The following is a 127,843-nucleotide window of genomic DNA, read 5'->3' as shown; positions in this document are numbered from 1 at the left end:
AGTAAACCGTGTGTGTATGTAAGTTAAACTGGAGGCAAAGTGAGCGGCGGTATTTTATTACACTGTATTTGATGATTGGGTAGCGTCGGTAAAAATATACCAATAATACTGACTGATATGATAATAAAAATTCTAGGAAAATTGATTTAAAGGTAGGTACTTGAGCTACAGTAAATAACCACATACATGACTCCTACGACTGCACAGCTAGTAATACTTATAATAATGACTAAAAACATACAAAAAATGTTATTAATCGTTATTAATCCTGGTAAGGGCATTTATTTGTGTGATGAGCACGAATATTTGTTCATGAGTCATGGGTGTTTTCTATGTATTTAAGTATTTATATTTATGGGGCTTAGTCAATTTGTGTAATAATGTCCTTTAATATTTATTTATATGGGTCACTCATATCTCGAGAGGTCCCTGTCTCCAGTGTAATTTGCAATTATTTTAAAAGCAAAGGCCATGCCACGATAAGTCAACTGATTCTGCCCCCAGAGAGTATAGATTTGTAATTTTTTTGAATGGTGTCTCTTTACATAAGTAACAATATGGAATATTACAGATACCCAAACTTTATAGTATTTTTGTAAAAAATAACTAAATGTGTGGGTAATTTTCACATGCTTTTAGAAAGCATGCGTCATATATTGTGCATTTACTAAATTGTTACCATGCCGAAATATCTCTGTAACTAGGACCAAATTTATAGGTAAATGTGATCTTTAACGGAAAAAAAAAACGAAAACTATCGAGAATATGTTTTGTCCTGTTATTATATTAATTTCCAGTTTTTAAAGTTAAGTATCTCATTTCATAAAAATTCCGATACCATTAAATTAGCCCACAACTTATTTTGCTGACGCTACCCAGATTAGGGAAAGCTGCGGTTGCGGCTGAAACTAACCCGCGTGGTTGCTGCTAACGGTACAACATATATGGAGCTGCATTAGGATTTTAAAAGCCTGGTCTTAATTTGATATTGATCGCAGTGTATCTTGCTCGTGTCAATAAACAAGTGCGAACGAGGTACACTGAGAGTAATCACCTATCTAATTAATATTGAATCCCGATTTTTTTTTTGAAGTTGAATACCGCTCATGGATGAACGTTCATTAAAATCATGTAACTTAAGGCTTCAACTCATCAAGAAAAAATGGCCAAGTGCGTGTCAGACTACTCATAATAGAGGGTTCCATATCGTCATGCAAAATAAAAAGCCATATAAGCAAAAGACCGTATCAACGCGGCATTTTTCGGCACTTAGTTAGATGAGGTGTTTTTGTAAAGAAACACCTGAATATTGGCTCAATCCATCATATTCAAAATATATTTCTTGGAATGTATTTATTAAGCTTTACTTTCTGTTATTATTATTTTTTTTATAAATTTTAACTTCTTTAGTAAATAGCGACTTACATAATATACCTGCGTTCTGAATTTTGTTTCTTATAGTTTCCGAGTAATTTGACTGTGCCATATGGACAGACAGACGGATGGACAGATAGACGGACATGACGAAAGTATAAGCGTTCCGTTTTTGCGATTTTGGATAGTAAGTTCACATCACAGGTACCTATGGGAGGAGAATTTTCCCTCTGCTTTCTGGATGGACTCGATGCAGTTATGGAAATTAACAAATTCTGGGTCGCCTCACTAAAGTTAACTTAATTCATTACCATCAAATTGAATTTCAGCCTGATATACAATCTGCAATTTAGCATACAACCACTGCTTTATATAATTTACAAATGCTCGCATTGCAATTGCCGCTTAAAATTAATATCAACTTTATATCGCTTACTATAAGATTCAAATTTCAACGAGCCTTTAATGCGACATATGACGGATATCTTGAATATGTAGTAGTTACTGGGTGGCACCACCGTGGTTCTAATTCATTCTTAATTGGCAATTGTACTGCTAAACTTAACTAACTGGGCGAGACTTTACCTGTGATTCGTTAGTATAGTATGATATATGCGTATTTACGGTAGAGATAAACTTAGGAGATTTTAAATTGTTTTGAATGACAATTAACTAAGAAAGTCTACTTAAATAGATTTAAATCATTATCATATTAGGTATCATACTTACTCATAACAACCTTCACAATCGAGCCCTAAATCGCATATATGCCGATATATATTATGTAGTTCATAGTCACATAAAAAAATGTAAGTATAAACTACATAATATATCGGCTGTCGTGGTGGCTATATGTTTTCCACCCGGGCAGCGGTTCGATTTCATATTCTAATAATTTTCGAACGCGAGGTGTGAAGAGACTAGTGTTGGTTAAGACTCGAGTCCTTTGAGTCATCTGCTTTAAGACTCGACTCAGTTTTTGAGACTCTTATAAGTAAGACGAGACTCGAGTTCTTTTCAACTAATTAGAGACTCAAGTTTTTTGTAGAGACTTGAGTCCTTTTCGGAGAACTTGTATTTTTTTACAAATAACTTCGAAATGTCTTGTCTTTATGTAAAATTCATGGATATACATAACATAAACCATACAATAACGCCTATTTCCTTTACTGTTGTTTAGGTAAAACCTATAAAATTGTTGACTCTTTATTCGGAGACTCGAGTTCTTTTGAGTTGCGCTTAAAATAGATTCAATAAGGGACTCGACTCGGGACTAAAGACTTAGAAGTTTTTTAAGCTCCGAGTCTCGTAAAAACAAGTCGAGTTCTTCAATTTAGACTCAAAAGACTCGAGTTCCTACCAACACTAACAGAGACGCGGAGTGGTATTTTACAGGCTATTTCAAGCTTTAGTTACATATTTAATCCCAATATGATACTGATATCAGTGTCAAAAGTGACATGTTTGCTTGATGGTTGACTTAATGCGCAATTCAGCAGGTCCTCTAAAGGAGATTGGAATCTCATGTTGAATGATGTCAGATCCATGTTAGATCAGTATCATATTATATTTTTGGAATTGATCTGAAAGTGTCGAGGATTGAATACATGATTTGTTGCAATAGGTTGGGGGATTGCGTACTGTAAAGGGGGACGCCTAAATGGGGTGGAAGATGACTCGTCGTAGTTTTCTGACTTTATATTTTTTTATAACATTCAGCTAGATTACAAATATCGACTACTTTTAATGACTGCCACCAACTGAAAGGCCGCGTGCAGATGTTTATTCCTCTAGCAGGGTGATAGTTCTGAATTCAAATATATAATTCTTGCCAGTCACCTACTAAAAGAGTGTGAAGATTTCAAAGTATACAGCAAAGGTCGACATTTAGAAAATGTGATTTTCAAAAAAAAAAACCATATTCATCTTCTTTTCATAAATATAAATAGTATTGGTATATATACGTATGTATACTCTGTATCTTCAGATATTTAAATAAAAGTAAACAAACAATTTGTACATTTTCGGGTAGTTAGAACATTTATTGGTTAACCAACCAAATACAACACCGCCTAGATCTGTCACTGAACGACCTGACTTCAACCTACATTATTTGATCATGTAGGTAATGTTTTCATCTTTAGGTTGCCGCCGGACAACCTGTATACTCAAAAGAAATTCCCGCCACGCAAATATTTTCCCTAACCGACCTTAAACCTAGATCCGTCACCTTTGTTTATTGTTTCTGCAACTGACCGTACGAACATAATTTAAACTATTTGTCTACAACTAATCTATGCGGAATACCTTCGTGCACCGCACATGCTGACAAGGATCGATGAGGGGCTATAGATCATTGATCCAGATTCTAGGGCGCGCACGCGCCGATGATTCGCTGCGCGTGCTCAATGCACTATAGAACAAATTATACCTATAGCTTGGAAGTATCTCTCTATGTCTCTAAGTATACCTCTTTTCTTGGTCTATATAGAACAAAGAGCATTTGAAATAGAGATGTATTGTCAAATAAAACTTTGTAGCGACGTAAAGATGGCAGTAAATTTACGTCGCTACAAAGTTTTCTTACACACCTCTATTTCAAATTTTCCTTGAAATATAAATAGGGTTTAGGTAGATTTTCACAAAGGTTTTCAATATTAGGTACTAATTCGTGGCTGTTTTTAAATTAGCTTTTAAGCTGTCTATCCACTGAGGAGGACATGAGCGGAGTTGAGAGGAGACGTGCAAAAAACAACCAATAGCATTGGTTCTCTTCCCCGCTACACTGCCAAGCCTTAAAATTTGATAAAACTAAACATGCAAAAGTAGTTTTAGCCTCCATGTTAAAACTCTCCAAAGTAATAACTTTAAATACTCACTAAGTAATACTTGTACTACCTATGTTGAGAGTATTTAAATGACATTGTGCTTTTATCTTAGGTGACGCAGATTAGGAAGATTGTTTCTTAGCCCAAATTAAGTTCACCTCAATCAAGCCAAAAACGGGGGAAACTAGACCAATTCTTAGCACACATGAAACCGACGGTCTACTCCCTCCAGATACCTGATGCTGTTAAGTCATATTAACTTACGAACCGCGTCGTGGTTCTCTGTACTAATGTACTTACTAAATATTTGGTATTTGCCCGATACTTAGGAAAAAATGGGCTGTGAAGTCTACCATCATGAACATCCTAGCCTTTATCCCATATCCTTAGGTTGTGGGGTCAGCTCTCCGTAACATTTTGCGCAATTTTTCTCTATTTTGCGTCATGTCAGGGCTTGCGCTTATCGTCCCCAAATCTTTCGACACTGTGGTCATCCATGTCTTAATGGGGCGGCCTCTGCACCGTCTACTTTCAGAAATATCATTTAGGCTTTCTTAGTCATGTGGTGGTCGTCTTTTCTCATCACGTGGCCGAACTAGCGTGGCTCTGGTTGTGGAGCATCCTTGAAAGTTTCACGAATATGTCTATTCCGAAACCTGTCCATCTGAGCATGCTGTGAAGTATACCACCAGCTAATATAAACCTGATCAAATTCCATTTTATATGACTACTATTTAGCTATTACTTGTCGATAGTCCAATACAAGATCTGCTCGATTTTGAAATACTTTCGCGATATAAATTCCGTTTGAACATAACGGTTCAGGTAACTCGATGAGTGATGGCGACAATTACCTTGTTAAGGGGTAATCTATGCCCTGCATTAGTATGCAGCATGATTTGGTTCCTATTTTGAATAGAAATGTCTAGAACTTGCCTATGCCAGGATCAGAAACGCACAAAGAAAAATTTTTTTTTCTGATTGTGACTTAATTCGGCCAAAATTGTGGGCATTGGGTTCACCACTATTTTTGCTTTGGAGAACAAAAAAAGAACCAATTATAACCTAAATATCCAATCGTGATACTAGGGAAAGATTGGGTCCATGGAGTCTAAAGTAACTAACAATTAAGAGAGGGTTAGCGAAATTTTATAGTTTTTTATTTATTTATTTTTGATCAAGGCAGTGACAGTTGTCCTTGATCGCTTTAACTAAGGGCAACTGCCATAAAAAAATCTCATGGTAATAGGGAGTATTACTGCAATGTTCTGCCGCCAGAGTGCAGCACTAGCACCAATTGTAAACCATAGAGTAACTTATACATACTGTGCCTTAAACTGTTTTTTGACAAGTTTTCACAGATAATAAAATATGACATTGATGCATCAAGGCGGTTTGTTTACAAAGGGCATACCGGGAAACGCGAAAATCGAAATTCGGTTAAATATGTTTCTTTATCGCTCGAATATGCAAGAGTGATAGAGAGGTTATACAACGAAATTTTCTTGTTTTGCGGTAGACCCTCAGATTGTTATGGATTGTGGTAGTGGCGCCCCCTACGCAGAGTTTCACGTAATATTCCCTACCAATTTATTTTGCACGGGCAGACTGCAGAACCGAAACCTTAAAAGGTTTAAGTTGGCTCGATAGAAACAATCACGTAAACAAGTATTTGCCATATATATTGTTTCGCTGTAATTTCCTGGCTTAACGCTCCCCAAATGATTAAATGAATTTGTGTAGTAAACATTTGACAGAAGTTAAACACTGCACACTGGTGACATATCCACTTTTCACTAACGCGTTTCTCATGTCATGACTTATTGTTAAACAAGTCGAATTGCCACCAGAGCACGGGAATGTAAATAATAATCATCGAATTGCACCGCCAGAACCGGATGATCGTGAACTTGAATATTTATAATATTGCTTTTGAAATCTATTAATAAAATGAAGCGTACTAATAGCAGACATTATATTAATAAGACAAATATTTATGTCTAATAATCTATTAGTTTAAAATTAATTTATATTCCTTCTGACATAACTCGTTTTTTTTTTTAGGATAAAAGTGCAAGATTTAGAATTATTAGGTGATACAATACTCGTATTTAGAGAAGTTTAATAGAAATTTTGTATTATTTATGTCTCAAATTATAGGCAATGAATTTAAATAATAAGTTATTGAATTTTAGAATTGAAATATTAAATAGCTACATAATTCATTACAGTACATATGGGGCTACTTTATAGCACTAGTGCGAGAAGTAGCATATTACGTTACTGTGTCGAACATTTAAAGGGCCATATGTACTGTAAAACGTTGTACGATACATGTGCGAATAGGTAATTCGCAACTCGTGTCGATTTAAAACACTCCCTCTATTTCCTATTTTTCGCACTTGTATCGTAATGTACTATTTTATGCCTCTACAAAGTTTGTCTAACGTATTAATTTGCATTAAGTATCGCCATAATTTTACCAGTAGATTTTATTATTTACATATTAATTTGTTTTAATGCAGTCGGCTGTTACTTGAATATACCTCGTTTTATGAAGTAATCATTATTTATGTTATGAGTGGGAACTATTTGTACCTACATCTAACGTCAAAAGTGACGTTTATGTTTGAAGAAACGTGTTATGAGTGGGAACTATTTGTACATCTAACGTCAAAAGTGACGTTTTTGTTTGAAGAAACGTAATTTTTGGCACTGACATATCCGGTCCATATCGTATTTAGACTTAATATTTGTCATATCTTAAAGTTCGAATCGGGTTGTAGTAACTGTCTACGTAATTAAATATTTCACTGCCTAACTTCTAATACATATTTTATCTACACTTTGACTATGGTTTTTTTTTAATGACATACTGCAAACGTGCAGACGAATCACCTGATGGTAAGCAATTGCTGTCGGCCATGGACACCTGGAACACCTGATGGTTGCAAGTGCGTTGCCTTATTTTAAGATTCTTGAAGGTTTGAAGTACTTATCATCGTTATCATCTCCTGCTGTTTTGGCACTTAATCCTTTTAAATATTTAAAATTTATTTTATCTGACCTACTAACCCAGGGGAAAACCAAACTCCGACAATATTATAACGTTATATTATAACTATTAGTAATTGGGATTAGTTCGGACTCCTCACGAGATTTTATGTACTAAAAAGCGACTTTCGCAAAGCAATGATCCCGGATTCGCCAGTTAAGAGTCTCGCCCGAAAACGAATGAATGAATAAATAACAAACTTATTATAGTCAAAAACAACACGCTACAAAATTATAATTTAGTCAAAAGTGTAACGTACGGTGTGCTCCATAAGCGCACGCACTTGCAAGACTGAAACCGCAAGAAATTAATCGCAGTGCGTTTTAAGCCTAAATTTAAGAAAAATTGGATGTTAGTGCTGCGGGTGTTTTCAGAAAAGGATAATAAGCAGTGATCGGAACTATGGGAGTAAAACTTTAACAAAACTTATCAAGCGGACGTAAAAAGAGTGCTTATAGCCTTAAAAATATTCGAATATCTATGAATGTAAATATTTTTATGGCTGTAAGTACTATACTATTCCTATCCCTATGGACATGAATATTTTTAGGGCTGTATGCACTATTTTATGTCCGCTTAACAAGTTTTGTTAAAGTTTTACTCCCATAGTTCCGATCACTGATAATAAGGGAAACCGAGGTGAGTTAAAACAGAGGTAAATATTTGCTGTTATCGAGCTGTAGTATTTTTCTAACTAATAAGCAAATGTTAAAAGTTCTAAATCACCTCGGTGTCCCCTACTCAGTATTTTTCGCAGCACATGAGTAATCGAGTAGTTATAACGACGCTGATTTTTAGTGTACCCCTTGACACGTAGAAGAAACACAAAACAATACATTACATAAAAAACAGAACAGAAGCATAATACAACAGGATGTGCAGTGTACATTGTAATTTATAGACATTTTAGTACACAAGTAAATTTTTCGACTCTTCATTTATCTCTAAGCATGCAAAGTAATATGATGTTACATAGTATTGTGTTTGGCGGTATGCAAAAGCATTTAAGACTTATAGGTCCATACATTACAGTCCATCATATCCAACGAGTACAGTGAAGGACCTAGGTTGTCTATTCCAAGTCTGCGGCTAACGGCCCTAGACAAACCATCTAATAACTAACCTACATGGAGTCTTTACTTATTTAGATATAACTTTTAGGCAGATGCGGGATTTATTGTAATTTTATGATATGATACGGCAAAATTACACGTAGAAAGAAATGGCTGACTACCGAAATTATGCATTTGGTGAGTGAATGACGGAAAAGAATACAAATAAAATAACGTTGTCCCCATTTTCCTCTCTGGATATTGACATTATGGAAAATATTTTTACATAATTTGATGTATATTAACCATAGTTTACGTTTGACTTTTTTATTTTTTTTATTATTATAAAAATTAGGAGCGAAAACCAGATTTCAAACTAAAATTTTAATGCTTCTAGCTCCTATAATTATTAATAATTCGAAAAAAAAAAATCAAACGTAGGGGCATAGCTGTGGTTGATATACAACAAATTGTGTCAAAATATTTTCAATAATGTTAATATCCAGGGAGGAAAATGAGGACTACGTTTGTATGAATAGACGATTTCGCGTGAGTCCTCCACTTTCGTCTTAACACCTTGGTGGACACTAGACTCTTTATTGCACACCACAATATGTAAAATGTATAATTGTTGATGCAATAAAGAATATTTACTTACGTACTTACTCAGTACAGAAACAATATAAAATATAAATAATACAGCACATTAAGAAGAGACAAACAACAGGCGGTTTTATCGCTAAAACGCGATCTCCTCCAGACAACCTTTAGGTAGGCATAGAGTTAAAGTGCAGAGTATTAAACTCGGAAGACATTGAAAAGGCATGTGATAATATATAAAGAAAAGAAAGAAAATAGACGAAACCTAGATGATTATTATTATGCGAACACCACAGAAGAAAAAGTGCTACAATTAAATATGAAGAAAAAATAATACTGAAGACAAACTGAAATGATGGATAGGTACGATATATTAAAATAAAAATAGATATGAAGGTAATGTTTTAACAGACAATGATTTAGAAACCGTATCGGAACAAGTAGGTGCAGATAGATTAGGGCCAATAGGTCCATATATTATTAGAGATGAACAATAAATAGTAAACATAGAAGAACGACCTAGAAGGCTATTTATTATAGGCTATAGTAATAACTGATATTATATGTTGACGCATAAAATAATTCTACCGTTCTATTTATCATTATCTTGAGCAACAACAGCGTCTGCAAATATTATTAGTCTATTGCCCTAGTCAGATTCTATTTTTCTTTGGAACCAAGTCTAATCCTTTAAAATTGAAGTCTATGAGATCTACTAAGATGACATTCGTAATCAAGTATTCTGAAGACTATATTACCGGAACACCGGTACTTTTGGCATTACATAATTATTTAAGTTTTATCATAATAACTGACTAAATAAAGCGTAAGTATATTTCTATAGAAAAAAGGATTGCGTGGTTTTATGAAATCACGGTAAAAGTGAAACTTTTTTTCACATTATAGACATTTAACTAAAAAAATTTGGAATAATATTCCATTAAGGGTATAAAAAATCGCTTCATCAATCTTAATTTTATACTTGGAAAATGGGAATGATAGTTAGTTAGTTAGTTAGTGCTTCTGGGCATTTTCCGCAAATCGACAACCATTGTGCCTATTTTGCGTGAAACGAGGTAGCGCTACTCTAACCACCCCAGCTCCTCCACGAAGCCTAGCAAAGTTTTCAGGTTGCTAAATGCCTCTCCTAGTGTGCACGGAGTCCCTAGGTATTTGTTCCTGTATACTTCTACCTGTTTGCAGTCTAGGAGAATATGTTTTGTTGTTTCTTCTTCTTCCATGCACGCTCTGCACATGGGGCTGTCTGTTTTTCCCATATTGTGTAGGTGTTTGTTAAGTGTGTTATGTCCCGTAATTAATCCTACTATTTTACGTAGTTGATGTCTAGGTGTTTTCAGTAGTATTTTGGTGAGTTTGAGGTTCAGTTCCGGTAGAAAATCCTTGGTCTGCCTGCATGTGTCCATTTCCTTCCAGTATTTATTGTGCAGTTGTCTGTGATGTAGGTCTAGCTGGTTGTGTATATAGGATATTGGTAGGGGTATGATGGGCTCGGGTCCATATGCCGGCGTTTCTGAGCCTCTCCTGGCCAGTTCGTCCGCTGCATCGTTTCCTCTTGATCCACTATGCCCCTTTATCCATTGAATTGTTACTTTGTTGCCTTCTTTGCTCACTTCCGTGAGGCTTCGATGACATTCGAGTATGAGTTCTGAATTAAGTTTGTCGCTGCATAGCGCTTGTAGTACTGATTTACTGTCTGATAGTATTAGTATATTTTCGTGTTTCACTTGTCGTCTTGTTATAGCATTGCAAGCTTCTATTATTCCCACACATTCAGCTTGGAATACCGTGTTATGTTCTCCCAGGGGTTTTGAGATGTGTATATTCAGGTCCTCCGAGAAGACACCACATCCGGTCCCTTCAAATGTTTTTGAGCCATCTGTGAATATTCTTAGGTTGGTTTGGTCTAGTCCTTCTTTAGGATCTTCTGTTAATGATATGGCGTATTCTTTCCAGAAGATCATAGTTTTTGGTGTTTTGTCGATGGGCGCCTCCAGCATGGGTAGTTTTGAGATCATATTTTCATAGATCTTCTTGTGCGATGAGCTGAAGGATGTCCATAGGTTTAGCTTTTTCAACCGAAGAGCCGTGGCAGCCGCTTCTTTTTGTATGTATATGTGTAATGGTAGGAGTCCTAGCATTATTTCTAGCGCCGCAGTCGGAGTAGTTCGCATACAGCCCGTCGCAGCCACACATGCTAGTCTTTGTGTTTTGTTTAGTTTGTCTATTACCGTGGTTAACTGGGTGCGGGGCCACCATACGACCGCGCCGTAGCTGATCATTGGCATTATTACCATTTTGTATAGCCACAGTATGATGTGAGGAGCAAGTCCCCATCTCTTGCCCACCATCCTCCGGCATTGCCAAAAGGCTACTGTTGCTTTGTTTAGTTTATTGTCCAGGTGTTTGTTCCAGTTCAGTCTATCATCCAGGATTATGCCTAGGTATTTTACATCCTTTGAAAGTGTCAATCTTGTGCCAAAAAGGGTTGGCAGTTCGTATGTACCCAGTTTTCGTTTGTGTGTGAAGAGAATTGTGTCGGTCTTTTTTGGGTTTACCGATAGGTCATTCTCCTTGCACCATTTCTCTACTATTTTCAGTGCTGTCTGTGTGAGATCGCACAGTGTGTTTATTACTAGGCCGCTGATTAGTATTACTAAGTCATCTGCGTACCCTATAGTCATAAAGTGTTTGTTGTTTAATTTTGTTATCAATTCGTTCACCACCAGGTTCCAAAGCAGTGGTGAGAGTACTCCTCCCTGGGGGCATCCTCTCATGACTAGTGCTTGATGAGTTTGGTTTTCGGATAGTCTTATTATTCTCTGTCTTAACATATTCATTATCCATTCGGTTACGAGTGGATTGGTTCCATGTCTTTGTAATGCTTGCTGAATGCTGCTAAAGTTTGTCTTGTCAAAGGCTCCTTCTATGTCGATGAAGGTGCCTAGGCATGAGTTCTTCCTTGCTAGCGCATTCTCTATGTTGCTTACTACAGCATGGAGAGCTGAGTCAGTTGATTTCCCTTGACTGTAGGCGTGTTGGTTTGGATGGATTTCTATGTTTTTTAGGGCCGTGTCCTTCAGTTCTCTGTCACATAGTCTTTCTAGTGTTTTTAGCATGAAGGATGTAAGGCTGATTGGTCTGAAAGACTTGGGATCCGAGTAATCGGTTTTGCCTGGCTTTGGGAGGAAAATCACTTTCACTTCCCTCCATTTATGTGGTATATATCTAAAGGCTATACAGCTGCACAGTAGATTGGATAGATGTTTGATTAATGTATGTCCACCCCATTTTAGTAGGGCTGGGTAAATTCCATCTGTTCCCGGCGATTTGAAGTTATCAAAACTATTTACTGCCCAGGTCGTTTTGTTATGTTCTGTTATACATTCTGCTATTCTCCATTCGCTTTCCGTTGGATTATAGTTCATTGTATCCTGTTCTGGGTCTTGCTCATTTACTACTTTGCATCCTGGGAAATGGGTCTCCACCAGCAGCCTTTCTGTCTCAGCTGGGCTACTGGTGGTACTATTATCTTGTCTCCTCAGGGTGCCCAGTAGTTGTCTTGGTTGGTCTGCAAGGATTTTCCTTGTTCTGTTTGCTTGGGTTACTGTGGATATGTTGTCGCAGAAGTTTCGCCATGTGGCTGATTTTCTGTATCTTAGTCTTTTCTTGTAGTCTGTTTTAGCTGTTTTGTACCTGTCCCAGTCCTCTTCAGCTCTTGTGTTCATTGCTCTGTTAAGTAACCTTCTCATTCTTGTTCTCATTCGTTCCAACTCCGGTCCCCACCAGCTGTTGTTGTTATTGTTACTACCTTTTCCTCTAGCCGATGGAGTCGATAGCGGACATGTGTTTTCATAGCTTTCAGTTATGTTTTTAATAAGTAAGTTTACCTGTTCCTCCAATTCCTTCGTATTGCTAGGTCTGTCAGTGTGTGTGTTATTGTGTAGTTTACCTTCCAGAAGTTCCTTGTACGCCGCTATGTCCGTGCGTCTCGGGTTTCTTCTAGGTGTGGATGTTTGGATGTCAGCTGTCAGGTCATACCGAATCCATCTGTGGTCGGAGCAGGATAGCTCGTCCGACACGTGCCAGTTGGATATGTGTTGAGCTGCCAGTCCTGTGCTTAGAGTAATGTCAATTATAGTATTACACCTACGAGTGACAAAAGTTGGTTTAGATCCTGTGTTTAATATATCTAGGTTAGTTGACATAAGGTATTCAACAATATCGTTACCTCTTTTGTTGTTGGTTTCCATTCCCCATAGGTTGTGATGGCCGTTGCAGTCTGCAGATATGACCAGCTCGAGCCTTTCTCGTTCGCAGTAGCGTATGAGGTTGTTCATCTCCACTGGAGGTGGTTCGTCCTCCGCCGCCATGTAGGTGGACGCCAGGACTATCTCCGGTAGACTTGAGTTTTGTGTTCTGAGGAGTTTTATGGCACACACGTCTCTGGAATAGAATTGAGTTAGTGGTTGTGCCATTATGTTACGAGATATGTATATGCAAGATCTTGGTTTGAAATGTGTATTGTAAAATAAATTACCTCCGGTATTACCAAGGCCGTTTATGCGTGTGTTCCTGATCCACGGCTCTTGAATCAGGGCTATGGATGTTGGGTTAACCTCCAGCCATCTTCGAAGTTGAGCCGTTGCAGATTCGCTGTGCTGGAGGTTAACCTGGAGGACCTTACAGTGGGAAGGCGCCATCCGGGGATATCCCTTCCGCCGCCCTTCCCTTTAGGTCCAGGAGACTGATCCCCTTTGGTAAGCCATCCTCGTCCTCAGAGTCCAGCAAAATGCCTTCCTCGATGTCTGAGGTGTGTGGTTCCGCGCAGTCGGTGTCCATGGCAGAGGGGGTATTCTTTTCAGGCGCGTCCTCTGCAGATTTGTTCTCCCCTCCGTCAGTGTTCGCCTCTGTTGCGGTTTTCTCCGGTGGAGAATCTCTGAAGCGTCCTCCGCCGTGCTGGAAACGGATGTAGACTGTCCCACATAGGTAGTTCAGTCTTCTTCCCTTTTCCATCACAGTAGGAACAACGTCTTCAGGTATTCCCACCAGGAGTAGGGTACAGGTCCTTTTCTTCAGGGGGATCGCCTGGTGGAGAGTCCACTTCCTCACCATGGCCCACGGGTTCTGGAAGTTGAGGACCCTGCCTATTTTGGTGAGGTTGTCTTCCAGGGACGGGATCAGGATACCGCACCTAGTGTTCCGGACCATCTCGTCCTCCCTCTTTCCAACGAGCTGGTCTCCGTTCTGAAGGGTGGCCGACTCCAGCCACTTCATCAGCCACGCCTTGGTGTTCGCGTCCTGGCACCACAGCTTCAGGTACCCATCCACAAAACTGGGTCTACCTGAGAACGCTGGGGCCTCCGCTGCGGTGTCCAGATCGGTTTCGATGGCTGCTTGGAAGATAGCGTCCCCGATCTTCTTCTCCACCTCTGCTGCATCTTGCTGCGTCAGTCTGCCCGTGCGGTTATTAGTAATCGCCACCGTCAGATCTGCCGCTGCTGCCGCCGCATAGGAGGAGGGTAGTTCTTTGTTCCCCGAGGTGGCGTCTGTCCGCTGTTTTTTGTGGTCGCCTCTGGGGGATATGGTTTCATCCAGGCGTGCCCTCTTGGCTTTCCCTTCTGGTTTCTTCTTTGCCTGGGTTTGTTCCGCAGGGGTCGTCGCTCCCTCGCCCTGTCCCTCCGGGGCGTCCACCTCCTGTTTGTTTCCAGAGGAGCGGCTTTCTGCTTCTCTTCGCTTTTGGAGCCGCTGCCTCTTCCTCTGCGAAAGTTTTTTCCGCATAGGTGCGTCTTCTTCGGTCTGGGCAGGCTTCCCTCTTGGTTTGCACCTGATCTCCCAGCCGGGATCTATGACCTGCTTTGAGGGTTCAACAGGTGTCGTCCCACTCTCAGCCGCCATCGTTTTTTCAGTCGAGGGTCCAGCTGTTGAAAGCTCCATCGTCTCTGGCTTAGTCACCTGGGCTGGGGTTCCGATAGGTACCCCGGCTTTCAGCGGCCTCTCCAGCTTCGATGGCTCTTCCTTAGCCTTCCCGCTCTCTGTTTGTTTCGCCCCCCTTAGTGCTTCAGCATGTGCCGTCTCATCTAAGGAGGTCGTTTGTTTCTGTTGGTTTTTAGTTATATATTTTTTTGATTTATTGCTATTCATATGGTTCCCACGAGTAGCTAGGGATATAAAGGGTCAGTACTACGCAGAGCCCCGCTTGCGTAGACAAGGCTATATACAACGGGTTTCGCCCGGTACCCGAGGCCTATCGTTCGCGACTGAGCTCCCTCTCAGCCATGCATCCATCGGCACGATCAGTTACACCTTGGATTAGGGTTTTTGGGGTCGAGGTTGTCTCCTCCAGGAAGGGGGGATGTGGATAAGTGGATTAAGATGGGAAGGGGGGTCAGGAGGGTTGGTCTGGGTAAGGTTTTATGGGTAAATTGGAGGTTTATAGGAAGGGATAAATGGGTCGTTTTCATGGCCCTCAATCTCCGAGCCTCCCCGTGCAGGACACCTTTCCGCTGCATCGACCTTGGCCCCTTGACGTTGTCTCCCTTTATCCGGTCTGAGAACAAGTCTCTTACCGGATTTTAGGAGAGTAACGTCTGGTTCCCCGGTCGATGCGTCGGAAGTGTGTCCACGCGAGGCGGCGGCTTAAAGAGTGCCTTGCTAAGACCCATTTTTAAGGATTTGGGAATGGTTCATGAGGAGTTGTACCACGAGTTGGGATTTGCTCGGGTTCAACCTCCATTGTCCGGGTCCTTATTAGGACTAAGGGGCTATCCGCAACCTGCCCACCCGCTCGGTCGCTTTGGAGACAGCGTGTTTTCTCGGTAGAAGTTCCAATGCTGGGCGTCATAAGGGTCACCTCCTGGGAGGTAGCCCAAACGTCACCCAGCATAGACCTTCAGCCAAGACACCCGAGATGGGAATGATAATGGGAAATGATAAAAGTAGACTAGGTCTCCAGCTAATATTTTTATTGAACTCTGTGTCTTAGAGTACGACATACATAATACTTATGTATTATATACACATATTCAAAAACTGAAAACAATATTTTATAATCGTTGAGTCATTTTGATCCGTTTTTCAATTATTTTCAATCATTCTATTATCAATTCCATCTTCATCATGAGTTTACACTACACGGTCAGCTGATGAAAACTATAGGCGCCGCCATATTGGCCTCGGCTGCTCTGACGAGCGCCTTTCATTGTATCCCTACTCCGCAGCCGACCGTCACGCGACATGCAAACCACAGACGAAAAAGTTTGAGACGATGTAATAAAAGTTTCACTTTAATATATAATGGCTATATGGTTTGAGACTTAAAATCAAATTGTAACAAAGTCATACAGAGCGGATAACATTTTTTTATACTTACTTTAATTACTTTCAAGACTCGTATCTACATTTTATCTCATCTAAGGTTAAAAGTTAAGGCGCCGCGTGTGTAAATAGTTACAAATCACAGCATAATGTTAAGTAATGGTTAAGTTTATTATTTCACGTACGCTGTCTTGTTAAGGCTTGTTGGCTATCTGCCGTATCGCCCTTCTTCGGGTACTTGTAGAGTCAGCAAAAATTTATGTTGCTTTTGTAAATAATTATGATCTTATCCCGCATTTATACATGTTCGAGGCAAAAAATGAGCGAACTTCGCGTTTTACGTTCTGACATTCGCATTGTCATTCGCTTCGTAGCTCGCATGAATTTGTAACAATTAAATAGGGTTAAAACTGTTAAAAGAGGACGCCTCAGGGTGCCTACCGCGAAAACCGAAATTAGCAAATTGCGGGGATCTTCCTCTTTTACTCTCACTAAGATGTAACAGACCGAAAAAATGCGCGCAATTGACGAACTTTCGCGGTTATAGCCTAGATTTGGTACTAATTATTGTTAAAAGAAAGATTCTTAAATAAATACGATTATCCAATTCAAATAGAAATAGAATGAATAACGAAAATGTAGTGAAATGGCCCGAGAATCAATTTCCGGGCACAAATCTGTGTAATTAGAGCAAAACAATATTTTACTTACATAACTTTTATGTACATTTAAAATTTTAGCAATGGTTTTCTAATATAATTAAGAAGGGTTGGTGGCCTAGCGGTAAGAGCGTGCGACTTGCAATCCGGAGGTCGCGGGTTCAAACCCCGGCTCGTACCAATGAGTTTTTCGGAACTTATGTACGAAATATCATTTGATATTTACCAGTCGCTTTTCGGTGAAGGAAAACATCGTGAGGAAACCGGACTAATCCCAACAAGGCCTAGTTTACCCTCTGGGTTGGTAGGTCAGATGGCGGTCGCTTTCGTAAAAACTAGTGCCTACGCCAAATCTTGGGATTAGTTGTCAAGCGGACCCCAGGCTCCCATGAGCCGTGGCAAAATGCCGGGACAACGCGAGGCAGAAGAGAAGAGTTTTTTTAATATAATTATTCGGTCTTTTTTTAAACACCGTTGTCCTAAATAATTTATACCTAGGTCCTTTCTCCTGTTCTTTTTTTTTATAAAAGTGGAAATGCGTTTCGCATACCACACAGGCACGGGGACGGGCCTCGGATGGTTATGTGGGACCCCTAACCGAAGCGTTTGTAAGTTCGTACTAATAGTAAGGTAGTAAAGGTGAGCTTCTTTACCAGTTATTTAAAAAAAGCAAATAAAAACACAAATGCGTATTAGTATAAAAACAACTTTTTATGTCGACGATACCCATAATCGGGAACTATTTTGCTATCGGTACGCATCTCAATGTCAGGGGTCTGCGAGGTCGAGCGCGCCTTTCTTTTTTGTCTCTTTCTCTCCTACTATCCGACGTGCGTCAAAATATTGAGTTAATTTGACGGTGATATGAGATTAAAGTGATAATGTTGGTAGTAATGGAGTTTGTTTTGTTTTGCAGTGTTTACAAACAAAAGAAAACGACCACTGGTGGATGTGCAAACTATTTTGATATGGCCTTTTTGCATACAGGATTGGGAAAATTGGGATTTTTGAATCGGTATGCTAGACCGGTACTCTGTCTGATATCAGAGAAATGTATCAATGATACGTGATGGTATATTGGTTATATGCGAATTGCATAGTGGGGGTATAGTACAGCGATCGCAGCGCATGCGGTGGTAGGTAATACTTGGCACTAACAGAGGTTAGCGTCTTTAACATTTCGTACAAATTATACGCACGAAATGGAATTTTTAATTTACGATATCTCCTAAGATATTTATTTAAAAACTATATTATAAGACACTATTGTAATCTGTATGAAATGATCAATATAATTAACGTATTTAATTTGATATGATTAATACTGTATCCATGTAAATAGCTTTGCAAAATTCTTAAAAAAAATCCCATAGCGTTAAATGACAGGTAAAGAAAAAATGTGGATATACAAAGATGATTGTGACCATTTATATACGTATTCTACAGCGGTATTGATATACGGGACAAAAAAGGGACGGGTCAAAATACGGGACGCGATACTTAAATACGGTGACAGTCCCGTATATACGGGACGTATGGCAACCCTAATTATAGTACATATTAATTCTATATTCAATAATCATAAGTTGATATATGGTCTATGGTCTTTGGTGTATGACCTGGTTTCTAAATGGACACTAAGCATCGATTGATAATTACTATACTTACTTACTTACTCCGTTGGCTCAGCGACCCAAAATGAGACTTGGCCTCCGACACAAGACAGCGCCACTTTTCTCGGTCCTGTGCGACCTCTCGCCAATTGTCGACTCGAAGCTCGCGCAGATCGATAATTACTATAATTAGATTTAATAAATACCTAAAAATATAAGTATGCATACTTATTATAACGATGTTCGAACAAGTCAAAAGTCACCCAAAACACGTAAGTATTACATTTGAAATGGTAATGACTCAAATCGCTTAAAACTCGTAGTCTCATGTACATGTTTGTTTATATGTGTGCATTTTGACATTCAGGCGATAGTAGCTTCATTAGTGCGAATTATTGATTAATTTAATGGTCTAAATTCCTGCTATTGCATCAGGGACATAAATTCTAGAATATAGGTTTTACTTATTGAAATTGTATTGATTTACGTGCAAAACCTTCGCAAGTACGGAATAATTGAACGGCAGAAAGGAAGCAATAGATTCGCGAAGCGAAATAAAAATAACTGATTTACATGACAAAATACAGTACAAACAATACAGTCATACTTATATTAAATGTAAACATTTGGTGCCTACCGTGGATCCCTTGTGAGACTTATGCGAGAATGCTGACAGCTGTACGGTCCCTTATTCCTCCAATTTTAAGACCTTGAAGAAGACGTAGGCAATTAGGCATTAGGGCCTCACATGGCGGAAGCTGAACGGGACGAAGTTATACATATTTGGGACCAAAAGTCATTGGGTTAAGTACTGTCAGGCAACCTTTGCAATGTTATCAGGATGTATAATTTATTAAATATGAATTGGATTTGTACTAGATTGAAACAAACAAATGCAACCGAAGGATATATCATTCATGAGACTGCTGGTGGTAAAGTTATGCCAAATTATGCACAAGCTTAATTAAGTAAGTGAACACCTCAATCGTTAAATCTATTTTAGTACGAATATTTGCACATTTAATTTTATCCTCATATTATTAAATGTACACTAAAATTGGGTAAATGGGGCTTTGGGACTAAACCTAGATTATAGTTCAGTTATATTTTTTAATTTAAAGTACAGTACAATCGACAGTACCTAATGCTGACACAATAGAGACGAATTACTGGAAGTTAGAGCAAATCTGCATATATTATTATTTTGATGTGTTTGATAGTATGTCGTAGAAATACATTTTAATATAATAAAAAATTTATAGAAAATCCTACTGTTATTTGGAACTTAACTATTTATAAACAGATTGTGATTGTGCGATAATAAGTGCACATAGTAAATAAGGACATAGAATGATCATTTGTAAGTACCCCAGTTTTAGTGCCGATATTCCGGACCATCGAAGTGCCGGATTATCGAGATTTCACTGTATAATTATTTATTTATTTGGGATTAGGAGATTCATATTAGATAACGACATTTATATACATATTTACTTAAGAGGAAGGAAGGAAGAACAGCTTTGCGTTTGCGAAATAAGGGTACTTTATCTATGAAAATTTCGGGAGAAAACGGTTTCCAGTAACTAAATCTTAACAAATCACTTTGATTTTGATGTCGATCGCTTCAGCATAATATATTCTAGGTTTGAAATTATGTTAATAAATCTAGTTTTTCATGTTGTCAATAACCACCTAAAAATGATGGAGAATGGAAAATATTCAGAAGTGGAAAAACATTTTCTCTTTTTGTTTGGACAATAACGTATACTACCTTCTTAAAGTTCTACCAGTAGTAACTGATCATAAAAAACCAACTCAGTTATACAAAATACCTATAGTTTATGTGTATGTACCTACTTAGAGATAAAATATGATTAAAAGTATTTTGTGTGATTAACAATCTAGGGAAGTAATTGTATCTTTTATGGTGAAAAATAAACACCATTTTACATAAGCTTAAAACAGTAAATGCGACTTTAATTTAAACTTCTGTCACCATTGGAGCCTCGTTTACCTGTCAATGAAACAAAAACGCTAAAAAATCCCAAAAAACAAAGGTGTCACCTACTTAATGGCGAATTAGTGAGTCGCGTCAAAAGCGATAAACGCCATCTTGGATATCGGGGGCCGTAAAACGCGTGACGGATCGCTACCGGCGGCTCCAATGGGAGCACGGCCTTTTAGGGTTCAATATGAGGGGCACGCAGACGAGTAGGTAAACCTTTTATAGGGCTGTTTTAACTATGTAGGTATAACTGCAATTTCGAACGTGATGTTTTCCATAGATAACCTACTTGCCTAGTCCAGAATAGCTTAAGTTATAAGATGAGGCTATTCCCAAAAGTTCTATGATGCGTTTTTTAATAATATTAGCTCAATTTATTTAAAAACTGAAGGCGTTGGTTCTCTATTGTGTATAGTTTATCTACTGTTTTGGAGGTACTCGTCTGTGTAAGATGTCCCCTAATATTTATTTTTATTTATTTATTGTACATATTCTACTGCCCATGTACCAACTCTACTGTTCAAAATATCTTACACAATAGTATAAATTATAAACCAAAATAAATGTCATGTATAAAGGAAAAAGTGACCAAGGCTGAACCAGGTGACCAGGGCTGGAATCGACCCAGCGTCCTCTGCAATCGCGGCAGATGCCTCCAATCGGCCTCCTGCGTCACGGCGCTATGAGTCGAATTTCTCCAAGTAGATTTCCTAATATTAGGATATTAAATTTAAAAAAAAATATTTAGGGAATTTAATAATCTCCAAAAGTTTAGCCATATTCTCTGGTATTGCTTAAAATATGTTATACATTATCTACTGAACCCTTAATTCTTCTTCTCCCTTATCAGTTCCCTAAGGTGTGAACACTTTTTCCGCTGCCCATTTTTTTGCCCAACTTTGTTTTGGAAATTGATATCTAATTGGGATCAACAATAGTTTTTTCTATTCTTTTTTTAGTGACCATCGTAGTGATATTTGATTCCCACGCGGGTACACTAAATCATTCCGCTAATTCTTTCATGCTCTGTTAATTTGTATTTTATTTTTTATATAAAATTTAAATGTTGTAATTTTCCTTCTTAAACTAAAAATAGCTCCGGAAATTATGGAATTGACGACGAATAAAGCTGGTGGGTTAGCTAGCAATATAATAGTTAATTATGTCATTTATATATCATCAGAGTTGATGACTCCGCCCGGCGCCCCTAGTAGCTCTGTGATTTTAGATCTATTGTAATCTTTTGTCATTTCATAATACTAGTGGTTCTTTGAGCTGTAGACTCCGAAAACCCCCATATCTCTAACTGTATTTTGAAAGAACTCTAAGTCACAGATATTCGCCTAAAAATTTGCTTAATGCTCGCTCAGTCAATTTAGAGATCCTGTTTTTGATATGTTCCGTACGCAGTCTTTCCCTACTTAGGCGTAAGATTATTTTTTAACTCGGTGCAAGATTTTGCCAGCGACAATCGTGTCGCAAGCAGGTAGAGTCGCAGGCCGTAAACTAGCTTAGCAGGCATTCCCAACAGCTCTATATCTTCCTGGCAATGCAAATAGAGGTGAATATTGAGAGACCTGGATGTTGTTTTACTAGAATATCCATATTTTATTTGTAGTTTTGCTATTTTTAGGGTTCCGTGCCCAAAGGGTCAAACGGGACCCTATTACTGAGACTCCGCTGTCCGTCCGTCCGTCCGTCTGTCACCAGGCTGTATCTCATGAACTGTGATAGTTAGCCAGTTGAAATTTCTACAGATTATGTATTTCTGTTGCCGCTATAACAACAAATACTAAAAACAGAATAAAATAAATATTTCTTTCCAATCTCGAGGTTCTCATCCAATCACCGAAGTTAAGCAACGTCGGGCGGGGTCAGTACTTGGATGGGTGACCGTTTTTATAGATAATGGTGCGAGTCCGACTCGCACTTGGCCGGTTTTTTTTTAAATATAGGCTACTATATTGTGTACCGATGCTTGGCAAAGGCCTTCTCTGTCTTTCACCACTCGTCACGGCTTTGTGCATGCTATCGCCAGTCGGCACCAAATGAGTATGTCTTCTCGCCATCTCCTTTTTGGCCTGCCTGCCTCGGATGATCTTTGGTGCCCTCTTTATATTATTGTATAAATTACAATTGATATTTAGAAAGCTTTTCTAGAGTGGTGCATACGTTTTTAAGCCAATAATTGCACTATTGATTTGAAAGGATAAGGCTTGAAAAAAAAATGCTTTTGACGCATAGAAAATATATGTGTCGTTTCCAAGCAAAAAAGCTTTGACAGGTTATTCGTTTAAAGATACAAGCATATATCGTCCTTATGGTGAGCGACAAAGTGGGACCTTTGACTAGACTTCGACACATATAGGGCTCCGTTATAAAAAATAATCAACGTTTTTCGTACTTCTCCAAAATGTAGTCCCATTTTTAGGGTTCCGTACCCAAAGGGTAAAACCGTCCGTTCCTCTGTCCGTCTGTCACCAGGCTGTATTTCATAAACCGTGATAGCAAGACAGTATAAATTTTCACAGATGTTGTATTTCTGTTGCCGCTATAACAACAAATACTAAAAACTACGGAACCTTCGGTGGGCGAGTCCGATTCGCACTTGCCCGGTTTTTGATCATTAGAAATTAATACTTGATACATATACATCTAATAATACCTAATATTTTAGTACTACAGCTGAACTTTATAATAATCTAAGGCACCTCCATCAACACTAAGTTCTTAGGCGTAAAAACCATAAATATCGTTATAGAAGTCTATACTCCACAATTCAACGGTCCAACTGTAAGCATTATATGCAATTACAGTCGTCATTTATCAAGAGTTATCACCGATTTGAATAATATAGTAACCGGTGAGCGAGCCAAATCAATTATGTGGGTTGGTGTGAAATGCGTGTAGTGTGGTGCCGCGCCTGTGGACGCGCGCTTGTAAAACGGACAGGTTTGTGCGCTTGCGTTCGCATCGGCGCGTTCCACACGGGGTGGTTTTATTACTTTCGCTCTTATCTAGTTGACACTTATGATTTAAACGCTTGACTACCGTCTTGTTATAAATTGCGGTGTCCATGCAAGCCGCTGACTAATAGTTTGATTTAATCAGTTGTTTAGGAGTTCCTTAAGTAAATAAATTGCCTGTGATTATTTTCGCTTGTAATTGATGTAATCGAGTTTCTAAATTGTCTAACATGTATCACAAGTGACAGATTAACGCACTAGCTATATTTATGCCCTCGCTAATACTCGTGTGATTAATTAATTTTTAGTTATTACGTAGAAAAACATTTAGTAACAAACTGCTTATCTACCAATGTATTTAGTTGTGTTTGTAGGAAAGTCGACATCAAGATCGATTCAATAAAATTATCATGCGAAAATTCACTTGCTGTACTTTATATCGGCAACTGCTACCCTTAAACTACCTACAACTAACAGATCTAAGTGAACGCTGATTCGAATGAGACAAGTTATTTGTTAATGTGACATTTGACAAAAAGCGTGCTGGGTCTGTATCATTAAATTTTATAATTTGAAAGAAAAGGATTTAAAGAGAGATTTTGTTTGAATTAAACATTACAAGATTTTGTTAAAAGCTGCCATTGGTGCGCCACATTATATTTATTTTAATATTTTTTACGGCACCAATCATGGGACATTTAAGAGAAAATTTGGAGTATTTTTGATATTTCATCGACATCTGTAAAATTTCAACCGTTTTATGCTTTAAAAGTTGAATGTCCAATTTCGTTCTAAAAGTTCGTGAAAGCTACTGCAAGTAGTTTTAATATTATTAACCAATTAAAACTATGGTTTTTCGCTCCAGTCATGGGATGTATGGCGCCATTAATTTTCAAACTAACAAATATCAAGGAAAAATTAAACTTAAGCAGTTCTTTGGCTCTTGTTTATTGTAAAATGTTGCCAGCGACTAAAAACTGCTGGTAAATACTTGTTTTACAGGTTTTGCCTATACCATTCCATTACTAGTGCCTGTTACATTATAGGGGTGTTTACTATTTATATAAAATTATTTGTTCTAAACTTTAGTTACTCTTAGTATTTTCGTAATCTTTGCTCATTTTAAAGAATAATTTGCCCTTAAAATTGGCTTGAGGAATTACGAGTATTTATAATAACAATTTTTTCATGCACAATTTATATACTATGAATTCGAACTTTGAGTTGTATGCGCTATAGTGGCATCGGCCTACTATGATACACAATAAATAAATGAAATAAATAAATATTATGGACAATATAGGTAACACAAATGGACCTAGCCATACTGTAAGCTGAATAGAGCTTATGTTGTGGGATCGACAAATTCACATTTTGCTACTTTAACTGTCATCAACGGTTTTAGTTAATAGAATCAGGCGTTACTTTGCGGAAATCCATATTAATTAAAACAAACAATATTACTTTAATTGCAGGTAAAAATACGCAAGTAAGTATTACGGGTTAGCGTTAGCACTGATTGACTGGCACGTTATCTTTTCGCGGATAAGCAAAATAATAATTTTTGTTTCAATTGTCATCATCGGTTTTAGTCCTCCCACCGCACTCCGCAGCATATAAAGTTGCAACGAACTAGTCGATAGTTGTGATTCAGTTCCATTCCCGCGCCGCAATGTATTAGAGCTCATAAAACCATTTACGGGACATAACTCGTGAATGTAACTCTAAAGTCAACCAGCTTGACTTTACTGCAATACAAGTTTTAAAATCAGTACGTCGTCTCACGCTGAAGTTCGGATGCCAACTGCAGCTGCAGTCCTATGGCGGAGTCGGTTGTTGCCGCCGCCGTAACTGTCTATTTCCTTGATAAATCATCAGCAGCAGTTGTCATTCAAGCGACTTTGGAATCTCTGAAACAATATTTGGGACTTTGTTTTTGGATTTAATTAAATCATGACATTTCAACAATTTTATTAAATTTTTAGGGTCCGCACCACGCTTGTAATACCTTTATAGTTGCAGGCTTCCATCAATAGGCTACGGTGATTGATTACCATGAGGCGTGTTATAAAAAAAAACATATTTCGTGTCATAAATTCTTCATTACAGGTTTTCATAATGACTTTTAAGTATATGAAAACAACACCTACATGCGACGTAGATACTTCATGGCTGATAGGTTGCCTCAGTCATCATTTAATATCTATTTTTGAAGCTATCATACGGCAGCTACATTAGCTGTGATCGCAGCCAGGCATTCAAACATTGATCTATCGGCTGCCTTTGAACGTCACATATTTCACACAGGTATGTTTGTTCAAAATAATAACATAGCACAAGTTATCGTACTGCATCTCTAGTTACTGACTGTAGATGCGGCCAGGTTTCAAACTCTGATCTATCGACTGCCTTGGAACGTCGCGTATTTCATACATTCTAAGAAATTACACAAAATAATAAAGCAATGTTTATTATCTGTTGTGACGTACCGAGTCAGTTAAGCAGTGACTTTAGCACGACATCTATTGTGGGATAATCGGCAATATCACAATCAAAGAAGTATTCTGTATGTGTATTATAACTAGATTTAAGATTTGAACAATGGGTAGGTTTTTACGCATATTGCCATACAAATTGATCTGTTTTAATTGGTTTTGAGTTTAATTCTTAGGTGTTACTGTTACACATATTTGTGCACAGAAAATACGATTGTTGTCCCGTGCGCATATAAAACGGTGTAAGGGTTCACGAGTATAAACAATTTGCTGACTTTAAGCAAAATTAGGAATTGTTTGTTATTTTAGGCTGACACATGCTTTCATAAGTTTAAGTTATCATGTTCCATTTAGACCAGTAAACCACAAAAATCAAATAAACATAAAATCCTTTGCTAACACACTAGTTTTACAACACAATATATTAAGTATCTCTTTTACTTTTACCTATTTTATCAACGTTTTATCTTTATAGAAGGTTCAACGCATAGCGGCTTAGTAAAGGAATTAGGATGTTTTTCAATAGTGGATATGAGGGCTCACGGTCAGTGGGGCCCATAAACATGTCAACGGAGCGATTGTGCGTCTATGACGGGGTCCTTTGATTCTATTATGAGGCTAGCATGGTCCTGTACGTTGTTTTTAAGTTGTATTATTTTGTTTGGTTCGAATTGTCTTCGTCAAGCAACATATCACGTTTTTAATATGAATAGAACAGCTAGATTAATGTTAGTTACACTAAATCCTAATATTCATAAATGAATACTTCCACTACCGCAGACAACTTCGTATAAAATTATAATACCTACTATAATCAATATTAATTATATAAGTTTTGTACATATACATATAATACTCGTTAAAATTTTGACACCTAGTACAAACAACACAATAAATTAAAACGATTATTTCGGATTGGTAAAAGGAAAACATAATTTAATGTTGATAAACAATACGATCATCGTATTTTTAATTTCTTTGGAGTTGACCTATATAAATTAAAATGACTAACGTATTGATCCGAAAACTATTTTTGGCTGAAGAAAAAATTGACTATGATAAGTAAGGAGGTGCATTACGATTGTAATAATTTATGAATTTGATCTGGATTTATTTATGTTCAGGAGAACCAACAGCTTTAAACTTACGATAGGACAACAAGATTAATACAGAGAGCCAATTACAGGAACTCACAAGTAATTACAAAGTATATAAAAAAAAGTAATGCTAACACTGACGCACACACACATAAGACATTGTTATGAATAAGATCTGTCAGTGACAAATGTGACATCTTCAACCAGAGACGCCTCCAGTAGGGCTAAGATGGCTCTTTATCAATTGTTACCATACCTGTTACCTTCTAACAAGTATGTAAGTGCGACAGTGTTGCATGATGCGACAGGTGATAAAACACCGACCATGCTACAGCCACTGGTGGGAGCGGTTTCTCGTTAGCATTTTTTTGCTCCTAAGCTCCTAAGCTGGCCATACACACTAGGGTATGCCTGCGCAGTTTTATTAACTTTACAGGTAAAATGGAGCGTGTGTGGTAGTCGAACTGTACAGGCAAAACTGCGCAGGTATACCCTAGTGTGTATGGCCAGCTATACACGCGCGCTTCATTACGCAAAAAGCGCGCCCATGCGCGCCTAGACTTCTAAAAACTTCTAAAAAGCTAGTCTGTAACCGCCCTATTATTTTCTTTAAAAGAAACCGTCACTTGATAAACACTTTCGGACCTTAACAATGTTCATGCTTGCCTTACAGCTCGCTGCGCCACTCGGGTTGAACGTAAAAGCCATTTTAGTTTGATTTACGGACTCAAGGTCTGTAGGGTCCACTTCGAGGTATTCGGCATACTCGGCCCAGACAGGCCACTGCTCATGTAGGTTAAACTGCTTAAATAGTTCTTGGATGCATTAAGTAGTAATAGTTTTTAGAAAATATCTGGTAAAGGTGACATTCGAACAGCTACAGCGTTGAAGGTGCAGCGTTGCAGCAGCAGAATATCGGAGATGCAAATGTAACTGCTAATTTCGTTTACGGATTGTGTTTCTACATTGCTGACGTGATTACTGATTAGAATGTTCACTTGTACTAACTGTAATTTACTCTGAAACATCTTGAGAAAACCTTAGTCTGATCCCAGCTTAGTTGTCAAAACAGGAGATCAAATGGCACTTAAATACATTCATAAAAATTGTACAATTAGTGCCCATGTCTAATCTCGTGTTCGGCATAGATCACCAAATGGACTCTGGTACCGATAAATGAATAACACGAGGCGGTAGCTTATAAGATTCCATTAAAACTATTAATGCATTTTAATTGCTTGGTTTAAAGTAATGCGCGATTGGTTGTGTGGTCTTGAAATATATGGACCATTGTTTAGAGTGCGTGTTCGCATTGAATTCCGTCAGATTAGAATTGTAGTTGTCCTCATATTCAGAACTAACCAGCTGGCACAATTATTAGCATTCTAGATTTATTCATGAGTAAATGTAAAATATAAGATACCGCTGGAGTGACGAAGTCCTAAAAGACCTGTTCGCCCTCGGAATACCCAACTGGCGTGAAGTGGCGCAGGATAGGGCAGAGTGGCGCTCTTTTGTGTCAAAGGCCAAGATCCTGTTGGGTAACTGAGCCAGTGAAGTAAGTAAGTAAATGTAAAATATGATCTTAACTTGATTTTATTTCAGTACTTCTGCTTAATTCTAATTATTTGGACTATATTAGGTAAATAAGAACCTATTATATATAGATATTGTATTTTCCAGCGAGGCCTATTAACAGAGACATATTATTTCATTTCATTCAAGTTTAAGCTTCCAATGTAGCCCTCAAGATGGCAGAACCACAATCACAAGAAACCACGGATGCACAAGAAAGCGTACGTGAACTGTAGAGGGCAGCACTTGCTTTGGCGTCAAGTGTTAATGTACAGTTTGACAAGCGGAAATCATTTCGCTTCAGGCAACAAGATGGCAGATCCTCCAACGTGCAGGGCCATAGACGAGTTGTATACCTACCAGATACCTCCCATCGACCAAATACCTACCCATCGCGCCATCATGCGCAATAAGACGCATTTGAAGAACAAACAGGCAGCTCCGTCTACATACTGATCCGTAAGTCGTAGTATTATGGAAACACACCGCCCTCAACTATCGTAACTAATACACTTGACACTTAATACTTCCTCCAGGCTTGGGATTTTGAATAACAACACAATAATGTGACCCATTTGTTTGACTTATTAGGTTTCTGTTTATTCAACCGTTTTTTGTTTACCCGCTTGTCCAACCTTCTTCGAAAACCAACGTTAAGAACAACCCCATAAGGTTGACTTTTTAACTATTGAGCAGCGTTTTTGTATGAGTTTTTTAATGGATTTTTAATAGCAAGGGGTTGATGTATGATATCATAATTAACTGGCACAAAAGGATTCGGAATCGTTATGTTAATGTTTTTCTAATTGATGAGAAAAGGTTTTTGCTTCACTAGAAACTTAAAAACGTATTTTTTATCTGGATATTTCCGTTACTATAAGTATCTAATTATTCGGTTGTGTAAGATTTCTTTTAATCAATAATTTTAAAAGTTAGGTAACCTATGTTTCTTCATATTTTCATACTTATAATATGTCTATAATTTATCATTGGGTAAGCCTATTATACCGTCTTCAGTTACTATCTTATATCTATAAATGCAAAGAATTTATGTCCTGGTGTAGCATTGAAAGTGAAATTTTGTACGGGGGTAAGTGAAATTTTGGAAGCGAAATAATTCTTAAATATCAAACATTCGTCCGCCATTTTGTAATTTCCTGTCAAGGTTAGGCACCGAAGGCACACTTCTATTCGGCATTCAGCCACGATTGAAAATTATGTAAAAATATTTAAATTGGCTCTTAAATTTATCTATTTCAATAATTTTAAACATAAACAAAAATATTAAATTATAAACGTCAGTATTTTAAAAATAAAACGCATTTATGCTATTTGTATGAATAAGTGCCATAATTAAAAAAATAAGCTATTCCCTAGGAAATAATATATAGGTACCTATGCCTGTGTCCTTCAGTACACCTACATGAAATAAGATCTTTTTCGAGCAAGTGTGATGAAAAAATACATATATTTTAAAACAAGTATCGGACTTAGTTTGTTCCAAACGTTTTAGTTATTCTTATCTCGAACGTGTCCCTCCTTATATGAAAAATTTAACAAGCTTACATTAATGTGTCGAATTCGAGGTTCTTGTCGGGCCGCGTTACGCGAGTAAGTTTAATTTGATGTTCAAAACCAAGCTTTGGAGTTTGGTAATGACTTCGATATTGACAGGCTTTTTTGAAGAGTGTGTTTAAAAATAGGTTTGTAAGCCTGATCTTGCAATAAATTATTCATTCAATTATTCGGTTACCGGTATTTAACTGGCAATCTGAACACGTAACATCATCATCATCTATACTAAATATGAATATGGTATTTGGTGGAGAGGGTGGGTTTTAGGAAATCTGTCCTGATGAGGTAGATAATGGAATCTGCAAAATGAAAATAAAAAACTTGTATATAGAATCAAATTTTCCAAAAAAAAAAAAACTAATATTATGCCTGTATTTTTACATAGCTTGAATTATCATAATTTTCTGATGGAATATTATCCTGTTTCTGTACACCCATAAGGCTTGTCGAAATTCCTTTCTGCTCAAGAAATTCCCGGAAAGTGATATTAAGTGGTTTACGATCTTTTTTTAAATAGTTATTCTCTATAACATCTGTAAAGTTTTCAAGGGATAAAACGTCGGATCTTCTGACTTTGACCTTGAAGGGGTAATCAGCGTCGAAATCCTCGATGTTGGAGGCGGAGTCCATCCAGTGCATATAGGGATAGACGTGGATGAAGCGGGCTGGGGCCGAGCAACCAGGACCTTGGACGCCGAAACCAACCTAAACCAGACAGTTCTTTAGAGTCAGGAAATAATTCGGCTTTGGAATAAGCTCGCTGACGAGATTATTTCGGTGGACTACAGGGTTTCTTCAAAAACACACGGGCCCATGAAACTGGCCATCTTCCATGGTAAGCACGGTAAGCTGGCCATCGGAGATCTGTTACAAATTTATTTGCCTAAAGCTTGTCGATCAAGCTTTAGTTGACCTAACATTTAGGTCCTGTTTCAGGATGTCCAAGTAAAGTATTGGGTAGCTAAAAACGGCAACGATGACTTTTATTCGACAGATAAATAGCAAGTAGCTTATTGAGGACTATACTTGAACATTATAAAACAGGCTCTTACTAAAGTAAATTTCCGTGGCGGAAATTACCAAACTTACATACATACATAATATAAACACACACATAATGCAATAGCATATTAAACCACAACTTACCAATACCCATTGGCCGGACGCATTCGAAACTAATGCCATCCCGTTCTCCCAATTGCAGTTTTTCACGTTATTCACGGCGAACGCACACTCATACAATTTCGGAGTATACATACCCTTTTGGTGCTGTGAACAAATAATAAAAATATAACAGTCTACGTCTACCCCGTTCTTGAGAGGTGGTATATAAGGATTTACATTGAACTATTTAGAATGGGCTACTCAAAAATTATGCGAAAAAGAAGGTCATACTTAAAGGAAGGAAAAGCAAATATATTTATGTCATCGTCCAAGTTTAATAAAATTATGTATACTTAATAGAATAATTTTTAAGAAAAAAAAACCGACTTAAATGAGGAAGAGACCGGTGAAAGAACGATTATTGTTGATTTTAGATTTTATACAATGAAATTAAAAAGACAGCGTCCTACGCCTAATTATGTCGAAAAGGAAGTAACATGTTTTTTTTTGCCACTGTACCCACCTTGACACATTTCAGGTTTGCCCTATAGTTGACTGGAAAGATACCCGCAATAGGGTATTCGACTGTATTTAAAATAAATTATTTCACACCATGCATGAAATAAAGCACCAGATAATTATTTAAAAAAACTTAGGATAGAAATATAAAAATGTGCCTTGAAAACCTAACTGCTTGACAAACATGCAAAGAGAACAAATTGCCAAACGTGAACTATGCATCATTGAAGAGTTCCGTTCTGTTCATCATCAGCAGTTCCACTTCATCAAATGTCACTTCTACAAATGTAAATACTTGATTTGTTAATGAAAATACTAAGATCACTATATATATGCCTTTAACATTTGAGGAGTTCCCTCGAGTCCCCATGGACCCCATCGTCAGAACTCGAACTTGACAAAACTTTATCTTGAAAATCTAATTTGCTTAACAAACACAGCGAAGAGGACAAATCGCCAAACGTGTACTATGCGTCGTTGAAGAGTTCCATTCTGATTATCATCAGCAGTTCTACTTCATCAAATGTCACTTTTTTAAATGTAAATGCTTGATTTGTCAAAGAAAATACAAAAAGCACTATATGTATGCCTTTCATATTTGAAGAGTTCCCTCGATTCCTCATGGACCCCATCGTCAGAACTCGAACTTGACAAAAACTTGTTTTGAAAATTTAATTTACTTAACAAACACAGCGAAGAGGAGAAATCGCGAAACGTGTACTATGCGTCGTTGAAGAGTTCCATTCTGATCATCATCAGCAGTTCCACTTCATCAAATGTCACTTTTTTAAATGTAAATGTAAATGTATTTGTTACAGAAAATACAAAAATCACTATAAGTTTGCCGTTCACATTTGAAGAGTTCCCTCGATTCCTCATGGATCCCATCATCAGAACTGAGTTGTGACGGAGTTATGGAGTAACAAACATTAAAAAAAACATAAGTACAACCGAATTGATAACCTCCTCTTTTGAAATCTTGAAGTCGGTTAAAAAAACTATAATAAGTACCTTATACATAAAAGATGACTCACGCTAGACCGAAACGGAGCTTCTAGAACCAGAGCTTCCAGCGCTTCGTTTTCTATATAAGCTATGATCACCGATCATAGAAAATGACGTGTCGGACGTCTCGGCCCGGGCCCGGCCTGGTCTAGCGTGAGTCATCCTTTAAATATAAAATCCACATATTTACAACGACAATTTGTCTGTTGTCGACACAAATGTCTAAATTGTTGTTGTGTATCAGGGATTTTGTTCCAAAATTATACCAATTCCTTCGCATTATATGCTTTAGAGAATCTATTTAATAAAATGAATTTGAATACTTACGCCAGCTCTTTCATAAAACTCGTCGCAAAGGGCTCTTTCTACATATTCAACTTTGTAAGCTATTTTTTCCAGTCTTTTGTTTTCTGTGAAAAAATGCTTCAATTACAAGATACAAGAAATTTATTGATAAAAGTCAATATTTTACAGGTCAATTTGAGGTAGGTACATATTCAACTAATACTAGTAGGTACAGCATTTTTTGGATAAATGTCACTTACCTATTATAACTTTACAGACTAACTTACTACAGACTAAAACCGTTTCAATAAAAAAAACAACGGGTTGCACTCCGGGAGTGCCGGCAGAAGTGAAATCTTGAATATTAACGTTGTGCATTTTTGTTATTTTGGAATGGTTAGGGGATAATTTTGCACGAATTGCTTTAATTATCAGTATAAAAGTAGGTACTATCATTTATGTGATAAAATACAATATTCATTGCAATCGCCCTGCGCCGCCTAAACGAAACGGCAGGCGCTGGCATACATTTTCGCCGCGCGGTAGAAAGAGAAAAGATACTTCTTATCCTATGCTGCGCCGGCGGTCTACTGGCTTCAATGACATTGTAACAGTTTTTCGATTAGGTCACGTGTCCTTCTTACGAATTTTCAATCTGACGAATCTGTCGGTCACGTAACTTGTCGCGAGTTTAACATTTTTTCCCATCACAAAAAATGCACAGCGCCGCTAAGGAAGTTTTCACTTCAAAAACATATAAGTACACAGTTATAAACTGAAATGAATATCATAGACTTAGAAAAAGTGAGCAAGATAGGACTTCTAAATACCGGCTTTCTCACAAAAGAGCAAAAACCCAGAGCCGCCAGACCTTACTTATTTTCTCATGACTAAAATGTGTGGGATAATATAGTGTTAGTATGTACTTTTAATGTCTGCATACTTGCTATATTGGCCCGACAGTCATTTGTCCGGTACAAGGTGCTAAAGGTTGGTAAAAATATTACAAACTTTTCTATTGGTATTGGAAGCCCTAGACTAAGGCCTCCAGTGCCCCAGGCTGGAATCGAACCAGCGTCCTCTACTATCGCGGCAGGTGCCTGAGCCACTCGGCCACCGGGGTCACGTCACGGCGGCATTGCGGCGGTATTAACCATACTGTTGGGGCGCCGTAAGCCTTCAGTAAGAAATGCATATATATAAATCAACTATAGTAGTGCCTCTTGCCACTTGTGTTGTAAAAATATAACTAGTTGTTAGTTTATAAACAAACGTAGTAATTAGCGTTAAGGTAGTTTTTTTACGCACCGCTGTGCTCCTGTCACGCGCCCGCGCCACCAGTGTTGAGTCACCAATCCTACGTTATACCTACTTCATAATTGTAATACCTACATAAAAATTGGCCATGCCGGGACGGTAGGACAGTGCAAAATTATGTACCTTTTTATAAGTATAACGAGCGAGCTCATCGCCAACAAACTGTCTCGCAGTTTGGCGAATATTTTGTTTTGTGGTACACATATTTTATATTTTAATGTTATAATAAATAAATAAAAATAAAAAATATATACTTAGAAAAATTTGACCAATGCCGCCGTGGCCGAGTGGCTCAGGCACCTGCCGCGATACCAAAGGACGTTGGGTCGATTCCAGCCTGGGGCACTGGAGGCCTTGGTAAATTTTTGTTAGTATATGACATTTATTTTAGTTTACAATTTACATAGTAGTGTTTCTACTTGAAATAAAAACAAATTAAAATATTTTTCTGATAATAATTTAATTTGTTATAATACTTTTAATAGTATATACACAGTTTTTCCAATTCAAGAACAAAGATAAACAGCAGGAATACTGGACTTACCATCAGTAAATCCGACGGCGTACAGTTGATCAGAGGCATTATACATGTATTTAGGCATACAGACAGGAAGCATGGGCGCTGAGAACCAAAAAAAAACACAGACAATTTAAAACAACTTCTTACTTAGTGGAGAATTTGGGGTTGGTAAGTCCAATGATGGCTGGGAAAGAGCTACGACGATCAAATGGGACGTTCCATGGGAAAATGTGCTTACGTCGCGTAGCACCGCATTAGTATTAGAGCGTCGTTAAGTCATTAATAACAGAGTAAGCGTCGACCGCTATAAGGTAACTTTACGTCACTAATTGCAGGTGAAAACACGTTAAGCCTACATAATACTACATAATATCTTCGGTTCCCTCCAAACATGTGCACTAAACAATCAATCGTCCATCAACATTCCTTATAAAATTGAGAACCATTGCTGTTCCCATACCTTGAGTAAAACTCCATACATAACCATTGTGTATATGTATGGAGTTTTACTCAAGGGTGATTTGTGGAATAATTTTATAGTGTTTTCTATTATTAAAAATGTTACATACAATTAACCTATTACAAAACCAAACCTTCAGCGTAGGATGTAATTTAAATGAGTATTGTTTTCAATCTGACTCAACAACACAGGCATAGCCTAGTGTGGCAATTATAGGTTAAGGAAATCTTGTACGCTTTTTGGTAAATAAACTTTTTTTTCTGTGTCCTAATAATACTCCTAATAAGTATACTCCAGTAACTGTCACGCCTTCTGACCGCTGCTACAGAGAGATTCCTAAAACTGACTACGTACAGGAATACAAAGCCTAAAAATCCGATGATTTGCTAAAGACTGCAGAAAACCATTGCATCATGCAAAGGCATTGCAGGTTGCATTGCATGAAGGTTTTTATTACTGGAGTCTTTTGGTTGAATATACTTTACAAATAGAGGTGTATATCCGCCTTAAATGATGCTGACTGTATAATCTTTATAATTTGACGATCTGTCTGGTCTAGTCGGTAATGGCCTTGTCTATGAAGTCGATGGTCCTTGGTTCCGCTCTCGATGAGAGCATTTATTTGTGTGGTGAATGCACTTACATTTAATTTGTTCCTATGTCATAGGTGTTTTATATAAGTATTTTTAAATAATCAATCATATATTTATTTATTTATTAAATCTGACTGACCAGCGTTAGTGAGTGACTCCGTATCTAATTCTATTAAAGCGATTGTGTTGTAGGTCGCGAAATCGTACTCAGGATGTAAAGACACATCACCCAGCTTGCATGTCCAGGTGCCTCTGTCTTGGGAGATGAACATGGCTTTGCTATCTCCTCTGGAACATAAAAAGGAAAAGCAAGCTATTGGCAATTAGTATTTCATTAATTTTATTATAACTAAAGCTGTCCATCCGTCTCAACATTTTAGAATTCCGTAGTTATGCATAATCAGGAGGTAAGAAGAAACAATACATAAGGTCAATACGTAATATCATCATCATCATCATGAACTTAAGAGTTATTCTCTTGTCGGTGGAGTATCTTCCAGCTTTTCTTAACTTGCGCCAGTTCTTTAACTTTTTGATACGACACGACCCCTACTTTTTCTTTCGCTTGGTTTAAGTAACTGCTTCTGGGTTTTCCTTTACCTCGCTTGCGTCCTATCCGCCCCTCCTCCTGGAGGAGGTAGTTTTAAAGAAGTGATCGTGTCGTTCCGCGTCTATTTTCAATAGTATCCAGAATAGCTCTTCTTTCACACACTCTTCGTAACACCTCTTCATGTGTTATCTTTTTCTTTCCGAATGGACGAATTTCTCCAGCACCACATTTCAATTGCTTCCATTCTGAAGCATGGGAATGATATTTTTATTTTGCTTCAATCTATGGCGTGGAGTGTCATAGAGGTCTTACAAATAATTGAAACTTGAAGTTGTGCTAATTTTTGTTACTTAAGAGTCCGCAGCAAGCTTTACCGAATTTCACCTTCCCATACAACGCACGGACCTCTTCTTCTTCTTCTTAATAACCTGTCGCTGCAACAATCATCTGTCAAAATGCTGTGGCCAATGATGAATTAGTTTAAATAGCTCCAGCTTATAAAACAAACGGAATACAGAAAAACAAGTTTTGTATGTAAAACTTAAATTCGCCATATTTTTTGAACTACATAAACTAATTAGCTAAGCTAAACTAATAAGCTACATAAACTAATTACAGGATATACATTATCCTATTGTAAGTACAAAGTTTCAGAGAAATCTAGCTAGGTACGTTTGTACGGAGAGCCGAGCTTGCTGCGGACTCGTAAGTATAATTGAATCATCTCTCTTACAGTTTTCGTATTTTGGACATGTCATCAGCATTTGCTATAGCGTGTCTGGGTTTTATTAATATTGCTCCGGTGACTGCTATTTGAGTTTTTGCGCCAATATCTGAAACAAGTAAATATTTCATCTTACATTGAATGACGGTTTTTTTATAATAAGGAAAACCTTGCAGGCCAAATCGTTCGTACTTGTCCGTACATGTATTGGCGCGAGTGAGACTCTCGATAACTATATGGCCTCATTTATATCATTCTGATGTCAGTATACGTTCGAATTGGCCTGTTTGCTTTCTCGAACATGTTTTCAATAACATATTTGCCTTTAGGCGGGGCAAGACGGGTTCGTATTAAACCAGTTGAGTTTTAGGCCAAAATCTGAGTAAGTATGACTCTAATGTTGCCAGTTTCTATTTAATTCTGATTCTGAGTAAGTTCGATAATGTATAGAGCATTTTATTAGTTATCCAAGTTCCTAAGATGTCAGGTTATTAAGATCTCAAATTCCTAGCTCTTCAGATTCTCATAATGCCGGATTCTGAGTAGGTCAGAAAATCACATAACCATTGTGACATTGTCATTAAGAACTATCTATTAATTACTTTATCATATTTAATCTTAAAGTGGCCAGTATCTCAGATATCTGCTGATTGTACCTGGCCTTTTCGAAATTAAATATACATAAAATCTGTCCTAATAAGAAAGCGTTATTTCCAGAATTCATCATTAAAAGAATGTGCTTAATATTTTAATCGAATCGTTGCTAATCGGATGAGATAAGAAACTGCATAAATCCGATCCCAACTTATTACCAATCAGACGTATTACTGTCATGTCACGGGACCATATACGAATCTGACCTACTCAGAAATTGTTTTAAAAAGAAAGTGACTTCTATATCATAAGTCGTATGTCGATATTGTTTTGTTCAGAAAGATACCTATGGCGAATCTGGCCTCTACAGAGTCGGGCTTACTCAGATTCGGGCCCAAAAACGAAACTGTCTCAATACGAATCTGCCCTGGCCCGCCTAAAGGCATATTTGGTTCAATGAATAAAATATGCCCGGATACTATGTTTAGTGCACTCAATGTGATACCTAGTTAGCTAAATTTGGAACGCAAAGATTTGATCGCATCTTTGTGCACTATCAGAGATGTTCTCAGATGTCTCTGTTATGTTTAGAAGATATGCTCGAATCTTCTCCGCGAAAATTCTCAAATCTTCCAACTCGAACGTAAGTTCCGTTGTCTCCGTGAGGAGATAATGTTAGAAAGCTCAGTCAACAAGTATATATGTATAGCAGGTGTGGCATTTATTGAGCAAATTTAAAAAAAAAATTATTTTGATTATTAAAACAGTAAAGTTTATTCTAAGACGCAATGTATTGCGAATTTTGTTATGTTTAAAGCGTGACAATCAACGTCAATTAAACTGATGACAGCGTACATTGAAGATAATATTTAATTTGTAGGAAGTCTAAAGAATTCTTAATTTTCAAAAATCGCTGAACATCTTGGTAAGTTTGAGGAGTACAGCTTACAGTTAAATTAAAATTTATTGCTCGTGTTACAGGCCACACCCGGTATATGGGACATACGTGCATATGCGTCTGTCAGATCTATCAAATATACATATTGTCTGGCGGTCAAATCTGTCAATGCATGACGGAGATGTACAGTCGTGCTCCATAACTGTTGAGTCATTTAGGGTTCTAACTAAATTGGACGTTTTATAGCGTAAGTATTAAATAACCAATATACTTTCGATAAACTGTATTTGTTGCACTCATGAAGATGATCCCGGGTAAATATTTTTGGTGTACTTACGAAGATGCGCTCGGATGACTCCAAGCCAGGAAAGTATTCCCGTCTGCCCCAAGTTGCCTTCATGGAATGGCTGGTGTCTCAAGCTGTCACAAGTTAGTTCCGGCCTGTTTTCCACTAAATATAACGAAAGACGATGTGTCATTCTTAAGAGAAAAGGGACCTTAGTACAGTATTAGGTAAGCGCTTTTGTGGCAAAGCATGGATTATTTATTCCTGGTAATTCAATTAGATATAATAACACCTATCCATAGACAAATTGGCTATTATGGTCTTTGAGGGTCTAAATATTCTACCCATTTACGAGTAGTAGCTAGATATTTTTCAGTGAATTTCTGTCATTTTACTATTATATTTTTGCAACTTCAACCACCAAAAACAAGTGAGCGGTTAAATGTTAAATAAGCCTTGCTAATAACTAATCAGCATAAGATATGTGCTAACTCGGGGCATGAATGCTAAAGTGTTATTTCTCCTTGGATTTTACGGGCCTATAAATCCCGGTCTTTTGATAGGCCTGCGTAGGGAAATAGATCCAACACGTAGAGGCCCCTTGGAGGGCTTTAATGTCGTGTAGAACGCCTGCTGGAACCTCCCCACACCCACCCCAACCACCCACCACCAACCAAATAGACACCCATGAACCGGTTGCAGCAGGCATTGGGACTATTGTAGAAAAAGTGAACAGTATAACGGTCTATGGATTGAAGTTTGGGTGGATAATGAGACTGGGTTATTGCAAAGATGTCCGGACACGTGCCATAACTCGCCGCCCACTAGATGGGCCCCTGAAACTGCCGTCGTGAAGACGACCAGGAGCAAAGTGTTCACACATGATATTGAACTTCTAAAATAAGGATAGAGAATTAAATATATAATTAGGGGCTTTTCATTAATCACGCGAATGCTAAGTAAACGTCCTCAACCTCAATATATATCGACATCTTATGTAATCGATATCAAATCCCTAAAACGTGCTCCGAGTTTGTACCTAAGGTAAACAGACTACAATATTATCGAGTTTTCCATAGAAGGGACCGTAAAGACAATGAAGCTAAGCCAAACTGACATTTCTGTCAAAAGTATCTCACAACTTTAAAAAACACAACGCTTACCATAAGGAGTGATCAAAACCAAAACCAAGCTGATTAATTGTAAAAGCATTTTTAAAATTACACTTGCATGGTGTGCAGCAAATATCTTATGAAATGTACATTTATTGTAAGTAATCAAATTTCGATAAGGGTATTAAATAGCTCTTGAGATTACAGATAAAACGTCTATAAACAAATTCGCATAATAAACACTTGTAAGATACGGTGGCGTTAATGAACGATTACGAGGAGCATTTGTTAGGGTTTTTTTTTCATGTCAAATTTGGACTGATGGGAACAATGACCCCTTCCCTTCATCAGTAACTGGCCGGAAAAAGTACAACAAGGGAAATTGTGGAGATCAAGGAGCCTTTGCCCAACAGTGGGACACGGGCTAAGAAAAAAAAATGGACTACATGCTCTTGGCTTCTCTTTTCAATTGTTTTATGGTGTTTTACCGATTAACATCGGCTAATCATATTCTCAGCATGGCAAAGACTGGCATCAATATTTATAAATCAAAATAAATTGTAGTTTTATTGAAAGGAGGTTCGAAATGCAATCATGCAGAAATTTCTCTAGTACTAATTACGAGACCCATATATGATAGTGTAGAAATATCTCACACGTCTAATTTGAGTAAGTATAAAATATTTCTTTGTTGTAGGGGGTTATCAGACAAAGTGTCCTTTTTTTAGAAAAACTAACTACGTTTGGGTTATTTCGACTCATAATGACGAGGGCTTATTGATTAAAACAAAAAAAAAGTGTCCCCAGTATTCATAGGTGTCACACATTTAGGGTGTCAGTTTTGTGACGGTTCGTACAAAATGTTTGTGAAAATGCGTCACAAAACAGTAATTTATTTTAGGACACTTTTTTCGTTTTTCGAATAGATATTCCTCGTTATTCTAAGTTGAAATAACCCACAAATTGGTGGTTTTTAGAAAAAAAGTAAATGGTACACTTTTAAGTGAAAATGCTATTCAGTGCGTCCTTTTTGTGACATGTTAATGTACTAGTAACATCTCAGCGTTTCCTTCCATCTACCTGATTATCAATCAACATTAATCATTCTCTCAAAGCCGCGTTAATATTTATCTTAATATTGACACTAACTCTTCATATTGTCAGTTGTTAACTGGCCATTCAATATTGTTGTTTGGCAATCCATCTACTTGTGTGCGAACCTCGTACCGTTTGCGGAGTGTTGGATTCAAGACAATTTCCTTAATGCAGGCCTTGTACTTGCTAGATTGGAGTCAAGTATCTAAGCGGACGAAGCAGGGATCTGTTGGATCAGGGCTGTGCACTACCGGTCGTTGTAGAGACCTGTTTTAACCTCGATCTAATTATATAAATATAGAGGAAAAGTAACTACTCAAGCGAAGAAGTAACTTTTACCCTGGGTGACCAGTTGAAGATTCAACTCTAATACCTACCGTAGGTCGTGGGTTTGAATTGAATTTTGATAATCGCTCTTCAGTAGGTTAACATCGAGAAGAAAGCGGCATATCTCAAAAATGCCTAGGGATCCCGAAGGTTTGGCAGATCAGGTGACATTTGCATTGACCTTGACATTTAATGACGACCGGTCTGGCCTAGTGGGTAGTGACCTTTGTTCCTGAGTCAGGGCTGTTTTCTATGTATACAAGTATGTTTTTATCTATATACGTATGGATATCGTCGACTTGAATCCATAGTACAAGCTAAATCCAGACTCTTTTAGGACGATTTTATAACTGGACTTAGATGTCCTGTTAATATTACTGTGGAAAAAACACTGTTAATAATATTGCCGATTCGATGTTCCGTTCCAGGCATCATTACGACGCATTATAGCGTCATCGGCCTTTTCTCCTGCTTTATGTGAGAACCACGCCTACGTTTAAGGCTCTAATAATGCGCTTGGACTTTTAGGTTCTTTATGTTATCATACATATAACTTTTGACCGTTCAGGAACTGCGGTTACCTAAGCTAACGCCACATAGTTTTTATAAATCGGGTAATTTTCCTATCATTCTTTGGAATTTTACAAACCCTTTTCAGAGCTCGATGATAAAACGCTTAAATTTGGACCCGGGTGCGTCCTTAAACTACGTCCAAAAGAGAGGTATGGGCATTGTGAAAGTCATCTCGCTTTGTGTGGTAGGGCACAGCGCAGCGGATGTCATTCCAGATCTAGAGCAGAGCCCAACTGGGAAAGTACCTCCACCTTACAGAAAACCGCAGCCAAATAACACTAGACCCGACTCATAGTGTTGTGTTCCTGCCTGTGAGTAAGGTTGCCAGAGCTCAACGAGGAGGGGGGGGGAGGGGGGGGGTAACTCATCTGGAGTTGCAGGCGTACATAGGCTACGGAGACAGCTTACCATCAGGCGGGGTATGCTTGTTTGCCACCGACGTAGTATAAAAAAATAGTGATAGGTGATAGTTGAAAAATGAGTAAGTAGGTACATATTTAACTATATTAATAGTTGAAAAGTAAGAAAAAAATAAGTTTTTATTTATTTAATAACCACAATAACGGAGTAATATTTCACTAATAACTATAATAAGCAGTGGTTTCTCTACAGGCTGTCAAAATAGCCCAAAAGGTCCTGCTCCAACACCCAAAAAGCCTTCCCATTGACGTGGAGATGACAGGAGACCTGCGTAAATCAACCAATATCATTGGTTTGTAAGCCATTGGAGCGGAGAAGAGAACCAAGCTATTGTCCCGCATGTCTTAGTGGAGATGCAGCCGTAACAGGTATAGGAAAATCTTTTTTTTTTTTTTGCGTAAGAATTAAACAATTCGTTTATCAATACGTAGATGTTACTGTTGCATGTAATGTGTTTTAGACAGAACGTCACGTATCCTCCTAAACATTTTAAGCAAGCGTCCCCTTAACAAGAGGTGTAAAGTTAAGACCATTAACTACCATCGTGCCATCCCACAATTTGCGAAGCCACAATTTAACATTACGGTGACAGTTGGTTCCTGGTGACTTGTTGCCCTAGAAATATGGCTGTAAGTGGTAATACATTTACTTTGCGTATGTTTATCGGGTATGTTTTATAAAACCAATACCGTCAAACGTGGCAACATTACCTTCTGTAAGCAACTTTACCATAGTCTACCTTTATATGGTATTAGTAAATATAAATAACTCATACTTAGTCACTTCAGGTGGTTCCCTGATAAAAAAAGGAAGCTTGTTTTTTATTTGAGACCGGCAATATTTACCATTTAAATCTGGTAAGGAATTACACGTGTTTTCGATGTCATTGTAAAAAAATTCTCATTGAGCTTAAACTATTGATTGCAGGTGAGTAATATTTTGAAATACCATGTAAGTAAAATATAACAGAGATATTTTTCACCATCACGCGAGGAAAATATTAACTATTGCAGGTGAGTAATATTTTGAAATACCATGTAAGTAAAATATAACAGAGATATTTTTCACCATCACGCGAGGAAAATATTAACTATTTAGAAGAAGTTAAACAACAACTTTGCCCCGTTGTAAAACAAATGACTATTAACTTATCGTAAATAATTTATTGCATCAAAATTTTGCTTAGTATCACTAATGCGCTTAAAGTATGTCACTAGATGTCAAAACCCATCGTAAAATTGCGCTTCAGAGACAATCAATAACGTCTGTTTCCTCCTTAGATAAGTTCAGACTCAATGCAGATCGAAACAGTAGATTGTACACAATATGCATACTTAACCTTTTGACCGCAAATTCTATTACGCTATGTGGCTAAATACAAATATACATACTACTAAAATATTTGCATGTGATTTCACATTCCGTTATTAAAATTATGAAAATAGGTTTTCGAGGGTCATAATTCAATAAGTGATTAATCACAATTTCGTAATATAAAATAACAAAACAATGATATGTGAAGCCATCATTTATTAAACTGAATTCCAAATATAAAACTCTCTACCTTTTGGCGTTGAAACTCTAGGTCCATGGGGTCCCAGCGCGCACAAGTTTTTTGGAGAAATCGCGAAACGTCTGGTTGACGTAACTGGTGACCGAAGAGCTGGCGGCTTCCTCGCACAACGTATCAGTATTGCGATACAACGAGGAAATGCCGCCAGCATCCTTGGTACAATGCCTCAAGGGCCTATTTTAGATATAAGCTAGTTATAGTAATCATCTGTATATATCCATTATGTATATTGTTATTGTCAATAAATAAACGTTCCAAACTCTCTAATCATAGACTATAGCCATAAACTATAACATAACGTAACAATAAGTATAGACTAATTTGAAGTCAAGATAAGAGGAACAGTTTATTCTGCCCGGTACAGTCAGTAATCTTACCCCTTTAACTAATGTCATATTGGAGGCAAACGAGCACACGACGGCATAGTACATGGACACCTTTGTAATACCAGAGTGTTTACAAGCGCGTTGCCGTCCTGTAAGATGCGAGTAGGTACGTTCTTTTCTTGAATGTTTGAAGTTCATATATCGGTCCGGAAATACCGCAAGCAGTTCGTAGCACAGTTTAGCTGTGCGAGGCAGGAAGTATCTGGAGAAACACACATTTGAGAACTGTCGACCACCTAAGTGGTTAATGCAGCGGTTCCTAACCTGGGGGTAATTACCCCCGTAGGGGTACTCGTAAAACTGGTATTTTACTGGGGTAATAAGCTCAATTAAAGATAACAAAAAAGACCTGTAAGAAAGAATATTAATAATTATTGGAAGGAGTCGTTCAACGGACGGAGGATGAATCATCATCATCATTGGAAGGAGGGGTAAAATCAGGTTTCGAGTTAGTGCAACCTCTATGTTGCAGAACTGAAAAGGTTAAGAACCACTGGGTTAAAGTCAACTAGGTATAATATATGTAGAGATCAATGTATTGAATAGTAGATAAACAAGATTACAAAAATAGTTATCGAATGAATACTAAAGAGCTTTTATTAAAATATCTCTAGCATGACATTTAGTGTCAGCGGTGGATGTCAAACAAGAAATTTTGCCCCCAAGGCGTACCGTATATATCTTCGATTGGTTTCTGTTTCTACTCGCGTTATGGCAGCTTGATTCGTTACCTATCACTGTAAGAAATAGGTAATATTTAGTTAAAGTTACTTGGATACATATAAACTAACATAGCGCGAAATAGTGCCTGTTTTCCGAACATAGATATACTATGATCTGAGTTTCCGAATGATTTTTTTTTGTGAAAGAGCCTGTAAGTAGGCCTACAGAAAATAGGATTAAAAAAAATAAAGATATTGAAACTGTAAATCAGATCCATTGAATTTGACAACTTTGCCTTTACAGTATTTCATACATAATGTGGCATAGTGGCTAGTGACCCTGCCTGTGAAGCCGAGTCCTGGGTTCGAATCCCGGTAAGGGCATGGATTTGTGTGATAAGCACCGGTATTTGTTCCTGAGTCATGGATGTTTTCCATGTATTTAAGTATTTGTATATACCTACAACACAAGCCTTCTTGAGCTTACCGTGGGACTTAGTCAGTTTGTGTAAGAATGTCCTTATAATATTTATTTACTTATTACAACGAAAAATATTTAATATGACTGTGTCTCATGGAAGTTTTCATTTCATTTCAGTTTGATTAATATAATTTTCTTACGTACCTACTTATGGAACCAAAAAATAAATATGCACTAAAACCAACGATCGTAACAAGAATACAACAATGTGTTTAAAATGCAAAGCGGGCTCGATACAAAATGATTCAATCTTTTTGTTTGTGTTATCGAGAAGGTGTTAATTATATTAAGATGGCCGCGAGATAGGGGATAAATATCCCATCCTTCTGGACAGGTGGCAAAGCACACAGATTCTGTTAATTTAATATCACCATCACATCGCCCGAGAGGAATACACTGCTGCACAGCTGGATAGAGGCATCCCTCAAGGATGTTGCCTCCATCTTACGCTGTGCCGATCCGATGTCAAATACTATTTTCGAATTGGCCTTAGACGACATTGCTGGGAGCCTTTTCTAGCTGCATCCTCCGATTCGCGATAAACGCTCAAGAACCTTTTTGAACCAGCTGCTGTCGCTCATCCAACACAAAATATAGGTAAATATATTATTTAGAACAAAACATTGAATTTCCTTTTCTTAACCTAAAACTTTAAGGTTAGTTAAATAAGATATCCTCAACGTTGAATTTACAACAGGTTCAGCTTAACTTTTACTGCGCAATGTCTTCCAGTTTCAGACTTTCCCTAACTGTCTCATTTAAATGGAATACACATGTATTACTCATAGTCATAGGGTGGTATTGCACAGGTACAGGCTGCACTGCTGTTAGCAACCCATTTACTGGGCAGGTGACGACGTATTGATATTTCAATGAATGTGAAATGAGCCGGGTTGTTTATGACGTGTAGTAACAGTAATTTGTAGACTTGGTCTAGAAGTGCAAACTATTGGAAACATTCGAGACATACGTGCTCCAAGTGGGACGTTGAAATAGACGAAATACATGACAATGTTGACAGCAGTCATTGGATTGGGATTGGTTGTTTATTTATATGTAAATTGTCACACGGCATTTCCTGTTTGGAATTTTTATGATAACGTTTTTAAATTTGTCTTAAATATAATATCTTTTTTGTGTGGAAAGAAAGTTATTAAGTAATTTAGTCACAATATCAATGACAAGCGATTAGTCAATAAGAAACAAAGGGCAGCGAATAGTGTTGCTACTTCCTTAAAAAACTTAGTTTATGGATTCAAAAATGGTTGAGATATATTTATAAAAATATTTATGATTTTATTAAATTATTTATTTAAGTTGGACTTTTATATAAAATTATTCCATAATCTACAATTATTGCTGTTATTTGGCTGTCGTTATCAACGGAGCAGTCTATTTTATTAATACTACGTCGGTGGCAAACAAGCATACGGCCCCCCTGATGGTAACCAGTCTCCGTAGCCTATGTACGTCTGCAACTCCAGAGGAGTTACATGGGCGTTGCCGACCCTAATACTCCGCACCCCCGTTGAGCTCTGGCAACCTTACTCACCTGCAGGAACACAACACTATGAGTAGGGTCTAGTGTTATTTGGCTGCAGTTTTCTGTAAGGTGGAGGTACTTCCCCAGCTGGGCTCTGCTCTAGATCTGGAATGACATCCGCTAAGCTGTGCCCTATCACACAAAGCGAGATGACTTTCACAATGCTCATACCTCTCTTGTGGACGTGGTTTAAGGACGTACCCGGGGGGTCCAGGTTTGAAGTCATTCTTTGGCTGGTTTTTGCTCTAGGTGGGCATTGAAAAGATCTAGAAGAGAAGCGGAACACATGATGTTCTCGTAGCATCAATCCAAATTCAGGATAGGCAGTACTGTAGCTACTAGCTACGGCGCTCATGGGCTTGGAGCTCATACAATAATTATATTATTTTGTTACAATTTATTTATTTAGTCGTATGGCATATTTCAATTCTTGGTCGCTTTACAAATTTACAAATTAATATCTAAGGTCTTCACCCAATGGGCTGCGTTTTCGCTTAGCTTAAGTAACTCCAGAGGATCTCCCTTGTACTTTCTTTTTGGACACTCATGGACAATGTGGTAAATGGACTGTACAGGTGCTCCACAGTCGCACTTCGGTGTATCTCGCCACCCACACTTAAACATAAATTCTCCGGATCGCCCGCTTTCAGTGCGAAGTCTATTTAGTTGGCACCATTGCCGTCTCGGAGCCGAAAAGCCCTGCGGTTTGCTGGTAGGATCGTAGCTGGCATGGGATGCCCTGGGCAAGTTAGCAATCCAGTCCTCCCTCCATTTATCCTTGATGTTAAAACTGCTTTCTTTAAGTTCCTGTGCCGTATTGGCCGGTGGACGTCGGGATTTTAAGCGTAGCCTAGGCGGACAGAAAAAATCAGAAAAGACGGGTAGCTTTGGATTTGAGGCAATTTTGTTTGCTTCCTTTAGCAGGGCTTGTTGTCTCCTGAGATGAGGCGGGGCAATGTGGCTCAGAGCCGGCAGCCATTGTGTCGGAGTGGACTGTATGGTACCGGTTATGCACCGCATGGTTTTTCGGAGCTGGACATCGACCTTCTCCACATGTGCACTATTGAGCCATACGGGTGCGCAATATTCACCAGCGGAATAAACTAGGCTGAGTCCCGTCGTACGAAGCACGTCAGCGCTGGCTCCCCAAGTAGTTCCAGTCAGCTTGTGCAGAATATTATTACGGGTTCCTAGTTTTTTGCTCAACTTACAGAGATGGGAACAGTATGTAAGAGAGCGGTCTAAGGTTACGCCGAGATATTTTGGCTGTGGATTGTACACAAGGGTTTTACCGTCAAAGTTTACTGAGGGGGTGTATGAGGCCAGTCTGTTATTTAGGTGGAATGTGGAAATCTCTGTCTTGCTAGCATTTGGTACCAATCTCCACCTTTTAAAGTACAAGTTAAGTAATTGCAAATCTGTGGTGAGTTGCGTTTCGGACGATTCAAAAGTGCTGTGCTGGTGGGTTAAAGCAATGTCATCAGCATAGACAAATTTTCTGGACGCTGTTTCTGGGAGGTCATGGGTGTACAGATTAAACAGCAGTGGCGCCAGTGTGGATCCCTGTGGTAGGCCGTTGTGTAGTTTTCTAGGACGACTCTGCTTATCTCCTAGATGGACGACAAATTCCCTATTACATAACATACTGATTATTAGGCTGGTGATTCTTCGACAGGGGACAGCTTTCATTAATTTGTAGTGTAGGCCATGCCGCCATACCGTGTCGTAAGCTGCAGATAAATCCACGAAGACAGCTACTGTTTTTAGTTGTTTTTGAAATCCTGTCTCAATATGCGTTGTGAGGGACAGTACCTGATCTGTACAGTTACGACCCTCTCTGAATCCTGCCTGCTCCATGGGAACGACTTTTTCAATAAGGGGTGTGATTCTGTTAGCAAGTAGCTTTTCTAATAGTTTGTATAGGGAGCTAAGCAGGGCTATTGGTCTGTAGCTTTTTGGGTCATCTGCTGGTTTATTTGGTTTGAGGATGGCTACTATTTTGGCGTAGTTAAAGGTAGAAGGCAGTTTATTTCTGGCCAGTATGTCCGCATAGAAGTTCGTCAGCCATTTTCTACAGTTAGGCCCCAAATTCTTTATAAATTCGTTGTATATGCCATCCTCTCCAGCTGCTTTGCCTGGTTTAAGGAGTTTGATAGCGTACGTTGTCTCCTCTACTGTGAAGGGTCTGGAAATGATGTTGTCAACAGGGAGCTCTTTCTTCCAGTTTCGGGCAAGTTTCTTAACGGTTTTAGTATGAGATCGTTCTCCTTTTGCGCGTGACGTTTCTACGATTTGGTTGGCTATCGAATCAGTTAGTTTTTGAGACACGCATACGTTCTTTGAGCCCGATTTGCCCGTTAGTTTGTTTAAGACTTTCCACGCCTTCCTACTAGAGGTTTTGAAATCCATCCTTTCCACAGTGGTCAACCATTTGCTTTTCCGTTCCGTATCCAGCGACTCCAGTAGGTGCCGTCCTATTTCCTGGTCTTCGGTTGATTTGTATTTTTGGTAAAGTTGTTCACTCTCTTCACTCCAACCAGGGACATAGGTTTTTCTGTAACCACGCGGGATGTGCTTTTTTGCTGTTGTAGTTGTTAGTCCGACAAATCTCGTATAGTTCTCGGCAATTGGTGGGATCCACCTAATGGCAGAGTCCATGTCTTTTGCAAAGGCAACCCAATCCGCCTTCAGCAAATTCCATCTGGGTAGGGGCATTGATTGCATTAAAGGGATTTGGTTTCCTGTCTTCATCAGAACTGGACGGTGTTGGCTGTTGGGGAAATTGGACAGAATTTTTCGTGTAATAGGAAATTTGTTACAATAACATCTGCTGATGAAATAATGAGGTTGCCAGGGAGAGTCAGAGTTGCGAAATAAATCCAATATGAGGTTGGCAGTGAGAGTCAGAGTTGCATATAATAAATCCAATCTTGGAATTCTCAGCTGGTGAGAATCTCAGAATATATAATGTTTCTTGAAAGGTTAGGATGCCACATGTTTTTGGTAAATAATGAAATATTGTTTTCTGTCAGCATACTGGATGTTTTAAAGTATGAAAGTTTTTTCATAAATACAAAAATACATAAATTATGATAAATTCAATCTTCTGCTGGGTTGAGGAGATTTCGCCAACAAACTGAGTCCTTCTGCGGTGTTCCGCGGTGTTGGATCAGTCGCCTGTTCGAATTGGCTCGGGCACAGCGGAGGATGGCACAACTGGCTTGAACTGGCGGTAACACATGTCTGGAGGTGGGTGAACGATTTCTTCTCATCCTAGAAGTATACATTTAAAATAGTAAAATTAGTACAAAAATCCCTTCGGCCGCGTACGCAACCAGAGCTTCGTAACCAGATGCGATCGAAAACTATTTCTGCCTTGTACGAAACCGGTTGCGATCAAAAACTAATTTCGTCTTACCCATAACCAGTTACGATCGAACACTTCTCGTTCTTATACGAAACCAATGTCTGGGCCATCTAGCTATAGGTTTTTTTTTTCAAATATTTTGTCATGATACTCATGATAATTTCTTATCCTGAATGTCAGTGCTCCATGTCTCTTAAGCCAGTGTCTTTTAAGGAACAAGGTTACATTGTATTTGCCGACAAAGTATTTGAATATTATCAACTGGTACAATTTTTGTGTTCTGATTTTTGACTAGATATATAACGTGTACAGTACTTATACTGTATAACAAGGTGTATAAATATAATCTTAGCTGACTTTATCAACGGTCGAAAGGTTTCGTACAACAAAGAAAAGTGTTCGATCGTAACTGATAACTAGTAAGACGGAATTAGTTTTTGATCGCAACCGGTTTCGTACAAGGCAGAAATAGTTTTCGATCGCATCTGGTTACGAAGCTCTGGTTGCGTACGCGGCCGAAGGGAATCAAATATGGTGGCACTGATAGTTTTAGGGACTAACAATCTTAGGTAGGACTGCTTGTGAATCATTAGAGAACCACTTTTGCATTGTCTAGCTCTACCAGACGGTACCGGACGGTCGGTCAGACGACACTGTTTAGAATAAGGTGCTGAATGCTAGTTTAATGATAGTCCTCAGGAGATGCTGGAGATGATGACGGTCTGTCGTCCGACAACTGAATGTGCTGTCTAGAATAGTCGGCCATATTTATACCTTAACCAGTCCCCCTACTGTGCAAGTGTGAGTGAGATGGAAAATTCGTAATAACGGCGATGATGCAGCATTCAACTGTTCGTTAAGAGTCATCCCCCTATTGTTCAACCTAATTACTTCTAACTGGTCCCGAACACTCAAACGTATTCCTTTCTTTCAAACATGTAAAATATCAAAATAATGATTCTCAGGTAAAGCGTGGCTACTGTCTATTAAATATGGCCGACCTCGTAATATATCGTGGAGACTAAAAAAACATTAAATTTGGTTACGTATTTAAACCAAATGAAATTAGTGGAAAAAAGTGACAAAACAAAAGACAAATCCAAGTGGAATATTCATAAAAACATTACACTCACAAATGCAAAGATTTAAGAGCTAAGACTGACAGGACAACCTCCCCACGCCTAACTTACCATTAACTACACTCGCTAACTTATATTCGCCGTTAAATTCTAAACTGGCAAAATATTTTTTTAAAAGACACTTTCTGGTCCATGATACTTTCTAGATTGGTACCGGAATGTAGTTTTTTTTTACAAAGTGCTTTTTTATGATATTTATGATATGATGCTGATATAGTAGGCAAACGAGCAGACGGACGGATGTTTATTTATTTTACCCAGACGAGATCAATAAATTCGCTTTTTTGCCTTTAAGTCTTTTTGAATTGTACAGCGGTGGCAGTATGGTTCCATTTTTATCACTTGTCACTATGCCCGTCACTTTCGCGCTTACATACTTGTTAGAACGTGACAGACATGGTGACAAATGACAAAGAGCCGACCATCTTAGCCCTACTGGGCATTAGTTTACAATTGTTATGCTGTATTATTTTTTGCAAAAAAAAAAAAAAAGGATAAGTGGCTGCATGGTATGTCTTCTGTTGTAAGTACTTAATTACTGAACCTTATGATATGAGAATACTATTACTTATTCTGTTCTATGGCTTAAGAGTGACTCAAATTAAAACGGTCCGGGTCTGGGCCGAAGGGTGCGATACTTCGTTTTCTATGCTTCCTACAGAAAAGAAAGTGTCAGACAACTCGGCTCGGACCCGTACCGATCTAGCTTAAAACATTATTATTATTTTTATTGTGTACTATTTGTAATTATAATTAAGTGAATAATTACAAATTAATTAATATGGTCCTATTCTGCCTGAAACACAGGAACTCCTAGTTCAGGCATTTGTAAACTTTTCCTTATCCTTAATCCTTAGTCTTTAAGTGCTAACACTGTACTTATACTGTTTTCAATAAAATTATTTTATTATTATTTTATCCTTTAACCTTATTGTACAGTACATATTATGGTGCTACTTTACCGCACTAGTGCGATAATTTGCACATTACGTAACTATGTCAAAAATTTAAGGGGCCATATGTACTGTAAAACGTTGTACGATACATGTGCGAATAGGTAATTCACAACTCGTATCGATTTAAAACACTCCCTTCGGTCGTCTTTTAATTTATCGCCACTCGTTGCGAATTTCGTATTTTTCGCACTTGTATCGTAATGTTTTATTACCTACTTGATCTCAGGTCTACGTCTGTGATATTTTCTTCGAATTCAGAGCGTCGAAGAGTAATCAGAGTACTACTAAGGTCAGTAGGTGACATTGTTATTGGAAACTTGGCAGTTTGTTATATAGCTCCACCACACGACAAAGGTCCACACACTCCACACAGCCAAAGGTCACTTGCCACTCTAGTCATATCACCAATTATCATTAAAACCAGTCAAATTTACTCATGATCCTTTAACAGCGACGTCCAAATACGAAAAGCCCTAAATCAGGCCTGTAATGATGCCGACCGGTTGCCTTTTTCGAAATAATGACATATGTTTCTCGCGAACACCTACATTTTGACATGTCTGGCACATTGCTTTTAAAGGTACCGACAGAAAATAAATATTTTGGTGTCTTGCGCAAGTTTCGCCGTTCTTGTAAAGCTTTAATTTATATATTAAAGTTCAGAAATACATTTCATACTAAGTGTATCCTCGTAATATTATACCAAACATTTATTTGCATAAATGTTTAAGTATGGTCCATAAGTTCAACTCGTAACTAAATATCAATACTCTTGCATTTATTTGGTGGTGGTTGGACATCCACCACTTTCTTGCATAGGTCGCTGAGTTTTGGGTCTTATTTTGTTAACGGTTTGTTGTTCAGTACTCATCTGAGGGTTGTTGGTTAAACGTTGGCTCTGTAGTTCTGCTTCTTCAAGTTTGTTCAAATTTAGAACTTTTTGTTGGAAGTTCTTTGATAAGCTCATGTTGCCATGTGCAACAGCACAATGTCAATATGATAACAATTGATGCCGATTACCAGTTGGTCTCTGTGTTCTTCCGGGGTGTTCCCGTATTCGGAGTATCCCGCTAATAACCTTAGCATTCTTAGCTCATTAGCTCGAAGATGAATTGTGTGATTGTTTCTTCAGTTTTTTTGTATCTTCTTCGGTCTAGTTCCACCTTTGCTTCTTTTTTATATGTCTGTACAATGGGGCGCATCTCAGGCTATCTATGAAACGGCCATAATTTATGTTAACGAGTCTAGGAATAAGTATGTTCTTAATGATGATATGATATAATAAAATGCACATAAGATATATAAAAATAAAAATGAATAGAAGCGGGTAGCGCACTTGTTTACTTGGCTCTTCACTCTGACGTCTTGTAGTTTCTTTAGTACTGTTTTTACGTGTTTTAGATGTTCTTCTAAGTTATGGGGTGTTATAAGAATGTCGTCAAGATAACAAACAACACCATCAATGCCACTGAGGATTTGGTGTATTGTTCTTTAGAAAACGGCCGGCGGAAAGAAAATTCGAAAGTTGATAGCTTTTGGACCATAGTTGGTTGGTTGTACAGTAGATCTATTTTATCACCTTCTGCCTAGGTCTAGTCTATTCATTTATTTGTTACTTCCTACTGTTTTCCTGACGCTACAAGCAGACAAACAAACCGAGTTAATGAATGCAGGGCTGATTTACCACCAATTGTCTTCCAGGAGCACTCGGTATTTTTAGTCCACTAATTACTGGTCGAGCTGACTCGTTCGAGTTACTTGACTAGTCACTTGAACCTATAAAACGTTGACGCTGATGACTTTGAAAGCGCATAGACAAAAAACTATAGAATTTATATGGATATCTTTCCTTCCTAAATCCTTCCTTAATGAGATTTGTTTTTATGTTTATGTGTAGTAAGTAATTTAATCGAATCAGAAACACGAACTACGCTCCAGAACTCGAGTTGTAGATGTAGGCGTCAAGACCGTCCAGGTCAAGTGGGACTGGGCTGGACATGTCTGCCGCATGCACCCAGAAAGGTTGGCCAAAATGGTTACTGAGTGGGACCTACGGAACACCATAAATAGCGCAGGACGGGGTGCAGGCAGACCGAAAAGGAGATGGTGGGACGACTTGGACGTATTCTATCCAAAATGGTGGAAAAATGCCAATGACAGGGCCCAGCAGTGGGAGACTAAAGTAGGCTAACAAAAAAAGTAATTAAATATTTAAAAAAAGCGCTGGTGGCCTAGCGGTAAGAGCGTGCGACTTGCGATCCGGAGGTCTCGGGTTCAAACCCCGGCTAGTACCAATGAGTTTTTTGGAACTTATGTACGAAATATCATTTGATATTTACAAGTCGCTTTTCGGTGAAGGAAAACATCGTGAGGAAACCGGACTAATCCCAATAAGGACAGTTTACGCCAATTCTCGGGATTAGTTGCAAGCGGACTTCCAGCTACCATGAGCCGTGGCAAAATGACGGGAAAACGGGAGGAAGAAGAGATTAAATATTTTTAATATTTCATGGTTCTTTTTTATTTTATATTTTAGCGAAAAAATACTTGGATCACAAAAAGTAGATTATAATACCCTAGGGTTGAAAGTGATCCAATGCAACCAAGATATTTCGAGGGTGGAATGGGTGCTTTCACCCGAGTTGAATACTTTATTTTTCATTTCGACTACTTCCCCTAGGGTAGGCCCTGGAAAGTCTTCATCCGAGTGCCAAAATACGTATCTCTGATACGACGCATCACTTCAACTCAGTTAACTCAGTGGTACAGTCGCCATCAGACATATCGGAGCCACCGAGGTGCTCAATAATATCTGAACACGCACTATAAATCCAGGTGTGTTCCGATATTTGTGAGCACCTTGGCCGCTTCGATATATCTGATGGCGACTGTATTCTATGTAGGTAATTCTGAAAGCCACTTTATGTAGTGACACGAAATTATGTGCAAATTAATTTAATATCGTTCTTACTACTCTTATAGCGTTATTCATAAACGCGTTACAGGCCTGAATTAGATATAAATCGTTTGTCGTTATCTGTCATTTTGACTTATGTATTTGCAAGAAAGGGATAGAACATAATTTAACTAAATCAGGCTCGTAAAGATTTATGAATAAGAGGGTTTTTGTATAATTTAATTTAGTTTGAACTAAATAAACTTTTTCTTTTATTTGGATTTGTTTTTTTTATATATAATCTTAACTGCGCATAATACAACATGTCTCAGGCATGGAGGCCACAATAATCGTTCGGTTTCGCTATTTTACTTCGATAAACAATGATTGCTATCGTTAACATTGTGATAGGCTTATCAGCTTATCGTTTGCCGTGAAACGCACTGTCTCAAGCAAAATTAACCTTAATGGTGTGTTATTAAGATTTATTTTAGAATGCAATTGTGAGAGGAAGATTATTGGTTAGGAAGGTAAACAATTTCTGGCGTTTTACAGCTGGGTTGAGAATGACACAGTGTTTAGGGATGTACACACACTGGCGTTGTTGGTATTAGGTGCATTAGAGTAACTTCGAATACGGGGTTATTTTGAAAATCTCTAAAGTCTAATATACCACACGCACGTCATACTTTGGAAATACTTACGCTACAGCAACGCTTACCGAGGCATCTCGATATCTGTTGGTACAAAATATGCTTTTAGTTTAGTACATATACCGGGTGTGGCCTGTAACATGACCAATCAATTTAACTGAAGGCTCAAAATTACCAACATTTGTCCAGCCATTTTTGAAAATTATGAATTCTTTAGACTTCCTATTTTTCATACAAATTAAATATTACCTTCAATGTAATTTGTTATCAGTGTAATTGACGTTGATTGTCACGCTTTAAACATAACAAAATCCGCAATACACTGCGTCTTAGAGTAAACTTTAAAGTGTTTAAAGATTAAAATAAAAGTATTTTTTTAAAGTTGCTGAACAGATGTTGGTCATTTTGAGGAGTACAGCCTACAGTTTAATTTTTTGCTCCTCTTACAGGCCACACCCGATATAGTTAATAACTAACCTTAAGTTGCTTGATTTACTACCTTATAATGAAGTTGAATCACGTTGAATTATAAAAACCTGAAAAACTTGAGCATTTTTAGCAAAAATATAACATCATCAATTAAAAATATGTAGGTACCTAACAATTTTCACGCAGGTACCAGGCACGTCCTGAATTTTTAATATATTATGTGAGATCGTGGTTTTATTAATTAAAAAAACGTATTTGCTCAAATAGTTTATTATATATATTTCTTTTTATAGCGATATAGTGACTTATATCGCAAATAAATACGTAGCAAACAAATACTAATTGGATTAAGACTTAAGAGGACTATTTACCGCGATTCTGTAGAACTATAACTGTACTAACATAAATCTAATATCCTGGTAAGGCCCACCATTCCACGTTTCCCTATTTTTAATTGAAACCTTGTTGTAAAGTAAATTAGGATGTATTTTGTTTGTTAGAGAAACCAATAAAAAAAAATACTACTTTATTTGACTTATGGATGGTTCTAAAAAGATTGAATTAGAGTGTACAATGTAATGTACAGTGGGAGGATATTGTTGGTATTGCCAATACAACCAACGGATGTACACACAATAATCTGCTTCCGTCCAACATCTCAGCTCACAGCATCTAATTTATCCACTATATTGGATTATATATTGGATAACCCGACCAAAACCAATAGCCATAACCTCTATATTGTACTAAAATCTTAGCCGTATTCTCAATTGAGTTGTATTGAAAGTGGTTGACAAGTCAAGTCGTCTTATGTTTTAAAAATGTTTTTAACCGAGAAAGAGATAGTTTTTCTGTTTTTTCTTGTTATGGTGCTGTTTCTAGTGTGGTCGTATTTGCAAATATGCGATTTGTTCGTGGGGCGGATCGTCTATAAAATATTTAGTAAGTATTTATTTGTATGTTTTAACCTCCATCAGTTTTCGAGATTTGAAATGACACTTACTTTTGTTGTGCGGCATGTACCTATGCCTATGTGCACGTACCAAATTATAATTGCGTACTTTTCATGTATGGATTATAATATTCATTTCGATACGCTGTAGTCAACTTTAAAAAAAATGACCACTCATGTGCCGCCGCGCTTCCAAAAAGACCGGGGGACCGGCGGGCGGAGGGTCGCGCGTTTATGTGTAGACATTTTTGTGTACTGAGATACTTATCAATTTTCATGTGAGTTAATTTTCCTGTTATGTCTATTTCACAAGGACGCCGTGTCATAAACTGTCAAAAGAAAGTCGAAAACTGACACCTGACAGTGACAATTCACCGTAAGGTACATTAGTAGTCCAACAAGTAAACATTTACTCTAATGTACATGCCAGTGTTACTGTTATCAAACCAAAATTGTACTGGAAATTGTCAGATTTGTCAGTGCCAGGTGTCCATGGTCAAGTTCGTGAAATCGGTCCGTTATAACTACTGTATTTAGGCCATTCAAAATCGTATAAGTACTTATTGTTAACCGTCTTGTAGCGATTCTCGACAAGTTCAATACATGTATGTATAACAAATGTTAATTCAATAATAATATTATACAGAAAATGTATTGTTAACATGGCGTATTTATTCACAACAATTACCTAATAAAATACAACACTAGGTCGGTACCCGATTCACCGTCCATGCACGATTCCCCCTTGTAGTTGTAAACTAATGCAAATGTAATAATAAATAATTATATTGCGAGGCAGGGCAGCTTGTGGCGAGCTGTTGGGGAGTAACGGCCCCACGGACCCGAGTGCTTCCGAGAGTCGGTCAGGGTCTCCGTCTCCGGCGTGTCTTCGACGGTCGGAGTGGAATCTCAAGGGGACCGGCAGGATACTCAGTTCTGGCTTGCCTTCATTGACCGCCCAGAGGGGATTCGTAAGAGCTAGACGAGTATGCTCCAGGGGTGCACAGTAGCTGTTAACAGCCACTGGGTAGAAAGTAGCGCATAACTCTCAACACCTCTGAGCCGATCACACCGGTGTTGCTCCTGGTCGTCTTTGGGACGGCAGTTTCAGGGGCCCATCTAGTAGGCGCGTCACTTGCGTCGATAACGCGTTGTTATGGCAGGTCTCCGGACTTCTTTGCAATAACCCAGGCTTATTGTCCATCCAAACTTCAATCCATATACCGGTATACTGTTCACTTTTTCTACAATAGTCCCAATGCTTGCTGAGACCGGTTCATGGGTGTCTATTGTTGCGCCTGTAAACTGGTTCCAGCAGATAGAATAGAAGAACATAGATCCAGCACGTAGACGCCCTACGTGTTGGATCTATGTTCTTCTCCGAATGGATCATTTTTTGCCGAGACTCGCGGCAAGAAGCTCTTCACGAGTATGAACAACCGGCATTAAACTGTACGGATAACAACTGTGTTGGATTCCACGCCAGCTAAGCTACTGATCGCCTTCACCGCAGCCCTGAAGCCTGGCTCCGCCCAAACGGTATTATCAGGCTAGGGGTCGTGGGGTTGGGTAACGATCGTTAGCGAAGAGCTGGCCAACACCAGTAGCACACATCGTCCACAACAAGACGAGAATTAACCTCCCCGCATCGGTGGGGAGTGACCCGCCACAGCCGCCACAGCCGAAAGGCGGTAGCGGCCTGACATCCATCCATGTGTTGGATTCGGATTCAGATCAGAATAATTTCATACTGGTTGGATGTGGATTGAAAAACCTAACCAACATCAATCGTCACCTTTAGATGTGGGAGTAAAAAAAACATTAGGACTTTTCCCACATTACCTAGGCAAACCAATAAAAGGTCTATCTACCAGTGGCAATACGGCAAAAATATTTTCAGGCAAGACGGAGCTACATTAGTAGCTTTCTTTTTCTTCATGAGCTATAGAAAAAAAAATGTTCATCATCATCATCGTTTAGCCCTCAGCCGCCCACTACTGGGCATAAGCCTATCTCTTCGTGTACGCCACTTATCCCGGTCCTGAGCTAGTCTCATCCAGAAGTATCTCACGATTTATCGAATGTCATCCACCAAACGAGTCACCGGACGCCAGGCGCTTCTTTCATTCGAAAGCGGCAATCTGTCATCATTTTGGTCCACCTGCCACCACTCTGCCTGGCAACATGTCCCACCCAGTTCCATTTTAGCTTGGTAATTACGAAACTCGCAGACGCTCCGGCTGTGGAATGAGCTCCCTGCCGAGGTTTTCCCGAGAGTATACAGTATGGGGTTCTTCAAAAAAGGAGTGTACAGGTTTTTAAAGGGTTGGCAACGCACATGTAACACCTCTGGAGTTGCAGGCGTCCATAGGCTACGGTGACTGCTTACCATCAGGCGGGCCGTATGCTAGTTTGCCACCGACGTGATATAAAAAAAACCCCACATCTCGCATCTTGGTGCGGCATTTTATCTCGACATTCCTCACTCGGTCTTGAAGTTTAATGCCGAGAATGGAGAAAAAATGTCAATCCTCTGTATATTAGGCAAGCCGATTGGAATCGAGTTCCGGGGACGCCCGATACTGCTGTAGCACAAAATAGATAGTTAGATACATATATCTACAAAAATATTCTTATCTAGATCTTGATGGTCTTTCAAAGTAATTTTACAAAACATTATCCAATCTTAAGCCGGCGGATTACTTATCAGTATCATGTAATCGGAAAGGAAATTAAAATAAAACTGACTCATTTAAGTGTGACGAAGTTTTCGTCATACTAAAACGCCAACCGGAACTTGAACTACGTCCAAAAGAGAGGTATTCTCCATAGTCCCGGTTACCAGTCCACTTGTAACTCAACCCAATAGCCCGGTTTATTTTGGTACCCTTTTTTTACAATAGTCCTACAATAACCGGGGCTTGTCCTTGGGTGCACTGCTATAGTGTGAACAGGGATAATCGTTGGTTGGTGTCACGTTACATTTAGAGTAAATTGTCTTATTACAAGGGGCATCTACGTGTTGGCTTCAGCCCCACGCACGCCTTCCAAACGCAGTGCGTGCGTGCGTGCGTGCGTGCGTGCGTGCGTGTGTGTGTGTGTGTGTGTGTGTGTCTTGTTCACTCTATATTATTTTATGTCTTTTTCCTTGTTGTTTGTTACCATTCCTGATCTTTCTTACTTGATGGTCTCATCGGAAGATCAGCGCTGGAAGCCACCAGCAACATGCTGAGATGAGGCCATTTCGTGGCACTTTATACTTTCTTTGTCTTTGTTATATTATGTAATATAATGTGTCTTGTTTGTGTTTACGAATAAAACTTATTCTATTCTATTCTATTCAAAGTGTATCTATATTTTTTTGTAGATAGTCGAAAAAACTCTTCCGTGACTTATCTTTGTATTAATTAAATCGTATCGTAGATACCCGATATCTGCACTTAGATAATATTCGTTTATACGGGTAGTTGTAACGCGGATTTAGGAACGAAACAAGTCATGGATTCGTTATTTTTGTTCATGCCATTCTTCTTTATTGTTTTCTTATATACCGTGACGTGTTTGTGCTTAAGATGCTGTGAGATATTTGGTAAGATTTTCTTTTACTTTAACACAACGGTCTCGTAAAAATCTGGCCCGTGAAAAGTGCTAAATTCCATATCATATTTCCTGCAAACAGGGAGCGAAAGTCTGGGCAGTACGGCTGTGGCACTGGGATCAAAAAGTTTGGAGACCCCTGGTCTTGGCATCGCCCAAGTAGATTTAACCCTTCATTTCATAGGGCAAAGACCTCAAAAAGACCACCCTATAACATCATATTTTTGTATTTGTTTCTTGTGCAGATTTTTTAGGACAGATTGGCTGTGAGGCTTGAATTAAACTTATTTATTAAGGAACACTACAAATAGGTTTGTTGACACACGTTGCATTTTATAACTAAATTTAGTTAAATACATAGAAAATGCAATATATACTTAACGATAAATTGGAAACTTAATTTTTTTTAATAATAAAAAAAAAAAGATCTTAACCTTTTTTTAAACTACCAAAAAGGAAAAAAGTAATGGTACCATCAGATTCCCTACATTTTATTAAAAAAAAGATTGCATAGCAACAATATAACACAAACTCGCAAATAAAATCGCTATATTCTTGTTTTCCATACATCAAAACGGCTTCCAAGCAATAGTGACGTCACGATTGAACATTAAATGATAGTCAAAGTCTGACAATCGCACTTTACTGACGAAACGCTTCTAACAAAATGGAAGGCAACGGGTCCTAATAGATATTTGATACTCAAAACAAACCTGATCGACAGATACCAACTTGTCAACTAGCCTATTAAACAAAATAGGTTTCTGAATTTCATCAGAATTTGAAATCTATCGCGTAAATCTCTGCTGATTAGTTTTAAGGGTTTTAAGTAGGTACCTGTTTTTTTTTCGTGTGAGCGTAGGTAATCGTGTTGTCATCATGTTGTCATGGTTACTTTTCAGTTGAAGATAGTTTTGATTATAATTAGCTTAGAGTAGTAGTGTTGAGGAGTTAGAAAAGTAATAGGAATTATAAAGCAGCAAACCAAAATGATTGCTTGATTGACCAAAATGCTTTAGATACACACTTACCTATGTTGAATGTGTTACTTTCAATGGCCAATTGAGTAGGTAGTGCCAAACTAATTTAACCCTTTATGTCTAAGCACTGATCAGTGCGCATGAATTTTAAATTCATTGGTTAATACAATATAATTTAAATTCGTTTGCACTGATCAGAGCTTACACATACAAGGGTCATACCCTTACGAAATGATTAATTATAATTACCATTGACAGAACTTTTCTGTTGTCTTAATAAGATTTGCCTCGTAGCTAACCCAAGTTTTCCTATTTTTTTTAATGGTATCGCAAGTTTAATGTACATCTATGTTTAAGAATACATCATTTTATTATAGTAACTGATACAATAGGACTAGGTACTATACATATTGTTGTTTAACAGCGCCATCTAGCGTCGAGTAGCAGAACTAACACTGTTTGTTTGTAGCAGCTTAATTTCTATTCATGACTTAGTTTTACATGCCGCTTACAGATGGCGTACGTGACTAGACAACACGTACATGTGCTTTGATTATATCTATGGGATGGGTGAGCGTCTAGAATTAGCATATGATTTATTAATGTATTGCAGAAAGTTTTTTGACATATTTTTGTATTGTATAATGTTACTTGGCAGAAATGTCATTAATAGGCAGAATTACCTTTCGCATAGTACCATTTAGCATACAATCGCTTCGCAGAGTTTTATAATCCAGAACCGTATTTTTTAATCCTAATAGTCTTTTTAGGGTTCCGTAGCCAAATGGCAAAAACGGAACCCTTATAGATTCGTCATGTCCGTCTGTCTGTCCGATTATGTCACCGCCATTTTTTTCCTAAACTATAAGAGCTACCTATACTGTTCAAACTTGGTAAGTAGATGTATTCCATGAACCGCATTAGGATTTTTACACAAAAATAGAAAAAAAAAAACAATAAATTTTGGGGGTTCCCCATACTTAGAACTGATACTCAAAAAAACTTTTTTCATCAAACCCATACGTGTGGGGTCTATGGATAGGTCTTTAAAAATGATATTGAGGTTTCTAATATCATTTTTTTCTAATATAATTTCTGCCGGGTAAATAAAAAAAATGAATTAAGTATTTGTACCTAGTTTTATATTAACTTGTAGGTATCTTAATGTTATGCTCTAACCTAATCTATTTTTCTGGCAGTTGTTCGTTTTTGTAGGAGGGCGCAGTTTTAACCTAACCTACTTTTCTGGCAGGCGTTCGTTTTTGTACGAGGTCGCAGTTCTAACCTAACCAACCTTTTATGTAGCCGTTCGTTTTTGTATGAGGTCTCAGTTCTAACGTAACCCAACCTACTTTTCTCAGAGCTGGTCATTTTTGTAGAAGGTCGCAGTTCTAACCTAATCTAACCTACTTTTCTGGCAGCCGTTTGTTTTTTATAGGAGGCCGCAGTTCCAACCTAACCTAACCTTATTTTCTGGCAAACGTTCGTTTCAGTTGGGGTCGCAGTTTTTAACCCACTTCTTTGCTAGCAGAAAAAAACATTATGCCATAATAAGAGTATGCTGCAGGATGATTATGGTACATACAATGTTGCTAAATGCGTGTTTTCTTTATTAAATGTCATGCTTACAAATTAAATACCTTGTTAGCATAGTTATATTATACATTTCTGCGTATGTATGAAGGCGTGATAAGATAAATTATACATATACAATAATACATTTATAAAAACAATTAAGTATGATTTCATTGGTAAATTCACTTAAGAGTCCGCAGCAAGCTCTTCCGAATTTCACCTTCCCATACAAACGGAGTTTCATTCTCATTTTGAAACTAGGCACGTGTTGGATTGGAAAATTGGAATGAAATCAATCTAGCTAGTCGTTTTAAAATGAGAACGCGAGCATGTTGCGGATTCTTAAAGTGTAGTGGGTTAGCCAGCAGAGTAAAAAAAAATCATAGACCTTTTTTAGATCATAGTACGGTTGCAAAAAATATGAAAAGCAATTGTGAAATCTTTCTGATTTAATAAATTTCCCGCGATATAAAAAATCACGCACATAGGTCTAAAACGCATCATTAAATTTTTTAATTATTGTAACACAAGCTATAACACAAAAACTGTTTCTAAAATGCGTAATTTTATTTTTGATCGAACTCATCAATGTTTTCTTGTTCAAAATATAATTAAATTACAATGATATCCGCAATCACGCACGGCCGGGCCGGCTCAGTGATCTGGGGGCCTACCGCGAAAACAGAAATTTGCGAATTGCGGGGATCTTTCTCTTTTACTCTCACTAAGACGTAATTAGAGTGACAGAGAAAAATGCCCGCAATTGACGAACTTCGATTTTCGCGGTAGGCCCCCTGCGCTCGGAGAAGAAAACTCACTGCACTGAAAAACAATCACCAAGGGCCTCATGTTCATACACATACAGGTGTCACTTTCAGTACGGATCAAAGGCCAATGATAAATAAGTAAAAAAATAAAAAATATTAAATAAAAAGCCTTTTATTACTTGCATAGTGCAATTTCAAACGCTAGTTTATTTTCAATACAATTATTTTCCAATAGTCAGTTTTAAGTCAATCTTTGGTCAAGGCCAATGATAGACGACTTTAAAAGTCGCCCCCATACAAGGGAAGTCACGCATTCATTTTAAAACCGCATGCTTAAGTTACATGAAACTTGGCATGAACATTTCTGTAACGTATGTTTTCGTTAATAAAAATTGTTATACAAAGAAAATAGAGTGAGTTTTGTATTGAAAACTTCTATGCGCTCTAATTTTGTTATATTACATTTTTTTCATGTTAATAATGCTAAAACTTCTCTGGAGTTGCAGGCGTACATAGGCAACGGAGGCTGCTTACCATCAGGCGGGCCGTATGCTTGTTTGCCACCGACGTAGTATAAAAAAAGAACATTAAAAAAAGAGCGTAACTTTTTGTTTTCTTTTTTTTTAACGTGTCTTGATCATTCTTCGAATCGGGCCGAATGATGTAGTAAATGTGAAAAGATATGACAATGGGAATCAAGGAATCAAGTTGTTCTATAGTATAAATACGAATTGAATTATTTAGTACAATAAATTATTAATGACCTTTAAAATTCTGAAATTTTGGCCAAATATTGAACTGTCTGCGCTATTTATTATTCATGAAGAATTAAAAAATATACGATTATGGTTTTATTCATTTTAAAGTCAAATAATAAAGTACATACATTTTCACACAATTCGGAGAAGGAAATTAATAGAATCAGTGGTACGTAAACAGAATAAATATTTATTTATTTTCATTGTCCTGATACGATACGTAATGCTCACGTTTTCGCTATGAATATTAATTTATTGTACACGACATCTTATAGGAAAACTAAATGAAAAATACCTACAGGTATAATATGTTTATTGAGATGAAAGTGAACGACCGGGCGAAATCGTCTTTCCATACAAATATAGTCCACATTTTCCTCTCTAAAATATTTCGAAAATATTCTGACACAATTTATGAATCCACACACCACACCACAACTAGCGTTGAAAAAACCTGGAAAAATACGGGAAAATTTCCAAACGACACGTTTTTTTCAAGTTTCTTTCGAAAAAAAATGCAAGTTTCAGTTACAATACTTCAGAAAAAAACGAATAAAACCGAAAAAACATGTTTTTTTTAAACTTCTGTATTTTTCCATATTCCATATTCAATAAATCACTCATCAGTGGCATTGTGTATGATGTATTTAATTTTTCTGAATAAAACAGGAAAAAAACCGAAAAAAACGATATTTGGTAAAATTCCCGAAAAAAACATTGGTTTTCTCCGGAATTTTCATTCCTAACTACAACACACAACACAGTTATACCTTGTTTGTTTTTATTCGACTTTTTAATCATTATAACTTAAGAAGCATAGAAAATGTAGGTAGGTATATGGAATTTATTTTTCACTCCTAATTCCAATAATAACTAAAATAATCTAAAAAAGTCAAACGAAATGGCATAACTATGATTAATTATGTTAATTAAAACTATAGTACTTAAGTAAAACGCGTTTCAATTTGTCTGCTTTTTTTGCATCAAAGAAATTCACATCAAATTACGTAAAAATACTACCCATAATGTCAATATCCAGAGAGGAAAATGGGGACGACATTTTTATGAAGAAACGGTCGTCTCCTTTCCTCTTAAATTACCCCACAAGTATAGTGCATAACAAAAACAATCATCTATGCGCCCAAGCTTGACCTCAGTTACGATGTTACGAAGCTCTAACCAAGGAGACCGTTTTTTATCAATGAATCTCGGCGGCAATAGACATCTCTACGGATTGTTTGTAGTTGAACGCACTCCATTCAAGCGGATAAACGTCAAATAAACGTCAATTTGCGATAAATTTATCGATAAATAATACGTTCGGCTGTACAGAAACGCCGCAAATAACCGGGCTACTTAAACGCGCTCAGTCGTAATTTAAAAAAAGTTCTAATTTAATTTAAAAAAGAACGCGCTAGTGAATAAATAACAAATGCCTAATTTTTTATTGAATCTCGCACACAGTGGCTAGTTTTAAAAGACTGAAAAAAAAAAACTTAAAATGGACCAAGAAACTTCGATGGACATTAAAATTGAGAGTGATTTGAGAAGAGACCCTTATTTTTATGGACTTATACCTGTTTGTATTTTAATAATAGTTATTTTTGTTCGAGTCACATTTGTTCTCTGCAAAAGCTATGGTAAGTGTTGATATTTTTAATATAATTAAACAAATAATTAGTCTATCTACTTGTATTTGAAGTGAAATAACTTTTTTTCTCTATCATGTTATAGATACTAGACTTAAATCGACGGGAGTATGGACCGTGGATAGTTTAAGTCGAGTGAAATTAACCGCGAATTATTTAAAACTGTTGAGTGTCGGATTTTTTATACACCTAGCCTGCTAGGTGGGCTAGCTCCTAGCCTATAACAAAAAACTATAGTACTTAAAATAAAACGCGTTTCAATCTTTCTGCTTTTTTTGCAACAAGGAAAATATATTTTCCTCAGAATTGTTTCGAAGTACAGGAAGTTTTAATTACTTATACCTGATCGAGATCTTAATGGTATTACAACACGTAATAACAAAATATTTGTTTGTTTATTTAACTTTCATTGCACAAAGTACCTATGTACTAATGGAGGAATTCATGTACATATTGTTTTCATTCATTAAACAATAAATACCAATTCTATTTATTTATAGTTAGTACGAAAAGGTATTTGAGGTTGTTTCTCTGTATAAAAAAGTTACTTGATTAAAAATTGCTTGGAATTATTTAATGAAACCCATATATTTATATTGCTTACCATCTGCTTATACGTATATTATATTTATATTGCTAATTATTCAGGCATAGTGTTTTGCTGAACAAACTCAAGTAGGTAACTTAAATAATTAGCTACCTATTTTATATTCTGTACGGTTCTCAGGTGAATGACGTCAACATTTCAAAACATTGAAAATAAAATTATTGCACAACAACTCATTAATGTTCAATATATTAATAACAATAATTTTAGGCGATTAGAGATGTTTCACATTCAATTTGCCTGCTTACTAAAGACAAAGCCGATTTCCTTTAGAGTTAGGTTAGAAATTAGCAAGATAGATCTGGGGAATATGTAGTACAGATCAGTTCATTTACGAAGACGTGTGGCTTGACTCGTATTGTCATGTTATTAAAGGTTAGATTTGACAAATCTGCGCGTCATCGTGGATGACACGAACTATAACTAAGTTATTCGAACGATTGCTTATAAAAGAGCGTACTCCCGTCTTAAAGGCCGGCAACGCACCTACAACCCCTCTGGTGCTGGGGGTGTCCATAGGCGGCGATAATCGCTTAACATCAAGATCCGTCTGCTCGTTTGCCTCATACAACATAAAAAAAATAGTTAAGATGGTGTATCATATTGCTTGGAGAAAGTCAGCTGCCGCTTCGTTGGTGGATTGAGATAGCTACCTAAGCATGACGAAAACAAGGGTTTTTTGGGATTCCCAGGTTTCCACGTGGTGTTTTGGACTTATTATAGACTTTTTTTTTTGTAGCAACGGTACTTATTATATAGTTGTGGCAGTAAAGTACCTAAGAAATTTCTCAGATCATATGTGATATGAGGCTTTCTTATTTACTAGCCGAGTTGTGTATACTATTTTTCTGCTCGACGGAGCCGGAAACTGGCAACTTCTTTTAGCGCAGCGGGCCGAAAGCTGACACTTTCCGGCCGGATAAAAGAAAAAGTATTTAGTGTTGCACCTACGTTACTGCAATAATAATCATAACACCTGAAATAGATACCAGGTTCTTATCATGGTAAACTGCCGCATGATTCCACACTCTATTGAAGTACGTAGTCTAGAAAGCCTCTTATCTGTAATTTTAAGATCTTAGTCGGGAGGAACCGACTAATATACTTTGTCTACACTGTGATAATGTACTAATGGAAATACCTACATTTTGAATTTCATGATCTTATTATATGAAAATGTGGCAAACCAATATGTCAGTAGAAAACATATATATCTTCTTCTTCACTGGCAAGAGAGCGCCACTCTGCCCTATCCTGCGCCACTTCACGCCAGTTGGGTATTCCGAGGGCGAACATATATATATATATATATATATATATATATATATATATATATATATATATATATATATAATCTAACATCTAACAGGGTGATGAAATTTAAACAGTTAAAACCGATCATCCGACACAGATTTACTAAGATAACGCCGAAAAAATATGCTGTGTGAGAAAATATGCTGAAAATTTGCAGTGCTAAGGGGCATTTGCCTGTCGTTAGTGGTGGACATTTGTCAGACATTATGTTCCGCATGTATTTGCTAACCCTGAATAATATATTTTTTAAACAATACTTAGTAATCATTGAACTTAATATACTGTATAAATCCATCCCAAATTATATACATTCTGCCCGTATCAGCTGAGACCAAACCTAGAAGCTAACCGCCGCTGCCGGTAACTACTGAAATATAAATTTGTAGTTGACTACTGATCCTTCAAACTCGTCATTGAGATGGTTCTAACAAAACAATTCTAACCTAAACTCAACCAGCAGCGGTATCATGGTCGTGTTTTTGTCACTTATCATATCATGCGTCACTTTCGCACTTACATATTTGTTAGAGCGTGACAGATATGGTGACAAATGATAGACAGCTGACCATCTTAGCCCTGCAGGTTCCGTTGTTTTATCACCTAGTCTCTATCTCTGGTCAACAAGGCACCGGTCTTTCATGATGATGTATTCCTGTAATCCCTCAACATTAGGGACAGGGCTCGCAGCAGAATTCTCCATTCGTCGCGAACAGTCTTTCATCAGTATAAATATCAGGAAGTACATTTACAAATATACAGTCCAGCTAACTGATTGAAAAAATCTCGCCGAGTGTATGTCGGACCAGTCGGACTACGCATTTATTTATTTTCAGCATTATTGCACAATACATGTGAGTACAAATGGCGGAATTAATGCCAGAAGGCATTTTCTACCAGTCAACCAAGGGCTAAACCGAAACCCCGAAACATTGAGTTGGGGCAGGGTCAAACAATTTAAAATTAAAAAGAATCTAATACGTAACCATATAATACGATGTATAAATGTATAATATATACAGATTAAAACATATACATATACATAAATAATATATGTAGAATAAATAAATATATATATATATATAAATATATTATACACCCATTGGGAAACACCATGAGAACGATAAATGAACCTTGTCAAACATTATTTGCGCAACATGCGCTAGAAAGTGAATTTGTTCTGTTCTGAGCCTGCCTAATGGAGAGAGGAAGATCATTCCACAGCCGGATTGCCTTATCAATGTCTGTATTATAGAGGATTTCGTTATGTACCTGTGCTATATTAGCCACTAAAAAGGCGACGCAAGTCAAAGGGCACACATCTTCCCATATTTTTTTGTTACATGTATGGAGTGTACCTAAAATATTTATTTTATAAACTTCAACTTCTTAACTAAGTAACTTCAACTTCTCACTAAATATACCTATGCATGTTCCAAATATAATTAAATATACCAGTTTTCGAGTAAAATGGCTGTGACATACAGACAGAATGACGGATATACGTACATGACGAAATCGAAATTGAGAGTACCTACACATTGTCCCGCAGCGGGACATCGGCAGACAAGCCAATTTTCCTTCCTGACAGCAGCGGGAGAACGGCATGCGTCCGGACATGTGCAAAATGGCGTCTGACACACGAAGGGATAAGGGTTCCATTTTTGTAATTTTGGCTACAGAACCCTAAAAAGCTTTTAAAATGGATCACACTATGGGTGCATGTAATGGACATGATTTTATTCTATAAATAGAAATTTCCTTATCAATAACTATGAATATTGTGTCAAATCTATATTTAACCAGATAATTCGCGAATGGTACTTGAGAAGGATTTATTTCTGTTCAAAGGGACCGATACCAAGATCGTGACTAAACATCACATGTTTTCAATTTAGAACTGGTCATGTGAGACTGACGATATTGGAGATACCGCTATTGATTTTGTCTTGTACTTAAGCTGTCAATTATCTTGATAAGGCTGCATTTTATTTTGACGAAAGAATTTTCATGAAAAACAGCACATGCACGAGTAAGAGGGATAAGATTTGATTTTTATTGAAGTGTTTATGGAAATTAAGCACTTCCGAATATACGCTGGTTGTCTGGAAGAGATCGCTCTAAAGCGATAAGACCGGCTATTGTCGGCCTCTACATTTCATCAATTGTTTCTTTTCTTTTTTCTTACTGAGGTATGTCAATAAAGGGTATTCTATATATCTATGTATACGCTGTGCTGGCGGTGAGGGACATGCGTTAATTCCTTAATTATTCTAAAAAAAACACACAAAGGGGCATGGTTATGTGTAATATACATCAAATTATATCAAAATATTTTCTATAGCGTTAATATATCCAGAGAGTAAAACAAGGACAGTCAGGTACTTAATAAAATATAATATACCACCGAGCTGGAAATATTAGGCTAGAGTAATGGTATCTGAGAGCAATTATAAATATGACATCTGCCCCTTTAATTAAGATGAGAATAATTATTATGTAAATAATGATGAGAATTATTCGCCAGGGCCTTACCACAAATTTGACACGGATATATTCGCTAGCGACTGTGTAAGCTAACTTACAATGCATCTCCCTCGTACTGACACTGATGCAAGCGAGATACACTGCGTTTGACTTGACACAGGCGCTAGTCATGGTAAGGGTACCAACTGAATTATGACTTGATGAGCAAACTTGACAACCCTAGCGATTTAAAAGCGTGACGATTACGAGTATTCCAACGATGGCATTATTCAACCTGCGAAATATCCAATTTATTGGAAAGTGCGCCTTCTATACAAGAGTAGTAGATTATACTGCTATGACGTGTAATTGTGACCTAACCAGACTTTTCTCGAACTGCGGTTTTCCCTAATTACTGTATTCAGTTGTTTTTAATACCAATTTGATAGGAAGATGTAGATAACTTATCTTATGTAAGTAAACAATTATCTTATGTAAGTAAACAATTATCTTATGTAAGTAAACACTTATCTTATGTAAGTAAACATATGTCTGTGGGGTAAACTAACAGATAAGACTCACTAAATTAAACACTAAACTTGTCATAGGCAAATATTACGCAAAAACACTGACGAGGCAAATCAGACCATAATGGTAAGACAATACGAGTCATATTATATTGAAAAGAACACCATATAAGTACTTATGGCGAGATGTCATGTTTGAACAGTCCAGTTTTTGTGACATTTCAATGTTTTTGCGAGAGTCGGTACTATTGTACTGAGTTAGGGTTGCCACTATCACTATTATTTGTTGCTATATATAGAAGCGAAAGAGGTACCTATGTCAGGATCGTAGCAAGTGGAAATCCGTGGTTTCTGCCTACCCCTCCAGGAAATAAGCGTGAGAGGCGTATATACAGTTAAGACCATACTAATTATCAAACTACTAGAAAAAGGAATAAGATATCTACTTCATATTTGAAATCCTTTAAAGCTTATTTCCATTTGCAAGCAACACTGCAACACTCATTCAGTTCCGTGGCCTTTAACAGACTGCCTTAAAGGCAGTGCCTTTGTGTTGCTGCGAACGTCTTTCATATGAAATATACAATCCTCTTCTTATAATTACTTAAAAAATACTCAGGTTCTTCAAAAGTCTGATAAACGTGCACAAGACTATAAATCATACTTTAATTAATGTAAATAATTGTTTGGAATCATGTACAACGCTGGTGTCACGGGGCTTAGCGTAGTGTAATCCAATAAACTGATATAAATGGAACCAATAATTGGTTATAAAAATAACTTTTACTTTATTTTACTTATGGAGATACTTACATTATAAGCATCTATAGCATAAGCATTTATAGTACGTAATTTATAAATACAATGTGGTAGTTTATATATTATCCATATTTTAGTTATTTATGTATATGTATATGTGTTTATACCGCACCAATGTATGTATCTCTGTTTGGCCCTATGATTGACCGGTAGAGAATGCCATTTGGCATTAAGTCTGACGTTTATACATTGTGATATAAACTTTAAATAAACAACCAGTGTAAAATAAGGCAAAACCTGTAACTGCCGCAGATATTTGGCAATGGCAGCCCTACTAAGTTGGTAGAGTCAGCAAAAAAAAAAATCGGTTACATGGTTATTTTGTCTCTTGGAAGCGTATAATATGCAGAACACAGATCCTTTATATGTTTAAAAAACTGCTTAATCGCGACCAATGCTACGTAAGGATGCTACCGATTACACAGGTTTATTATGGGTTAAACCACAGTTAACTACAACTTGGATGAAAAGACAGTCATTGTGGTTTAAAACCCACAGATTATAATATTTCCAACTGTCTTGGAATCATACTTGTCTGTGGTTTCAGATAATGATGTCTTTCATGTTTGCAGCGCCATCTGCGTTGATATTTGTGAGTTTTCCTTATTCATTCATTCAATTTAAGAGCTGGGTGCTTGTCGGTGCAGCTTGATGAAGTTGTCTCTATACCGTGTCGATCCGAAGTCAGCCTCATAGCGTCCTGGTACGACACGGCTCCGACATGCTCCTTTACAAGACAATACATTCTATCATGTTTCTGATAGAGTGCTCGTGTTGTAACAGGTGGTCTATCATTTTTCCTCTTCTATTTATAATAATTCTTCTCTTCTCTTTCATTCTATTTAGGACGGCTTCATTGGTTACTCTTTCTGTCCATCCTATCCCTTCCATCTTTTGCCAGCACCACATCTGTTACAAAAGTATGTTTTTTCTACTCAGCATCAAGAGCTGTTTTGATCCCATTAGGAGAAAATAAGGACACTTCCATCCCGTTTCCATTTTTCATAGACTTTGTGTGACTGTAACGGAATGCAAGGAACGAAAATTTGGATTGGATGGATCTGTGTAAAGAACGTATGAATGTGCGACGATGTATAAGCGACAATCTTCTGTTTTATATTAGTTAGTCTTTCTTTCTTACATTTGTTCTGTTTGTCCTTTCTAGAGTGTATCATGTACCTAGTTTGTATAAATACTGTCTATTATAAATTTCACAGTGTATTAGTTTGCTCTACTTTATGCTGTGTGAATTTATTGAATCAATTAAAAAAAAGTGTGAAAATTTTGGGCACATTATAAAATGGTCCATGTAAACGAGTTCTCCGGACAGGCAGAGGCTAATATTTTATATTTAGAACCAGGTCATCAAACTTGTATGCCGATTTTAGTAAACAAGTATATGGAATCATGGTCTCTTAAAATAACTTCGATACTAAATAAATTAACAACTTTATTATTGACTGTACCTATTAGAAATGAAGTCACGAAGCGAGCTTGACTGATATGGAGAACAAAGTCAGTTTTTATGGATATACATGATGATAATGGCTAAAGATCATATACGGGTGTATAGTATCTCGTGGGGCTATTAGAATACCTTGGGGCTGCTTCGAACAACTGCTGAAGCTTTTAGTTTGATATTATGTACGGTTAGCTGTAGAGATAGTTGACCCTCTTTCAGCAAACAAATTTCTATGCAGGGGGTACGGGTCAGTTTTCTCTGCAGCTGATTGTATACCTACATCACCGTAAAGTTAATTGCGGACCAGTAACTATCAGTAATACTTTATTTTTTTATTATTGACTTATCAGTGATTGACTTTATCTTGGCTAGGCCCCCTGGCCATTGGCAGCGTTTTGGTTTTGAAATATAATAATATGAAAATTGGAAAGAAACGAAGGGCTGACCAAAGATTATAATAATATATGTATGGATAACAATTATATTATTCGTGTCATCGGCGATCGATGTCAACTAATTTATTCGACCACTTTTAAAATCAAGGTAAAGGTTGTGGATAAAATGAAGATTTTTCCTTCAACTAGGTACACGAGTGTTGTGTGTTTGTTTTTAGAGGTCTCGTTTGTAGATCTTTGGTTTTATTCCCTTCTTATATAAACGCTTTCAATTGAACTTTTCCTTGTCCTTATTTAACATCACATGCCACTGCCTTGCGCTTGTGCGAGCGATTGTATGTAAAATCATACTGAGACAATTACATTTTGTAAAGTCAAAATAGGCCCTCAAGTTTCATTAAAATTAGAGGACAATTCGAGCATTAGTCATTAGATGATTAGATGGGATACTGATCTGTCAGTGTCAAAAGTGACGTTTTTGGTTGAAGGTTGACATAATGCGCAGATCAGCGGGTCCTCTAAAGGAGATTAGAACCAAATCACATTGGAATGATATCAGACCCATGTTAGATCAGTATCACATTATAAATATTGTTGGATTTGGCCCTGTATTTTTCAATATAGGAGTTAAACGGCTTAACAAAATGTTCCGTATTTATTTTTATAAAACAAAGGGAAACATAAATCAAAAAAATATAGTCAATAGATTAGGAAATCGCTAGTTTTACTTAATACCATAATAGATAAGGAAACACGAAAAGACATTGACATTACAATTGATACGATAAGTACCTACTGGCTGACCTTTTACACTCACGGTCGGGGTACCATTAATATTTACTGTGGACTACCTCTTTGAGACTCCGCATTCATTTTTTTTGTAATGATAAAATTACAAATGGTGGACTTCTCGCTTCAGGGTTTTCATTACCGTTATGTAGCGAAACCATAGAATGGTAGGATCAAATAGATGTGCTATACGCGTGCGCCCGTGAAGGACAGAACATACGCAATGCGACAAATTAAAAACATTTTAATATACCTGACAACATACCAACAACCCACCCACCATAAACCATGCTAAAATTTACGGTGGGGAATAAACAGAAATTAGACTGTAACAAGGACAAACAATCATTCAACACAATTCAGGACAAGCGCTTTCTCTGCTACTCCTACTGAAAGTTCCATAAGAGCATCTCGTTCGGTCATCTCCATCAGCGAAACGAATATTCGCAAGTTAAATATAAACAAACAATGCCATGTTGTAAATAATATAATAACACAAATGCAATATTTGATGGGCGTAATGATTGAGTCACGTGGTGTATTTTGTTTACAAAATGGAATAGACTATAAGTAGGCGCTCTTAAACTTGTAAAATACTAAGTAGTTAGCCGCACTATTCAATCCTACATCTAAAAAAAGCATCATTTGGTTAAAAATAACCAATGAATATTTAGTTTATTTTTATGCCGTCAAGCCGAATTCGTTTTTTTTTGTTTGAATAACAGGCGTATTCTGATTATATAATAACATGTTAAGAATTACATTTGATTAGAACTAACCTATTATTACAATCTGAATACGCCTGTGAGTCTTGCCATTCTGATCACAATCTCATCAGGTAACGGTCTGATGATTAAAAATAAATTGAGGAAACTATTCAAATATTGTAGACAACACTTTATTGCATAATAAAATACAAGCTATATACTATAAGTGATTTTGTATGTAAAAAAATTAATATAGTATTAACTTGTATTTACTATGCGGTCCGGCCCTGGATATTTTTCTGTAACTCATTTGCTTTTTTGCTTGCGTTTTCTTTTATAAAGTAAAACCTATTTCTGAAGTAAAACTGCTGATGAAAACCATGAATCGCAACTATTTTTTCAAATAGGTTTTGGGAAGTATTTTTGTCATGGGTACCTATACTTACAATATATGTGACGTGGTGGTTGCAATGGCCGACAGGAGCATATAACCAACAGTTTAATTTTCTTGAAAAAAAAAAAACTTATAAGGTGTCTATTATAAGTACCTGTCGGCCATTGGTGCCACTACGTTATTCGGATGGTAAATTTTTCTAAACTTTCTTTTTAGGGTTCCGTAGCCAAATGGCATAAAACGGAACCCTTATAGTTTCGTCATGTCCGTCTGTCTGTCTGTCTGTCTGTCTGTCTGTCTGTCTGTCCGAGGCTTTGTTTAATTTCACTTCGCCCGAATTCTAGTTCCCACTGATGCAAAAAGGTTATAGGTAAAAAGTTCATATAATATGTATACTTACTACTTAAAATTTGCTCATGAAGGCCCCGAACACTTAGTGAAGAAAGATTATACAAACGCTCAACTACAAATGCTTGCATGTGATTGAATTTCACAATAGAACCTTACCTTGACTGACTGTCTGTCTGACAACAAAACCGGAATGACTATTGACATTGGATGTATGTAGCTGTTTTTTATACAATCTCGTGATCGTGAGCGTTTTCTTGTACGTAATAAATAGTACATTTCGATGCTAGTTCGGATTTCCGCACGTGTATCGAACGACGTTTTTTTAAATACAGTTGCGAAAAATTAAGAAAAACAACAAGTACTTTTTTATGCATGTTCTATAAGACAGAAACAATAGTAAATATAAAATATTATACTATTATTACCTAAGTATCGTTATTTGCGATTATTTGTGTACATCGTATATTTAAATTGTATGAAAACAATATCGAATGTTGCCTTTGGAAACTTATAACCATTCTTGCAGTAAGAAAAAACGCCTCTGCTTAGACAGGCGTTTCGGCAGCTATTCCGTTCCATTCAGACAACTTATTAAGAACGGTTTTTAGGGTTCCGTAGCCAAATGGCAAAAAACGGAACCCTTATAGATTCGTCATGTCCGTCTGTCTGTCCGATTATTTAATATTCAATATTAAAAAATAAAGGTGTTATAATGATGAAGAGGTAAGTAATAAAATATGAAATATGCTTATATTTATTATTTTACATTAACAATAGGTTTTTATGACACTAATATTAACACTCATCAATATGTAGTCATGAATTGGAACAAGTGGAAAAGTAAAAAGCACTAGTTCGCGAAATCCAACTTTCCGCACGCTAAACAGCTACGTAAAGTAGCACTTTTTGAGCAACTGTATTAAAAAAATATTTAAGTAATTTCACAAATGCCTGTACTGAGTGAAACAAGAGATGAGTGATATTCCCGCAGCGGGACATGTGTAATAGAATTGTTTGTCACAAAGTTATAATTAAATCAAAACTACTGTTGAAACTGTCTATGTGTTGAAAAAATATACACAGACAGTTAGTTCAGTTGTCTGACGTCGGACCGCAAAACATCTCCTGAGGATGCCTCGTAGAGAGACGAAACGCGTGTCGAGTTTTGTACTTTTTGGTGGTGGGCTGTTATATTTATTAGCGTATTTATTTTTGCGGTGGGAGGGTGGGAACATTAATTGCATGTAAAATACGCAAGTAAGTAGGTATAACTGGTTAGTTAGCACTGTACCCCTAGTGTAAATTTGATCGACATCATAACGTGACGAACGCGTTTGCGTTAAGTCTCATTGTATAGGATTTTGAGTTTCCAAAACGTCCCGCTTGGCGCGCTCTTTCTAAATCCAATACAAAATGAGACTAAAGGCAAACGCGTACGTCACGTTTCGAAATCGAATTTATTTACACTAGGGGTACAGATTGACTAGCACGTTACCATTTCGCGGATTGGCAAAGTAATATTTTATGTTTTAATTAGTATGGATTTCGGCAAAGTAACGCCTGATTCTATTCATTAAAAAGTTATAATTCCAGCAATTCTAAAATGATGTATGATTAAGGAATATAAACTGTTAAGCTAAGTTAGCACGAAATAGTTATGAAGTTTTATAGTGTATAATACATATTGTCATTATAAGCTACATGTCAACTAGGGCAATTCGAACGTACACCGACATCAGAATGAGTTTTGAATAATGTTAGGTATTTAATTAACGTGCATTTCTCTCGTACTTGATTGATGTATTTGCGGGGACGAGACGCATTATACTTAACTAAATAACATGATTCAAATATCTGTTGTCAGAGTGCGTTCGAATTGTCCTGAGTTTCATTCGAATGTTTTGTAGACCAAAACATTTAATTTGTGAGACAATTCTAGAAATATACTTAGTTAATTAACAATTAGCATCAAATTTACTTGTTGAGAAAATGAATTCGTCCGAACATGATGGTGATCAGATGGAAGCATTGGCAAAGATTGTGTGGTTTATCATTTATTGTAATTCCTTTATTTCTTGTTCTGTGCCTCATATGGAGCTGTTATAAAGCCAATAAAAGAATTTAAGTACTTAACTTTACATAACTCAGTGTAAGTACTCGTATAGAGTCTCTTCTTCTTTGTTACAATCTTTACAGTGGTCGTGGCCATTATGTAAATATTTGAGCGACTCGCTTAAGGAGACGTCGCCATTCCACCCGTAGAGCTGCTTTCCGTGCGGTTACTGTGGCCGACACACTGGCTTTGAGTCTCATTGGCGATCTTCCTCTAGCCCTGTCACTTCCCACTCTTCTTTGCACAACACGACGTTTTATGGTTGTTCCGTCACGCCGAGACACGTTTCCAAAGAATCCGCGTACAGAATACGGCAAAACAAACGATTATTCAACAAAGTATAAATTAAGGAAAGCTGCATGAAAGCCTACTACTTTTTTCAGTTAGATAAAAAGATCCACCTGTAGTGAGACGGAACAAACGCAAACATAGATTAAATATGAACAACTCATTCAGAAATACACTAAGTACCTAAATAGCTATATGGCAAGGAAGGCATTTGGGGTGCCTTTCTAAAGTGCGCATCATCGCGATAAATAAAACATGATGTACCTTTTATCAGATATAGGAACAAATTTTGCTAATGTGTACGTTGGTTACCTTTACATTTGATACAGTCCAATTCACACCTGCTCCGACTTTCTGTGACCAACATTCGTCAGGCTGGCACCACTGACATAAATAGATTCAATTTTGCCGAGATGCGTAAAACTTTAATATTCTTTGCACAAGTTTGCAAAAACAGCTTTCCTTAAAATATTTTTCTTCACCCGAAGCTTGTTCTACACATAACAAATAATAAAAATGATGAATCATCATTGATCCTCGTACATGGTATAATATCTAGGTATACTAAAATATGTCGAATTCCGTATGAAATGTCCATGTATACTTCAACGCTTTTAGTGAAAAGCTTCAAAAGCTAATCTTATCGAGAAACTATCATAATCGTTCAAGATAATATAAACATTTAGGACATTAACAGAACAGTGTTCTGTTAGAATTGTTGATGGGATATCAAGCTTAAAAACTAGAACATAAAAATACAAAAGTTATTAACTAGTAGTATTTACTGGTTGAAAAAATGAATTCATCCGAGCTTGATGATGAACAAATAGAAGAAATAGCAAAGAGAGCGTGGCTTAAACTATTAGCATTTATTGTGATTGCCATCTTCTTACTTCTGTGCCTCATATGGAACTGCTATAAAGCCAATAAAAGAATGTAAGTAGTTAACCTTACATAAATCAGTGTACAGCGTAGGACAAAACAAACGATTATTCAACAAAAAAAGTATAAATTAAGGAAAGCTGCATGTTAAACTAGTCTTATTTACGCGCCGATAAACATATTAGATAAACATGTAATGGTCATATTAAGCTTTATCAAAACATATGTATTATCGTAGCCGTTCTCATCATCGATTAACGTTCATTCATAGAAAACTTTCTTTAAATAAACTTTTGCTAAGTTGTAAGTGCTTCAAGAAAATGAATCCTTCGGAATATGTAGAATATAAGGGAGATGTCGTATCAAAAAAAGTATTGCTAAGGTTAATTTTGGCGCCAATAGTTATAACAATTTTCTTGCTCTTGTGTCTTTTCTGGAACTGCTACCAGAGCAACAAGAGAATGTGAGTAATTACCGTTTTAACCCTAATACTTATTTTTCCTTCAAGTCTCTGTCTGTTTGTTGTGTTGTTTGTTTGTACATCACATTTTCTGTTGTCACAAATAAATAATTTGAATTTGATTCAGCAAATCCGATGCGATTGAGCACTTGTATTATTCGTCTGAATTCTTAAAATATATTCCGACAAATAAGTCAAAATATGCCCCATGCAATGATCGATAAAATGAATTTAGGATTTACTATTTTAATATTATTTCATTCTTCTTCTTCTTCTTTCTTCGGCCTTATGCCATGTTCAGTTGGGGTCGGCTCTCCTAATTGCTTTTCGCCAGCTTGTTCTATTCTGGGTCGTCATTGACGACCAGAACTGAACTTATGACGACCAGTTTGGCCTAGTGGGTAGTGACCCCGCCTACGAAGCCGATGGTCCCGGGTTCAAATCCTGGTAAGGGCATTTATTCGTGTGATGAGCATGGATATTTGTTCCTGAGTCATGGGTGTTTTCTATGTATTTAAGTATTTATAAATATTTATATATTATATATATCGTTGTCTAAGTACCCTCAATACAAGCCTTATTGAGCTTACTGTGGGACTTAGTCAATTTGTGTAATAATGTCCTATAATATTTAATATTTATTTATTTATTTATTGAATCTAATTCTAGAGCTTCGAGGTCACTATTTATAAATTATTAAATATTAATTAAAATCACAGTTATCAGTATTATAGCCTGTAGTACATTTTTGGATATTTGCAACCCGTTAATAACATCTTTAATAATACAAGAAAAATTAGTAATCAGTTTTCTAGTAATACATAAAATATCACCATATTTTAAAATTCTTGGTATAAGGTCCAGATGTTAAGTATGTTTTTGCGCCCTTTTGATTTAAGATAGATTTTAAAATAGTTATTTATTTTTTGCGCCCTTTTGATTTAAGATAGATTTTAAAATAGTTATTTATTTTAAAATCTATCTTAAATCAAAAGGGCGCAAAAGCATACTTAACATCTGGACCTTATACCAAGAATTTTAAAATATGGTGATATTTTATGTATTACTAGAAAACTGATTACTAATTTTTAAACATTTATTACTCGTCCGTCGCCCTAAATAAATATATTTTCTAACAATTAGGTACGTTATGTATCACACCGTTATCAAACTTTCCTGTAGTTTTGTCGCACCCTGGGAAAGAATATTTAGTAAGATAAGATCAGTGCTATCTTCAAAATTAGACACAATAAAACCATTTGTTCTGTAATCTACACACTCATCTTTATATTACACCGATAGTTAGTGGCATCAACGTTATCTTTGAATGTAAATTTATATTTCCTATGACGTAATAATGTAAGTAAATATAACATAAGTTTTACCTCCATAAGTCATCTTTTGGCAAGTGTCCTCTTAAGCCTACACATTGTTTTTGTAGTGTTTTGATAACTTTCTGACGCTTGAATCTAAATAGAAATATGTAATGACTGCCTATGTGGAAAACAGCACATGTCCTAAATAAAATAATAGTTAATAATTTATGGGGCAATCTGACTGCGGATTTTAACTAGGTAATCGAAATATCTTCGATGTTTTACATTATTAACTACAGTGTCATCTATGTCCAGATAGCAGAAAAGCTTGTTCAATAAAACAATAGATTGTTAGACCGAATGTTCTCTGATCTACGCAGCTATTTTGTTTTAGACATAATTCCTTGTGTGCACTTGCGAGTTGGCTTCTCGAATATTTTATAAAATTAGTTATTCCTAATGTTTTTTTATAAGTTTTTTATGTCATTTCATCTATTGTAGTTTATGTTTTAATAGTATTTTGACTATAGTTCAAATAACCTCACTAAAATTGAGACGTCGGCTAATTTCGACTTTTTTGTAGTTGAAATTATCCCTCCATAGTTTATTAGGAAATTTAACAAACATTAGTGATGTACATGATTCGAGGTTTTTGTTGATGTATATAAAATACCTTCTTTAAAAATACTGACCATGCAAATGACTATTTTTTTCGTATTGCATTAAAATCGCAGCTATTTAACATTATTACAGAAAAGCATATTTTTACAAACATTTGTAATACACAGATATACCAAATGGCATGGCCACAGAGCAATAAATGCTGGTCCGCATCATTAACACCGTTTACTAAATATTTATTTCAAGTTAATGATACAGTCTTGATAACCAACATCGTCTTTACCATTCAGACGAATGTTGAGACAAATGTAAAGAATTTGAGGACACTGACAGAGAGGGTCCAGGATATGGATGGTATCCTAAGGAATATGTTTTCCACCATCGAGGCTTTGGTGTAAGCACTCGTTGTTTTGGCGTCTTATCTCATGGTTAGATATTTATGCGAGGCAGCTCCTGAACATTAATGTAATGTAATGTAATAATGTACATAAAACCTGACTGTATCTAATGCATGAGTTGGATATGAACTTTTTCTGCATATAAATTTATTTGTAGATACATGTAGAATTATAATAAAATTACACTCTATATGGTATTGGACCTCACAATCAAAAGTAGATTCTACTTAATATATTTGTACCTGGACAAATTCAAGGGTTACTTTTGAATCTTAAAATCTACTTACAAAAATCTTAACCTAAATTAAAAACTAACAAACACATAAACTTTTAACAAAATTCGGCCCGCGTCCCTCCAGATGCAAAGGAGACCAACACTTTCGCCACGTTGAACGGACAATCTTTGCATAAGGAACAACCCTTTTAAATGGATTTTTTATGAAAAATATTTGTTTGTCCGCTAAGCAGAAGAAAAAGAAGAGATAGGCAAAAAAATACTACAGTTATATTTATGAAAATTCGCCGAAAAATCTCAATAACAATATAAAATAAATATTATTCTCAGAAGTCCTCTCTAAAATCTCTTTGTACAATTTCAACTTTAAGAATGTTAATATTGTAATATATTATATATTATAATGTTAATATATTATGTTAATTTTGGAAGCAAACTGAACAATAATGAATAGATATTCTAATTATTTTCCCATTGACTCCTTAGTATCCTCTATTGGCGCAGGTCGCTAAGTACATACTCGTAGTATAAATATTTTTATATTCCACGTTTATATATCTTCATTGTAGATAATTTCCTCATAAGACGAATGATGTGACTAAATCCACAAACTTAAATATAACAAATAATTTTTTTCCTTGGTTTAGTTTTTATCGCCTTGGCCTTATACAATCTGCAAATAAAAGCTTGGTTTGCACATATATTTATTTTTGATTAGACAAGCTGAAAACAGTACAGTACTTACATTTATTATGGCAATATTCTATAAAATAATGATATAATTTTAACAATTCAAGTATTTTCTTGGATTTCACGGGCCTATAAATCCCTGTTTTTTTTAGGCTTGCGTGGGAGAGAGCCTTGGAGAGCTTTATGTAATGTCATGTAGAACGCCTGCTGGAACCCCTTCACATTCGAAACAATAGACACCCATGTTTTATTAGTATTCTTACTAGTATGTTTTAAGCATAGGGTTTTAAAGTAAATCTGGTTGTTTTTTCGCACTGAGTATTTTTTTTTTCAAGGGGTTGTTTCACGAAAGTTTCACGAAACTTGTAATACAAGTGGAAATTCTATGTTTGCTATTTTATTATATATATTTCGCTATTTATCAATTGATATAAGGCTTCGTAACGACATTCATAATTGAAAACTGAGACAGAAACGCAGAAAACTAAAACGCACTAGCAATTTGACTTCAAAAATGTTACTTACTATATTAAAGGGCTATTCCATTGCAGTTATTCCGTTACAACCAGTTTCAATACACACATTAGTATTGGGTTTTGTGATTAAGGAAGTTGGTGCACAATTAATTTTTAAATGCCAAGTTCAAAAAACCGGCCAAGAGCATGTCGGGCCACGCTCAGTGTAGGGTTCCGTAGTTACTCTTCCGTCACAATAAGCTAAACTGGAGCTTAAAGTATAGTAAATTGTTAACCAAGGGATGAAACGGTACCTTTCACCTGAGTTAAACAAATAGGCAAATTTGCATAGTCAGTACCAAATTAAAATAAGTCTTTTTACTATGAATGGAAAACTTTTTGCGATAACTCAAAATCAGCTAAACTGATCATGTCCGCTATAGTTTTCATTTAATTTCTTTCTTAAGCTCTACTTCCACGATTTTTTTCATATTTTTTGGACCTTTGGTTCAAAAGTTAGAGGGGGGGGGACACATTTTTTTTTTCTTTCGGAGCGATTATCTCCGAATATATTCACTTTATCAAAAAATGTTTCTTGAAAACCCGTATTAGTTTTAAAAGACCTTTCCAACGATACCCCACACTCTAGGGTTGAAGCGAAAAAAAAATTTCACCCCCACTTTACGTGTAGGGGAGGTACCCTAAAAAAAATTAAATATTTTAGATTTTATTGTACGACTTTCTCGGCTTTATTGATTTATATATCCATGCCAAATTTCAGCTTTCTAGCACTAACGGCCACGGAGCAAAGCCTCGGACAGACAGACAGACAGACAGACAGACAGACAGACAGACAGACAGACGGACATGGCGAAACTATAAGGGTTCCGTTTTATGCCATTTGGCTACGGAACCCTAAAAAAGGGATTAAAATATCATGATGGACACCTGTGAGCTACTGCAAGCCAGAAGCTATCCGCTGGGTTCGAACCCAAATAAACAAAGACCAAGACCTAGATCTAGTACGCAAACGTGATGTGCAATGCAATTTATTGATTAACAACTATTTTAGAGCCCTAGAATCATTAAATAAGTTAATAACTCGGTCATATCTGTCAAAATGACGAAGTTATTTCAATGTTTGAAAACATTGATATATTATTAAATGACCCAAGTTTCTGCATTTTCCGGAAGATGAGTTCGGATGTCATTTAAAGTTGTCGATGCAATACAATTTCCGAAAGTAATCAACCTTCTAGGCACAAAAGTTTTTAAGTTTCTCGATTAAAATAATATATATATATATATACAAAATTGCAGCGGGTAGAGTCAGACCAAGCTAAGCTACCAACTTAGCGGTTTTGATAGGGCAGACGGTGCAAGTGTGAAATAAACCTCATAATTTCATAGATGTTTGACGTTTAAAAAACATTTCCACCGCCTGGGCTATCATAATCGATGCAAACTTATCTTGGCCTGACTCTAGACGCTAATAAATAGTGTGAACACTTGTGTCCAAGCATCCAAAGTATTTTAATCATATCTGATTCAGGATAACATTGAAAAATCCTTAAATTTGAAAGAAACAGCTGTGATAGTATGGTTGTCGCTTTGTCGACTTGTCGTTTGTCATTTAAGCTGAGAGAACACCCTACGTATGTACGTTCGTGCGTTACGCACCAGTAGGGCTAAGATGGTTAGTTTTTTATCATCTGTCGTCATGCTTGTCGCGTTCTAACAATGTATGTAAGTGCGAAAGTGACGCATGACATGACAAGTGATAAAAATGCGACCATGATACCGCCGCTGGGTTAACTAAATGACATAACTGGTATATCCGAAATACATTTTAAGGCCATTAACTAATCCGATAAATCCAGATATATTTCTAACACTCGATTATGAACCATGATGGTACGCTAAAAGAAGCTATAATAGCGTGGACATATTACAATCGCTTAGTTGGTAAAGGGATTACTTGCCCTAAAATCTCATTATAAAGCAAACTAATTATTTTGCCCTGTTTTCCTTGTTTGGTTTTCCGGTTTTCAATTTTATGGGTATGGTTAAGGAATTTGATATCTGTGCAACTTCGTACCTTATCAGTCTTATCATATTGACGATTACATCAGATCTTTAGCTAATTTCATTTTGATAGCCATCTGTGACAAGTCATTGACTTAGCACAGAGCCATCTACCGTTATAAGGAGGAATTTCTCTATTATAAATATTCCATTATCATTTAAGAACATTTGATAAAAATACGCAAAATCAACACTGAACGACAAACATGTATTTATTACTTAGGCACATAATAGCGTCACGCCTTCTCATTACATCACGATTTTCTTTAGATAATAGTAGATCAGACTGTCGAAACGACGTTTCCGCGATTTATTTGGATTTTCATTGTAACGGTTTTGTTGGTCAGAAATGTTGTCAGAATATTCTAAGCTGCTGTTCATATTGTTAATACCTGTGTTTTCGTATTCTTTGTACTTGGTGTTGCTGACAATACTCTATCTAGCGAGATATTTTCTCACAGGTAAGGTCCTATTTATACATAACATTATAATATAAATCCAAACGTAACTGAATGTTTCTGAATAAGTAAATATTAATTTCACAACATTTCGAAATATGTAATGCGAGCTACATCTAACTTTCGGTGTATTTAAAAATTTAGAATTCGTTTATTGCTCTATTTGTTTAAAAAATAGCGGAAACGTGCAAACTGGAATTGTTACGTCATCACGGTGGTTACGTTTAATTACAAATGAATAAACGAGGGCAACGCTAAATCCGTGCCCGACATTAGAAAATATTATTATTTTGACCACTTTCAGTTTTAATCACTTTCAATGTCAGTAAGAAAAAAAATCCCATGCCAAGGGGCTGTTTATGTATTGCGTAAGAGAAGTTAGGTATCGAAAGGGGTTAGAAAATAGCTTATTTTTTTCTATGAAGAGGGTTGAAAGCGATAGTTTTCGGATCTAGGGTGTTTTACTTTCCAAGTACTTTTTTTTATAATTGGCAGTTAAAAATCTATGCTAAAGTAATAGATATGTTGTACAATTTCCATTCTAATATTTAACTCCGGATTCCATAAATAACGATCCTTCTACCTAAATTGTTAATTGAAAGTACTTTCAAGAAATAGGGTGCCCTCTGTTTCGCATAAAATTTATTGTTATATTTTCATATATCATAACACGGTTGCAATTGGCGTAATACTATTTCGCATAAACGCATATTATATAATATGCGCATAACATAAAAACGGTGTACGGTACGGTTTATTAATATTATATTAATATTTTTTCACCGTATATAAAGTTGATTAAAGTTATATTTTCCGAACATCAAAGTGCATAATGTTCAACAAGCAGAATTTTGAAAATTCCTATTATATTATGACTATATTAAAATATTAAAATGACTATAACTGAAATGACTAAAATAATAAATGTCATAGTAATAGGCTGCACTTTAAGCAACATATGCCAAAAATGTGTAATTAAACGCATTGTGAAATCATGAACTACCGAGTTAGGTCAGGTTAGAAATCCAACATTTAGGGAACCAAACTGCTACTAGAAAAATAGGTTAAGTGTAGTAAGAACATTAATTATTATGATTTTAGTGAATATATAGTAAAACATAGGTATATTTGTTTATTAAATACATTACTTTCTGCAATGTAAACTATAATTTAATTAAATAATTATTTAGTAGAGAGCGCCATCTATCGGTGAGTAGTAAAACGATGGTAAGCTCAAATACAAGCATGCGATAAGCCAGTTGCTTCTCTATCACTTAGTACCTATGTCAGTTATTACAGAGATGGCGTTACTACTGTTACTTTTTTTTCATTTGTATTTTTTAATAGTATTTAGGAAACATTGAATTAGAATTTAAAGTTTAAAAAATAGTTTTCTGTAGACTAATGAATTAATAGAATGAATATAATTATTATTATTTTAGCAAGTGTAAAACAACTAAAACAAGCGCATAAATAAGTATAATTTTTTATTGCATACGTTTTAAATGTTAATCTTAAGCTCATAAATAAACATAGTCCGTGTAATGACATTTGTAAATGTGATACCATCAAAAACATAAATGTGAAATAAGAGCCATTTTAACGTTAACAATAGGCGTCGTTGTTATTTAATTTCTAGTTCACTTGGGTTGTAATTAAAGTTCACGTTAGATTACTTATTGCTAAGCCAATGAACCTAACGCAACATTGATGAAAGGCGCCCAAAACGGCTCGACCGGAGAATACCTACAGGGAGCCGATTTTTTAATTTCGGTCACTTGATTTCGTGTTCTTCCTTAATCACCTCAGTACCACCTCATGTAATTAATAAATCTGGAGTTGCAGGCGTCCCTAGGCTACGGAGATTGCTTACCATCAGACAGGCCGTATGGTAGTTTGCCACGGACGTAGTATAAAAACCTACCGTGGATGCCTTGTGGGACTTACTTTAGAATGCTGCCAATCCCTTATTCCTCCATTTTACAAGCTTTAATTTAGTTTCAATCTTGCAATAGATTTGTTAAAAGACCTTAGAAGTTCATTTGGGTAAGGAACAGGTTGGATTTTTAAACGTTAGTGAGTTAGAGTGTTTAGAGTCGATATTACTATTAATATTTAAACATGAACCTTGCCTACTACTAAATAGTACTTACTTATTCTTCAATAAAAATGATTAAGTATTTCAATTATTTATGACTTCAACAAACGTGCCTACGTTTAAAAAGCTGTTTTTTTTTATTTTGTTGTTTAGCTAGGTACCTAAACAAAAACATAGAGAGCTATAGGTATCACCTGGATATACTGACATTTTAATAGTAGATATAAACAATGTACCTAATTATGTGTAGGTGAGACGAATAGATCCAAAATTCATATCTTTCAATACAACTTAGTTACATCATTTGTGTTTGATTGATTACCTAGGTAATTAAAATACCTTAGTATAGATATCTCAGAGAGCGACCACGCACACAACAATATGTAGTGTATAAATATTAACAGTGGCAGCGTCGTTTTAAATTTGGAATTCTCATCTCCATACTTTTAGACCTGTGTGCGTAATTTCTTCATTCATTATAAGCTCGATTTACCGCCGTAGACATAGGTATTAGTCCAGGATATTAAATCTAGGGTCTGACGTCACAAAGCACTCTCAAGCTCGCATATAATAAGCTCGATACCGATAAGATAAACTTATCTAACAAAGTGGATCAGATATCGACCAGCGGAATGTGATTCCATTTTGATATTATGTTTTGGAACGGGTAGAGAAGAACGTTCCATTTTTGAATTCGAAAATGTAACAACAGTTCTGTGGTTTTTGATTTAGAATAGTGTTGTGCTTCTGTTGTAAACGTTGCAAATTTTGTTCTTAGTGAGATTTGGATTTTTGTTAAATGGAGTCAGGGCCGTTTTTATTTTTCCCTGGAATCGTTGCTGGGATATTGTTTATATGTGTGTTGCTGCGTTGTTGCATTTTTTGCAATGGTGAGTTAGAATTTTGCATTATATACATTTGTGTATGTGGTGCTGTATTTTTGTAATAAAACATTTTCGTATAAAATACAATTTTACTACATCATTAATTACCTATATTAAGTTTTACCATTCAGCGTAACTCCCATGGCACATTATTATTAAATGGTGCTTTGATGCTTACAATATACATATTCGTACTCACCAATTCAACATAGTATTGACATCAGAATGATATCCGACTGATCTAATTTAGTTATCGTGCGTCTCGCTTGCGCCAATACATGTACGGAATAGTACGAGCGCAATGATGATGATGATAATTGATAACTAAATGATCGAATCCGTTCGAATGGGCCTGCTTGTCTCTTCGAATCTATGATGCAATACCCACGCAGTTCAAAAGTCAATTGGATAATGTTTCCTGTCGTAACTATATTTACTCTCGGGACATCTTGAAAATATGTGGGCTATATATTAACACATTTAAGGATGTGCATATGTCATATCCTTTAATGGGTTTTCCGCTCTATTGAGAAGTACCTTGAGTTTAAAATGTAATCCGCTTGAGTCTTCAAGCTACTCGTACCAACATGTCAAACACAAATTACTTATTTATATTTTATATCTACAACAATTATTATATATAAGTACATATGAGAATAGAAATATTGGATCGTAAATGTCCGTTGAAAAACCAATATCTGCCCAATAAGTGAGATAGCTGCTCAAACAGTTGTTCAGGATTGTTTGTGGTTTTTGGCCAATGTGTCCGATAATTTCGAACTTCGACACTTGGAAGAGCGAACATCGAAAATTATAATTTGTGTCGAAGTTTAGTCAAAGTTCCTTTGTTGCTTACCATAAGGACGAGATTTGCTTGTATCTTTATACGAATAACCTGTCAAAGCGTCTTTATGGCAAGCGACAAAGTGGGACTTTTTGCTTGGAAACGACTCATTTAGTTATCTGACTCTCTATCGCTCGTATCTGCGAGAGTGATGGAGAGGCAAATAGACGAACGAACAGTCTAATAATCTTATCATCAAATACCTAATTTGGAAAACAAAGATACACGACGATAATTAATAATCTAGTTCGCGCTTGATAATCGCTTTTAAGAGTTGTTATTGTTATTATAGAAACGGTATTAAATGATCCACAAAAGGAATGAGTGAAGTGTTAGTTTTAATATTAGTGACTACTGTGCCCGCTGTAATGATATTTTTGCTTTTCGTTCTTGTGATAATGGCGGTATCCCTCTATTTCTATATTGGTAAGTTTATTACATAAACATTCACTTAAAATATATATTACACACGCATCAAGTATGACACTAGGTTATAATTATAGTCTTATAAATCTAATGACGATTTAAAAGTATCTATAGTCTGACGACTACAATTATTTATAGTATATAACTAGAAAAAGGCAGGAAGTTAAAAATTGCATGTCTATTCAACCTTCCGTGTCAAGTTGGTAAATAATTACAACTCTCAAAAGGTTTAGTTACCCGTGAACAAGATGCATGTAACTACGTCGAATTATCGGGAGCTCTATTAAAACAATATAAAAGGTAATCACAGTTTATATCCCGGTCGATTTAAGTGTAGTGAAACCAACCGTGAATCATTCAAAACTGTCTCAAAAGGTTGATTCTATGAAAGATAGATGTTACGTAAAATCATGTTTTTTGGTTTATTAGGTAGATATACCTAAGTACTTTTTTAAAGTAAAATTAAGGAAGCACTACCTACTAGAACTACCTAATATAAAAATCCAAAACAGGAAATTACCTTGCTGTATATTATTAGATATTAAATTATTATTCCCATTAAATAACAATCAGAACTGACATATGTAAAACGAATCACCGAAAGTACTAGTGCGTAGAGCGGCATCGAAGAGTTTCAGTAAGTAATAGGCACTCACATTACATTATCTCAAGTGGAAGTCTGCTACTAAAGGATATAAAATCACAAGCCATTCTTTAGCCTCCTACAGACTATGCGCGTGAATCGCGGCGCGACTTCGCGGAGCGAACATACCGCGACGATGACGTAGACTCCACACTCGCACAACTTCACGGCGATTTCGCAGTTTGATTCGCGGCAAGATGGCGCCGAAGTGTCAGCTGATCGGATTTAGTTTGCGGCAAGGCACTGATTGAAACTGGGAACTGTCAAATTGATTTTTGGTTGATCAAGTTCGCACCTATTCGCACCGAATATAACCAAGTATCCGCCATAGAAGGTTATGACAGTTTAACAGATTAACCGACTTGTGAGCAAATCGCGGCGCGAAGCGATTGCGAGTGTGGAGTCTTGCAAGTTCGCGCTTCGCGTCTCCTTTGACGCGGGCCAAAAAATACCGACAAAAAACGGGGAATAAGGCGCGAAGGCGTGAAAAATCTGCGAAATCAACGCGAGGGCCTTCCACACTCGCGTTCGCGGCTTCGCGCCTCGATTCGCGCACGAGTGTGGAGGGCCCTTTTCAAAATGATTTAATTTTTTTTTTAGTTTCGGTTGCTGCAGCTGCAATTCAATTTTGAGATTTGCGAGTCTTTCAAGACATTGTTGACAAAACAACATTTTTAAGCACGCTGGCATTTTTATCGCCTATCACCATGTCTGTCACGTTCTAATCTCACAAGTATTTGAGTGCGAAAGTGACAGGCATGGTGACGGGTGATAAAAATGTAACCATGCTGCTGCCGCAGAACGACGAAAACACCTACTATTAATAAAACATTACAAATCTAATTAAAACAAATGGTATTGAACATTTATCATTAAAAAAAATCGCTTAAGAGTCCCTACCCACCAGCAATCCTGCAGAAACAATTCAAATTTGCTTCTAATTGCTATGCGTTCTAGAATCTAGAGGATAAAATTCAATTTTGCTTGTATTATAGCTAGCTTTTGCTTGTATAAGAACTAGCTTTTGCCCGCGACTTCATCTACGTGGAATTAGTAATTTGGGTAGTTTATATTTTATCCGATCATTTATTGATTCCCAATTCAAACTCCCACCCCCTTATCATCCTCTAAAGGGATGGCTAATTGGTCAAAAATGCATTTAAAACATTATTTATTTCTTATGAAAAGTTATGTTTCAGGTATTGTAATGTTTAAAAAAAAAATTATTGATCCCCTTTACAAACTTTCACCCCCTTTTTACACCCTTACGGGATGATTTCGGGGTTAAAAACTATCCTATGTGGTTCCTCATGACATCCCTATACCCAATTTCAACTAAATCGGTTCAGCGGTTTAAGCGTGAAGCTGTCAGTCACCTAAACAGACGCATTTGTGCATTTATAATATTAGTATGGAAAAAGATTATGGCACTCGCTGTAGCGTATTGTAGGTAGAGTTTCGCCCCCTCAGCTAGAAAATCATAGAAGCTAGTATTCGGCGAAAACCACTCGTAGCGTAGTGTCCAACGACTATCATCCGTTATCGCAATACTGCGTATTGCATATGGGTTATCAGTCCTCTACTCACCTGTGGGAGGGAAAGAGTTTCAACACAAAGCTACAACAATTCTAATACCGCCTTTTTTACTGTTATTTAAACAAAAACAAATCTTACTCTCTTCATTATTTTTTTTTTTTAGCATTTTTTAACTCTTTTTAAGCTTTCCATTCCCCTCTGAAACTAAAAACATTTACTTTGGTTTTAAAATCGTTAGTTTATGTCATAAACGTAGAGTAGTGCTTATACATTCAGTGAAGGAAGATATGTGACAATGGGATGGCATACTAAAGAGACTTTGACCATAGCTACTGTCACCACTGCGGCGTGTATGACAGTTTTCATGGGATTATTGTGTATTTGCGTTATATACCGGAGAAGTAAGTAAATATAACATATATAGAAAACGAATAGAACAATCACGTACAATCAACGTCATCTTTATTACCATCATCATCACATTTTAATTAAAACAATTTTTTGAAACAAAACAATGTTATCTTGTCCGGTAAAAATGTCAGATAAAAGATATCAATTTCAAGTCCAAGAATATGTTTAAGACCTAAAATTAAATTACTAGTTTTTTTTAAGCAGGTAGATATGCATTTCGTTTAGTATATACCACACAACGTTATCCTATTAAATTATCCTGTTAAAACCACATATCAAGTTGATTTGCCTTAAATGTATTTAATTTATTTTTAATGTGGTTTCCTTCCACCATTGCTATGCTGGCTATATTATGTCACATCATCCCTTTTAGAAACACTGGTAACTAATATAATATCCGACACTGAATCACAATGGACAACACCAAGCACACAGTCTAACTACTCATTCATTCATTTGTCGTTCACTCTCCGCCCGCGCTCTCATAACCTCATAAATTCTTGCATTTTAAATTTCGAATTGATTCTAAAATGCCACAGACATTGATAGCGACAGATAAGGCAAGATTAAAGTGTTATTTATTTTAGTTTTAGTCAAGTTTGAGTTAGTAGCAATGATGGACATAGTAGCGTCTTTAATGATCGGGGTGTTTATTTTTATGTGTTTGTATTTGTTTTGGTTCTGGTTCTGTCTCGGGTGCTGCATTAAGAGAAGTAAGTTTATATATTAATATATAGTTTATATATAATATTATAACTAAACTTGAATTAATCAGATTCTTTCGTGGATTGGTTTAAAATGTGTTTACCTTTGTTGCGTTTAGATGCCCAAATTCCAAAATTTGAGTTTGAACAGGTAAAAACGGTATCTCTCCTGTCTCCATCTTTTGGATAAAAATGAGCTCAATCGGCACTATTTCTGACAGTAAAGTAATATAACAAAACATGTATCCATAGTTACTATTTACTTGGCACATTGTACTCCCGTATGCTTTCATGTTCGGTTTGGATAGAATTTAAGGGTCATGTTTTTTTTTACCTAGAATGTTGTAGTATTACCTAAATAGGCTCATGAAAGTCTCCAAGGTTTATACAATAATAGGCCTCGGAGACCTTCATAGGCTAAGTCAACAATTTAAAACACTTGTATCTATATGAAATTGGTAGGATTGAGGAATGTTACTATCGACTTTAAACAATAAGCTATACTTTCGACGATAAGACGCGTTAAAATGACCGTTTTCATTTTGTAATAATAATATTTAATAATCAAACGAACTTACCTGTGAAGTTTGATTACAATTATGCGAGTATCCAAATCCAAGACAACAAATATAATTTACTAGCAGCAGTACACGTTATCGTGCAGTCCAAGTCACACATTTTAGAGACTATAGTATTTAAAAAACAAGTTCGCGCTGTCCCTCTCACTCGCTACGCTGCGTACCTGCTTCGACATCGCTCCTCCAGTACTCATTATTTTAGAGTTATTTTTGTGTTATTAACAGAGACTATTTTATTTTCATTTTTGGGGATGGGGGGCGGGTCTTTGTTGTCTTGGATTTGGATACTCGCATAATTGTAATCAAACTTCACAGGTAAGTTCGTTTGATTATTAATTATACTTCGTATCCAAATCCAAGACAACAAATATAATTTACTAGCAGATGTTCAGAGCTTTGTATTTAAATTCAAATCCTGAATGCGAAAATAAAATAAAATATCGATATCAAATCAGTATGTTACGAACATACTGATATTATTGATTTTGACTAAAGAGAACAACGTACCACCTAGAAGTTATTAATTTATATCCAATTTAAATAATTATTTATGTATCCACATAGTATAAATGTAAAATGTATGTATAGCATAATAAAATTAAGGAGTGAAATTGCTCTTGGTATTTCATTTCGTTAATATTAAAAAAGTATAAAACTTTCTTTGATTTCACTGTAGTATATTGATAAAGTTGTATATATCTTAATATTCACAAGGTACAACTATTTTTATGTCATTTACAAGCCAGGACGCCATTAAGTGTAAATGTGTTTTCAAGCTTTAGTTGGCTCTAAATAAGTTTTAGATGGGCATTTTCTGTCTGTAACCATATAAACAAACCATTTTGTATAATTTAGAATTTACCAACCATTCTCTGGATGTAATTACAACGGAGACAAACAAGCATACGGCCTGCCTGATGGTAAACAATCACCGTAGCCTATGAATGCCCGCTACTGCAGAGGTATATTACATGCGCGTTACTGACCCTAAAATATAATCTAATTTTATGTTACGACACTTTAAAGTTAATTTTGAATACAGCAATCAATACTTTCCTCGGTAAATAGCCTTTGAGTGAGGTAGATAAAGGAGAATTTTCTTCATTGTAAAGCTACCATAAATATCAAGGCTATATGTAAGTACTTTAAAACTAGGTCTGGACAATTACTAGTAGAGTATCCTGTAGGTATTAAGTATTTGAAACTTATCACTTTGAAAATATAGATGGACTAATTTTAGTTATTACCACAGATCAAGAAATAGTAATATGATATTATTTATAACTAAATAGCTAATCTCATCTGCTTATGCGTATCTGAACGATGATGGCTACTACGCTAACAAGTGGCAAGGAACTTAGGTAGATTATGTGTTGAGTTATGATATATTTGTGAACAAAATATCTGGCATGACTTGTAACTTGTACTTCATTTTAAGGAGTAACATTTTTTAACGTTACCTACAATAAAACTGTACAGTGTGCATTGCGACGAAAAATGAAAACTATTTAAGCTTTCTTTTACAGCAAGACAATATGACAACCCGAGCATTTACATTTCAGACAATAATAATGTTATTGTTAAACGATTTCAACCCTTTATTGCGATTATTAATCTAGCTACTTAGCGCAAGCGTCTGCAACACGTGGCAGCATAACTCTAGTTGCATGGTTGCACAATTTACAGCACTTATTTCGCGTCGCGGGATAGTGCATCAACGGCGGTTCACCTCTTGTTTGATGCGGCGATGTTCCCCTGAAGTTTGGAGCTGAGAATCCGTAAGTAAATTGTACCGGATTTATTACATTAGGCTCGTTGATATGGTATATTCTTGACAGCATATCAAAGCTGACGTTTGAAGTTATTAGGAGTATATAACAGCGTGATATGAGTACGAATCCTAAATTTGGGTTAAAGTGTTTACAGATATATTTTTTCCTATATGTTGTTTACATACAGCATTTCTTTGTCTGTAAGGGCAATGACATTGCGTACATTTTGTTTAAGGTATTTTAGGCCGCATTAACACCTATTAAATTACCTCAGCGTAACAAGAACCTCCTTTATATTTCATTATTTTTACAAGTCCTGTAAACTTTAGCTCAACCTTAAATATTTTTGCTCTTTAGTCCCTTATATTTACATGCGTAAAGCTACTTCCAATACTATTAAAGTCTTCAATCATTACATTGGCATCAACACTGTTATAGTAGAGCAACGTTATATATCTTTGACGATATCATTTTGAGATATGTATAATGACCGACTGTAGACCGAAGAGCGAAGTGACCGAAGAGCGTAGCGACCGAAGTGCGAAGCGACCGAAGAGCGAAGCGACCAAAAGGAGCAAAGCAACCGAAGAACCAAATGAACGAAGCATTATAACCTCGACACTTAAAATGAAGCACATATTGTATGATCTTCAATAAAACGATACTTGAAAGTCTTCGGGTATTTATTAATAACGTCTTCTTATAGATATGACAATATTATTAATATTAATATTATAGCGAGCTGTGTACCGTGTCAGGGATATAAAGCAAGAGGGGGCTGTCATAGTGACACTTGGTAAGGTTTTACAGCACGTTGCATTTACAAAGAATGTTATGACAGGTGCGTTTATAGAGTATGCTACATCTTTCCCTTTTCAATGAAAATAAGTTTACAATTATCAATTACTTCGTTTTTTAATATTATACAATTAGCAATACAAGTTGTTTACTCATACATTGGTTTTTCTTCCCCCTTAAAACAAAGACATTCGCTATCTATTAAGGTAGTGAGACTTAAAATAATATACAAACTATACTAATTACACGCAACCTAAAACTACGCATTCGACCAACCCCGTGACTGTTTGGCTGGTCTGGTGAAACATCCAAGTCATCATGCCGGCCTTATATGATACGATGTCCTCGTATATTTAACATTATTTTTATCTATGAGATCATACGACCTCATGCCATTACACTTGATTATGTTACCCTGTAACCATACATTTTTATTAATATCCTTCTTCCACCACACATCTTGACCCTCAACAAATGGTTGCTTATTTCTAGATCTCTTATTATAATTTATTACATTACTATTCCTAGTTCTATTAAATATATTTTCTGCATTTTTGATCGTCTTTGGTTGTAAATACTGTGAAGTAACTATTAACTTTGTTTTTAAATTTCTATTCATTACCAGTTCACTAGGAGTGACATTGGTGCCAGATGTGGGTGAAGCCCTATACTTTAGTAAAGCTAATCTGTAATCACTTTTATCTTCTAAGCATTTGTATAACATTTTTTTAGCAATCTGAACTCCTTTTTCCGCCATACCATTCGATTGGGGATACCTAGGACTTGTGTATGTGAACTTAAATCCCCACTCCTGTGCAAAGTCCTTACACTCCTTCGAGTCAAATGGAACATGGTCAGATACTACTTCAGCCGGAATTCCAAAATTAGAAAAAATTTCTATCAGTGCATCAATTATGGACTTGGAACTTTTATTTGTTATCTTTTTGATGTCCAACCATTTAGAATAGTAGTCATAAATTATTAAATAATTCTTTGTTTTAAAATCCATAATATCAATAGCTATTTTATAAAATGGTAAGCAAGGTATGTTGTGCGACAGTAGTGGCTCTTTAACATTATTATTTTGAAAAGTTTGACAAGGAAAGCAACGCTTAACATATTCTTCAATATGAGAGTCAATATGTGGCCAATAATATAAATTTCTCGCCAGTTGCTTCATTTTTGTCACACCGATGTGTCCTTCATGTAAGGTTTTAATGAATGACTGTCTCAAACTTTTAGGAACAATTAATCGATTATTAAAAAATATCAAATAGTTATCTATAGTCAGTTCACCTCTTAATTTATGGTAACTATGTAGACCATCAGGAATATCCTTATTATGAGTAGGCCAGCCATTTGTTATGAAATTTCTTAATATCTGTAATTCGTTATCATTGGTACTTTCATTTATTAATACTGTTTTTTGTTCCTTAGAGCATTCTAAATTGTGTGCTAAGCCCATGCAATGTATCACTTCATACATGTAAGACTCATCGGTGTCCTGTGACAATTGATAAGAGCGTGATAGTAAGTCCGCAATGTACATAAATTTACCTTGTAAATATTTGAATTCTATGTCATATCTTAATAGTTTTAGTTTCAATCTTTGTAACCTTGGCGACGGTACTTCATGAAGATGTTTCTTAAGTAAACTTTCTAGGGGTTTGTGATCATTAAGTATTGTCACTTTACGTCCATATATGTAATAATGAAATTTACGTGTAGACCAGGTTACACTTAAGAGTTCTTTTTCAATCTGTGAAAAGTTACGCTCAGCTGATGTTAAACTTCGTGAAGCAAAGCAAACCGGTTTGCCATTTTGAAGTAGACAACATCCAAGTCCATCTTTGGATGCGTCACACTGTATAGTTATGGGCAAATTATCATCAAAATTTTGAAGGACCGGAGCTGTACTGATTTTATTTTTAATATTAGTATATACATCTTCATGAATTTCTGTCCAAAGCCATTCAACATCTTTTTTCAATAACAGTTGTAATGGTGCTGCAATATTAGCCAAGTGTGGGATAAATTTTCTTAAATAATTGACCATTCCGAGAAAAATTTGAAGTTCCTTCTTATTATTAGGACTTTTCATATTAACAATAGCACTGACTCTATCTGGATCAATTTTCATGCCTTGTTCTGAAAAAATATGGCCAAAATACTTTACTTGCTTTAATTTATATTGAAATTTATCTTTATTAAAGCGAACATTGTGTTCTCTGGCTCTACTAAACACCTTGTCTAAAATTGCATCATGTTCCTGTTGAGTGTCAGCACATATTAAAAGGTCATCACAATAAACAATAACTCCGGGGATGTCACCAAAGGCAGTTTCGCTATATTTTTGGAATACCTCAGGAGCTACTGAGATCCCGAACGGACACCTTACAAATTTGTAACAGCCAAACGGGCTATTAAAAGTACATAAGTCACTTGAGCTGTCTGTTAATTTAATATTATAAAACCCATCTGATAGGTCGAGCACAGAAAATATCTTCTTATTACTTAATTTTGGCACAATCTCATCTAAGGTTGGTATTAAATGGTGCTCTCTTATTAGCACTTGATTCAAATCCTTCGGGTCTAAACAAATTCTAAGTGAACCATTCTTTTTTTCAATTATGACTAAATTGCTAACAAAACTTTTAGGGTGGTCTACCTTAGCTATGACTTTGTGCTTCACCAGAGCTGCCAGTTTGTCCGCGAGGCGCGGCTTCAGGGAGTTGGGCACCCTCCGTGGAGGTCTCACCACAGGCTCAGCGTCAGGTCGAATGCGCAGTTGCAGTGGTGTTTTGAACTCTCCAACACCCTGAAATAGTTCGATGTTTTTATTAATTACCCAGTTTTTACTATTATTATTAGTTACCAGATCAGTTTTTAAAATATTAGTGGCAATATGATCAGTCTCAATTGAATCAATATTAGTATTATTTAATAACTTCAATTTTACTAATGAGGCTAATCCTAAGATTGGTCTGACACTTTCTTTGACAATTAAAAACTCAGTCATGACTTCATCACTTTTAACTGCTTTAGAAAAAACTTTTAGTGTGACTTTACCTATTGGGAACAATTTCCCACCCCCGAAGACTTTAATTATTACTCTCGTCTCAGATATTTTGAAATTGTAATCATCATTGACAATTTTCCTAAAATCCCTGACACTGATCACATTAATTTGAGCTCCGGTGTCACATTTAAAACAAACATTTTTATTTTCTACTCTGAGCGTCTCAGTCCAATCATTTTTACCCAAATCTATGGAATAAACCTCATAAGTAATATTATTAGACAGTCATAAGTCATGAACATTGTTACAGGCTTCTTCAATGTCATTGTTATTAATGTTATCAACCCGTCTCTTATAAAAAGTACAACCCACACTAAAATGATTCAGCCTGTTACAGCTCGAGCAAGTCTTACCATAAGCAGGACACTGTTTAGGACCATGCTCGGTGTTACACTTTTTGCAGTTATAAAACCATCTATTATAACGACCCTCCATATTAACATTTTGAGACATAGTCTTTTTATGATTACTGAAATACTTAGCTTTATTGGACTGCTGTGCTGCCCGGCCGGTCTGAACTGCATGCACCTCCGGGTTGTTGAGCGTCTTCACAAATTCTCTGGACAGCTCTGCAGACCTGCAGATGTCGATGGCCTTCTCCAAAGTGAGATCCTTGATTTCAAGTAGCTTCTGTTGGATACGTTGCTCCCGAACACCAATAACAATCTTGTCCCGAAGAATCTTCTCTTTCTGGTCCCCGAAGTTGCAATTCTCCGCTAGTTTTCTTATTGCTGTGTAAAAAGCATCAAATGTTTCTCCCTCTTCTTGGTTCCGCTTGTTAAGATTGTATCTGTTTATAATTTCATTTTGTTTCGGCTTGAAGTAGTCGTCGAAAACTTCGATCACCTCCTCTAGCTTGTCCTTGCCTTCCACTTTAAGAACATTAAAATATAATTCTTGCGCTTCGTGGCCAACGCAGTTAATAAGTATTGCTGCTTTTCTTGTTTCCGATATTCTTTCTAACCCCGCCGCTAGCACGAAGTTGCGAAAAGATAGCTTGAAACGTTGCCACTGCGGCCAGCAGTTTTCGATATCTTCTAAATTGAGCCCCACGGGCATTTTATATTCGACGGCAGACATTTCGTTAAAATCTTCTTAATCTTCACTTGTCTTTGTTCAATGAACATATGCACTCAGTAGCGATTTGTAGGTTATCTTATCCAATCCAGTTTAATCTTCCTGAATTTGACTCCTTTTCGGCTGCGCCATGTATGATCTTCAATAAAACGATACTTGAAAGTCTTCGGGTATTTATTAATAACGTCTTCTTATAGATATGACAATATTATTAATATTAATATTATAGCGAGCTGTGTACCGTGTCAGGGATATAAAGCAAGAGGGGGCTGTCATAGTGACACTTGGTAAGGTTTTACAGCACGTTGCATTTACAAAGAATGTTATGACAGGTGCGTTTATAGAGTATGCTACACATATAGCCTCGACGCTGCGGAAATGGAGGCCTCGATACGATTATTGTGGAATTGTATAGTACATATAACTTAAAGTGCGGCATATATCTTCGTCACTGCGACAGCTGCGACAGCGGACCCCTTGACACAATTATTGTGGAGTAATGATAGCATCCTCACTATGACGTGGGGCAAACTTAGCCTCAACACTACGACAGCAGAGCCCTCGACACAATGATTGTGGAGTAATGATAGCCTCCTCACTATTAAAGTGGGGTACATATAGCCTCGACGCTGTGAAAGCGGAGCCCTCGACACAATATTGTGGAGTAATGATAGCCTCTTCACTATTAAAGTGGGGCAAATATGGCTTCAACGCTGTGAAAGCGGAGCCCTCGACACAATTACTGTGGAGTAATGATAGCCTCTTCACTATTAAAGTGGGGCAAATATAGCTTCGACGCTGTGAAAGCGGAGCACTCGACACAATGGTTGTGGAGTAATGATAGCCTCATCACTATTAAAGTGGGGCAAATATAGCTTCAACGCTGTTAAAGCGGAGCCCTCGACACAGTGATTGTGGAGTAATGATAGCCTCATCACTATTAAAGTGGGGCAAATATAGCTTCGACGCTGTTAAAGCGGAGCCCTCGACACAATGATTGTGGAGAAATGATAGCCTCTTCACTATTAAAGTGGGGCAAATATAGCTTCGACGCTGTTAAAGCGGAGCCCTCGACACAATGATTGTGGAGAAATGATAGCCTCTTCACTATTAAAGTGGGGCAAATATAGCTTCGACGCTGTTAAAGCGGAGCCCTCGACACAATGGTTGTGGAGTAATGATAGCCTCATCACTATTAAAGTGGGGCAAATATAGCTTCGACGCTGTTAAAGCGGAGCCCTCGACACAATGATTGTGGAGTAATGATAGCCTCATCACTATTAAAGTGGGGCAAATATAGCTTCAACGCTGTTAAAGCGGAGCCCTCGACACAATGATTGTGGAGTAATGATAGCCTCATCACTATTAAAGTGGGGCAAATATAGCTTCGACGCTGTGAAAGCGGAGCCCTCGACACAATGGTTGTGGAGTAATGATAGCCTCTTCACTATTAAAGTGGGGCAAATATAACCTCGACGCTGTGAAAGCGGAGCCCTCGACACAATGATTGTGGAGTAATGATAGCCTCTTCACTATTAAAGTGGGGCAAATATAGTACCATGTCGACATCTCATTTATAAGAAAATATTTATTTAATATGTGTTTTAATTTTGAACTATTAATTACTGTGCATTATAAAATTACATTAAAACTTTAATCAACACAGTTAATACCGATTTTCTGTTTGATGAATATCTTGTTGCACAGTAAACCTAAGCTTCTAAGTACTCACGGAAAGGAGAATTATTATTAGACGGAGTCCACAATATTACACAAATCAAGTATATCTTTCCATAATATATTTCATTTTAACACGTTAAACGCCAGACCAAAATATTCATTTTTCTTAAAAAAAAACTTGATGTAAATTCAATTATTACTTTGATATGTATATAGATATATATTTTATTTTGTTATTGGAGGTTTAGTTAAAAAGTTATAAAAAAAAAAAACTCGCGGTCACCGATGACCCCCGTGGCGCTGTGAAGTTCATATTTCAAAAACCGTTACCATGACGCCACGCCGGTCCCCCCGCCGGCCACGCCGGTCACTGTGCCGGTCATTATACTGTCACATTCGCACCCGCTAAAATATGCTTATAATATAAAATTTAACTGCTTTGGCATTGTGTGACAATAGCTTGGTTTGGCAATTCCTGCTACTGGTTCAAGAAGATACGCTGTTTTTGTTTATTATTGTTAATTTTGGGTTTTTATGTTTTTTTTGTGGAATGCATGTATCAGGTGTGTGTCTGCATTGGGAAGTTTATTTTTTCTTATTTTTTGATAATTGTCGTGTATCTCCAGATAATTGAAATTAATTTCTATTAATTATATAATTATTGCAAATACTTAATTATATAAATTATAGAATTAAAGCTGTGATTTGAAAAAAATGCCTTGTTTTTTTCATTTTTTCAACAAATCTACTATGTCACTAACTGCACCTACGTCCCAAGCCACCGTTTTACTAACGAGCGCCATGCCGGTCCCTTGCATACAACGCATTGCTTATAACTGCTACACGCGGCGCAGGATAGCGTCTTAAAAACAGGTTTAACACGAGGTCACCGGTGCCCCCCATGGCGCGTTGCAGTTGACTTCGTGAGGTCGCCGGTGCCCCCCATGGCTTTCAACGTGTTAAAATTATATTATATTATGTTAATCAAAGCTGTCTAATAATAACAAAGCGGGTAACTAACTGATGATCAAATTTAGGAGGCGACCACATCGATTGGACCCAAGACTCGACGATACCGCGATGTCCGATTAAAGCCTACTACCTAATCCGTCATGATCCATACGATAGATTCACTATGGCCCTCATATGGGGCATGGGGCGCACGGTATCGGAGCACGCATAGCACGTCTCGTTTGTATACGTCGATTAATGGCATTAAACACTTTAAACTGTCAGTCAGACTAAATAGTCTTCCAATGTCTTATAGATTGTGTATTGATTGACATTACTCCTGTATATTTATACCTATAGGTATCCTCATAAGACGCTCATTAAACTTGTTGGTACTGTGTATGTACATTTGCATAAAGACGCGTTTTGTTATCATTCATAGGCACTTATTACCAATCGGCAAGGATTACCATTGTTATCTGTTTTATTGTATGGTAGGGTAGATCGGACATGGTAAAAGCCGCTTTCGTGAAACGATTACCTAGTAGGTATATATTAACTTTATTCAGATATGGTTTGTATATTTAAATCTGTACGCATCTCGTAAAAAAAAAAAATTGTGAGTGAACATTGCATTTTATGCAATCATAAAATGAAATCTAAATAATATTATATTAGTAAATAATACTATAATAGTACGTATTACAATTATTTAAAGTTCAAATTGTAATCTATTTGTAGCCCCATACTTATTTTTTCCGTAATTTATTTATTCAAAAAAGAAGGTAGTTGTAGTAAGTGATTTCGTATGAACGTAAAAATTACTTACTTGATTTCTTAGGTAATAAGTTTATTGCGCTAAACGAATATACCTACAATTTCAAATTGAAAGTTTAACTGCCATGTAAGTATGGCAAACGAGACTAGACTTGCCGAGCTGAATAAACATCAATTTTTCGTTCGAGGGTACGGCGGTCGGCAGTTCAAATAATGTTTTGATTGTATACTTCTTATTCAGCGCACAATAAACATTAATCGAAACACAATTAGGTACACATCTTTAGAGGAACACTATTTTGGCGAAAATACGTGTGACTCGGACTAACACAAAAACATGTAATGAGTACTGGAGGAGCGATGTCGAAGCAGGAACGCAGCGTAGCGAGTGAGAGGGACAGCGCGAACTTGTTTTTTAAATACTATAGTCTCTAAAATGTGTGACTTGGACTGCACGATAACGTGTACTGCTGCTAGTAAATTATATTTGTTGTCTTGGATTTGGATACGAAGTATAATAACTATCTAACAGATACATAATTTTAGAACACGTTTGGTGATTGACCACGGGGTTATGGGAGACCTGAAAGCGATTAGCTTAGTGGTCTTGAGATACTGGCATCAAATGAAAGAACTTGATTTATCTTTTTACGAAATAGAATTTATCATTAAAATAAAACAGTTAGCGAATAGTGTTTTTTTTTTATCATGATAGACTTCTTCATACAAATCATCGTATTTTGCAAATAGAGATAGGTAAGTAGTTTAAAATTCAAAGATCGTTAAAGCCACCGGCGCGCGTAGTTTGAAGGTACCTAAGCTTAAGCCAAAATTGGCCAATGATATTTTTTTATGTTAAAAATGTAAATATCTATTTGTTTATTGTGGGTTTCATTTAGCATTAGGCTAAGAATTGCAACAATTATTTTTTTCAACGCACTGATGCAAATTTTACTTTTCGGTCAGAGGCAATAGTATTTCGATCGCACATTGTGCTATTAATTTGTATAAGGCGTTAAAAACAACTTTCACTAACAGTCGTTGTTTTTTTTTTTACCATATATCAATTAGGTTGTTCAACATGGCTTTTATATTTAATTCATTAATATTCATGTTCTTATTTTGCTCGAAATCATAGTGAATTTATAATACTTAGTCATGTGATCATGACCTAATGTGGGACTTACCTGCATCACTTTATTACTTATTGTGTATTTTGAATGACTCCAATATAATTATGTGTCATGTCAAACCATGATAATAACGTCCATCAACTGTGTAAGTACAGTCAACATCACTGGTAGCATATGAAACAACGTTCCAAACGTATAAGCCATCCTGGAATTCTTTTCCTGATAGAGATATTCTATCTTCACAGTTGTTATGTCAGTTTAATTGTGACGATCCACGTGTATGGTACCTTATGGCGGTTGGCGCTTACGTCGTCGCGTAGCAACGCATTTTGGTATTGGAGCGTCGATACAGTGTGAGAAGTCACAATCTGTTCTACATACAAGTACAGTCACCTGCAATAATATGTTACACAAGGACGGCCGCAAAAATATCTGACACGATTTTATTTTTAGAGCCATAAGAGCGTGTCACATATTTTTTGCGGCCTTCGAAGATTAACATATTATTGCAGGTAGCTACTTATTTATTTTCGTTAAGATATTAGACGCGTAGCCTGATCCGTTACTTTTGATGATGACTGTACTAGTTCCCGGTGGTAATTTTATGACGGTTACTGGTGATAGGTAATTAGGTACCTACCCGTAATTATTACATTTACACCAACCCAGAGCTTCCCAGAGGGTGCACTAAAGAATAACTATAAATAAATATTATAGGATATTATTACACAAATTGACTAAGTCCCACAGTAAGCTCAATAAGGCTTGTATTGAGGGTACTTAGACAACGATATATATAATATATAAATATGTATAAATACTTAAATACATAGAAAACACCCATGACTCAGGAACAAATATATCCATGCTCATCACACGAATAAATGCCCTTACCAGGATTTGAACCCGGGACCATCAGCTTCGTAGGCAGGGTCACTACCCACTAGGCCAAACCGGTCGTCAAATACATATGTATGTAGAACCTACTATACTGACCTGTGACGACATTTGGCGATTGAATTTAAAGATTTAGAAGTAAGGCAATCACCGGTAGTAGGGTATATACGTACCTAGATCAGGTACCACTTATAAGAGAAGTAAAGGAAGTGGATAGATACCTAAATACTTCCTTATGAGGCGATAATAACCATTGTAATTCAATGGTTTGGATCTGAGATAAAATAATTATAATCAACTAAGACTTCTTGAATATTACATAAGTACGATAATGAGTCGTAATGATATAAAATAGAATTCTATGTTTGAAAGGATAAATTCCAAAATTGAATACGTATTAAGCTATCTACTGCAATCTCGTATAAAACCTGCTTACTTTAATAAAATGTGGACTTTATGCAGCAGAATTAAGGTTCGTATTGTCCCAGAGATAATATCTTTATGTTTTGAAAGAAAGATAAAGGCTAATCTGATTAATGTTGCCAATAATTAGCGATTAAGTTACTAGTTTATTCATAAATATAAGAAGAATTAAACGTGAAGAAATTATTATTCAAGGTATTTTTAAAATAATCGTGATAAAAGTTATAATGGACGAATTGACAGCAGCGTTACTTTTTATGGGAATGAATATAATGCTGTTTTTCTGCCTTTACGGGATATTCGTGAGATTTATTGGTGAGTGTTTTTGCTTGCGTGAAAAACGATAACATGTATCGTATAGGTAGGTACCTATATTTATTTTCATATTTTCATACCGGTGAAATTGCAGTTCGCTTAACTTTTGGTCGCACTGGCACTGACACTGACGCTGTCAAGAGTTTGAATTTAGGAAATTATCTCTCAAAAATAGTTCGAGGAAACTGTAAAGTTACAAAATCACGGGAATTTATGGAATTCAAGCAAAAATATTTGATGTTTTTGATGTTTCTACGCACTCACAATCAATTTTCAATTTATAATCTGAACTACATAAAAAAACACCCATCTCTACTATACTATAAGGTAGAAGTACTAGTGCTCGACGCTGCACTAGTACTAGACATGGGCACTTTATGTCAAAGTGACAATGATTAAGTTCGAATACAGAAAAATCTTCGTTGTTCAAATTTAACCTATATTCCCATGAAATAAAGTGCCCATCTCGGTGACTAGTGCAGCGTCGAGCACTAGTACTTCTACCTTACTATCATATTTTTTCTTCATTTACAATATATTTATTTACAAAGTGTGGAAAAAGTAATTGTTTTAATATCTTATCAATCACTACATATAACGACATGGCTGAAACAAAGGAATATGCTAGTCGGGAAAGATATCGCGGTTATCACACTGATGCGATTTCGCACGTCACTCCGGTATATGAGCCACGCACACGTCACGCAAGCGGTGTGCCGTCTCCTGTTAGGATCTGTATAATACAACGCGCATGTGTACGTGGTTGTCTCCACACGCACATCCGCTATGTACATGGCAGGTCTTAATGATATAACACCTCACCGCATAGTAGGTAATCCGTCTAATGGTGTAGGCTGTATGTTATGTGAAAAAATATTTACTTACATAAAACATTACACATACATTACGCTCGAAAAAAATAACTCACATTCACAGTCTGGTAAAAATATGAGCATTCGTTTTTCCGAAATTACGTTGAGCAAAGTTCGAAGCTAAAGGAATGTATTAGGTCGAGCAAAATCCGAGTGATACTGCATTGTCCAAACGATTGTAGGGGTTATTAAATCTAAAACAAAAAAGCAATAACAAACTTGAGTGAAAGGACGGGAATTATCCACTTTAAAAACGTGAAAAATCATGATAATAAATAACACCAAAATTGTCATTTTTAAATGACACTTTAATGATAATACTTCGCTTAAATGAGTTCTTTCATTGCTTATATTAAAATCGAACATCTAAAACGGGATTCCACTAGTGACCGCACGGCAGCTGTGCTACACAAGCATTTTTGTACTGAATATACTTGTGCTGCATACTCGTGGAATCCCGCCTTAAGCGTAAAAAGGAATAGTAGATGATGACAAGGGATGAAAGGCGAGGCGAGATGTTGAGGTAGTTTGGTGCTCGAGTGCAGTGAGGGCGCCAATAGTCCGAGACTGAAATGGTGCCTTTCCCCGAGTTAAACACTCTACTTTTCATTTCGAATACATGTGCATTTAAAAAAACTCGGCTAAGTATAAACTTTTAGTAGTATTTCTAGAGGGTACTTTCAATTACCTACTAGTTTACGCAAAAATATCGTTATTTATGGAATAGGAAGTATCAGAATGGAAATTGTACAACAAATCCATTTAAAACGTTTTTTTTTGTTATCGTAAAAAAGAGAAAACAACCTGCTTAAAAAGAACAGTGCTCTAGGGCTGAAAGGTATCATTTCCTACACACTTTTTAGAACAATAATGACACACTTTCAGAGCATAAGAAATGTAAATATGTATTTTTCTATATTCAGCTTTTAGTATCGACAAACCAGTCAACTATAGTCCAATACAACAATGAATGTCCACAAGTTCAATACTTAATTAAGAACCAATACCAAAGTTACCTATATTTTTGTACTTTCTGGGTGTTTTTCGCTATTTATGACACTATATTTTCCTTCACAACTGCATAATTCAAATAATAGTCACATCTAAACCAAATACCCATACCAATGTTATATTTAATATTTTCTGGGTGTTTCCCGCCATTTATGACACTAGATTTTCCTTCACATCTAAACCAAGTAGCAATACCAATGTTATATTTAGTATTTTATGGGTGTTTTCCGCCATTTATGACAATTTTACTTCACAACTGCATAATTCAAATAATAGCCACATTTACACCAAGTACTAATACCAATGTTATATTTAGTATTTTGTGGGTGTTTTTCGCCATTTATGACACTATATTTTACTTCACAACTGCATAATTCAAATTATAGTCACCTCTAAAGACAAGACTCTCATATTGCATTTCATGTATACCTACACCGTGTTTAATTTTAACTCCGTTAATTTCAAGGGTGCATTTCCAGCTTAAATAAAGTTACTAACTCAAAGACACCGGTTAATGAACTCAATTTCGGAGATGCGCGGAGGCGAAATCTTTTCTTGGGGAACTGGGGCATCGCTTGCAGGAGCGTAAAGGTTGCCCATCGCGGGTCAACGCGGAAACACAGCAAGCGTAATAGGTACCTTTGCGTTGGGAGCGATGCCGGGTAGGTTGTTTTGACTAGTTTTTATAGGTTAGTTTATGTTTAATTTTATTTATAGTTAAGTTTATTGATAGTTTATTTTTAGTCATTTAGTAATTTTTATTTTTGATTGTGTTTTTGTTACTTATCATATTGAATATGAGTCTATTTATCATGAAAACTGCCTCTTTCGGAGATAATCAATGTTTTTTTTTCTGATAAGGCCACTACGAGCGCGTACACTTGACTAAGGGCTGTTTACATATTGATTAGTGTTTAGTATGAGTTTATTTGCTACTAAACGCAAATTCTATCTCGGACATGATATGTTCTAGTTTTCAACTTTTCACCTATTTGGTTGAGTTAAATGTAATTCCCGTGTTACAACAACGCTATATGGAGCATTTAATTAGTTTTTATAAAAAAAATAGTTTTCTTAAATGTACTTACTTGTACCCCGAAGTTAATACCTAAATAATACCCAAAACTTTTCGAGAAATCAGTTAATGATGCGCTTTATCCAAGTTAACACAACATTATCCTACCGCAGCTGGCTTTGTTAAGAAAAGATCAACAACAACAAATTAAATTCTATATACCTCATACCTCTTCAGAAGTTTACGTAAATAAACGTGTTCATAGTATTTATACGGACTTCTGCAAAGCTTTCGATAGAGTAGATCACCAAATTCTATTAGAAAAAATATACTTCAACGACATACGCGGAAACTTGTGGAGATGGTTTAGGTCCTACAAACCGCACACAAAAAGTTGCAGTCAAGGGATATGAGTCCAAGTGTGTCCATGTAACTTCTGGAGTCCCACAAGGATCTATATTAGGGTCTTTGTTATTCATCCTATTCATTAATGACATGCGCTGCGCGCAAGCACCAACTGTTTGCGGACTCGCTTTGCCGCACCCACGCTGGAGAACGTGATCCCCTGTACAGGCTGGTTAAATGTTACAATTTGTATTTTAATAAAATTGACATTTTTATGATGTCTGACAATGTATATAAAAATAATGTGATTCAGTTACTTCAAACAAAACATTACTAAAAGTCGCTCCGGTGGACCTTGCCGTTTTTACTCTCTCATTACACTGTATCTATACAAAACTACTTCTGCTACCTCAAAGATGAATTTGTTACTGTATCTATAAACCTATGTTGTAACCGTAGCTGTGTTAATTTTAGCTTTATATTGTTACCTAGCGCTATTGTAAATTTCTTAGTAGGTAATCTATTAATCTGTGGACGATGTTGTTGGTCTCACACTTTATTATTCTTTGTATTCTATTTCTGTGTCTAAACTTGTGTGCTACTGTTTTCTGTCCCAAAAGTTAACTGAGTTTAAAAAACACCGTGTATATAAAATATTCTAATACAATCTTACGTAAACATCGAAGAGAATTAAACTTGCCCCTCTAAAGATATCTCTTTGGTTTGTTTAGAATGGTACTTAAAACAGATAACAATCGTTATTATTATGTTTAACAGACAAATCATTTCCTGCTATCAGTATTATACTAAATGCATTACTAGAACGTCCATTGGCTAGAATATCATCAATAAGTTCAATGTACATTTTCGTTTTTTACAAATACATTTTTATTTGCTGACAATATTTTGACTAAATTATTTTGAACAAGCAGAAACGTCTGCGAACGATGTTATTAAGCTTAGAATAATTTAAAAAAAGTGGAAAATTTACTGCCTCGGCTGAGACTTGAACGCACGGGCCACGGCCTCTGGACAGTCGGCCTCAAGTCTCACCCAAGGCTGTAATTTTTTCATTTTTAAATATATTATAAGCTTAATAATTTGACTTCTTTATCTTTAACTAAGGTCTAAAACGTTAGTAGTAAATATGAACGAATTAATAGCAATAGTGATGCTTATAGGAGTGAATCTTTCGTTTATCTGGTGCATTTATGGGTGCATATTGCGACATTTAGGTAAGAAAAGAAAGTTTTTATTTTCTTCATCTAATCCCATTTTATTCGTATTTTTGTTTTTAAAATTGGCTCTGCATTAATTCCTGGGATTATGTGGCTGAATGGGCTACAGGTTCTTTTACTTAACGTGAAGAGCGTAAAGTTAACACACTATACACCGTGGTTTTTTTTTCATTAATTTCACGAGTGCATTCCTGAGCTTAAATTAAGTAACTTTCTCAAAGACTTAATTAACTCCATTTCGGAGATGGTCAATAATTTATTTTTATCTTATAAGGCCTTAAAGAGTGTATACATTTGACTTAGGGCCTATTTACTTATTGATTAGTGTTTAGTACGAATTTATACAGTTGCTACTAAACGTAAGTACTATCTTGGACGATTCATGTTTGTAATGACATTGATATGTCACAGTTTTCAATTGTTTGGTTAAATTAAATGTAATGGCCGTGTTACAACAACGCCATATGCAATAGTTAATTACTCTTCATAAAAATATATGTAAGTATATATTTTTTTAATTACCTAACTATGCCGTTTAGTTTCCTTAAACGAACTTACCCATACACCGGAGTTAACGGAATTCAATAAAAACACGGTGTATTATTACTATTAGTTTTTATTAATGTTGTCCAGAGCCCCTAGTGTAAATTTATTCGATTTACGTGATGTACGCGTTTGCGTTAAGTCTCATTTAGTATGGGATTTAGAAACAGCGCGCCAAGCGGAACGTTTTGGAAACTCAAAATCCCATACAAAATGAGACTTAACCGCGTACGTCACGTTTCACTAACAAATAAATTTACACTAGGGGTACTGAAGATCTCCTAACGACTGTCCTACACGTAAAGCAGTGACGCTTTCAGATGGATTTTCGTACATTGACCCGCCTGTTGCTATCTCTATTAAGTACACGCATATAATTATATTGCTGTCCCGCCCATGATGCCGGTTGTTAATGTCACTATGCGAGTTTGACAGCAATATAAATTATGCACGTGCAATAGAGATAGCAACAGGCGGGTCAATGTACGAAAATCTATTTATCTGGTAAGCGTTTCTTTAGTACGTAGGCCCAATAAAGTTTTAGTATTTGTCAATTTGACAATAAAAACTGACAAAATGATGAATAGTTATTCGCCAAATCCCTGATAGCTGAATTAAATGAAATAATGCCTTAAAAATAGAATTGAATTACTATTGAGCTATACACCGTGTTTTTATTGAATTCCGTTAACTTTGGGGTATTGGTAAGTATGTTTAAGGAAACTAAATGGCATAGTTAATTAAAAACAATGTTATTTTTTTAACTATTTTTATTTTTATAAAAAGTAATTAAATGTTGCATATAGCATTGTTGTAACACAGGCATTACATTTATTTAACTCAACCAAACAATTGAAAACTGTGACATATCAATGACATTTCGAACATCAATCGTCCGTTTAGTAGCAAATGTATGAACTCGCACTAAACACTAATCAATATGTAAACAGGCCTCAAGGCAAGTGCACACGCTCGTAAGGGCCTTATAAGATAAAAATGAATGATTGATTATCTCCGAAATGGAGTTAATTAGAATACCGGTGTCTTTGAGAAAGTTACTTAATTTAAGCTCAGGGATGCACACTCGAAAATAACGAAAATAAAAAAAAAACACGGTGTAGAGACAACCGTGTTGTGTGACCGTGTGCAATGCCGTATTATAATCAGTTGCTACGTTATTTTTATTTTTTTGATATTATTTATTATACTGATCATGCTGGCAATATCGTTGTCCAGAATTCATTTTTTTTTTATTTAATTGCATAATCTTTGCAATTTCAAGTTTTGTTTCATAAACGGTTCATTTACAATAGCGATGTACATAATATACATTAACAGTTTTCGTCTATAAAACCTAATAGATTTCCCCGGGGCATCGTCCCCAGGACTCTTGCTGCATATCCCCGTTGGATTGCCAGACTTACCCGCTGAGTGAAATATTCACCCGCACGAAACTCGCCAGACACCCAGACAAGTTTATGAGTAATATCTTTCTTTTAATGTTGTTTTTGTTTATTGACGTTCATAATATACTTATCATTAAAGATCGTAGATATACCAAAACCTCTCATTCCAGGTGTAGAAATGTATAAAAGCAAAACCCTTTTAAAGCAATTCTCAACATTTTCCATTAAAGCTCTAATGTTATCATAATTACTTGTCTTATCACCAAAACCCTGATACGTAAATTAAATCGATGATAACGCACTAAAATAGGGAGATATCGACTTTTACTTTATTGTCGAAGAGTTATCGTTAAAAACAACCGTGTTATGTGACCGTGCATGATGTCTTACTACATTATGTCCCCAAGTGTATATTTTTGGATTATATTCTTTATACTACTCATGATGGCAATATCTCTGGCGAGGATTAGTAAGTTTTTTTGTGCATCAGCATCTTAATTGTAGATAATAGACATGTCGTCATTAACAAACACTTCTCATATCTAACTGTTATTATTGATTCATTGAAACTCTAGGTCCATGAGTTCCCAGCGCGCACAAGTTTTTTGTAGAAATCGCAAAGCGTCTGGTTGACGAAATTGGTCACCGAAGAGCTGGCGGCTTCCTCGCACAACGTATCAATATTGCGATACAACGAGGAAATGCCTCAAGGGCCTATTTTGGAAATAAGCTAGTTAGTTATAGCTATCCTCTGTATATATCCATTATGTATAATGTTATTTTAAATAAAACCGTTTATTTGAATATAAAATGTTTGACGTTTGTGTTTGTTGTAGAGGGACAATATTTATCAAAGATTTACTAAGAAGTAGGTAAAGGGGGAATGTGTTTAAACTGATAATGCACAGCTTTGATTAAGTTCTACAATTATCGCAAAAAAGACTCTCTAAACTACTTATTTGACTTCAAAATGCTTGTGTTTTCTTTTAACTGTATAAGGAATAGGTACTATTTAATTCCCACATCGTCCCTGTCAAGTGTGTGTACTGCTTATGGCATTGGGAGGCGTAAAATGCCTTATTGACAAATAACTAATCAAGCATACTTTGCTGCTATAGCACAGTTTGAAAGTTACTTTTCTGTTCTTTATGCGAAAAGCGTCAACTTTTGGCACGCTGTGCTAAACGAAGTTATCGCTTTCTGACTCTGTCGTACAGAAAATAGTGTACACATCTCGGCCTCGGCTATTAAATGAGAAAGTCTCAAATCACTTGTAATTTCTTACTTTGGGTATGTAGGTACTATACTATTTTTCGTGTTCTGAAAGTGGCTCATTATTTATCTGTGAGGTGGATTGAATTGAAAGTGATAGAAATATTAGTAAAGAAAAAGTGGTAACTCTATACATCAGTTTTCTTACCATAATGAGAGTTCCGTAGGTCGTCACCGAGGTCCGTAGAAAAAAAAATCTTAAGATTGCTAATTACATTTTTGGCAACCGTATCGGTATCTAATGAGGCGGTACGATTTATCATTTTTCAAACACTCCGCTCTATGAACCTACGGCACCTTAAGTAATATATAAGCTTAGCACAGAATGTATGACGTGCTACGGACTGCGGCAAGCGCTACGGTCGGAGCTTACTATTAAATGATTAATAAGTCTTTGAGCTCCAATGGCGTCTAAAGATGTCCTATGCTATTGTTATTAAAATAACTACAATAATTGTTAGTGCGTATGAAGGAAAAATAAGAAACGCGAGCGGTGATTCACATCGTCGTAACTTTAATCAGGGCGCGAGTTATGAGAGTGAAGGGCAGGAGGAAACGTCTCGGGGTGGGCGTCAACCCAGTGCATTATTGTTACCTACCGAATCCTACGCCAAGTCAGACGACGCGTCGCGAGCGCGACGGTACGGAGCCACGCTGTTACGACCGTCGTCGTCCAAATCCAATGTTTAAATTGTATTTTGTTATTATTTGTGTTTTATCGTATATTTTTATATGTTTTGTAGTTCGCAGTGCCTTGGTAGTAATAAGCGTAAGCGGACCATCCCTCCTGTATGGAAACGTAGTCCCCATTTTTGGCATTATTCTTTACAATAAAAGTTAACGACTCTTGTACACACGTTTACTTATATCCCGTTTTTCTTATTTGAGCCTCAAGTACTGAAAAATGTATCCCGCTTGTACTGGTGCAGCATAAAATTTTTAACGCTTAACTTTGCGTTGTCTACAGAAAAGACACGAACGAGTTAAGTCATTGGTCATGGGTCAGGGGTCATAGGTATGGGTCGTAGGTATGTCTTCCATTTTAAAATCTTTAAACAATAAGTAAGTTCTACATTTTTCCCCTTTGTTTTGGTGAGTGCTGTCTGTCAGCCATTGGAGCTCTATCGTTATCTTGTATTCATAAATATTTGTCTTATCGACAAAACGTGAATTAATTGGATGATAACCACCCAACAGAGGGACTCACCGACTTTAAGTTTATTATGGAAAAGCCAGCGTTTAAAGCAAGCGTGCATAATGATGTGGTATTATTTTATGTCACCGAGTGTATATTTTTGGATTTTAATCTTCATACTCATCTGTTTGGCAATATCACTGGCGAGGATGCGTAAGTTTATTTTGTGTTGCCTGAATATAATTGTAGGTTTTGACATCTTTGCAGACAATATGTATGAATATGTCATTAACAGTAGTGTTCCTAATTTCTAGACTAGACAATTTAATATTATAAACTATAAATAGTCAAAGGACTTATAAATAAATAAAAAAGTCGTCCTTCAAGTCACCGCCGATGTCGATGGGCAGTGTTCCCAGGAGGCTGGGTTGTAGCTATATTATCAATGATTCAACTAGTTCATTGACCCCAGTGACTGATAGAGATTCCATTGATACTTCTTTTGATTTATACCTACTTACCTGCTATAGTTCGTGATACATAATAATTATGTACATGTAAAAATTTTAAACATAAAATAAAACACAAACAATAACATATAGTCTTATTCAGCTTGCCAGAAAGGAGTCTAGTCGACAACTTCAAAATGGTGAAAAATAGATATGCTGCTCCTGATTAATGTCTAGAAAAATGTATTCTAAGCGTTTATTAGTAATTATATAAAAAATTAAAAAAATACTTATAATTATTAACAAAGATAATGAAATATTTATTCACGAAAATTAATTTAATGCTAATCTCCGATGCTTACAACAGGGTCTCTTCTTCTTCAACCTAACGTTTTCCCGGCCTAGCGCCAGGGTCCGCTTTCCTACGTAATTTTCTCCACTTTGCCCGGTCTTCGGCATCCTCGGGTGTGAGATTGTTCTCTTCCATGTCCGCTATCACGAGGTCCAGCCAGTGCTTCTTAGGCCTACCGCGGCCGCGTGATCTAGGGTCTTGGACAGTGAGGTCTGGGTGAGGTCAGTGGATCTATTTCCGACGTAGTCTACTGGTCTGCGGCTTATATGGCCATATCATCAGAGGCGAGTTTCCTGCAGCTTATTCACTACGTCACGGATTCTGAGGTTGCCACGGATGTGTTTGTTATGTATGCAATCTAATCGCGTAACGCCACACATCCATCTCAACATTTTCATCTCGGTGACGCGAAGCTGCTGGACATGTCTTCCGAGGACAGGCCAGGTGTCGCTACCATACAGTAGGACTGAGTGGATGATGCTCTTGTACACAAGGCCCTTTAGCTTCACCGGTATCCTGGAGTCGCAGAGGATACCGGTTAAATCTCGCCATTTTGCTCAAGCAGCACTTTTCGGGCTTGGACCACCAGATTCTTTCAACAGGATATCGTTAAAAATGAGATTGATTCTATTTATTTATTATTTCTTCTAGATATTCTTTGACCTTTTCAATTATATGATTTATAGAATATATTTAATACCTACTGATACGACTAAACCTATGATCATTCTTCGAAATGTCAATATGTCAATGATAAATCTGTTAAAAGATAACGGGCGGAATTTGTACACGTGAAAGTCGGGAAATCAATACACAAATATAATATTTAAAGCAACTATACGTAAGAATGTATTTTGCACAAGCGATTATTTTAAATACATTTAAATAAAAATATAAAGTTACAACAGTGTCTTTTGTACTTGCTTAAAATATTGACGGATTTCTGTGTCAAACATGAGACGAATAAAAATCAACAAATAAATAAGTGACTAAAAGTGAACAACTAAAAACTTGTGAATTGTTTTAAAGGGAAGCAATGACGAAGACGAAAGTTTAATTAAAAAAAGAATATCACAGTTTCAATGTCTGAAACAGTCGAGTATTTCTAAAAAGAGTAGAAACATACCGGAAGAAGTTATTTTATATTTAAAATGGCTCCTCTTTCTGATTTTGAAAAAGATTATTCAGACATGGTAACAATAGTAGACCAAGTGCCTGGACAAGATGTCATTGCACCGGAGCAATCTCTATCTTTAGCAGCTGTCATTTACTTGTCCGTATTTTTCACGTTACTGGTAATGTCTTTCATGATGATGTGTTTGAAGATATCCTCCCTTGGTAAAGTATTTTTATTGTTTTATTATAGTAAATAGTATGTACATTGCATTTATTGTTATGAATTTAGTTTTAAGTAGTTTCAATATTAAAACACGTTGACTTACCTGTATCGACATGTACTTACTTATTTGCGCGATGTTAGAGCGTTTTTATTCATATATAAATATCAGTACGGACATTATGGTCGTTCTTGTCTACGTGATAGCGTGATAAAACGGTCACCATCATCTTTCTGTCCCGCGGTGTTAAAAATTGACAGTTATTTTATCACGTAGATAAAACCATCCATACCACGCTTGCTCCACTACTTTGAAAAAATCTTATTTCTAACACTGTTATTCAAAGTTGAAACGCAGTAACTTTGTACACAGCCCAGAGAGATTTAACACTTTTTTTGATTGACAGAACAAGATAAGAGTTATTTTTTAAACAAGTGACCATATATTATTCTAGGATTCACGACTGCATCTGCATAGAATTAAATTGTATGTACAGTCAACCAATTAGAATCCTAGGCCACTATAGAACCTTTTCGCTTTAACTACTAGATACTTGACACGCATCACTCAATAAGCACTGTCGTAGAAGTCATTATGGCATGGTTCTATAGTGGCCTAGGAATCAAATTGGTTGACTGTACATGAAGTACTTGTACTACGTTTTGTATGCCCATTTCACTCGCTTGACCTGCTTAGGACGCCTTTTGGTATAAAATCACCTATACTATACGTTACTGCAGGTGCAGGTGACAAGGTACCTATCTGTAAAATTATACCCATTTTTTTGCGAATTTAGTAGGTAACAAAACGAATATCCCAAACACCCGAACCAAGTTTTCAACATACAAACATACATGTAGTAAAACAAAAGGAATATTTTCGAAGGATGATAGTTTAAACTAAATGTTTGATAACTATTATCTTATATCGCACTAACATGAGAAACAATTCGCCTTTCATATCTTTAATCTTGTCCTGTCAAAGATAATTTTGTAACCAGATAATTTAAGTTAATAATGTGCACGGGAAAAAGAAATCTGATTCCATATAATGTATATACCAAGAATGATCAAAGTTCTATCACGCAGTTGATGAAAACGATCAAAACGTACTAGTACTATCTCAATATTTAAAATAAAATTCACTTTCATAATACATTCACTGATTCGTGTCGAAGGTGTACGTAAAATGTCAAGTATACATAGTACTTATTTAAGTAGCAACAAAATGTTGCGAATAAAATGGGTTATGTAGTCAACATTATATGTATATAGAATACAATGAAGAAAAAATAGTGTACGCTAGTCGATTGATAATTATCTTTGTATTGTTTAAAACAATAAACAATACATAAGTTAAAAGTGAAGCAAATATTTTGTAGTAACAGTGAATAATTACAGAGGAACATATTCAGTACAATGGCTCCTCGAATAGATATTGATGAATTTCCAGACCTAGATGCTGTAGATGGTAATAGAAATGCATCTAATTTTACTCTTAATGCTATCATATTTTGGTCTGTGACTTTCATAGTAATGGCAATGGTTATTGTAGGAATCCTGATTATGCGCATTAAAGGTAATATTTTATTATTCTTATTTTATCTTGTTTGTCATTTGGGTGTGGCATCGAAAATAATAATTATGTAAGGCTGTAAGGCTGTATATTTAGTAATCCGAGATTTTATTCATTGTTTGTATATTAAAAGTAAAAAAAAAAGTTACTCAATAATATAGTAGAATATTTTAAGCATGAAATAATACTGAGCTAAAATGAATAAAACTAAAATCGTGATAAGACTGTGATATGTAACAGCATATTTCAAAATTTGTCGCAGACAATGGAGAATACCAAGATGTCAATTCGTCAAACTGATCAGATATGATATCATCCAAAATCCCCTGTAGATATCTCATTATCTCAAAGCTTGTTGTAAAAGTGACATGTTCCAGTGTTTTAAGTAAAAATGTGAAAAATATAATATTTTCAACTTCTAGTAACTGCGTTAGAGAAAATAAAAATTTGTTTAACATTCCAATAATTTGTTAATTCAAATGATTGAGAGTGGTTTTTCTTTGGACAACTCACCCGTTTTTGAAAAAACGGTCCGAGTTATTAAGTCCAAACTTGTTAAACATTAATCCAAAATGGCGCCCATGTTCGGTCACCCGAACTTCATCTGGTCGGAGGAGAATTTGAGAGAAGATTCTGAGGAGTTAATTGAGGCTGAACACGCAGTAGATAGTCCAGGGATTCAAGACATGGCATTCGGGTATATGATAATACTGGTGGGGATGCTGTTGTTGTGGCTGCTCGTGTACTTCTGTATGAGGATGATTTCGTTAAGTAATGTTATTTTATGAATCATTTTTTCATTTTTTTCATATTAGTTTATAACTTTTTTGTTGCACCGTCATGGCATTTAACCATGAAATTTTTATTGGCTCATTTTTTTGTTTTTCTTGGACAGATTTGAGTCGAGGCATGGCAATCGCGTTTTTTAATGAAAGCATTAATTTTTGGTCTGTGACACTGTTTATATTAAATTAAAATTTAAGACGTTTTTTTTATGGTTGTGTACCTTTTCTTCTATATGATTCTTAATGTATCATATGTCTAGAAAAATAATTAATAACTTTTTATTTGTCGATTAGCAGAAAAAAGTAAGTAAGTAAAGTACAATATTATCGCATCAAAAACATAATTATGAAATGAGATTCAAGTTCAATATTAAGAATGTGCGTCGTTGTTAACTTCACTGGCAAAAGAGTTAACATATAGCTGCTAAGTTCTAGTTTATTGGGATGTAATTAAAGTTCAGGATTTGAGACATCAGAGTCAACAACGACGCAATCATTTCATATTTGTTTTTGTTGGGATATCATTACTTCTTTTACAGAAATTATTAGTATTCATCATAGTTGATTTCGAAACTAAAATGTATTTCTGCTAAGTATTACAAATTCGATATGAGCTTAGTGGGTAAGTAAATAAAAACTGTTTTTTGAAATATATTACAAATCGTAATAAAATCACTGTTTAAAGAAACATAAAGATGTTAGGTTCGTTACCACACAATTTTCCAGCTGGATGCCAAATTTCAACTTGCTAGGTTATCTGGAAGTGGGTTAGGTTTTTTATGTTAGGTCAGTCAGTCGATGAGAATAATCCCGCTTATTAGATGTTTGCATCTCAATAATCGGTAGAGCCTTCTCATCCTCATCTTCTTTCGAACTTGGCTTGACACACTCCCGCGTGTCGACATTATTTTTTCTATTATTTAAGTACCTATTATATTTTATTGTGTTTTAACATATTATTGCTGAGTAAAATTGAATGATAATGATAAAAAGATATCGATAAATTGATATCAAAGCATTCTCCGTGACGGATTAGATAAAATCTAAGGTGGATACTTGCAATCTACGCTCAAAATATATTGTTGTCGAAAACGAAACTTTGAACTGGTACAGTTTTAATCCTATTCGATATGTGCGCTGCTAAAATACGGTTCGGTTTTCTTCTCCATTTGCGTTACGCATATATTCGCTTTAGAGTAATTTAAATGCAAGTATAAATAACCACTGTGATATTAAAAATATTTTTTACATCACCCATTCGGAAAAGGGTTTTCCTCCTTGCTAGAGATCAAAGTGGTATATATCTGTTAGAGAACACAATTTTTTTTAGCTTAAATAATATATATTTTGAAACATAACAATTTCCTCTTAGATGATGTGAAAATCAGATGTCACGTGGTATCAAAATGATTTCCACTTCGGGCGTTAACACTTTAATCCCTCACTAGGCTCAAGATAGAATCCTTCGATTCGTTCAAAATTCAATATACGCCCTCGCCGCAAATATGTCATTTTGCTTCTTTGTGACACTATCTGCTAGTATTGCAGCCATACCTATTCTAAAACGTAAATTTGCCACAGTTCGCGTATGGCCGATTTTAATTTTGTCGTAGTCATCGTAGATTTACTTTAGCTCCTATTTACCCACCCATAAATCTACCCACTAGGAAGATAAAACAAGTACCTTAAGTGCATAAGGACAAACAATTTTTAAACGTATGACAATCTTTATAGACCTGATGATAATAAGCACCAACTGTATTATATTATTATACTCTATAATTAAGACATAAAATTGAGAATAGCTTACTTTCAGCACCTGTAATCGATATTTATTACTTATAATTGGATAATTCTTAAGACCCTTAATCCCCTACGATAAATAACCCCCTACTAGAAGCAATCAATAATCTTTTTAAGATTATTCCCTTTTTAATGTTTGATTGAACAAACGTGTGTATTGTTATATTAACTTATACTATATAATACCGTTGAAAATGTGTGTGTTAATTATTTGACGTGCTGTTATTCGTTTTTTGTTAATAACGTTATTTATCATTTATATAATGAACGTGGAAGAAGCACCGGCAAACCTTAGATTTAACTATTATGAAAATGCAAATACTCGTAGTAATCTGCACGAATTTTCGATTTATTTAATTTTAGCAGTGTTAATGATTTTGCTTGTTGTATTACTGGCAATTATAACTCGAGTCATACAAATAGGTAACTAACATATACTTTAAATATTTAGTAATATGATTTAATTTCTAAAAAACATGAATTATAATGTAATTGTAGTATTTCATAATAAGAATTAAAATACTATATTTTTATGACGAGCCACTGATCTCTTAATTTACGCGGGATCGTGAAATAAAAGGATAAAAGTAGATAAGAGTATACAATTTATTTTTCACCACATTAACTGGTAAAGGCCATCTTGAATGTTCAAAAACGAATGAGAAAGTTGCATTTTATGCACATGTGGAGCAAAGTAATCAGGTGCAAATTTTGAGTTGTTTCCCTAAGTTCGCTGGTAGAATTGACTTTTAAATAGGATTTGATTTGGTTTGATTTTTTTGGTATTTCGCAGGTAAGTATTTTCCTCGAGTTGGTGCGGTGAAATTTTTTGTGTTTCACTCGAAGGCAAAGTTTGTTTAACCCTCGTGCCTTAACTATTAGCATAAGCGGTTAAACAACAACTTTGCCCCCTTGTAAATCAAATAACTGTTGTTCTTTTTCGAGGTCATAGAATTGACAGATTCTATTGTTTCTTTTATATGTAGGCTGTAGACTACTTCCTCAAAATACCTCCTTATTCGCTGGAACTATCATCTGCAAAGATGCTGTAGCCAATGATGATGATGATACTAACTATAATATATGGATATACCATGAAACATATCAGCAACGAAATAGACAGGAAATGAATAACAACAAAATAAATTATATAATAATTTTGCCACTTATCTATAAACGAATGATCAATCCTAAACCAGGGTCCCTTTGGTAAAAAAATATCGCATAAATAGTAAATAAATATTTGATTGGTGGTACATATTTTGTTTTTTTCTTTCCAGGGCAGAAAACGCGCACGCCACCGCAGAGGAGGATGTACGTGGGCTCCCGAGTCCGACAGTCATTGTCTCAAACCGAGCCCACTATCTACGTCAGCCCCAACAATTTGCCGCCCCCGCCCAAATATGGTAAACACTTACCTTAACTTCTCTTGTAATAATTAAGAAATAACAATATAATCTTGCAAGTTAATTTTAACTAGCTTTAAATAGCCGTATTGATTTGAAACTTTACAAGTACGCATAATATAAATGTGGAGACAATGATTACGCTGATCTGATGATGCAGCCAGAAGATGGATAATGGAACTCTTTCGGTGGATACTAGTAGACCTTTCAGGGGCCATTTCTCGAACGGTATTAGTCTAATATTATTAGTGTGTTGCCATGGTAACCCATACGACGTGGCAGTTCATAGACTAATCATATTAGTCTAATACCGTTCGAGAAATGTGGCCCAAATTGGGCTCATATAATTCGTTTTGACGAGTCCAATTCGTTGGGAGAATTAAGCAAAGTTTGCTATAAATAAGTGTATTTTTAGAAATGATTTTATTGATGCCTGGCCTTTGTTGGAGTGTTTGCTTTTAGCAATAAAACCCTTCAGGCTCCCTCGCTTGGAGTTCTAACTATTTGGGTAGATGCCCCATGATGGATGGTGTAAGTAAAGGTATAGATTAGAGTGTATGAACCCTAGCAACCCTTCATCTTACAACACTTCTGGAAAGACAATGACCTACTACCAAAACTAACTTTATCTTTTCTCAATTCCAGAATGCCTAGCGCCACCCAGCTACGAAGAAGTAGTGGGCATCCACTACCCTCAGTACCAGAACCAGCCCATCACCCAGCCCATAACTGCCGCCATGGCGCAAAACACCCTGTCGTCACAGAACGCCACCGACGCGCCGCCCGCGCCGCCCGCTCCGACGGTCATCACCGTCACGTCAGAGCGGACGCCAGTGCATGTGCAGGTCGCTGCGTCGTCGTGATTTCGTTAACGCGTTATTTTAGTAATAACGTTATTTGCCAATAACGATTTTAGAAATCGCGTTGTTTTATGGTATAAAAGAGTTAACGTTATCATTTTATTATCTAACGCTGTGTTTGGAATACTTTAATGTAATTTCTAAATGCAACTTAAAGCAGTGTTGTAATTGTCAATTTTGTTTCTTTTTCACGTATCTTTGAATGAACTCCTCTTCTATAATCAATTGTTTTGTTGAAATGACAAATAAAAAGTGCAATATTAGTATTAATTCCACGAACTCAAACACATTCCATATACCATCGAGTAATTATTACCTATTAACTAAAATGTATATATTCGAATAAAATTTTTAATCGATTCAATAACGAAATCAGTATATTTAACTTTGTGTAGAAAGTTAAATTTAAACTGTAATATTTTTTTAAATGATTTGAAATTTACACGCTTTCATTACACAAACATTCCTTGAACATCGTGCAGTATTATGTTATATTTTGACCACCTATTTACTGCTGGACAGTAAAGTAAATGCACATAGTAATTAACATGAGCATGAGATTTTCATAGTCGATACATTGTGATACTAGTGTACCAAAGTTAAAGTTATTCTAAATCAAAAGATCAAGCCATAGATATAACCAAGCGCGACAGAATACTTCTAAATAAATCTACGAGTATGCATTATACTTCCAAATTAATTCATATATATACTGTGTTTGTGTGTGTGTGTGTGTGTGTGTATTATATTGTGTTTTACACGAAGTCAACTTTGACAAGTGACAGTACCAACACTTGTTGTCGCCTTTTTAGCTTACAGCTAAACAAGATTTGATCTAAAAATATATTTGCCATTATTATTGGACAAGAGGACAACACAACTAGCAAAACCAGCTAAAAATTGAATTAGGCCGGCGCCCCACTGCAGCGCACGCTATGTACACGACCCACGTTCCTATACAAAATTTCGTGGGCTTGCCCACGGTTTGTATTAAAACGTGGGCCGTGGATGTAGCGTGCGCAGCAGTGGGGCGCCGGCCTTAGTCCCTGTAGAATCGCGGGGTTTCCTGGTAAATGTACGGCAAATAATATTACCTATATATCTTGTTAAGAAACAAGACAACATTGCAAATAGCGGGAACACTGACTTTATTATTAAAAAAATGTTTTTAACATGAGATTTAGTTCTCATGTCAAAAATATTTTGTTTGCTTTCCCTGTTCTCTGCCAAAAAATGCGGACTGTAAATATTATTTCATATAAATTTATTAGTACCTACCTATGTGTACTAATTATTATGTATAAGTAGAGATGTAAATGTTTAGGTTAAGATTTTTATGTACATACATAGACTGTGGGTGAAACTTGACAAAAAAACCATATTTATAAACTTTAATAAAATGTTGTTACTATATGACGTGGTTTTATTTGATTGTGTTATGTTATATAAGTTTCATACGTTTATGAAACTACACATAAAGTTATGACATTATGTGTAGTTACATAAACATGAAGAGGTAGGTTTTGATGCAAATACTCAAAGGGATTACTTAAAGTCATAATGATAAAAGAAATCAACGTGTTCGATCCAAATAATATCACGACGCTCTTATGCCAGAGGAACAAGTTCTTAAATGAAATAAGTACTAGTGGCTCTGTCAGTGTAGTCCTTGCGAACCCTCATGATCAAAACTCCGAAATTTTCAAAAAAAAATGCGGAAACTGCATTGATATAAACATTTTATGTATATTCTTATCGAACTGTTTACCAAATTTCACGAGAATCATTATAAAAATACGACGTGACGTAGACGTCGTGAATCCGCTCTTAGCCTGCAAAACGGTATAAAAACAACTTAATAGTATGGTTATTTTTTTTTATAGTGCTATTTAAATCAGTAGTTAATTGCAGAGGAGAACATCAGGACATTACGAAAGCATTTTCGCTCAATCTGAGACGGAAACCTTCGCTAACGCTCGGTCGATTAAATACATAATGTTACTTACTTGCTTATAACTTGTAATACAGTTAGAATTTTCTAACTCTTTTTGTTTAAAAGGTTTTAGGTCGCAGGGAAGGCTAAAAATAGAAGTACATGAATCATGTTATCATTTAGGTAATTATATGACTGATGGGGATGGAAGGACTCAGTCTTGTGTGAATATGGTGAAGAGGCCCAAACCATGGAACACATTGTCCAGCGCTGCCCTTCTCATTCATACTCTGGACCACCGGAAGACCTGCTACATCTCACAACCCATGCAGCTGCATGGCTGAATACACTGAAGATTGACATCTGAGTCATCTGACTTTATAATAGGGTTGTTTCCATCTACAAATCTTAGGGCAGAATTGTATCCCAATAAATTCATTTGGATTATAAGAACATGTTAAATTACTTTTAGGGGACTTGTAATGACCATATTTTTGTAAATATTGAATTTAAAATATCTTTTGGCACACGTCACGTGACCAAACTCGAAACGTTTTTGAAGATTCTGATGACGTCACAACTCTCGGATTGACACTGTTGACAGTTGGCACACGTCACGTGACCAAACTCGAAACGTTTTTGAAGATTCTGATGACGTCACAACTCTCGGATTGACA

General features: G+C 36.3%; 2 protein-coding genes across 12 annotated transcripts; one reads left to right on the top strand and one right to left on the bottom strand.

Annotated features, from left to right (window-relative positions):
* Positions 1–30,580: 30,580 nt before the first annotated feature.
* LOC133516438 (uncharacterized) lies at positions 30,581–41,598 on the bottom strand. Its single transcript, XM_061849384.1, has 8 exons — positions 40,248–41,598; positions 39,136–39,249; positions 37,316–37,415; positions 36,172–36,320; positions 35,004–35,081; positions 33,185–33,267; positions 31,376–31,498; positions 30,581–30,934 (listed from the first exon to the last, which is right to left on the bottom strand). Exons 1-8 carry the CDS (start codon positions 40,294–40,296, stop codon positions 30,593–30,595), a joined length of 1,038 nt encoding a protein of 345 aa, XP_061705368.1. The 5' UTR covers positions 40,297–41,598; the 3' UTR covers positions 30,581–30,592.
* A 15,883-nt stretch (positions 41,599–57,481) lies between these two features.
* On the top strand, positions 57,482–126,646 carry LOC133516437 (uncharacterized). Of its 11 annotated transcripts, XR_009799225.1 has the most exons (4): positions 121,468–123,390; positions 124,248–124,373; positions 125,019–126,142; positions 126,277–126,646. XR_009799225.1 is itself a non-coding variant. In XM_061849376.1 (3 exons), the coding sequence occupies exons 1-3, from the start codon at positions 57,518–57,520 to the stop codon at positions 125,234–125,236; spliced, it is 465 nt and encodes a 154-aa protein (XP_061705360.1). In that variant the 5' UTR covers positions 57,482–57,517; the 3' UTR covers positions 125,237–125,512. The 11 variants fall into 11 exon arrangements, 10 of the variants coding, with proteins under 10 accessions (XP_061705360.1, XP_061705365.1, XP_061705358.1 ...); XM_061849376.1 differs by lacking the exons at positions 121,468–123,390; positions 126,277–126,646 and adding an exon at positions 57,482–57,638 and having other exon boundaries at positions 125,019–125,512; XM_061849381.1 differs by lacking the exons at positions 121,468–123,390; positions 126,277–126,646 and adding an exon at positions 61,132–61,237 and having other exon boundaries at positions 125,019–125,512.
* Positions 126,647–127,843: the final 1,197 nt, after the last annotated feature.

The sequence above is a fragment of the Cydia pomonella genome, chromosome 3 (assembly GCF_033807575.1).
Source record: "Cydia pomonella isolate Wapato2018A chromosome 3, ilCydPomo1, whole genome shotgun sequence".
Classification (NCBI taxonomy): domain Eukaryota; kingdom Metazoa; phylum Arthropoda; class Insecta; order Lepidoptera; family Tortricidae; genus Cydia; species Cydia pomonella.
This window is presented reverse-complemented; position numbering and strand designations above follow the sequence as displayed.

Excerpts from the sequence above, each read along its gene's own strand:
- LOC133516437 (XM_061849373.1), top strand. The coding sequence starts at position 120,952 with ATGGCGCCCATGTTCGGTCACCCGAACTTCATCTGGTCGGAGGAGAAT. Across the intron at positions 121,151-124,247 it reads TATGAGGATGATTTCGTTAA|GGCAGAAAACGCGCACGCCA; the intron begins GTAATGTTATTT and ends TTTTCTTTCCAG. Across the intron at positions 124,374-125,018 it reads GCCGCCCCCGCCCAAATATG|AATGCCTAGCGCCACCCAGC; the intron begins GTAAACACTTAC and ends TCTCAATTCCAG.
- LOC133516438 (XM_061849384.1), bottom strand. The coding sequence starts at position 40,296 with ATGCTTTTACAATTAATCAGCTTGGTTTTGGTTTTGATCACTCCTTAT. Across the intron at positions 39,250-40,247 it reads GGTTTTGATCACTCCTTATG|TGGAAAACAGGCCGGAACTA; the intron begins GTAAGCGTTGTG and ends CGTTATATTTAG. Across the intron at positions 35,082-36,171 it reads GGAGTCACTCACTAACGCTG|CGCCCATGCTTCCTGTCTGT; the intron begins GTCAGTCAGATT and ends TTTGGTTCTCAG.